The 143,497-nt window shown below is 42.8% G+C and overlaps 3 protein-coding genes and 1 long non-coding RNA gene across 7 annotated transcripts; 2 read left to right on the top strand and 2 right to left on the bottom strand.

The window, feature by feature from the left end:
• Window positions 1-988: 988 nt before the first annotated feature.
• On the bottom strand, window positions 989-10,527 carry Kcne3 (potassium voltage-gated channel subfamily E regulatory subunit 3). 3 transcript variants are annotated; one of them, XM_042688957.1, is made up of 4 exons: window positions 10,415-10,527; window positions 6,152-6,292; window positions 5,111-5,489; window positions 989-1,803 (listed from the first exon to the last, which is right to left on the bottom strand). In XM_042688957.1, the coding sequence occupies exon 4, from the start codon at window positions 1,764-1,766 to the stop codon at window positions 1,443-1,445; it is 324 nt and encodes a 107-aa protein (XP_042544891.1). In that variant the 5' UTR covers window positions 1,767-1,803; window positions 5,111-5,489; window positions 6,152-6,292; window positions 10,415-10,527; the 3' UTR covers window positions 989-1,442. The 3 variants fall into 3 exon arrangements, with proteins under 3 accessions (XP_042544891.1, XP_042544884.1, XP_042544901.1); XM_042688950.1 differs by lacking the exon at window positions 5,111-5,489; XM_042688967.1 differs by lacking the exons at window positions 5,111-5,489; window positions 6,152-6,292.
• Window positions 10,528-25,648: 15,121 nt separating this feature from the next.
• Lipt2 (lipoyl(octanoyl) transferase 2) lies at window positions 25,649-27,680 on the bottom strand. Of its 2 annotated transcripts, none has more exons than XM_042688027.1 (2): window positions 27,215-27,680; window positions 25,649-26,642 (listed from the first exon to the last, which is right to left on the bottom strand). In XM_042688027.1, exons 1-2 carry the CDS (start codon window positions 27,678-27,680, stop codon window positions 26,416-26,418), a joined length of 693 nt encoding a protein of 230 aa, XP_042543961.1. In that variant the 3' UTR covers window positions 25,649-26,415. The 2 variants fall into 2 exon arrangements, with proteins under 2 accessions (XP_042543961.1, XP_042543968.1); XM_042688034.1 differs by having other exon boundaries at window positions 27,239-27,680.
• Window positions 27,681-56,452: 28,772 nt separating this feature from the next.
• On the top strand, window positions 56,453-103,871 carry Pold3 (DNA polymerase delta 3, accessory subunit). The gene is made up of 12 exons (XM_042687994.1): window positions 56,453-56,608; window positions 57,718-57,773; window positions 64,780-64,882; window positions 71,965-72,004; window positions 73,899-74,031; window positions 79,351-79,615; window positions 81,197-81,269; window positions 86,345-86,510; window positions 89,939-90,045; window positions 95,641-95,750; window positions 97,344-97,422; window positions 103,350-103,871. The coding sequence occupies exons 1-12, from the start codon at window positions 56,549-56,551 to the stop codon at window positions 103,547-103,549; spliced, it is 1,392 nt and encodes a 463-aa protein (XP_042543928.1). The 5' UTR covers window positions 56,453-56,548; the 3' UTR covers window positions 103,550-103,871.
• A 36-nt stretch (window positions 103,872-103,907) lies between these two features.
• Window positions 103,908-112,511, top strand: LOC122114744. Its single transcript, XR_006148633.1, has 3 exons — window positions 103,908-105,395; window positions 110,647-110,649; window positions 112,499-112,511. It is a non-coding gene; the product is annotated as an uncharacterized LOC122114744 (long non-coding RNA).
• The last annotated feature ends 30,986 nt before the right edge of the window (window positions 112,512-143,497 follow it).

Here is a 143,497-nt window from a genome sequence, read left to right as displayed (position 1 = left end):
AAAATCTTTCATGCCCAGATCTCCCGCACGTGGCAATGTGTTTTGAAAAGGCCAGACCAAAGTTCCCAAGTACCAATCACGGCATTCACCCTACTTTGTGGACAAGTAAAATCATAAATGTTAAATGTGTTTAAAAGCATGAAATATGAATTTATATGAAGAAACACAACTCAAGAGTTCTTATCTGTGATAATTATTGCTGCTTCTCATGGTTGTTAAAGATTATACTTAAAAAAAAAAAAGAAAATGTGTAGCTGGGCGCTGGTGGCTCACGCCTGTAATCCTAGCTACTCAGGAGGCTGAGATATGAAGATCATGGTTCAAAGCCAGCCCAGGCAGGAAAGTCCATGAGACTTTTGTCTCCAATAAACCACCAGAAAACCAGAAGTGGTGTGGTAGCTCAAGTGGTACAGCGCTCCCCAAGAGCTGAGGGACAGAGCCCAAGCCCAGAGTTCAAGCCCCATGACCAACAAAAAAAATTAAAATGTGCCCCCAAGAGCATTTTCCTGTTTCATGTCCCTCTGCCATACTTCCTCTTCCAATACTGTTGCCACCTGTCATAGTCATTGTCTTTTAAAAATATTTATTATTATTAGGTAGTTTATAAAAAAAAGATTTCAATTCCACGTCAGGTTATAGTCAATATCTTTTCATATTTTTTTCTCAGTACTAGAGATTGAACCCAGAGCCTAACATGCAAGCATTTTGCCACTTGAACTACATTCCTGTCCTTCTGATTTAATAGTGTGTGTGTGTGTGTGTGTGTGTGTGTGTGTGTGTGTGTGTGTGTGTGTGAGCGTGCTGAGAGTTGAACTGAGGGCCTGGTATTGTCCTTGAGCTTTTTTGCTCAAGGCTAACACTCTACCACTTGAGTCACAGTTCCACTTATGACATTCTGGTGTTTAATTGGAGATAAGAATTTCAGGATTTCTTCATGAACCTTCATCCTCAGATCTCAGCCTTCCTAATGGTAGGATTATAGGTGTGAGCTACCAGTTTCAGCCTGTTTTAAACATTTTTTTTATTATCTTTCAGTAGTTGTACAAAAGTTTCAACTTGTCAGTTAATGAGTGAAATGCATCTTGATCAATGTCACCTCTTTAATTTTGTTTTAGGGTTGGGTTTCACTAATTTTTCTTGAACTCCCTTGAACTATTTCTAATCTACCTCCTGAGTAGCTGGTATTACAGGCATTCCTGACCACACCAGGCCCTTTTAGTACTTCTTTGTTCATGGGCTTCCACTATTTATAGTGTCTGTCTCTGCCTAAAGAAAGTCTTATGCACAAAGCTCAGTCCTACTAAGCCCCAGTGATGACCTCTCTTTTGTGGATCTTATGGATGGAGACATGGGGCCCTATGTGGTCCATCACTGAGTTCTGGAGGCTGAAGAAAACAACCTTCAGGTGTTTTGACTTTCCCATCATGCCCGGACACTTCACATCAGATCATAGACACACGGTTCTTGATGTACACATGATAAGGATCACTGCGCTTGTCCACTTTGCGGGAACGGGTATATCCCAGGATGAGGCTGCCAACAGTGACTGCAAAAAGGAACATGACAAAGAGAATGTACATGTAGGAGTTGTCATTGCGGCCAGGGAGGCCGGTCTGCAGTGCCTCAGTCTGCTTGTTGGGTTCTGGTCCAGACCCTTGCCCTTGTCCTGGCCGGCACAGCAAGTTGTTTTGAAGAGAAGCATTTAGAGCCTTCAGCACAGCATGCAGGCTCTCATACAAGGTAACAGTCCCATTGGTAGTCTCCATAGCAATGGAAATTGAGGTAAGGGAAGATCTGTGAATGCTATGATGGTGAGAGAAAAAAGGGAAGAGATGGCTTCAGTTACTCGCAGCTTGATCAGGCCCCACTCATCAGACCTGAGCCCAAATCCTAACATCATGGTTTCCTGTCATTATGTGTTTACTTGGCTCTCTTCTCCACTATCCCACAGGCTCAATGAAGGTAGCTTTCCTCACTGCTGTATAAAAATTCTGTGATGGCACACCACAGATGCTCAATAAAAACTTGTAAATGAAGTCTTCCTGACTTCTGTACACCATATCAATCTCTCCTTTCTTTGGATTATGTAAGTCACTGAACTTCAGGCTAGAAAGCCCTTAGGTATTATTATTATTATTATTCTCAAGTTACACCTCTAGTTCTGGCTTTTTGCTGGTTAATTAGAGATCTATGAAACTGAGATCCAGATCTCAGCCTTCTGAATAGCTAGGATTATAAGTATGAGCCACCAGTGCCAGATCATTAGGAATGATTTAATCTAGCTTCTTCATTGGGAAAGTGAGACCCACATGAGTAAGTAACTAGCCCATGATCTCAGCATATCAATGGTAGAGCCAATGTGTCTACTTTCAAGACTCCTCTACATGCCAAACACACAACAGTTCACAGATCCTAAAGCCCTCCTTCATTTAGGTAGAACTATTAAAACAATGATAACATGATCATTATCCAGTCTCTTCCACAGAAAATATAATAGTCCTGACCATGCTAAACATTCGCAGGTGGCTCTATGTGTAAGTTGGGGAGCAGCATCTGAATCATACAGCAGTTCCGGGGCTAGCCCACAGTTCATGCAAGGCCTGCGGGGCCCACTGTCATCTAGGACTTGGCTGTCTCATCTGAATGAAGGAGAGGAAAATACCAAAGGCTCACAGCAGCACAATGAAATGAATGGTTCAATGAATCCCTTACCCTAGTCAGGATTGAGCTAACCCAGGTATGGGCTAAGAGACTGGGGAGGCTTGAACCCTGTGTCTGCACTCCAGGGCTCAGTGCCAGTCGAATAGGATGAAGCAGCAAGCTGGGAACTACTTCAGCTTAGAGGCAGAAATGATGAGTTCTGCTCAAGGCTTACATTCACAGGGTTGGAGACATTTGAACCAGACCTTGATTGGTTTTTAGGAGATAGAGAAGGCAAAGGAAGAATAAGCAAAGGTGCATCAACGAGAGCGTACAAACATGTTTACAAGAACAGAAGGCAGCACAAAGAGAATAGAGCATAAGGTATGTAGAAGGATAAGTTAGGATGTGGGAAAAACTGATGGAAGCCAGATCCTGGAGGCCATTGAATGCTACGCTGCAGAATTAGAACTTTATCCTTTAGGTGGAAAAAAAAAAACAACCATGAGCCAGGTATGGTAACTCATGCAATCCCAGTGACATGGGAGACAGAGATAGGAATACTGTGGGTCTAGGCAAAAGTTAGTGAGACCCTATCTCAAAAGAAAAAACTGGAAGAAAAAGAAAGAAAGAAACAAAGAAAGATAAAAGGAAGGAAGGATGAGAAAAGAGGAAGAAAGAAAGAAGAGAAAGAAACAAAGAATAAAAGAAAGCAAGCTGGGCATGATGGCACATGACTATAACCCCAGTTATGAATGAGACAGATAGAAATAGGAGGATCACAGTCCAAGAGCAGCTCTAGGCAAAAAGTCTAAGGGCTCTATACATTGACACACAATGAGACTAAAGGAGGATACACTTAGGGGAGAAACTCCTCAGTATCTAAAGTACTACTTAAAAAACAAATTCCAGAAAATGAAAACATGGGTGGTGGTTGTTACTGTAGATGTTCATTGTATTTGTTGGGTTTTGTGTGTATATGTACCAGTCCTAGGGTTTGAACTCAGGCCTAGTTGCTATCCCTGAGCCGCTTTTGCTCAGGGTTGGCACTCTACCACTTGAGCCATAACTCTACTTCCAGGTTTGTTGGTGGTTTATTGGAGATATGAGTCTCACGTACTTTCCTGCCCAGGCTGGCTTTGAACTGGCATCATTAGATTTCAGGCTCCTGAGTAACTAAGGCCTACAGGTATGTCTTTTTTGGGGTAGGGTGGCAAAAGGGGGCATAGAAATGGAGGGAGGAGAGGTGAACAAAAGCAGTTATGGTATTTAATATATACTATGCAAAAAGTAAAAGATGCAACTTATGGGCAGGGACAGGAGTAGGAAAATGAAGGAGGGGGTGACATTGTCCAAGAAGCATTGTACTCATCACTTGCTTACAGAATTGTAACCCCTTTGTACAACTCCTTAATAATAGCACCTAAAAGAGACAGAACCTTCTAGCTTCCTTGTAGACTGGAGGGGACACCAGCTGAGGAAGGTCCTGGTGACAAGGATCCTGAAATGGTTTAGGAGCAAAAGGCTGAGTCCTGGCACAGGGCAGAGGGGCTGACAAGGCGGGAGCTGGGACAGATGTGAGGTTGAGAGGTGTCTGGGTAACAGAATGGCTACCTTGAGGGTTGAAGGAAGACAGCATGTGTCTGCTCACTCTGAAGAAAATAAAAGAATAAAACTTTTGCCATCAATTCCTTATCTATCAATACAGCTCATGCCTGTCATCCTAGCTACTCAGGAGGCTGAAGATCCGAAGACTGAGGTTCAAAGCCAAGTGGAGCAAGAAAGTCTATGAGACTTTTTTGGGGGGAAGGAGTTTGTGGGGCTTGCACTCTGGACATGGGCACTGTTCCTGAGCTCTTCAGCTCTAGGCAAGCGCTCTATCACTTGAGCCACAGCACCACTTCTAGTTTTCTGGTGGTTAACTGGGGATAAAGACTTTGCTGCCAGGGCTGGCTTTGAACTGCAATCCTCAGATTTCAGCCTCCTGAGTGGCTAGGATGACAGACATGAGCCACCGGTGCTCTGCTATCTGTGAGAATCTTATCTCCAACTAACCACAAATTAAAAAACTGGAAGTAAAGCTGTGACTCAAATGGTAGAGCACCAACCCTGAGCAAAAAAAAAAAAAAAATCTAAGAGACAATGGTCTGCTCAGAGCTGCAAAATGAGGAAGAGGTAGAAGAAGAAAGAGAAAAAAAAAACCTACCTAGATACACAGAACGAACTTCAGAAACACAATGGCTCACCCAAGGTCTGTGCCTAAGGGTTGTGCAATAAGGCTTTCTCTTTCCTGTAGCAGCTTGGTCAGACCAGCCCAGAGCTGAAGTTATAGGAACTATTCAGAGGCCAAGAAACATCTGATTACTGTCTCCCCATGTCTTCACTGGGTAAGTAACCTCTGTTTAACATATGCCCAGGGAGCAGCCCAGGAGGCAGTTAAAAATCTTCCCCTACCCAAGGGTACTGGTACCTTAGTAGGAGACTTGTAGAGTCCCAAGGGAGAGATGGGAGTGGTAGAATGGAAGTCAGTAGTTACGTAGGAGCAATTGCTGTATTACCAATCAATGTGTTTGGACAGACAAAAAAATAAACACACTTCCCACAATTAACACTATAGTGTAACTTTGCTGTAAAAATCAAAGGAACACAGGCAGTGCTTGATGCTAGACAATCCAGATGGTGGAGGCAGCTTTACTTTTGTAGAGCAGAGGTCATAAAGGGTCTTCAGAATTCATTTAGTCTGAGTGCTCTCGTTTTACCATGAGAAATGGAAATATAGGCAGCTATCTTGGTGAAACTGCTTCTGGGGGGGCGTAAGTGACTTCCCTTTTCTGGGCCGCAGCTTCTATCTACATCCAAAAAAGGAAGGAGTCATGGTCAGTTCTAAGGTCCTATGACAGTCTGAATCACAATACAGTACTGTGAGATCTTGGGTGGATAGGATGGTGGGAGGAATATTTTGGGGACATGTAGAGCTCCTCAAATCCCAAGACAGAGAAAGCTGAAGAGTTTTTCTTCAGATATTTGGGTATTGTTGAGGTATTTAGATATTTCTGTAGATATTTAGACATTCCTGAATCCTGGGGCTGATTTATGCTACATATACCAGCTTTGATAAACTGAAGGATTGAGGCTGCAGATGTGGCTCAAATGATACACCAAGGGCCAAGGTTGACTTGCCAGTTTTCCCTCTTTGCAATTCCTGCCAAGGTGCTCTATTTTGAGGAAGGAGAAAACAGATTGTGATGAAGTAGAAGTAGGAGACAGTGTGGAAGACAGGTGGAGTTCTGAGGTGGGGTTCACTAAGGGGAGTAAAGAGTCACAAAACCTTTCATCCATCGGACTCTTCTGCCAATGCCTTTCTGGATGTTTGTGGTTTTAAATGGAGGAAGCTATAGTTACCCATCTTTTGGTGCTAAGTTTGGATAGGGATGGAACTGGGTAAGAGGACATTCTGTTTGGGTTGACAGAGGCAAGAGAACTGATGAAAGGAATGGTTGGTTCTCTCTACCTTGCCTCTGGGACCCTGGTTGGGGACTGATAGTCAACAACAGTGGCTATGCTGCTCCTCTTGAGTTTCTTGGCTTCCTTCTTCGGGATAGTCACTGATGACCTTGAGAGAGAAGACAGAGCTCCCGTTCCGGCAAGGCTTCTATTTGAAATACAAAAGAGATAAGTTCTTTCTTTGAAATTGTGAACAGTTACTGAACATGCTGAAAAGAACTTTAAAGATCATTGCTGAATGTCAGTGGCTTACGCCTATAATCATAGCTGCTCAGGAGACTGAGATTTGAGGACCTTAGTTTGAAGCTAACCCAGACAGGAAAGTCCATCAGACTTTTATCACCAATAGACTCCCCAAAAAGCCAGAAGTGGAGCTGTGGATCAATTGGTAGAGCCCTAGACTTAAGCAAAACACTCAGGAATAGCACTCAGGCCATGAGCTCAAACCCCAAGACCGGTACACACATACACACACACACAACAGCAGTTTGGATTCTAGGCCCCACCTCTGTTCTGTAGTTGGGGAAACTGATGTTCCAGTATGAGAAGTGACTAGTCTAAAATAGCCCAGTCAGTAAATGGCAGAGCTTGAATGAGAACCTGGTTTGTTGTGCTCGGTCTAGATGTTTTTTCCACAACTAACAGCAGTGTTCCCCTCGCTGAGCTACGTATCATACCAAATGCAGCCTCCTCACGTTATGGGGCATCCTTTCTTCTCCAGACACTGTCTTTTCCTGCACTACAGGCCCTGCCAATCTTAGTCCAGGATCCAATAGGGGAGATATTGGGAAGTTTGGAAGGGAAGTTAACGTTCCTCTATTGTCTTGTTTCCCAAGGCTCTTCTACTCTCATTGAATGCCAAACTCGCATTTCCCTCACATAAACAAGTTCTCATTAAATGTACTACACTTCAAACTTAGCCAGTCTCTAACAGTCTAAAACTTGTCATGTGATGTGATGGATGAACTGAATATCTTGGTGCAATTTTTCTTGAAGTTTCTCTCTAGGGAAAAAGTGAAACTCCATCATTGGTTCTTTTTAGTTCCTCATTGCTGTGTTCAGCTATTCTTTCTGGATGAGTATCTTAAGAGTCTGGAGTTAAGAAAGAAACAGGCAGGTAGAAAGTCACAGAAAGCAAGAAAGGGGTCCAAAAGCAAGTCGTGGGATGTTTTAGTGTTGCCACTGTCCTCAGGGTGATCTCTGTCACTACTGTGAACTGGAGGGCTGTAGTGTGGGAGAGGAGCTGAAGGTATAGGCTTTAATATGTCATTGGAAGGAGACACAGGAACAGGGGAGGGAAGGGATCTTGAGGATCACACTATTGGTGTATAACCCCTGTATTCAACCAGCAGAAAAAACAGCCCCCAAAGGAAATCACTTGCTCAAGGTCTTACAACCTAGTTGAGCTGGAGCTGGCACCAGAAACCAGATGTCCTGACTCTCCTTCCACAGATCTTTCCACTCTAAGTTCCCTGCTTCCTGCCAAGTGGAACTGAAAGTCTTCTGTCATTCAAACTCCTTAGGATGTAACCCTGCCAATGGCCCCATCTCCTTACGGTTCTCCACAGTGCCCATGGCTGACGCTGAGCCACATGCCATTCTCCAAATGTCTCTGACCTTTGGATAACTTTTACACTTGCTTACTCTGTTTCTTTAGCCAAGAATTACCTTCTCCTTTCTGTGTTTTTGGTACCAGTTCAGGGGCTTGAACTCATGTCCTAGGCACGGTCCTTGAGGGTTATTACTTATTTATTTTGCTTAAGGCTAGCACTCTATAATTTGAGCCACATCTCTACTTCCAGATTTCTGGTGGTTCACTGGAAATAAGAGTCTCATGGACTGTCTTGCCCAGGCTGGCTTTGCACTATGATCCTCAGATCTCAGTCTCCTGAGTAGCTAGGATTACAGCCCTGAGCCACTAGCACTCTGCTCCTTTTTCCTTTCTATCTGTTCAGCAAACTTCTACTCATCCTTCAAGAACCATCTCTAGTGTCACTTGTTTAAATCTTCCCAGAGACAACACTTTCTTTATTCTCTAGCCTATTAGTCTCTCCCTTTTGTCTATGCCCAATGTGCACTGCACAAAGCTTTATTAGAACATGATGTTGTAATTGTGTGTGGAATGTCTTCTCTTCTATGAGAGCATCCCTCTCTCTTTAATACACACTCCCACTGACTTATGAAGACAGTTTTCTGTACTTAAAAAAAAAAAAAAAGCAACTTTAAGGGCGGGACAAAAGGTTCCCTCTAGACTGGGAAAGAAAGGCTGAAAGCAAAGAAGCCACTGGATCAGCTGGCATGAGTTAGGGGAAGATGAATTCTGAGCCTCTTCTGCCAAGACACTCCTTGCACTTGAACCCCACTTAATCCAAAGGGCAAACATTCTTGGCCCCCAAACAAGTCACCGGCTTTGCAAGTCTCTTCCCTATGTACTCACGTAGGGTGTGGCCATACACACCCACACACTGTGCACAGACACACAGTCCAAGTCCCAGTCTTGGCCTGTGATCTTGCTTTGCAAGAGTACTTTTCAGGACTCCAATCTTTGCTATATGTTGCCTTGTGTGACCTTGAGTGCTGTATTTGTTTCCTCTGAACCACATCTGCAGGATGGAGGCAATTATCCCTGACCTGCTTACCTCACACAAGGAATGAAGGAGACAATAGATGGGAAAGTGTTGTAGAGACTGCAAACACCAGAGAAAATGATTGTACAGCCTGGCCACACTGTTCTTATTTCTGTCTCCATATCTCTCTAGAGATATTGCCAAGATCAGATACCCCCTCTACCTATTGGCTCAGCAGAACCCAGGGGGGTTCTTAGTGCTCACATCTTGTTCTCAGAAATGCTTTCCTTCTTCAAAACTCTTCCTTGTTCCTCACCTTCTCTGATGATCTCTGGAGTCCTTATCATTCATAAACATCAGTTGTGTCCTGGTCATCAAGAGACCTGGGTTTCTGCCCACTTTGACCAGCAGGTGTAGCCTTTTTTTTGGCGGGGGGGTCCGGTCATGGAGCCTGAACTCTGGGCCTGGGCACTGTTCCTCAGCTCTTCAGCTCAAGGCTAGCGCTCTACTACTTGAGCCACAGCGCCATTTCCAGCTTTTTTCTTTTTGCTTATGTGGTGCTGAGGACTCGAACCCAGGGCCTCAGGCATGCAAGGCAAGCGCTCTACCACTGAGCCACCTTCCCAGCCCCCAGGTATAGCCTTTGTCTTAGTTAAGTCCCTTCCCCACTCCAAGCTTCCTTTCCCATCAATAAGATGGGGTTTTTCGTCTCATCACCCTCTTAGAAAGTATCATAAGCAAGAACACACTTTGCATAGAATGTGCTTTGGCAAGTGTGAAGTGAAAGGAATGGAGAATCTTGGTGGTTTTAATCCTAAGGAGTTCAAAGAATCTGAAAGCAGTTTTTATGCCTCAAGCATGATTTTCCTGGTAGAGCACCACCCTGGAGTGAAAAAGCTCAGGGACAACACCCAGGTCTTGAGTTCAAGCCCCAAGACCAGTGAAAAAGAAAAGGAAGAAATGGAGGAGGAGGAGGAGGAGGAGGAAGAGGAGGAGAAGGAGAAGAAGGAGAAGAAGGAGAAGAAGAAGAAGAAGAAGAAGAAGAAGAAGAAGAAGAAGAAGAAGAAGAAGAAGAGGAAGAGGAAGAGGAAGAGGAAGAAGAAGAAGAAGAAGAAGAAGAAGAAGAAGAAGAAGAAGAAGAAGAAGAAGAAGAAGAAGAAGAAGAAGAAGAAGAAGAAAGGAGGGGGAGGAGGAGGGAGGAGGAGGGAAGAGAGGGAAGAAGAGGAAAGCAGCAGCAGCAGCAGGGACATCGCCCAGGGCAGGCTTCAAGCCCTGGGACCAGCAAAAGGAAGAATGAGAAGCCGCCGCGGAGTGCCGGCGTCGGAGGGGGTCGGATGGGGTGAGAGTGGATCAGCCTCGGCGAGCCCGTGGACCCGGGCTCTACCCAGCCCGCAGCTGACCGCGAGTCCCTGCCGTCGCTTCCCGCGGGCGGGCGCGGACCGGGCCGGCGCGCGCGTTTCTGGCGGTGGAGGAGTGTCGGCGGCCGGCGGGCGCGCGGGAGCACTGTGCAACCCCGCGCGGCCTCTAGGCGGAGCACCCAAGCGCCGCTTCCCGCGTGCAGCCGCGGGACCCCTCGGTGGTTGAACTGCCCCCCACGTCGGATCCGCGTTCCCCTGGAGAAGGGCCATGGCTCTCCGGCGCGCACACCCACGGTGCCAGCCCGCCTGCGGCGTCGCGTGCCCGGCCCCCGCCGTGCGCCTTACCCGCCGCTCCCGCAGGCTCGAGGACGACCGCCCGCACGTGGATGCCGCTCCCTGTGCTCCGAGCTGGCCCGGGTTCCGAGCGGACGTCCCGCACCGCCCTGCGCCCTCGGGGCTCTGCGCGCTCCCCTCGCGCGCGGCGCCCTCCTCTGGTCTTCCCCCGGCCCCTCCTCCCGCCCCGCCCCTGCACGCCCTCTCCTCCCCACGCAGGTTTCGGGCACCCCAGTCCAGATCCCCGGCCCGGCCGCCTGTGCGCACTGGCTTTCGCGTCCCAGGACCGACAGCTTCCGGGACCTCTTTCTTGCTCCACGTGGCTTCGGCTCAGCTCAGCCTGAGGCCGATCCTGATCGGGAAAGCAAGCAAAGCTGGGGTGCTGCCGCAATCAGGCCTGGCTCTGAAATGACTGTGTGGTGGTGGCCGGCAGGGCATTGCTCCTCCCTGGGCCTTGACTTCCTCGCAGCAAAATGGGTGTCTTTCCTGTGTGCATTCTTCACAAGCTTATGGTGGGATCGATTGAGTTATCAGAATCCGAAATCTTAAAACTGGAAGATGGCCTATCACCCTTCGCTCACCGCTGTAGTCCTAGCTATTCAGGAGGTTGAGATCTGAGCATCAAGGTTAGAAGCAGGCTCTGGCAGGAAAATCTGTGAGGCATTTTTCTTCTCCAATAAATCACACACACACACACACACACACACACACACACACACACACACGTGGAACTGTGGCTCAAATGGTAGAGTGTTAGCCTTGAGCAATAGGGCCTCAGGGAAAGCACCCAGGCCCTGAGTTCAAGCTCCAGGACCAGCACAAAACCAAACAAACAAAAACAGAAAGGATACCAGAGAAAAATCAAACACAAACTGTTATAAAGACCAGATGTAGATGCTCAAATTGGGGAGGGGGCTTGCCCATCCCAAGCAAGTCAGTGGCCGAGTTGAGACTCAGAATCTGGCACATCCCTCTCTCCATGTGGGGAACAGGTGTCTCCTTTGGCTGTTCCTCTCCTGCCTGATCAACTTAACCTGGCTCACATCCTAACTGGTCTCTATCCCAGAGTACTCCATTTTCCAGCAACCTGGACCTCACACAGATGATTGCCGGTGACATTGCAGGTTCCAGGGAGCTTCTGAAGTGAAAATGAGGAGGCTAGCAGTCCTGAAATGAGAGAAACTTGGCAACTGCCTTGGGGAGCCCTTTGTCCAACCACATAATAATTAGTAAACTCAGGCCAATTCTCCCATCCTCTTGCAAACAAAAGGGTCCTCTGAGATGTCTGAGATATAATTTTAATCACAGAGTTTCAGGATGCAGTATCTAAGAAGTGCCATCATTAAAATAAAAAGATCTACCACATGGTAGGCAGATTTTGTTTGTTGTTGCTCTGTGTGTGTGTGTGTGTGTGTGTGTGTGTGTGTGGTGTGTGTGTGTGTGTGTGTGTGTGCATGCGCACGCACGCAATCAGGCTTGAGCTCTCCTTTGATATTTTGGCTCATGGTTGGTATACTAACACCTGAGCCTCACCTCCAGTTCAGCTTTTTTGTTTGTTTGTTTGGCCAGTCCTGGGTCTTGAACCCAGGGCCTGGGCACTGTCCTTGAGCTTCCTTTTTGCTCAAGGCTAGCACTCCATCACTTCAGTCACAGTACCACTTCTGGCTTTTTCTGTTCTGTGGTACTGAGGAATCAAACCCAGGGCTTCATACATGCTAGGCAAGCACTCTACAGTAAGCCCCATTCCCAGCCCCATTTCAGCTTTTTTGATAGTTAATTAGAGTTTAGTTTTGTGGTCTTTATAGTTCAGCCTCCTGAGTAGCTAGGATTACAGGTGTGAGCCACTGGTGGATGGCTTAAGCAGTCTGTACAATATTGCTAATCTCCATCAAAAACATTATTTCTGTGTTGTTCCTATGGTCCACCTGTTCTTCTTTGAGGGACTGGGGCTCACTGCTCTCAGAAGTCATCCTGAGCCATATAGTATCAGTTTTCAGCCTTCCTACAAACTGTTGGGGAAGCATGATTTAACAAAGTAGACTTTCGGGCTCTATTCCAAAGGTCTTCATTCAGGAGATCTGGAACAGAGCCCAGAAATCAGCATTTCTGATTTGTAAATGTTCAGATGGAAATGGTGCTAGAGGAAACAGCCTTGGCTCCATCAGGGTTTCCTCCCAGATCCTGCCAGGGCTTGCTTTCACTCTATTACAATGACAAGTATTCATGACAAAAGTAGCTATCTGCCCACTTCAGCTAATAGCTATTCGTTCTTGGAAGACAGAGATTATCTCCAATTCTAATGGCATGTGGAACCACGCCATCTTAGAGATCTAGCATCATTAAATGAGAGAAAATAAGTTCAGAGGACTTGGTTTTCTAGTTAACTCCCTCACCCAGTGCAGTTTCTATCTTCATGAATTGCACACTTACAGAGACAGGGAGCTCATTGCTTTCATTGCAGTGGGCAGCTTGGATTGTAACAGTATTCTCACATTTTGAAAACCAAAAGCAAAACCAAACAATCTACTATCTTTGGAAAGAAATGTCCTCTTCACCTGACTTACAAAACTGTAACCACTTTGTACATCACCTTTATAATAGCAATTTAAAAAAAAAACTACCACCAGCTGGGCATTGGTGGCTTACACCTGTAATCCTAGCTACTCAGGAGGCTAAGACCTGAGGATCTCGGTTCAAAACCAGCCTTGGCAGGAAAGTCCATGAGACTCTTATCTCCAATTAACCACCAGAAAACCAGAAGTGGTGGTATGGCTCAATGTGGTAGAGTGCTAGCCTTGAGCAAAAGAGCCCAGGGAGGGCTGGGAATGTGGCTTTGTGGTAGAGTGCTTGCCTAGCATGCATAAAGCCCTGGGTTCAGTGCCTCAGTACCACATAAATAGAAAAAGCTGGAAGTTGCATTGTGGCTCATGTGGTAGGCTGCTAATCTGGAGCAAAAGAAGCTCAGAGACAGCATCCAGGCCCTGATTTCAAGCCTCAGGACTGGCAAAAAAAAAAAGCCCAGGAACTGTGCCCAGGCCCTGAGTTCAAGCCCCATGGTTGACAAAAAAAAAAAAAAAAAGAATCACCCCCCAAACACCCAAAACCCTGAAACAAAACAAAAAATTCACAAAATAACCCCACAAAAAACCTACCACCTTTTACTCCTACCCTTTGGTACTTGATCTGTTGGAGATATAAAGTAAAAGCCTGATCTTTGTTGCCTTTTTCAGTCCTTCAAGATTTAAGGTCTTCTGGGCACTGGTGGCTCACACCTGTAATCCTACCTACTCAAGAAGCTGAAATCTGAGTACCATGGTTCAAAGCCAGTTTAAACAGAAAGGTGCATGTGACTCTATCTTCAAATAACCCACAAAAAGCTGTAAGTAGAGGCATGGCTCAAGTAGTAGAGTGCCATCCTTGAGCAAAAAAGCTAAGAGTTAGGATCCAGGACCTGAGTTCAAGCCCCAGTACTGGTAGGTACATACACACAGACACACAGACACACACACAGACACAGACACAGACACACACACACACACACACACACACACACACACACACACACACTAAGTTCTCTCCTCTATCTATTAGGAAAGGAAGTTGGCTCCCCTCATTTTCCCCAATTATGGCTTGCAGGCTTGCAATGAGACTTAGATGAAATAAAGTATATAATACTCACAGAGCTGGGCTTAGCATGAGGCCTGTGCTGAATTGGTATTGGATGAGAAAGGGAGGAAACCCCTGAGTAGCCCACAGGAGGAACTCCTTCATGCAAAGGGACACAAGGTCCTGACATAGGGGCAGAGGAAGGCAAAGAAAATGGGGTGGAGGCTGAGGCAGGGTAAGCTGACTGAATGGATGAGGGAAACATTAGAGGTACACCTCCTTTGAGTCTGTTTAAAAAGGGAGGCCTTCTTTTACCATCATATGTCCAAATTCTCGTGCCCTTCTCTCCTTCTTTATCCCCTCCCCTGCCTTGTTCTCATCCAGGTGGTTATGATATATTTCACTTACTATTCCCCCCCACCCCATGTCTTTCTCTGTCTCTCTGTCTGCCTATACTGGGGCTTGCACTCAGGACCAGAGTGATATCCTTTAGCTTTTTCATTCAGAGATGACACTCTGCCACTTGAGCCACACTTCCACTGCTGCCTTTTTTTAAATTGGAGATAAGAGTCTATATATAGACTTTTCTACCTAGACAGCAATCCTCATCTCAGCCTCTTGAGTAGCTAGGATTACAGGAATGGCTACCAGTGCCCAGTGTCATTCACTATTCTTTTTTGGTCTGTTGGTGGTATCCTTGCTGTGCCCTCAGTTGGTCTCTATCTGCCTATCAGCCCTCTCAGAGCTTTCCCTAACTGTGGGTCCCTCTTTCCTCTTTCCCTTTAGGCCACGGAGTGGCAATAATGCCAATGTTTCAAGCTCCAGGGTACCCACTCCCTGCACATCTCTGAGTAGAGTCTTCTCAAACTGCTTCCTGAAGGAACTTGATTGATAAAGAGACTCTTTTTTGGTGCTCCTATAGCTCCTCAAGCCACAAAAGTTGAGGGAGTAGTCAGCTGAGCACATCTCTGGGTCCTGGACCATATCATTGTACCATGTTAAGTCTCAAGTTCCTTGCCATTAAACAGGAATCTAGGTCGTGAAAACTTCATAGTATTCAGGGGAAGCATTTTGAAAGCTATGGAGGAATTATTATTGGCTTTCCTACCAGCTTCTGGAAGGAAGGACAATGTTTCAAAGGTTTTAGGTACTTGTAAACTCCCAGGTGTCAAAGGATTATGTGGCAGCAGAACAATAACAAAAAAACTATTGGCATTGACTTAGGTTTTCCCTTTTAGAAGAATGGATTTTAGCAGGCTGTAGACCAGGATCTAAGCACAAGTGGTTCAGATCTGAAGGGATCCCAGAAACTACCATTAGGAAATTAGGTAGTGAGGTAGAGGTGTGGGACTTACAATAAAATGTCCCCTTAGCTGTATGCCCATGGCTCATATCTATAATCTTACTACTCAGGAGAAAGTGCAAGAGACTCTTATCTCCAATTAACCACCAGAAAACCAGAAGTGGCACTGTAGCTCAAACTGGCACAGCACTAGCCTTGAGCAAAAAGAACTCAAGGACAGCACTCAGGCCCCAAGTTCAAGCCTCATGACTGACAAAAATTGTGTCCTTTAAGCAAGTTTAGTTCTTTTAGGGTCTTCTAGAGACCCCTAGAGGAGAGGCTGGGGAGGAGACCCCTGGGGGAGAGGCTAGCAGAGTTGGTCATTGGCTGAGAACTGCTTCTTCAGGGGGATGAGGGGAGAAGGGGGCGCATTTTATTTTATTTGTGTTTTGTTTTTGTTGGTCATGGGGCTTGAACTCTGGGAGGGGCGGGCACATTAAGTGTTTATACAGACTGGCACATGGGTTGATATCTGTTGCCCATCCAAAAATCCTCAGACAAAAGACAGGCAGTTTAGAAGTCGATCTGTGGAACAGAAATGGAAAAGTCAGAGCACCTGCTATCATCTGGAGCAGGACATGCACTCAAGCCGCCAAGCCACTTCTCACCACAGAGATTTGCATGTTTCTCCTGACCTCTCTTCTGAGGCCATTAGTGGACCTGGAATATCTTGGCCTTCCCTGGAGAATAGAATCTCTCTCTTCTTTGTTGGGAGTTACCCTTTCCTATCTCCCTTGTTTCTAGCCCATGTGGTTCAGATGAGGCTGAGCCCTAAATGCTGGTTCCCAAGGGGTTGTGACCAGCCCTTCTTAGCATAGGAATTTGTCCAGTTCCTTCTAGAGCCTTAGGCTGAATGTATATAAAAGTAGGTGTGGCTAAGCTGCAGAATCTAGCTATGGTAGTACCAGAAGTTTTCTCTGTTACCACACAGGACAGAATAAAGCCAATTCTAAGGTAAGCAGAGTTAACTGATAGAGCAAGAAAGACTGGGCTGGGAATGTGGCTCAGTGGTAGAGTGCTTGATTTGCATGCATGAGGCCCTGGGTTTGAGTCCTTAGCACCACATAAACAGAAAAAGCTGGAAGTAGCGCCGTGGCTCAAGTGGTAGAGCACTAGCCTTGAGCTGGAGAGCTGAGGGACAGTGCCCAGGCCCAGAGTTCAAGCCTCATGACTGAAACAAAAAAAAGAAAAAGAAAGACTAAGTCTTGAAGTCATGTTTGAGACTCAAGAATTATTCCTGTCTCAAGACTTATCCCAAGATTTTTCAGTTATAAGATCTAAAGAGTCTTGTCCTTCTTTTCATAGTGCTGAGATTGAAACCATGTCCTTGTACATGCTAGGCAAATGCTTTACCACTGAACTACATCCTCCACTCTGAAATATTCTTTTTTTCATTTTAGTTAGTGTGGGCTGAGTTTTCTGTTGCTTACAACCTAGAGTTCTACCCAACTCAGTGCCGCCTTCAGCCATGACTGCCTCTTCCTCCCCTTTAAGTTTATTGCATCTTTTTGTATGTTCCTGATGAACACTGCTCTCAGTCCATGTGTATTTTATTATACACACCTGTTTACCAGTATATCTCCTTCCCCAGGCTGTGTGATCTTTGTAAAACATGGACCTGTTCTGACCCATAACTGTCTTCAAGCCCAAGACATATTGACACACCTTATACTAGATAATACCAGGAATACTGTCTTCAATCTTAAGCAACACAGCTTGGAGACACATTAGTCAATGGAAGTCCACTAAAAAGAAGTCTATGATGTGGATCCAGAAACTATTTTTGTGTGTATCTATGCCAGTCTTGGGGCTTGAGACCCAGGCTCAGGTGCTATCCCTAAGCTTTTGTGTACAAGGCTAGCACTTTAAACTGGCATTGAATTGTGATCCTCAGATCTCAGCCTCCTGAGTAGATAGGGTTACAGACATATGTCCCTAGCACCTCTCCATCCTTTTAAAACCATTTTAGTGGTCTTTGTTAGTTTTTATTGTCAGTCATGGGGCTTGAACTCTAGGCCTGGGCGCTGTCCCTAAGTTCTTCAGCTCAAGGCTAGCACTCTACCACTTGAGCCACAGTGCCACTTCTGGACTTTTCTGTTTATGTGATGTTGAGGAATTGAACCCAGGGCCTCATGCATGCTAGGCAAACACTCTACCATTGAGCCACCTTCCCAGCCCCTGATTTTAGTGGTCTTTGTGATGATGTACCAAGCTACATTGGGAGGCTGAGATTGGGGGGAAAGTGAGGACAGATCAGCTTGGGCAGAAAAAGATTTCATCTCCATGGAAGGGAGGCTGGCTGCAGCTGCACATGCCTGTGATCCCAGGGGCAATGGAAAGCCTACACAGTAGGTGAATGGAGGCTTAGGTTTGCACCTGGAAAGCAAGGCCTTATCTTAAAAAGTAACTAATGAAAAGTGTGGCTGAAGGCATGGCTCAGAAGCCTAGCAGGTGGGAGAATACATATATACTTGTTATCTACATCATAAGTACTACTCCCCCCCCCAAAGGAAACAAAAATGAAAAGGATTACTAGATTATGTGTGCAAAAGTTTGATTATTACTTTAGGTATTATAGTATGGTGTGGTGATTGTCAAGTTACAAAATCAGATATAGATTTTGATTTAAATTGCAAGAAATAACGTTTTCATAGGAGTGTCCAGAGAGAAAGGCTTTTGGTTCAAAGCAAGGGCCACTTAGTCATCCTGTAGGAGCTGGTTCTAACACCTGTCTGGTTTCCTGCCAGGCTCCCTGAAGGAACTCCATGTGGGACAAGCAACTGTCCCTGGTCACATCCTCACTCTCAGCACTCTTTCCCTGGACCATGGACAATCTGTTTCTGAGGAAAACACTCTGAGCAAACAAGAAGGTTTGCTTTGTTGTTGTTGTTGTTGGGGGGCGGGGAAGGGAGAGCCAGGGTATTGAATATCCTCCTTTGTATGCTCAGCTTCCTTCCTTGAGGAAGGGCCCTGGGGGTGGGAACGGGAGGTAGAAAGCAGACTGGCAGGAAGGAGAGTCAGGAATCCACCATAGTGGCCTGACCTAATGCCGTAGGCCCAACCCCTGCCAGACTGTAGCCTTCAAGCTCTGCATCCTCTCTGGCTCTGTCCACCTGATGTTAGAGGCGCTTCTCCAGGATGCCAGCCTCTGTCAACCCCAGGCTGGGAATCTGGGACTGATTTTGTCCCTTACCAACCACATGACTTCTCTGGAAGTCTTGGGGTTTTTCATTCATCAAATACCCCTACCTGTCTTGCTGGGTTAATGAATGAGATAGCTATTTTATCTCTTTCTTGGTCCCTGTGCCACTTTTGTACCACCTGCTCCTCTTCCTTACCCTAAGTGTCACATTTGTCAGTTCTCAGCCCTCATCTCTCCTCCTGCTCCATTTCTAAGCCATCACTGCCCTCCCCCTGCCTCCATGCTTCGTTCAGCTGTTTGTTGGCTTTTTCTATTTGGATCTCCTACAAGTGTCTCAAACTTGATTTGTCAAAAATGAACCCCATCATCTTCTTTTCCAGACTTGGGTCTTCATCCAGTGTTCTCCATCTCAGCAATATCTTTGGCATCTATCTACCTACTCACTCAGGTCAGAAACCTGGGGTTTTCTTTAATTCTGCCCCAATATTCATGATGGCAGCATTCCCTACTGTATGGCATGGGAAACAGAAAGCTAGACTGAAGTACAGCAGAATGAAGGCAACATGCACCATGAAGAATGGCAAGAGAGGGAGAGAGAGAGATGCAGAGAGAGAGAGGCAGAGAGACAGAGACAGAGAGAGAGAGAACGAGAGGGGGGGTCACTACAGGACTTCAGTGTCCAGTCCTGTTATTTTTGTTTGTAAGGTGTGTGTGTGTGTGTGTGTGTGTGTGTGCGCGCGCGCGTGCGCTAGTATTGAGATTTGAACTTAGAGCCTGGGTGCTATCTCTTTTCCTTTATCACTCAAAACTGCCACTCTACCACTTGAACCATAGCTCTACTTCTGGCTTTTTTTTGTTTTTTTGGTGGTTAATTGGAGATAAGAGTCTCATTGCCAGGCACCGGTGGTTCATGCCTATAATCCTAGCTACTCAGGTGGCTGAGATCTGAGGATCGTGGTTTAAAGCCAGCCCCGGCAATAAAGCCTGTGAGATTCTTATCTCCAATTAACCACCAGAAAACCAGAAATGGCACTGTGGCTCAAGTGGTAGAGCTCTAGCCTTGAGCTGAAGAGATAAGGGATAGTGTCTAGGCCCAGAGTTCAAGCCCCACGACTGACAAAAAAAAAAAAAGTCTCACGGACTTTCCTGCCCATGTTGGCTTCAAACCAAGATCTTCAGATCTCAGCCTCCTTAGTAGCTAAGGTTACAGGTGTGAGCCACTGGGGCCCAGCTTCTTGTCTTGTTCTTGAGTCAGCTGCGGTGTTACCATTGGACTCCAATGAGACTTCAGAACCTCTTCCAATAAACTTCACCCTTGTCTTTTGTTTTTGCTTTCTGCTTTGCTTATCTCAGAGTTGGGTTTCCTCATTTCCAAATACAAGTGTCCTGATTAATATAAATATATTGTAGCAATCAGGCTAGGTTATGCTGTGGATTGACAATTTCCCATTTTAGTGAGTTAACTCTTGCCTGTGTCCAGCAGCAGGAAGTTTTGCTTGTTGCAGTCCTTCTGGAAGCAGCCACTGTCTTTAATTGGTTAAGGAAGAAAAGAGAACCTCTGGAGGATCTGGCACTAACTATGCCATACCCCAGCTGAGAAGTTTTGTGCCGCCTCCATTCCTAACTCATTAACCAGAACATGCCATCTGACCCTCCCAACCATGAAGAGAACATGAAGTACAATCCTGGCCTGTGTCTAGAAGGCAGAGGGCCAGAAGTTTGTTTTGTTTTTTTTTTTTTGGGGGGGGGGGTCCAGTCGTGGGGCCTGAACTCTGGACTTGAGCGCTGTCCCTCAGCTCTTCAGCTCAAGGCTAGCGCTCTACCACTTGAGCCACAGCGCCACTTCCGGCTGTTTTCTTTTTGCTTATGTGGTGCTGAGGAATCGAACCCAGGGCCTCAGGCATGCAAGGCAAGCGCTCTACCACTGAGCCAACTTCCCAGCCCAGGGCCAGAAGTTTTTGGTGAACACATCAAACATTTCAGGCTGTCCATTCTGTGCCTACCCCTCGGTCAGGGGACAGGGGCACCAAAAGAAGTGAGTCATTGCTCCCTTTTTGTTTTTATTTTAAAAATAAAAACCTATGCATACTGATCAGAACCTCAAAGATAAGGAAACAAAGGACTTCTTAATCTGTCCTATCATTTTTAGATGGTGTATTCTTTACCTCATATATGGTGCATGCACGTGCACATCTGAGGGGAGGTGGGGGCAGAGCACAGAATCAATGAAAAGCGGGTGAAAAAATACAGCAGAGGGGCCCATCAGCTATACTGGACATTGATGGAAGTGAACTGAGCAACTCAAGGGTGGTAATGAGAGGGAGAGAATGAGAGAGAAAGAGGGAACAGCTGACACTAAGCAAAAGGAAAGAAACGTACATATCACCTTATTTGTAAAAAATATATATTATTGCTACAGGTCATAGAGTTCATAAGCAATGTAGATTAAGATAATGACGACTATCGTTGTGAAGATTAAAAGGTGTTTATGACTTAAAAATAAATATCTATAAAAAAGCTTTATTTACTTTGTTATTTATTTTATGCCAGTTCTAGGGTTTGAACTCAGGGTCCAGGCACTGTCCTCGAGCTTTTTTTTGCTCAAGGTTAGTACTCTTAACACTTGAGCCACAGCTCTACTTCCAGCTTTTTGGTAGCTTATTGGAGTTAAGTGTCTCATGGGAGTTTCCTGCCCAGGTTGGCTTCAAATCATGATCCTCAGATCTCAGCCTCCTGAGTAGTTAGGATTACAAGTGTAAGCTGCCAACCCCGCTGCAGCTTTATTTGTTTTTGATTGACAATAACTGTACATCTTTATGGGATACAGTATGATAGATCAGTGTGTGTACACATTATGCCCTGATCAAATCAGGATAATAAACATATTCATCACTTTGTTAATCATTTCCCTTTAGTGAAAACATTAAAATCTTACCTGTTGGCTAATTTTGAAATATATCCTACATTATTAACTATGTTACCCTACTATGCAATAGATTAACCTCAGAATTTACCATTAATATCTAAGTATAGCATTGCACCTGTTAACCTCCCTCATCCTATCCTCTCTAACCTCTTATAATTATTTTAGTATCAACTTGTAGATTCTATGCTGTTCTGTATGAACTATTGCACTTAGGTTCATTAATATAGTTGCAAAATGATAGAATTTCCTGTTCTTTTAAGGTTGAATAGGTTCATTCATATTGTTGCAAATAACAGAATGTTCTTTATGTGGTTGTTTTTTTTTTTTTTTTTTTTCTGGTCCTTGGGCTTGAACTGTGAGCCTGAGCACTGTCCCGGAACTTCTTTTGTTCAAGGCTATGCTCTACCACTTGAGCTATAGTGACACTTCTGGCTTTTTCCTGAGTAGTTTATTGGCAATAAGAATCTCATGGCGGGGGGCTGAGAAGGTAGCTCAGTGGTAGAGCACTTGCCTTACATGCATGAGGCCCTGGGTTCGATTCCTCAGCACCAGACAAGCAGAAAAAAAAAAGCCAGAAGTGGTGCTATGACTCAAGTGGTAGAGCGCTAGCCTTGAGCTGAAGAGCTGAGGGACGACGCCCAGGCCCAGAGTTCAGACCCCACGACTGGACCCAAAAAAAAAAAAAAAAAAAAAAGAATCTCATGGTCTTTTTTGTCCAGGCTGGCTTTGAACTGCAATCCTCAGATCTCAGCCCCTTGATTACAGGCATGGGCCAAAAGTCTAGGATTTCTTTTTATAAGGTAATAACATTCCATATTGCATATTACAGGCATGTGCCACTAGTCCCCATCTAGGATTTCTTTTTATAAGGCTGAATAACATTCCATATTGCATATACATACCACATTTTTATCAATTCATCAATGAATGGACACTTAACCTTGTTTCCATTTCTTGGCTATTGTGAATAGTGTACAAAGAACCTGGTAGTACAGATGTCTCTTCAGCCTACGAATCTAATTTTCTTTAATAAACAGTAGAAGGATTATTTGGTTATATGCTGTTTTAATTTTTTTGAATGTCTTCTAAAATGGCTGTACTAATCTATATTTCTATACAGGCTCCCATTTCTTCACTTCCTAACCAACATTTGTTCTCTTTTGTCTTTTCAATAATTATTTGGTGGGAGTAATGCAGTTTCTCATAATCTGGATTTGCATTTCCCTGGTGACTTGTAATATTAAGTGTTTTTCATATAGCCAGTAGAAGTTATGGCCTCCCTCTCACTACAGTACACATCTGGTGCTAATATGAGTCCACACTGCTGCATGACAAAACTAGGGAATGTCTAGATTATGGATCATCAACTGAAATGCTTCCAGGGGTTGGGAGAGAGGGGGGTGTTGCTACAGCTAACTGGAGAACACACTATCCAATATACCTACTTCTCATCTCACCAATAGTCAGGCAGAAGGCCCATTTTTAAATACTTCTAACTTAAAAATCTATACATATAGTCATAAATCCTGTAAGCCAACGAACACACCTGTAGGCCAGCAGCATCCTATAAGTGCCCACTTGTCTCTCCCACCCCCAGTCCAGGTCAGAGAATGACATATTGCCATGTTCTGTGCTGATCTGTCCACACCAAGGGTGTGGTGCTAAGCCATGGACACTATACATAATGGGACATGCATGGATAAAGCTAGTACACAGGCAGGTAAGCAAGATTGATTTTAAACAGGTCAATTTTACTTAATCACTATTTTTTTTTTGGGGGGGGGGGTCCAGTCGTGGGGCCTGAACTCTGGGCCTGGGCGCTGTCCCTCAGCTCTTCAGCTCAAGGCTAGAGCTCCACCACTTGAGCCACAGCGCCACTTCCGGCTTTTTTCTTTTTGCATATGTGGTGCTGAGGAATCGAACCCAGGGCCTCAGGCATGCAAGGCAAGTGCTCTACCACTGAGCCACCTTAATCACCTTAATCACTATTTGCAACTAGTCTCTCCTACATCAGGTCCAGTGTTACATGGCAGAGGTTGAGGTAACAAGAAAGGCTCAGCTCTGCTCTTGAGGACCTTAATACCTTGAGGGGAAATGAAGGGATCTGAAGATCATTTCCCCAAAAAGCCTCATAGAGAACACATTCTAACAATGATGAGAATATCTGAGCATTTACTCTGTGCCAACACTTCAATGTTTTACCAGTCTGTCATTAGGCCACTTAATCTTTCTCATACCCTGAGGCAGATGCTGTAACAATGCTTGTTTCATGTAAAGAAACAGCTCAGGAAGGCCAAGTAAAACCAGTCACTACCCATGCAGTGATCTGCTATGATCCAGAAGAACAGAATAGACTATTGTAGAAAGTACTAAGGAAGATTAATCTAGTATCTGGCACTGTGAATATGTGCTGAATAACTTGTTTCTTTCCTCATCTCTGCAACAGTTCAAGAATAAGCTGTATAGTCACACACTAGGGCAACTAGAGAGGGAGGCTGATCATCAGATGGGCAAAACAGGAATTCCAAAAATGAGAACAGAACAGCTCTTCCCAGAATAATTATTTCCCATCTTGGCAGTGATACTGAAAGGTAATTATCAACCACTTCCCCTTAGACCCCTAAAATGCAGCATTTGGCACACAGGAATAGGAAACAAAGACCTAGAAAGGATAAGGGCCAAATTATGGGTAGCTAAACGATTAATTAACTAATATTGACTGACCAAAGACATATTGTTCAAGGGTGTACACCAGGAAAAAAAAAAGCATGGGAAAGGGCTTGTACCTGATACCTAGTGTTAGCTCTGTCATTAATTCACCGTGTGACTGTGAGTTTTATCCTAAGCCTCAGTTTCATTTCTGTATGACAAAAGGTTGGGAATATACCTCTAAAATCATTTCAGCTTGCTGGGGGCTCTTGGCTATTCAGAAGGCTGAGATCTTCAGATTGTGGTTCAAAGCTCAGGCATGAGGCTCCATCCAATTAATGATCAAAAAGCCAGAAATGGAAGTGTGGCTCAAGTGGTAGAGCTCTGGCCTCAAGTGCAAAAGCTAAGTGAGAGAACAAGATTTTGAGTTCAAGCCCAGATATCAGCTCTCGCTCTCTCTCAAACGCACGCACGCACGTGCGCGCGCGCGTGCACACACACACACACTTACTACTCCCTGCCCCCCCTACACACCATTTTGTGTTGAATAACTCACATAAATTATTTGTATTCAAAAGTCAGATCTCCAATGTGAAGAGACTTATAAATGTGGCTGGTCAATGAAGTTCACATTAAGTATCAGACTTAGGATGAAGAACTGTAAAATATCTCATTAATATGCTTATATTGCTTTATACAGAAGTACAGTAAATAGGGTTAAACATATTAAAACTTAACATCACTCATTTTTATTTTTCTTTTCTTAATGAGGCTCCTAGGAAATGTGATTTTATAATGTGGGTCCCATTATAATTCTAGTGACCAGCACTGGTTAAGGGGACACTGAAGCCTAGAGAGAGGAAACAACTTTTTTTTTTTTTGTCGGTCATGGGGCTTGAACTCTGGGCCTGGGCACTGTCCCTCAGCTCTTCAGCTCAAGTCAAGCGCTCTACCACTTGAGCTACAGCGCCACTTCCAGTTTTCTAGTGGTTTTTTGGAGATAGGAGTCTCATAGTCTTTCCTGCCAGGGCTGGCTTTGAACCGTGATCCTCAGATCTCAGCCTCATGAGTAGCTAGGATTACAGGCGTGAGCCACTGGTGCCCGGCAGGAAACAACTTTTCTACAGAGCCAAGACTAGAACCAGCATCCCCTCACTTCTCAGTCAACACTCTTCATTCTTAGTAGGCTATTGGAACCAGTCTCCAAGATGACCGCTAAAGATCATCACCTCCTCTTCATGAAATTAGATTCATCCATTAGAGGACTACAGAAAGAATAGTGACTTCTAAGGCTGGATCATAAAAGCCATGGTAACTCCTGACCTGTCCTTCTCTCTCTGGCATAATTTCCTCTGGGAAGCTAGAGAACATTAGAGCAGCTGTCTGGAGGGGTCAATATGGTACTGAGGCCTCCCTCCTGTCAATAACGAAGAACAACCAGACAATTCAGTGAAGCACTTTGGAAGCTGTCCTCCAGCCTCAGTCAAGCCTTCAATTGATAGTTGATATTTTTATTGTAAGCTCAGGCAACACCACAATCTATAAACAGCTAGTGAAGATTATTACAAGCTACACAACCCATACAAACAATAAATGTTTATTGTTGTCAATAAGCTTTGGTTTTATTAAATAGCAAATAATTATACACAACCTTAAACATCTCATCTAAGAAAACCTCAGCGCTTGGCCAGTGTGAGAAATCATTCCTGTTTTTCTTGTAGCTTCTGATCTACCTGGTAATGCTAAGAAAATTTAGGTAAATTACCAAGTTTAGAGATTCTACCTTTGAAGTGGCTTTTCCCTTTATTGCAAAATGCACCCAGGTCTCCTGATAATGAAAAACCATATCATATCACATTCACTGGGTAGTTCAGAGATTTGATTCCCACAAAGTCAAAGGAACTAGAGACCAGAATTGCTCAATTAGACACAACACTGAAAAAGTAAGAGGTTGGAGGCATGGCTCGGATGGTAGAACAATGGCCAGTGAGCAAAAGGGTTAGATACTGAGTTTGAGTCCTGGTCTTGGACAAAAAAGAAAAGCAACTGGAGAATGAAAGTGACATCTGAGTTCCTCTAAGCTGAAAAATGAGTGCTGATAGTCATACCAATGCTTTATATAGCATGTTGCTTTTCATGGTGTTTCCATATCTAATGTCTCTGAGGTAGGTGGATATGATATAAATAAATCAGGGTACACATAAGTCAACAATAGCTCATGGCTCATAATCTTGCTCTTGGTCTTATAGTCAGAGAATGACAAGCAGTTCTTTAATCTGGACTCTGACACCCGGAGTTGGATTGGGTTGCTTTCCAGGACAAGACTACCCTGACGGTATGAATCCCTTTTAGTTGGGGTCCTCTGAGACCAAAGTGCACTTAAAGGTCTCCTTAAAGACCTCGAGGAAAGGCGGCATTACTTCATCCACGGAGACGTGCCGCTGGAGCTCCTTACTCAGGGAAGTGACACCTGTCCCAACCAGTCCACAGGGCACGATGTGTTCAAACCATGTAAGGTCCGTGGAGCAATTCAGCGCCAGGCCGTGGGATGTGATGTGCCTTCCACAGCGGACACCTGAAAAGCAAGGCAAATGATCTTAGAATCCACAGCCTCCCCCTCCTAGGCCCGATCGCTGGATTTCACATTTTGTTTCTGGCACGTGTACTGTACATAGACTGAGGGTTTCCAGCCAAATGAGACGGGAGGGGGTAGTAATGTTCCACATGCGCTGCCCTCATAACAGGGAATTGCTTTAAACACTGAGAATCTGATGCTTTAAAACTTTAAAAATTGACACACAGAAAGCAACATAGCAATTCACTTGTAGTCCTTCCATCTGTCATAATGAGTATTGAATCAGAAGACTTCTGGGGACCCCTGTGTTTCCGAATATAAAATTGCTGCGATGAATCTACAAAACAATAACGCGGGGCGCCAGTGCAATTCAAAACTGACTCCAAAAACACCTTCTCCCGCTAGAGCTCTCCCTTCACCCCTCAGGCCTGGCCCCGCCCACCCAGGCCTGGCCCCGCCCACCCAGGCCTGGCCCCGCCCACCCAGGCCTGGCCCCGCCCACCCAGGCCTGGCCCCGCCCACCCAGGCCTGGCCCCGCCCACCCAGGCCTGGCTCCGCCCCATGGTGCTCACCGATCGCGCAGATTTTGCGCTCACCCAGCCAGACCCCAGTGTAGGGCGGGGGCCGCGCGCGGGCGTCCCGCAGGCCCCGGAGCTCGCAGAGGCGCACCGCACACTTCTCCAGCGCCGCCACGTGGGTGCGCAGGCGTAGACCGAGGCGCCGCAGGTCGAGCACCGGGTGGCAGAGCAGCTGGCCCGGGCCGTGGAAGGTGGCCAGGCCGCCGCGGCCTGTGGTGCGCACCTCGGCGCCCAGAGCCCTCAGCTGCGCCGTTTCCTCGGGAGTCAGGCCGCCGCGTAGCCCGGATGTATACACGGGCCCCGCTGGCTCGCAGAGCAGGAGGGCGCCCGCCTCGAGACTCGACCCGGCATCGGGGCCGGGCTCGGCCTGCAGCCTCCGCAGCCAGGACTCCTGCAGCGCCAGCAGCTCGGCGTACCGCGCCCGGCCCAGCCACACCACCCTGACGGCGGGCGGCGGCATCGCGCGTGCTGCGCGGTCTGCAGGCTCCGCCCTCCGCGCGGGGCAGGGACTGAGGCCACGCCCTGAGCCTGAGTTCAGGAATCTCCGTCCCAGCAGGATGGGCCTGACCCAGTGACCTCTTGTGTAGCACGTGGTGTGTTTGTGGCCTCAGCGTTAAGCTCGTGATGCAGCAGAGTAAGACCAGAAACAAAAATCTGACCTTGTTAAGTTTACATGCTCATAGCAGGCAGTAAGCAAGCACTGAAATACTAAATAGCTGGGCACGGTGGCATCTCCTGCAGTCTTTGCTACCCAGAGAGCAGAGATCTGAAGAATTTCCGTTTATGGCTAGCCAGTTCTCCGGACCTCATTTCAACGGATAGAATGGTGATGTGTGGTGGTATGGTGCCAGGAATCTGCCATCCCAGCTACGGTAGGAAGCTTGACATCGGTGGATCTTTGCCCAGGTGGGCCTGGGCATAAATTAGAAACCCTAGCCCCAAAATCAATAAAGCCACAAGGGCTAGTGTCATGGCCCAGGTGATAGAACACTTGCCTAGCAGGCTCTGAGTTAAAACCTCAGTATTATCAAAAAAGTATTAAAGCAATTTCTCAGTGATAAGTGCTAGAAAAAGTAAAGTAAAACATAGCAATATATGTGGGGTTGAGTTTTTTGAAGACTGGAAGGGAGATTAGTGTGCAAGAAATTTATTGTAGGGTAGGATGGGGCAGACCAGCACCTATAAGAGAGTAATCGAAGCAGGATTAGGAAAGGGAGAAGTTGAACAGGGGGGGAAAAAACCAACATCAGAGACCTTAGCCAGTCCCAAGGAATTCTCTGAGCCTGGTGTGACCCATTAGTTATTCCAAATTAAAGCAAGGGGACAAAAATTTATATATTGTGTCGACCAGTTGTAGACAATCTATGAAGGCACTTGTATAAGTTTTAGTGAAGCCCTGTCCCTGAGAGGAACTCAGTTGTGAGTTAACAGCTATCCATTCCCAAAAGCTAGGGGGATGACTAGATCCTGAGAGGGGATGTCTACCACAACATATTCTGTTTGTTGTATGGAACTCTGAAGCTGAGCGGTGAAACCTGGGAAGGGTTTGAGAGATTGGAATGCTGCCTTCACAGCACTCAGAATGCTGAGAGCTGGCCATGGAAGGGTTAAAGCATATAGCTCTGGAGAGGGTGAAGAGACCCGGTTTCTACACACACACACACACACACACACACACACACACACACACACACACACACACACACACACACACACACACGAGAGGGTGAAGAGACCCGGTTTCTACACACACACACACACACACACACACACACACACACACACACACACACACACACACACACCCTTTCTTTTGTGTGGCAGCTGTGTTGGGGACCTTTACAAAAGACCTTTACAGCTTAACTTTGGACTAGATAAGCAGACATAATTTCTGGACTTTCCCAGGGCAGCAGTCTCCTGTCTCAATAAGGGAACCAGTGTCTCTCACAAACTCTGTTTTAGCTCTGATTGCAATATTAAAATGGATGCTTTATGTTTTGCATGTATCCATGGTAACCTTCCCTGTGTGAACTCAAATAAATATGCTTGCTTGTGGGGATTCAGCACCCAAGTGCAGGAAAGCCTTGGGACCTCTGGTCTTCCCCTTTTTCTATCTGCCACATCTCTGTATTTTTCTATTTTTCTTCAGCCCAGTATCCCATCACGATATCTCAGGTTGCAGTTAACAACAGTTTGTGGTGTCAGTGTTGTTTCCGAAGATATTTTTAAAGGTGGGGTAAGGGGGGGTTGTTCTTATACATTTTTCTAGGCCCTTGGAAAGCTTATCACCACCAGGTGCTGTGCCTAATGGATATAAGATTTCTTGGATGAAAAGGACACTGTTGGAGAGAGGGAACGAGGATAAATGCAATTTTCCTCTCCTACTTTCTCTTTTAGACTGGGAGGTAGTCACTGTGGCTAGAGTGATTCAGTTTGTAATTTGTGGGGCTAAGAGTGTAATCCCTCCAGCACAAGTATTAACTAATCCTCATATAGTTAGGGAACAGTCCCAGAGTGGGGTGAGACAGGAAGTAGGGAAGAGTGGGAATGAAAGAATAATCAAACCCAGGCTCAGGGCCAAGAAATTAGAAAAGGACATAAAGTGGTGTGGGAAAACATGTACAATGGCAGGTTTGAGAGCAGATCAGAAAAGTCATTGTTAGTCATCAATGGCAGTGCTTTAGTTAAAAAAAAAATAAACACATTATTTAAATAGCCCTAGGCTCTGAGGGGAAAGTAAAAGAGATAGAATTATGCAAGGCCCTATCCAGAGCACCTAGAGTTTATAAATAGGTGTGTGTAAGGTGTGGGAAATAACTCAAGTAATTTGTTTCTTAGAAGATGAACTCAAGTTTAAGCAGGAATACCAGAGATCTGGGTTCATGTGCTGTGTCTTCACTATTTATCTGAGAATGTGAGCTACTTCAGAATGAGAAATGCGTAGTTTTATTCCAGCATTTCACCTAGCCTTGAGCCTGACACCCAGAAAGTTCTTAGTAAATGCTTGCAGAATGAATGAATGAATGAATTGTTAAATAATTTCTTGTGTATCTAGAACCAGGGGTTTCAATGATTAAAAAAAAAACAGCATATAAACTTGGAGTCAGAGTGACTAGAAGAGGTTCTTAGTAATGCTAAATTTGCAGGATGTGAAAACCGTTATTTGGCTCTTATCACCCTAAAAAGTCTTCATACTATAGAAGGCTGAATTAAGTCTAAAGGTCATGAGACTATGTCTTCACTATGTCTCCTCACCCCTTCCTGCAACACATTGTCTGTGCCAATGCAGTATTCTGTCTTGGTTATTTTGAGCAGTAGTCATCATCTGACTTCTCCCCTCAGTCCTATAGTCTGAGAACACAGAGTAATCCACTGATGCAGTATTCAACATGTGTTGGGCACTCTAAAAGCTTTAAAACAACCACTGTATTTACTACTTTCATAGCCATGAAGAAGGTACCGTACTACTTGGGCCCTGTACTTTAGAAGCCTGTCTGTCAACACCCACACCTCCTTCCCTTACACATAAATTTTAATAAGTCATTAGTTTTTGCTTCAACAACCTGAACACTGGCAGTGCATGACCCGTAGCTTCTCCTGCCTTACCTTCACTCAGGCCCCGGGCTCACACTTCTCCCATGTCTTGCTTTGTTGTCCTTAAAACACAATAAATAAATACAGGTAAATCCCCAGGTAGTACCTCATTTGAACAGCTGGGACAAATGTATTTAACCTGTTCAATTACCACCCTCTCATTCATGGGTACAGACTATTTCCATACCCTGTGGGTTGATTTTCTGCTGTCCACCTAAAGTGTGGTAAGTGTGCAGTGGCAACAGATCTTGGATAAGAAGAGTGACACATGAATTAATGGGCACCAGGAAATCTTTTCTCTCAGATAGCATGAATACATAATAGGATGCTGTCTCCCAGAAGAGCAGAGAATCAGCCAGGCACCTGTGGCTCATGCCTATAATCCTAGCTACTCAGGAAATTGAGATCTAAGGATTTTGATTCGAAGTCAGTCCAGGCAGAAAAGTCTGTAAGACTTATCTCCAATTAAACACTACAAAAGCTGGAAGTAGAGCTATGGTTCAAGTATAGAGCTCTAGCTTTGAGTAAAAAAAGCTCCAGGACAGTTCCGAGGCCTTGCATTCAAGCCCCAGGACTAGCACAAAAAGAAAAGAAAGAAGCCGGGAACTGGTGGCTCACACCTGTAACCCTCCCTACTCAAGAGGCTGAGATCTGAGGATCATGGTTTAAAGCCAGCCCGGGCAGGAAAATCTATGAGACCCTTATCTCCAATAAACCCACCAGAAAACCAGAAGTGATGCTGTGGCTCAAGGGGTTGAGTGCTTGCCTTGAGCTGAAGAGGTCAGAGACAGTGCCCAGGCCCAGAGTTCAAGCCCCACAACTGACAAGACAAAACAAACAAAAAAAAAAAAAAAAGAAAGAAAAGAAAAAAGAAAGAAGAACAAAAAATCTGTTTTCTTCCTTCTTTTTGTGTTTCAATTTATGATCTAGAAACAGCCTAAAAATTGCCCAATATTTACATCAATTGCAAAGGTAACAAATAAATATTTTGCAATATTAAACAACATAATATCATATGACTCTTTTTTTTTTTTTTTTTTGGATAGGTCGTAGGGCTTGAACTCTTGGGACTGGGCACTGTCCCAGAGCTCTTCAGCTCAAGGTGAGCACTCTACCACTTGAGCTACAGCATCACTTTCCATTTTCTGGTGGTTAATTGGAGATAAGAGTCTCAAAGACTTTTCTGCCAGGGCTGGCTTTGAACCATAATCTTCCGATCTCAGCCTCCTGAGTAGCTAAGGATTACAGGCATGAGCACACGGCGACTCATTTGTTTATATGGAGATCTAAGTATAGCATGTCTGAAACATGGTATTGATTTTTTTGTTTTGGTGGCACTGGTTGAACCCACTTGCTTCACACTTAAGCCAGAACCCTGACCCTTAGTGCTTTAGGTTTTTTGTTTTGTTTTGATAGGGTCTCATTTTTGCCTAGGCTGGCTTTGGCCTTCTATCTCCCACCTTCAACTCTCAAGTAGCTTGGATTACAGTTTTTTTTTTTTTTAAACCAGGGCTGAGAACCGAACCCACGGCCTTGCACGCGCCAGGCGGGCGCCCTTCCGCTGGGCTAAACCCCCAGCCCCTGGATTACAGTTTTTAGCACTGCACTTGGCTCTTTTTCTTTTTGGGGGGTAAGGGGAGGGAAGGGAGGATAGGGATGTACTCAGGACCATTTTTTTTGTATTAGCTTAGCCGTAACTTTAAGGAATAATAAAAAAATCACAATACAAGTGATAACTTACATGACGAAATAAAAATGTAATTGGTTAAATGTTTATAATTTTTATAAATTTATTTTTATGTATAAATACAGTTATTATGTATTTTGTAATTTGTTATATGTCCCTAAAATAACATTGGACTCTAGGACTGCATTTCTTTCTTCCTTCCTTTTGGATTTCTTTCCACCTGGATCCCATGGACCATGGCCAGGAGTCAGGATGAGGGAGAATTGGTAGAGTAAGAAGAGAGTGGAAGTGATTAAAAGTTGAATGACAGTCTGGTGGCTGTGAGGTCAAAGCCAGGATGGCCCCTCCCCCCCCCCAAGAAGGCCAGACTTGAGGAGGTGGACTGCTTCCCTGCCTGGAAGGAAGAAGGATGTCCGGAGGTCAGGAATGACATTAGTGTTTTGGGGGCATGGGAGAAAAAAGTGAGATAACTAAATTAATGAGGAAAGGCAAGCAGGAACTACAGGATGTCCATAGTGGCCTAGGTTCCAAAAAATAAATATACCTGGAAATAAATACATACATAAATAAACAAGTACAGATTTTATGTAGGCCCCCAACTTCACCTTCTTACAACTACTTTACCAAGGACTAGGGTAGCATTATAACCTGGGAAGGGAAACAAAGAGGTTTTCAATTCCAGCTGCTCTGGGGGAAATTACAAAGGAGGTCTGACGCTATCTTTGTTTCTTTTTCAGAATGAAAAATACCTTGCCTGACATGGGCACCCTGCCACCATTGGGGGAACCGTGAGAATCCAGTTTGTTCTCAAAACACTGCCATGATGAGGTGAGGTCACTGGGAACACTGCTTTCCTCCGTGGCCATCCTTACCAAAAATACTAAGTGACTTAGAAAATGTCCTGGAAGAAACTCTGAAGTGGGTATCAGGGCACAAGGCTTCTGGTCTGGTACATTTATATCGGACCTGGGTGCCTTAGGACAAGTCACTTTTTCTCTCTTTATTTTAGCTCTTTCTTGAGCAAACTGAGAAGAGGTAACACATGGCCTCTGAGTATATCTTATCTTTCATATTGTATGAGGATATGTTCTTTTCAGACCCTTACAGAGGCAAAAATGGAAGTTGGAGAGAGAAAAGAAAATGATGAGCTGGAGGATGGAGCTAAATATCCCAGAGCTGAAAGGGAATCTGAGAGGTCATTTTCCCTCCCTTCCTTCCTTCCTCCCTCCCTCCCTTCCTTCCTTCCTTCCTTCCTTCCTTCCTTCCTTCCTTCCTTCCTTCCTTCCTTCCTTCCTTCCTTCCTTTCTTCCTTCTTTCCCTCCCTCCCCTCCTTCTTTCCTTCTTCCCTCCTTCTTTTCTTCTTCTCTCCTTCCTTCCTTCTTCCCTCCTTCCTTCCTTCCTTCTCTCCTTCCTTCATTCCCCCTTCCTCCCTTTTTTCCTTCCTTCCCTCCTTCTGTATTCACACCTAAGTCTAGCCCTGTGTAGGGAAGTAAGGAACAGAAATGATCAGACTCAGGCCCTACCTTCTTAGAGCTTACAGTCTGAAAGACAAAGGGGGATGGCCAGACAGGAAGTGGGATGAATGATCAGGTTACTGAGGTCTGTGAGCAGGGAACTGGGTGTGAAGGGTATGGTACAGGTATGTGGAAGCTAGAGAAGTGTTCCAGAGGAGATGTTGCTGTGTGACTCAGTTGTTCTCATCCCCAGCACCCATGTTCTGCCTTAGAGCTTTTCAGTAAAGACAGCCTAGAGATTAGGAAATGATTAGACCCAAGTTACTCAAACCTGAGTCTGTAGACCCCCTTGGGGTTAATAGATGGATTTGCAGGTGGTTGAAACTTGTCTATAACACTTTTAAATAGTCTATTTAGTTTTGATGATAATGTAAACATATGTAAGAATATTTAGAATTATCTGACAATCCTTTCCCACTTGCCCTGGCACTTTGGTGTTTGGTGAACATTTTGGTGCCAAGTAGTCTATTGAGAAATAGATCCCATGCTTTCTTCTTTCTTTCTTTCTTTCTTTCTTTCTTTCTTTCTTTCTTTCTTTCTTTCTTTCTTTCTTTCTTTCTTTCTTTCCTTCCTTCCTTCCTTCTTTCTTTTTTTCTTTCTTATTCTTTTTCTTTTGTTCTTTCTTCTTCCTTTCTTTCTCTTTCTTTCTAACAAAGAGAGGTAAAAAATATTCACTTCATCACATTGCCTGGGAAGCCCTTTTCTCGTATTGTATTCAACATGGCCTAATATAATAAAAAATGTAGGTTTTCTAGGCTTTTATTCTGAGCAGCACAGTTGAAATGTTTATATTTTATAGTGTTAGTATTTTGTTCACTTATCATTTATCCTGATTTAGAAAAGTCATAGCACAAAGAATTTATGTTGAGTTGCATGCTTATAAATACGTAAATGGTATTAAAAATCAAGGTAGGTCAAGCTTGTCATCCTGTTTAGGAGACTGAGGTCAGGAGGATTGCTGTTTGAGGCTAGCCCAGCCAGAATATTTTGTGAGACCTCAACCCATAGCTGGATCCTGAGGCACACATCTATCATCCCTCTATGATAGGAGGCCTACAATAAGTAGATTGTGGTCTAGGTGTGACTGGAAAGAACTGACTATCTCAAAAATAACCAGTGTAAAAAACAAGGACAAGGGGCTGGGAAGGTGGCTCAGTGATAGTGCTTGCTTTGTATGCATGAGGCCCTGGGTTCAATTCCTCAGTACCACATAAGCAGAAAAAGTCTGAAGTGGCGCTGTGGCTCAAGTGGTAGAGCACTAGTGTTGAACTGAAGAGCTGAGGGACAGCGCCCAGGCCCAGAGTTCAGGACCCATGACTGACAAAATCAACCAAACAAAAAACTAAGGACAAGAACAACAACAACAAAACAAACAAACAAACAAACAAAACAATTGAAGGTTTGGCTTAGCAGTAGAGCTCCTGCCTAGCAAATGGAGGCTTCAAGTTCAAACCCCAGAACTGATGATGATGATGATGATGATAATGATGATAAGTGTGGAGTGAGGGATTCATGCCTTATTCAAGTATGAGAAGCATTTTGTATGCTATTTAATGAGCATTCTTCATTGTTCAGAATTTCATCCTTGCATTGAATGTGAGTGGCCACTTTGGGTCAAAATGGCTTCACAGAGATGAACATAGCCAATTTTCACATAGATCCAAGAAACCACAGGGCCTGTCGGAAGTGAGTAGAACTTCTAGGATGAAGAGCAGCTAACAGATACTTTACTGGTCTCCACTGCTCCTCGCTGTGCACTCTACTGCAGTCATGTGGCTGATACCTTAGCAGTGTACTAAACTTGAGTTCTTCATCTATGCAAGCTCTAGCCTCCTAATCTCTAAAAACAACCATGCCAATAACACTTCACCTCCCAGGGTTGTGAGGATTAATTGGCAAGTGCCTGGAATAATAACAGTTCTAAGCCAGGAGCCAGTGGCTCACACCCATAATCCTAGCAACCCAGGAGGCTGAGATCTAAGGATCACGGTTTGAAGCCAGCCTGAGCAGGAAAGTCTGAGATTCTTATATCCAATTAAGCACCCAAAAAACACCAGAAGTGCAACTGTGGCTCAAGTGTTAGAGTGCTAGCCTTGAGCAAAAAGCTCAGAGAGAGCTACCAGGCCCTGAGTTAAGCCCCAGGACCATCAAGGGTAAGTAGGAGAGAATTGTTCTAGTAGCCACCATTATTATACTTTATCTCATTTAATTCTCCCAATGAGTCTTTATGGAGATGGTTGGTCTCAGATTTATAGCTCAATAAACAGGCCTCTAGCAATGAAGGGAATTTGCCAGTTGCCTGAACTTGGGTTTGAGCCTAACTTGCACACTTCCAAATTGCCTTTACCACGACTATGGCACATGCATGATTCACATGCTACCTGCTCCACCTGCATTTTAAAAATTCTTGCCAGAATTAAGCTCTCCTCATGCGCTTGTTCATACCTTTTACTTGGCCTCCTGGACTGCAGGAATTTAATCTAGCTTCGTGTCATTTTTAGGATTGGTTTACTCAGGACACACCCATGGGTGGTGGGGGGAGAGTATCAGCTATCTAGAAACAATCTACTGTTCCCTGGCATTGAGCTCCCACCAAGTGAAGTCACCCAACTCTAGAGCCCCTTCCCAGAACACTCCCACCACTCCTTTTCCTTGGATGAGTCCCCAGGGACGCACTGAAGTATTTGTTACATTGAATGGAATTGAATGGAGCCAGGAGATTTGGACTCTAGCTCCTGTCCTGCAGTTACACTGATTTGTATAAGTCATTTCAGCTCTCTGGATCTCATACTCTGTAAAATGGGATGGAGCTGTGTTTGGAATGGGTGTTTGTTGAAGTCGCATCAATCTTAAATATTCTGTGTTTTTACAGCTATAGACACAGGGCTAAGCATAAGCCCTGTGGCCAGATTAAGTTGTTATTAGCAAGCACTTCCAGAGATTCCATTTATTGTAATATATGGTCATGAACTGTAACAAGAAGGGGAAAAATGGGCATTGAGAATAAAATATGCTATGGTTAGTTTTGCATTTTGAGGAATGCCGTATTTATTAAAAAGAGACAAGACTGTCTAGAAAAATACTTTAAAAAAATTTTTGGCAGTACTGGGGCTTGAACTCAGGTCCTCACTGTTGCTAGACAGGCACACTTGATCAATACCCTACCCCTTTTTGCATTTGTTTATTTTTGAGATAGTGTCTCATTTTTGCCTGGGGCTGACCTGGACTATGATGCTTCTGTTTTTGTTTCCACTGTAGCTAGGATGATAGGCACATACTACCATGTCCAGCCTGAAAAAAATACTTTAAAAAAGGTGAAAGGTGAGTCTCTGTCACCAAACTTCTTATAAAATTAAATTTGTTATGATTCTATTTTTATTACTTTTGTTCATTTATTACCTATGACATTTTGTTTTAGTCTTTCAGTGTTGTTTTAGAATTTAGAGCATACATCTTTAGGTCATAGTCTACCTTCAAGTGATGTGCTATTTTAAATGTGTATAAGAATATGCTTCCATTTTTCCTCTCCTGTCTTTTGTACCATTAATACTATATTTTATTTTCGCATTTATTGTAATTCTACATTACCTTGTTAATTTTTTTTTACCTTGTTAATTTCTGTTGCACAGTTTTATCCTTCCCTTCCATTCCCTTCCTTCCTTCCTTCCTTCCTTCGTTACCTCCCTCCCTCCTTCCGTCCTTTACTACTTTCTTCTTTATTTCTTTAATTTCTGCCAGTTCTGTGTACTGTCCTGAGTTTCCAGGCTAGCACTCTACCATTTGAGCCACAGCTCTACTTCTGCTGTGTGTGTGTGTGTGTGTGTGTGTGTGTGTGTGTGTGTGTATGTGTGTCCATTGCGGGGCCTGAACTCTGGGCCTGGGCACTGTCCCTGAGCTCTTCAGCTCAAGGCTAGTGTTCTACCATTTGAGCCACAGTGCCACTTCTGGCCTTTTCTGCTTATGTGGTGCTAAGGAATCAAACCCAGGACCTCATGTGTGCAAGGCAAGCACTCTACCACTGAGCCAGCTTCCCAGCCCCCTCCTTTTTTGGCTGGTTAATTGGAGATAAGAGTCTCACAGACTGTCCTGTCTGGGTTCACTGTGAACTTCAGTCTTCAAATCTCAGCCTCCTGAGTAGCTAGGATTATAGGCCTGAACTACCAGCTCTGGGTCACTTTCAGCTTTTTGGTGGTTAATGGAAATAAGAGTCTCATGGACTTTCCTGTCCAGGTTGGCTTTGAACCTTTACCCTCAGATCTTAGCCTCTTAAGTAGCTAGGAATACAGGCATGAGCCACTGGCACCTGTCTTGAACAATTTTATTTTAAACAGATATAAATCACAAATGAGGATGGCATACCAAATGTTCTTCATTCTTTTGTATAGATCTCTTTTTTCTTCCTGTCTAGTGATGAATTTTTTCATTTTTTCTTCTGAAAAAAACTTTACTTCTTTGTTTGGTTCTTATATGATAGTTTCAGTGGGTATAGCATTTTGGGCTTGCATTTTTTCCTTTTTTCCCCACACTTAAAAAGATATCACACTTTTCTCACTTGCATTATTTTCATCAAGAAATCTGTTATCCTCATCTTTGTTCCTTCTACTGGTATTTATTTATTTCTGGTCCTGGGGCTTGAGCTCTGGACCTGGGCACTGTCCCTGGGCTCTTTTTGCTCAAAGCTGGCGCTCTACCACTTGCGTCACAGTGCCACTTCTAGTTATTTTTCTGTGATTAATTGGAGATAAGAGTCTCATGGAGGGGCTGGGAAGGTGGCTCAGTGGTAAAGCGCTTGCCTTGCATGCCTGAGGCCCCTGGGTTCGATTCCTCAGCACCACATAAGCAAAAAGAAAAAAGCTGGAAGTGGCGCTGTGGCTCAAGTGGTAGAGCACTAGCCTTGAGCTGAAGAGCTGAGGGACAGCGCCCAGGCCCAGAGTTCAGGCCCCATGACCGGACCAAAAAAAAAAAAAAAAAAGAATCTCATGGAGTTTCATGCCGGGCTGATTTCAGACCACAACCTCAGATCTCAACCTCCTGAGTAGCTAGGATGTCAGGGATGAGCCACTGGTGCCTGATAGGAAAAAGGGATTTCAAAGTAGGGCCATTCACCATCTGGTTAACTGTGAGGACCACAACATTGGTGATAGATGGTGTAGAGACATCACATCATACAAGGTAGAAATTCACTTATTAAAACTCTAATGATGACTTAGGGTGGTATCCTTGGAGAAAGATGCAGTATTAGCTCATACAATGTATATATTATTTGAATTTAGCTGTCCATTTTCTATGCTGTCACAAAATATCCAAAGCACTGAACAGATAAAATTAGTTTATTTAGCTCATTAGAGCAGAGTGCTGGCATGCTGACTGGCTCTGAATGAGGATCCTCTTGGATGTATACTCCACAGTGATGATCAGATGGAGAAACAGAGGAAGTCAGAGGGTGGAGAGGTACCAGTCTTTTTAATTTATTTTATTATATTATTATTTTTTATTTTATTTATTTTTTATTTGTTGTTCTTGGTGGTACTGAGTTTGGATTCAGATTCTCAGACTAGATCTTTTTTTTTTTCTTTCTGGTTCCAGGGCTTGAACTTGGGGCCTCATTTTACGTTATTGTTCACTGCTGGTTACTCTACTAGTTGAGCCATGCCTCCAGCCTAGCTTCTTGCTAGTTAAGTGGCTATGGAGTCTTTCAGACTTTTCTGCCTAGACTGGCTTCAAATCAAGATCTGCCAGATCTTAGCTTCCTGAGTAGTTAGGATTACAGACAAGAGCCAACAACAACTAGGTGACATAACTGACAATATCACCAAAAATTGTGATGTTTGTGGTTGCTAGTTATATGTCAATAGAAAAGTAACACACATTTTAATAGAAGGAATATAATTTATAATACAAAATTTATAGATCTAAAGGGCCCATGCAGGGGCTGGGAAGGTGGCTCAGTGGTAGAGCACTTGCCTTGCATGCATGAGGCCCTGGGTTCGATTCCTCAGCACCACATAAACAAAAAGAAAAAAACCAGAAGTGGCGCTGTGGCTCAAGTGGTAGAGCACTAGCCTTGAGCTGAAGAGCTGAGGGGTAGCACCCAGGCCCAGAGTTCAGGCCCCACGACCGGACCCAAAAAAAATAAAAAATAAAGGGCCTATGCAATGAGGAGTTCTGAAATGTAAGCATCATTTGTTTCAAGGTAAGTCCACCACTGCCTCCCAGAAGGAGAGAAGATGAGGGGAAGGGACATCAGTTACACGCTGCTGCTGCTGTTACCAGTGGTCAGATGTCCCAAACCAATTTTTGGGCTGGTGGTATGGCTCCGTGGTACAGCACTTGCTCAAAACACATGAGGCCCTGGCTCCATCCCCACAAATGAAATAAAGTAAAACAAACCCAAATCAAAATGAACTCTTTCTTTTTGAAAGGTTTTAGATAGATCCTTTGGGGGATCTCCCTGGAGTATCCAATAGTACTTTCCTGAAAAGCCAAAGCCTTATCTTCCAAGTCAGGTTGTGAACTCCCAGTTGGTTGTTCTTTTTGTTGGGGCCATAGGGTCGTCCATGAGATTCCTCTGAGGACAAATCTTTTTTCTAAAGTCATTGATCAAGTGGGGCGTGGTGATGTATACCAGTAAATTCCACCTGTTTGGGAGGCAGAGACTGTAAGGTGGCAGGCTGGCTTCAAATGTTGATCCTCAGATCTCAGCCTCCAGAGTAGCTAGAATTACAGGAGCCTGGCCAAACTTCATACCCTCTGATCCCCAAAGTTCAGGATGCAGTCACGTAGCCAGTGCTCTGAGGCAGGACACCAGCTAGCTCTTCCTCCTCTGTGCACTGCTATCACCAGTAGCAGGAACACTGGTGGAAATGGAGCATTTCTGATCCCTAGTCTGGCATCTGATAGCAGTTCACTGTGTGTACTTGAGAAACTCTTTGCCATTCTGTGCCTAGCTTCTTTGGCTCATGGAAATGAACCAGCTGCTCTAGATATGCTCATGGATTTAGTAAGTGTATATTTGAGCTCCTAATGTACTGGGGAATCACAGTAGCTCTCTCATTCTTTGGGATTTCTTCATCTAACTCCACCTCACACCTTAACAGTGATCCATCAGTCTTGGCTTCTGAGACAGAGGGCAAAGCATTGCCTTCTCTTGTGAGGAACTGTGATGGAATGGGTAAATTTCCTTTGAAAGTTTCATTGTTGTCTAGACTGTTTCTGCATGTGGACCTGGTCTGTCTGTCCTGGAGGCACTGCCTGACCAATGACAAGGGAAAGGTTTATTTGTAGATGCCAGGATGTCCCCCATGACCCTTCTCCATCCACCTCTGGGACAGGAAGCCCCAGGAGGAAAAAACAAAAGATGAAACACTGGCTGACTTCCCAGCCTCCAAGTGCTCAGCATACTGTGCTCTGGAGCATGGATCCTTTCTGCCCAATGGATAGAGACCTTCTGCAAAGGCTCCTTTCTCGCCATTGGGCCCCAGACCCTCAGTTCCTTTCCTCAGGATCCAGAAGGACTTAGGTGACGCAAAAGAGGAGGAAAGAAATGAAGACCAAAGGTCTGGGAAAGGATGTGTGATATTCTTGTCCTGAACTCAGGGTTTGGAAGGGATGGAGGAAAGGAGGATGAATTAGCAGAAGGGGGAAATATTCTCAGGGGTTAAGGAATTGGATGACCCACCTTCTCTGACCTTTATCTATTTGTTACTATGGCCGCATTGGTTTCAGGGAGGGAGTAGGAATGGGAAGAGATTTCCAAACCTTGATTGTTATTTATGAAGTCATTTGGACATTTTTTTTTTTTACCTGTGATGCCCTCTTGCATCTGTCACTCTTTTCTCAACAGCTTAGCTCACTTGCCTGAAAGTCACCAAATTGTATTTAACATGTCAGCTGTCATACAGCTGACATCCATAGACATGAAAAAAAGAAAAAGGAAGAAAAAAAACAACAGGCACTTCCACTAGTTCATCAGCCTTCCTGCTAGGTTCTCTGCCTGAGAAATTACTCCTTATAATCCACATGGTGGCTGGAACGCAGTTTCATAGATTAAGGAGTATGTGTGTGTGTGTGTGTGTGTGTGTGTGTGTGTGTGTGTGTGTGTGTGTGTGTGCATGCGTCTGGTCAGGACCTTGTGCCTGTTAGGAAAGTGATCCACCACTGGACCTCCACTATTAAACTTTTTTCTTTGATAATGGAATCTTTTAAATGGAATATAGCATTCATACAAAAGTGCACAAATAATTGTCGAATACAATGAATTTCTGGAAAGTGCTCCACCTTGCAACTACCAGCCATGGGGATAAATGGACCACTACCAGTATTGCAAAGGATTGTCTGGGCCCATTCCATCTTCTTCACAGTGGAAAGATAACCACTATCTTGATTTCTACCATTATAAATCAGGTTTGCTGCTGGGTACCTGTAATGCCTGTGATCCTAGCTGTTCAGGAGCCTGAGATCTGAGGATCAAGGTTTGAAGCCAGCCTGGATAGGAAAGTTCTGTTAGACTTGTAGGTCCAGATAGTCAGCAAAAAGCTGGTAGAGCTGTGGCTCAAGTGGTAGAGTATCAGCCTTGAGAAAAAGGCTAAATAAGCAACAGCACATAGGCCTGGAGTTCAAGCCCAAATACCAGAAATCAGTTGATCGATCAATCAAATTTTCCTGGTTTTAGACTTTAGTAGAACTATGAAGATGATGTTAGTTTTTTTTTCTTTCATTAGATTTGTAAGGTTCACTCTAGTCGTTGCAAGTAGCATTTTCATTGCTATATAATATTCCAATGCTTAGTTTTATCTCAATGTCTTTATCCTCTCAACTACTGATGGACATTTTGAATTTTGTTTTGAGCCATTATAATGGTGCTGCTATAGATCATCTTGCACATGGTGTTTGATAAAAACATAGAAAGGAAATGATTATGCAGGCATGTGTGTCATCAACTTTAGTACACATCATCAAACTGTTGTCTAAAGTAGTTATAACAATTACACCTCTGCCAGAATGCACAAGAGTTCCAGTTGCTTTGATGTCCTCATTTACACTTGATATTGCTTGTCTTTTTTGTATAGCTACTCTAATGAATAAGTGGTGGTGTTTTATTGTTGCAGAACAATAAGAGATAGAGTCTCAATGTTGTTTAGGCTGGTCCCAGACTTCTGAGCTTACATAATCCTCCTGCCTCAGCCTCCCAAGTACCTAGGATTGGTTTGGTTTGGTTTGGTTGGTACTGGGGATTGAACCTTAGGCATGCTAATCCCACACTCTAGTATAGAACTACATCTCTGGCCCTCAGAGCTATATATTTAACATTCAGATATAAATACATCACTTCTCTAGATCCTCATTGAAGGGTCCCACACATTCCAGGGGACCATGCAGAGGCAGGCAGGCACAGGAGAAAGGTGAGAAGCCATATTTCCCCCAAGAGGGAGCACCTAGCATCCTACACCATCCAGGTAGCAGGAGGGGTCTGAGGGAAGGAAGTGAGCTCAGGTAGGATTTCAGATAGGTCTGGGTGTAGAGAGGGAGGGGCCAGCTGTATGGAGGGAACTCCAGGGATGGGAGGGGCTCAGGTCTGGGTGGAGCTGAGCACCAAAGGTGAGCATAATAATAATAATACTCATAGTTAACAGGATTAATCTCAAACTCCCAGATTTGGCATTTAGACCTAGTGATTTCTACTGACTTTCGCTTGCCAAATCCCACTTTCTGCCAAGCTTGATTGTATGGGAAGTTGTGCTATTCTGCAATTATGCCACATTCTTTCATGCTTCAGATTCAGTCAAGTAGGTACATTTTCTTAGAACTTTGATTAAGAAACTTGTGCAGATTGGTCATGGTGGCTCACACCTGTAATCTTAGCTACCCAAGGCTGAGATCTGAAGGATCATGGTTTGAGGACAGCCCATGCAAACTTTCAACAGACCCATTCTCAACTAATAGCTAGAGTCAGTGGTGCCTGTAGTTCCAGTTATGGAGGGAAGTGTAAAATAGAAGAATCTTAGTCCAGATTGAAGCCTGAGCAAGGCTCTATATCAAAGTAATCAAGGCAAAAAGGGCTGGAAGTGTGGTAAAGCATTTAACAAGAATAGAACCCTGAGTTGAAATTTCAGAAAGAATGAAAGAAAGAAAGAGAAAAAGAGAAAGAATGAAAGAAGGAAGGAAAGAAAGAAAGTAAAGGAGAAAGAAACAGAAAACAACGAAAAGGATAGGAAAAAAGATTAAGCGAGAGAAGGGAAGGGAAGGAGATGAGAGCGAGAGAGGAAGTTGTGCTGCACAAGATCAAAGGAAAAATCTTGTTCTATTTAGAAATGGTAAATTAAAATTAGGCTTTTACTTTAGTAAGCTAAATGCTCTACTGCCCTGCCCATTACTGGGCTTGAGTTCTGCACCTCACAAATGGCATTTCAGGATGTGAAACTACCTTTCCCTTCCTGATAGCAGCTAAGTGTGTTAATATGAATGTAAGGATGCATAACATTGACTTGTTTGCATTTTTCCCAATATTGATTAATGCTTGAGTCCTAATATATAATTTGTTATAAATGTTCCAACATAATTTCAAAATTGTTATGTATCAAGATAAAGGCTTACTATGTTTATACTTTAACATAATGAGGTTTTATGTGCTCTAGAAGACTGCTTTATGCTTTTTTTTTTTTTTTTTTTGCCAGTCTAGGACTTGACTTCAGGGCCTGGGCCCTGAGGTTTTTTTTGCTCAAGCTATAACTCTAGCACTTGAGTCATAGTGCCACTTCTGGCTTTTTCTGTTTATGTGGTGCCAAGGAATTGAACCCAGGGTTTCATGTATGCTAGGCAAGCACTCTACCACCAAGCTACATCCCCAGCCCCTGCAAGTTATTTTGAAGATGGAGTTTAGTCAACTTTTCTGCCTGGGCTGACTTGAACCTGGATCCTTCAGATCTTAGCCTCCTGAGTAGCTAAGATTACAGGCATGAACCATTGGTTTGTTCCTTCGTTTCTTCCATTCCTTCCCCCCCCCCCCCCCCCCTGGTACTGGGAATTAAACTCAGGGTTTTGTACGTGGTAGACAGGTGCTATATCTCTTGAGCACAAGTGTATTTCATTTTTATGTCAGATAGAGTTGAGGCTTATATTCCTTCCCCCTGGACTAATTTTGAGCCCCAGCACAGAACTATTATTGGCTACTTGGACACATTTCCAAGTTACCCTCAGTGCCTAAGGTCACACATCAGTTGGTAGCACAGCTAGAACTACAACCTAAGGCTCCCTGTGCCAACTTCATGCTCTTTCCCTCAGCCCTGATCCTCTAAGCTCTGTAGTCACAGGATATATAGAAGAAGCAAAGGGTATGGAGCCTAGAGACATGATTTCTAATGTCTGCTTTATCACTTTGGAGCTTTTTGATCTTGGGCAAGAAACCCCATCTTTGAGCCTCAGCTGTCTCATCCAAAAACAGTGGGCTTAGGACTGGTAATACGGCTCAAGTGGTAAAGAGCCTGCCTAGTAAGAGCAAGCCTCTGAGTTCAAGCCCCAGGACTACCAGACGTAGGAGGAGGAGGGGAAGGGAGGAAGAGAAGGAGTAGTGGGAGGAAGAGGAAAAGGGTGAGGAGGAAGAACTAGAAACAGCAAGCAATGTGAAGTTTGGGAACCACAGAGAAGAGGGGCTGAATTAGAGAGTGTGATCTCAAATGCCTCCAGCCAGGACTGGGGATTAGGCTCAAGTGGTAGAGTACTAGTCTATCTAATGAGCACAAGGCCCTGAGTTCAAACTCAGTACTGGCAACAAAAACAAAAAGAAACCACATCAAATGCCTCCAGAGGGTGTTACTGTTTCACATTTCCAACTTCAGTTTGTTCACTGATAATTTGCTTCCTTTTAACTAACTGTATAATAGAAACATTTATTTGCATTGGGAAGAAAGAATTTTTGTTTCAATTTTCTTGAGCTTTCATCCCCACTTTCTACTTCTCCTTTTTCTGGTTCTTACTGTGTTATTTTTTGTAATGGAGCTGTAGATTATATCCCAGCAACACAGACAAACTGTGCACACTCCATTTTCACGAAGAATTGTGTTCTTCTCTTACCTTCCCTTGCCTTTTTTTTTTTTTTTGGTCGGTCGTGGGGCTTGAACTCTGGGCCTGGGCGCTGTCCCTCAGCTCTTCAGCTCAAGGCGAGCTCTCTACCACTTTAGCTACAGCGCCACTTCCTCCCTTGCCTTTTTTTAAAAAAAAACTTTTAGTCCTCTCAATTTGGGTCTTAACTTTCCAATTTTTGTTGAAGATATGATCAAGAGATATTTCATTTATAAGAAATATATTTTCAAAAATTAGAGAACAAGCACCCATCAAATTATTCAATGGTAAAACAACGTGGCTTATGTTAGGAAGAACATAATGACAAAGACTTTGGCTCATGGTACAGCATATGGCTTGACAGAGGATTCCAACCATACCAGGTGTGGTGATACACACCTGTAATCCCAACATTCCTGAAGCTGACAGGATTGAGAGTTTAAGGCCAACCTGGGCTATGTAGCAAGACTCCATCTCAAAAATAAATAAATAAATAAATAAAAGCCCCAAATATTATTTTAATGAGAGATTTCTTATTCTTTATACCTAGGCAGTTTATTCAACTAAAATTCGTGCCATAGACTATTTTCTGGTTGGCTGTTGAGATCCTGTCTTTCTCTTCAAGTTGAAGGGGCAGCAGCAGTTTCTTGTAGGAAATAGCAAAGGAGGGGTGACTCTGCCATCTGCTGTTCATTTGTGGTATGTACCCAGCAGTCCTTTATGAAAGTGCCACCTGGCACCCCCATAAAGGCCTTCCAATAAGACTTGAGCTGGCTACTCAGTAACTAGATAACTAGATAACTTATCAAGAGAAACTTCCAACCCAAAAGCTGGTGGCTTATGCCTATAATCCTAGCTACTCAGAAGGCTGAAATCTGAGGATTGTGGTTCTAAGCCAGCTGGGCAGGTAAGTTCATGAGACACTTATTTCCAATTAACTAGCAAAAAAGCCAGAAGTAGAGCTGTGGCTCAAGTGATAGAGAACTATCCTTTAGCATAAATGCTCAGGGCCTGAGTTCAAACCCCAGGCTCAGTGTGTGTACATGTACATGCACGCGTGCACGCGCGTGCACACACACACACACACACCCCACATACACATACACACATACACAATCAGTACAGGCAGAAAAGATGTGGGAATAGAGACGAATGATGGAGTGGGACTTCATACTACTGAATTGTTTTTATAAAAACGTCAGTTTGATTACTCATTAACTCCAGATTACGAGGAGGAACGGCAAATAAAAGGAAGAAAAGCAATTTTAAAAAAAAGTCCAGAGGGAAAAACTGTGAGAGCTAAGGAAGGGTGGCATTGTCCATAGTCTTTACCTGACTTATGTAACTGTCACCCCTTTGTATATACTTTTATAATAACAATAAAAAAATTAAATAAAAAATCCAACAACTCCAACCTGCTCTGACTTGCTATGAAATCAAGATACAAGGCAGTTCATGAGCCGGGTGGATACTAAATGTTCCTCCCTAACCCCGCTGCCCACCCCCCACTAGTCTATCAAGAATTCTACATGGGTGGGGGACCAGGAAGTCTGAGTCCTAAGTGCAACCAGTTTATGGCTGTGTGACCTGGGAAAAGTCATGAAACACCTCAGGATTCATTTTTTTTCATGTTTATTTCACTCATCTGAACAAAGGGGCAATGGTAACAATGCTCTCCTTTATGCTGAGCCAAGCTGTGTAGAAACCGATGTCTGACGTCAATCATCTTACTGAGTCCTTGTGATCCCAAGGTATGGGCACTGGCCTCTCACCCCTGCTGTTCAGGTGGAGGTACTAAAGCTCTAAAAGTAGAGCCACATAGGACAAAGCTATAATGCAAAGCCAGATTGTTTAATCTCCAAGATTTTTTTTTTTTGGTGCCAGTCCTGGGGCTTGAACTCAGGGCCTGGGCACTATCTCTGAGCTTATCTGCTCAAAGCTAGCACTCTACCACTTGAATCACAGCTCTACTTCTAGGTTTTGGTTTTTGTCCTGGTGTTTAATTAGAGAGAAGAGACGCGTGGACTTTCCTGCCTTGGTTGGCTTTGAACCTCAATTCTTAGATCTCAGCGTTCTGAGTAACTACAATTACAGGTGTGAGCCACCAGCACCTAGCTAAGCTCCAAGATTTAAATCTCTCTTAAATCTCTAAATCTAAATCTCTGTCTCTCTCTCTCTCATTCTCTTTCTCACTCTAGCCTTTGCTCTAAAATGACTTACCTTGAAACATAGGCTTAAAATAATAATCATTTTTCTTCTTAAACTACAGTTCCACTGTTCAGTAGAATACTACAGCCACATTCTGGTCTTGGACAAGTTAGCTAATCTCTGCTGGGCTCCCACAAAGGTCCTGGTGAGTCGGTTGGTGGCTGGATAATCTAGCATGACCTTGCTCACATATTTGTTAATTCTTCTCCAGTGGTTTTCTGTCCTCCATCAGGCTAGCTTATGTTCATTGTTTAGTGGTTTTAGGATTCCAAGTATAATAAGAGAAGAACAAGTCTCCATGACAAGCATAGTTCTAGCCATAGCAAACCTTTATGCTACCAAGGTCAGTGTGGAAGGGCACTTTCAAAAGGTGTAGGTTAAAGGGAAGGGAATAATTTGTAGCCATTTTTACAACCTGTCAAAACTGCTATGCTATACAATCTCTGTTTATCAGCAGAGTTGATCAGATGTGATAAAAAGCTTAGTGAACTTCTATGACTCACCATCCAAATGAGAGGTGTTGTTTAATTATTAGCATGGTATTCTACTAATATCTCAAACTCAATGTCTGATTATTATCTTTATTTTACAGATGAGAAAACTGAAGCTGAGAGAGATTAGGTGGCTTGCCGATGGTCATAAAGCCAGAATCTGAACAGAAGTGAAGGGCTTTCAACATTCCCTCTCTGCTAAGAAAATTAAGCCTTTATCCTGAAACCCATAGGGAACTGCCAAACTACAGAGGGATTTTAGACAGGGGAAACACAATCAGATCTGTATTTTAGAAATATCATCTTAAAAGTGGTGTTAAAGATTGACTGGAGCAGAGTGCTGGTGGCTCACGCCTATAATCCTAGCAACTCAAGAGGCTGAGATCTGAGGATCACGGTTCAAAACCAACCCTGGCAGAAAAGTTCCTGTCAGACACTTATTTCCAATTAACCACTCAAAAACTGGAAGTGGAGCTGTGGCTCAAAGTGGTAGAGTACTACCCTTGGGCAAAAGGGCTCAGGGACAGCGCCCAGGCCCTGAGTTCAAGCCCCACAACCAATAACAACAACAAAGATAGATTGGAATAGGGCAAGTCATGGCTGTTTGGAACAGAGATGAGGCCAGAGAAAGAGGGACATGAATTTTATTTTTGGTGACAACAGGGCTCAAATTCAGCCTCATTCTTGCTAAGAAGATGCTCTACCACTTGAGCCGCTCCTCCAACACTTTTTGCTTTTGAGCCGCTCCTCCAACACTTTTTGCTTTAGTTATTTTTCTAGTAAGGTCTTTCATTTATGTTTTGGCCTTCCTAGACTGCAGTCCTCCTATTTATGCTTCCTGGAGCTGGGATGACAGGCATGTAGCATCACACTCAACTTTTATTGATTGAGATGGGTGTGTGTGTGTGTGTGTGTGTGTGTGTGTTGGGGATGTCTCATGAACTTTTTGCCTAGGCTAGCTTTGACCCAAGATCTTTCCTTTCTCCACCTTCAAAATTGCTCTGATTACAAGTGTGAGCTTCGACACTGGTCATGAATTTCTTTTTTTTTTTTTTTAAGCAGAAAGACAACTTAAAGGAAACAAGACTGATGATAAGGAAGGTCTGAAATGGGGCAGACATAAGAAGATTAACAGTATGATGGAGAAATCTCCCTGAGGGGGAGAGAATAAAAGGAAACGAGAGTCAGTTTGGGAACATTGACTGACTTTTTTTTTTTTTTTGGTCCAGTCATGGGGCCTGAACTCTGGGCCTGGGCGCTGTCCCTCAGCTCTTCAGCTCAAGGCTAGCGCTCTACCACTGGAGCCATAGCGCCACTTCTGGCTTTTTCTGTTTATGTGGTGCTGAGGAATCGAACCCAGGGCCTCATGCTTGCAAGGCATGCACTCTACCACTGAGCTACCTTCCCAGCCTTGACTATCTGACTTTTGACTCCATAGTCTTAGAAGAAAATATAGAAAGATAAGAGTGCATTTATTAAAATTCAGTGTGTGAAGACAGTGTGTGTAGTAGCATTTGAAGCCTTCCTTTGAGGTCTCCAAAAGCAGTGTGACTTTCCGGTCTCAGCTGGGTTGGAACCTCAGATTGGTTCTATATATTATTCTGAACTTCTCCCTCTGCCTCCTTCCACCATTTCTGGTCAGTGGGCCTTTGAAGAAAGCTTTTCTCAGTTAGGGTATCAGTAATGCTTGCCTTGATAAGACTATATAACAATTTCAGTGGTGGAAGGAAAAGTGGACAACACCTTCCACAAACAGCACTATAGTTCTTCAAAAGGAACCATATAGCAAAACAGTACTTAAAATTCAATTTCATCCATTCAGTTATCAGTCAACAAATATTTACCAAGAACCTATCCCATTGTAGCTTTGGCCAAGTAGGAGGCTGGGAATCCAGGGATGAAAAGGTCTTTGAAGGTCTCAGGCTATGGGAACCAAGGATCTGTGTATGGCCTTTGTTTCTGCAGTTAGCACCCCTTGCTGAAGACTAAATGGAGAATGCTTGTCTTGCTGGTTTCTAAGCCAAATGCCTATGGCAGCGTGTCCTCTTTCTGTTGCTTACACAGATGCCTATGAACTTCTTGATCCTCCTCACCTCTACCACCTCCTCATGATCAGAGTTGTGTTGCCCTGTCTTCAGTTCTTGTTCATCCTCACTCCTTTTTTGTGCCAGTCCTGGGACTTGAACTCAGGGTCTGGGTGCTGTCCCTAAGCTTATATTGCTCCAGGGTAGCACTTTGAGCCATAGTGCCACTTTTGGCCTTTTTGGTAGTTGAATGGAGATAAGAGTTTCACAGACTGATCTGCCTGGGCTGTCTCCAAACCTCGATCCTCAGCCTCCTGAATAGCTGGGGTGACAGGAATAAGCCACTGGTGCCTCGCCCTTCCTCACTTCTTGACTCACTGCACTCTGGCTAGTGTACCTCTTATTTCTCTGGCCAAGGTCACCAGAGACCTCCTAATGGCTAAATCCAAGGCATTTCTTTCAATGTCTACCCCATTCCGCTAGGAGGATGGACAGATGACACAGCTAGCGATTCTTTCAGAAAAACTCACTTTCACTTCCACACTGAAAACAAAAAGAACCTCTGAGGGCTCTTCCCTTTCACTTCTCTTTTTTAGACATTTCCTCCTTTGTGTGCCCCCGAAATGCTGGTGTTCCCAGGAGGTCTATCTTCAGCTCTGACTCTGGGTGAGTGATAGCCGGTTACAATCTATAAATTGTATACTTCCCCAGTCTCAGCTAGAATCTAAGCATAGACACGTTCCACAGGGGACATGGCTTATTGGACATCTCCAATTTGGTGCCTTCTGCTCATTTCCTCTCTTATAATGTGGTCTTTAAGCCATCTGTCTGTTCACTTATTTGCCTCCAATCAGCACTAAATAAATCTTCTATTGGAATATATAGTCACAGAAAGTACTCAAGTTCACCGAAAGAACTAAAAAAAAAAAACAACTAAAGAATGAATGAATAAGATTGTCTGAAAATAATTTGTCCTTTGGTAGTCCCATCTCCTAAAAAACATTTTTATTATCTGAGACTTAAAAAAAATTGAGGAGTTAAGAGATATGTCTCAGATCATAGAGTACCAGCCATGAGCAAAAGCAAGCCTTAGATACTGAGTATGAGTCTCAGTTTTGGAGAGAGAGAGAGAGAGAGAGAGAGAGAGAGAGAGAGAGAGAGAGAGAGAGAGAGAGAGAGAGATTGAGCAAAAGTTTAGCCATTTAGTATTTACAAAACAGAACTGTTTTCTTGTTTTTTTTTCTTCTGTTGTTGTTTTGTTTTGCAGTGTTTGGGATCAAACCCAGGACCTTGTGCTTGGTAGGTAAGGGTCCATCCTTGAGCCACATCCTCAAACATGCAGTTAATGATGGGACAAAAGCTGGAGACAGTGATACAGTTGAGTTGTGACAAACACACCTATAATTGTGTTTAAATTTAAATTATAGGCGGGGGAGGAGCGATGGCGTACACCTGCCATCCCAGCTGTTCAGAAGGTGGAGGTGGGAGAATCACAGATTTGGGGCCATCCTGGCAAAGGAGCAAGATCCTGTTCTCAAAAACAAAATCTAGAGCCAACTGCTAGTAGCTCATGCCTCTAATCCTAGCTACTAACAGGAGGCTAAGATCTGAGGATCATGGTTCAAAACCAGCTCAAGTACGAAAGTTAAGAGAGATTCAATTAAACACCAAAAACAAAACAAAACAAAAAAACAGAAGTGGAGCTGTGGCTTAAGTGGTAGAGTGCTAGCCGTGAACAAGAAAGCCCGGAAAGCTAATCCTAGCTACTTAAGAGGCTGAGATCTGAGGCACAAGGTTTGAAGCCAGCCCCAGCAAGAAAGTCCAAGAGACCCTTATCTCCAACTAACCACCAGAAAACTGGAAGTGGTGCTGTGGCTCAAAGTGATGGTGCACTAACTCTGAGTAAAAAGAGCTCAGAAAAAAAAAAAAAAAAAAAAAAAAGCAAGCAAGCAAGAAAGTTTAGGGACAGTGCCCAGGTCCTGACTTCAAGCCCCCAGGAATGGTGCGCGTGCACGTGCGCTCTCTCTCTCTCTCTCTCTCTCTCTCTCTCTCTCTCTCTCTCTCTCTCTCTCTCACACACACACACACACACACACACACAGAATCAAAGGTACTGAAGAAGCAGTAAAGTCATTTCCCAAAGAAGATGACTTATCCCAGCCTGAAAATTAGAAGTAAAGGGAAAACTTGGAACTAGGCTAGACAACATGTCCTTTTACTGTATGTAAAAAACACATGAGAAATAAACTCAGAAGGTTGTCATTGTTAAGGTTTTTAACTATATACAAAACTAATAAGCCTTTTTTTATTCTTTTTGTGATAATTTTAGGGCTTAAACTCAGGGCCTGCACACTGTCCCTGAGCTTTTGTGCTCAAGGCTACCACTTTACCATGTGAGTCACAACTCAACTTCTGACCTTTTTGATGCTGAATGGACTTTTCTGCCTGGGCTGGTTTAGAACCATGATCCTCAGATCTCAGCCTCCTGAGTAGCTAGAATTATAGATCTGAGCCATTGGCACCCCCAACAAGTCTTCTTTTGAAAATGTTTTGTTTGTTTTTGTCGGTTGTGGGGCTTGAACTCTAGGTTTGGGCGCTGTCCCTGTACTCTTCAGCTCAAGGCTAGAGCTCTACCGCATGAGCCATAGCACCATTTCCAGCTTCCTAGTGGTTTATTGGAGATAAGAGTCTCACAGCCTTTCCTGTCTGGGCTGGCTTTGAACCATGATCCTAAGATCTCAGCCTCCTGAGTAGCTACTATTAACAGGCGTGAGCCACCAGCCCCTGGCTTGAAAATGTTTTTTAATGGGGAAAATGGTGGATGGGATGACACTGATCAAGATACATTATACACATAAATGGGTATGTTAAACTAAAATCTTTTTCCACAACTATTTGAAGATAATAATAAAAAAGAAAATAAAACAAAGTTGTATAGACTATTTTATGGAATGTACAACTTCTAAGGCCAGGATATATTAATCTTCTTACAGCAGAAGAGACAAGACCCCAGGGGCTGTGAGAAGCCCGCAGGAGCTTGTTCTAAATCACCCTATGACTTTTGAAAATTAGCCCTCCACCCCCACTGTTACCAAGACTAAAGTAAGCCAAGATGAGGTTTGGATATTGGTTCTCTATTTCACTTACACCACCCATCCTGTCTCTGACCACACTCACACCCAACTTTTTATTCCTCGAATCAATCACCAGAACTCTCCCTCCCTCCCTCCCTCCATTCCTCCCTCCTTTCCTTTCTCCTCCTTCCTTCCCTTCCTTTCTTCTTTCCTTCCTTCATTCTTTCCTTTTTTTCTTTCTTTTTTCTTTCCTTCCTTCCTTTTCTGGTTTTCAGTAATAAGAATTGAACTCAGGGCCTCATGCTTTCTAGGCAGGCGTTCTACTACTGGACCATTCCTTGCGCTTTTGCTTTGGAGATAGTTATTTTGGAGATAGTCTTGCTTTTTCTTTTTTTTTAAATCAAACTTGCTTGGACCACGAGCTTCCTACTTATGCTACCTGTCATAGCTGGGAAACCAGGCATGCACTGCCACACCCAAATATTTGTTCAGATCAGGTCTTAAGAACTTTTTTTTGTATGTGTATGCCAGTACTGGGGCTTTAACTCAGGGCCTGGGTACTGTCTCTTAGCTTTTTTGCTCAACTCTGATGTTTAACCACTTGAGCCACACTTCTACTTCTGGCTTTTTGGTGTTTAATTCGAGATAAGAGTCTGAGTTTCCTGCCTAGGCTGGCTTTGAATGTTCTCAGATCTCAGTTTCTTGAGTAGCTAGGATTATAGGCATAAGCTACTGGTGCCCAGCCTGAGTCATTATTATTAATCTTGTGTTTTTTGGTTCTGTTCTGTTAGCCTACCTGGAATCCTATCCCTGGGACACTTGTGGTATCCTTGAAGTCCAGCAAGATGGTGGGACTCTTTAAGTTACTCCTCCAAGACTCCCTCCTCAACAGGAGGCCTGCCCTTCTTTCCTACTCTGGGTTTGAAGATTCTGCCTGAAAGTAGGAACTCTGTTCCTCATCCTGCCCCAACACTGATCCCTGTCTGAATGTCAATTATTTTTGAGAGTAATATGGAGATGATAGGAAGAAAGAGCCAGGTTAGCTTTCTCTTTTTGAGATATGGAGGCTGAATTTTTATCCAATAATCCCATTGCTGGTATCACTTGGCAGCCATATTTCTAACAATGTTGTATGGACTCCTTTGGTCACCAGATAGGCCAATTGCTGGTTCTGATTTCTGGAAACCAGCTGTGTTGTCAACATGAGGCACCCCAGTCAAACTTAGTCCTTAAAAGTTTTCCTTGGAGTTTGTTTTTAAAGAAGTATCAAGTGTAAGCAGAAATTTACTTTTATTTAGGCTTTTATTTTGCTTCCTATCTTTTTCAAACTCTACTCATCTAATCCATCAGCAGTAAAAAAAAAAGTTCAAGTTACTTAGATCTCTAAAGTCCCACTTCAACTGTCTTATTTTAAGCCACCATAATCTTTCACTTAAAAATCCATGGAAATGTAAGCTATATGACTGTTACTAGTTGTAACTGCATTCTCAGCATTCCACCCAGATTGTACCTGACATTTTGTAGGCATTTGCTGTCTTGAATTTATAATACAACACATCTTCAAAGTGGGCACTATTATTGTTCCCATCTTATAGATGAGGAAATAAAATCCTGTTAGTTAAATAATTTACCTAACCGCACAAGAAGTAGCAAAGCCAGGATTCAAATCTAGGCAGTGGACTCAGAGCCTGCTTGCTTATCCACTATGCTGCAGTGTGGAACTACACTGGCTTCTGCTGAAGGCCTTTATTAAATTTTGTTTTCCTTCTTTTTGTTCTTCCTTCCTTTCCCTCCACTTCTCTCCTTTATTTCTCCCTCTCTTTCTCTCCCTGTTCCCCCACTTCTTATCTTTCTTTACTAGGAGAAATTTAAGTTGAAATTCTCCAATCTGAAAACCTTTCAGGTTTTCCTGAGACCAAAGTTCAGTGACTCTTCTCACAGCCTTGGGGCTTCTCCCCAATTCTCAGCTCCCTACGCGGGCCTCTATTCTGCTGATGAAATTTTCCTTCCCAGTAAATGCTCCAGCTCTGGAAAACCTTCCTCCTGGAAAACCTTCCCTCCTGGAAAACCTTCTCCAATATCTCATTCATGAAAGAGCGACACAGGCAGGGATTTATCCCAGGCTGCACCATTCTACTAAAAATACGTGTCTTTATTGTTCAGTGCCTTGCCCCAGTGCTTAGGAAGGAACTGGGACAGAACAGGGACTGAACCTATTTTGGTTAAACACAGCAAATAGCAAGGAGGGACCAAATGGCGTTAGGAGCGATCCAACTGGGTTTCGTGCAAGAGCGCCACCACTGAACATAAACCCCGAGCAGGCAAGACTTTGTCCAGTTTACTAGTGGAAAGGCTGCTTCTCCTAGAGGTGAAGTATTTGGTCCGGAGTCACTCTCTAAGTGCCAGAGATGTCACGGAAGCCTGGCCCGCACTTAGAAGACTAAGAGCATAACCACGCCCACCTCATGCCCTTGTTCGCGATTTCGTAGCTCCGCCCACCTCAGCCTGCACGCTCCGCGCTCAGGACAAGTTTGGTCCCCCTACGGCCGCCGTAGCGCGTCGGCCCCGTTACCATAGGAAACGACCCGAGACCCGGGAAGGAGCGAAGTCGGTTTCCCGCCGGCGGGAGCTGTGGTTCTGGCCGTCTGAGGGGTCGGTGCGGTTCAACGCTGCAACACCATGGCAGACCAGCTTTATCTGGAAAACATAGACGAGTTCGTCACAGACCAGAACAAGATCGTAAGGAGCCCAGAATGGAGAAGGCGGGCCTGCGAGGGGGTTTCGGGCCTGGGCCGGCCGCCGGGGCCTTGACCTCCTGGTGTTTGCGGCCTCGTGGGAAGCTGGCCGCGGGGAGGCCGGCCAGTCGCGGGCCTCGTGCCCTGGGGCAAGCGAGGACCCCGGCGGAGGGCCGCGTGCCCGGGGTGGGCGTGCCGGCAGCTTGGCACCCCACTCCCGCCTTTCTGGTCAGGCCCGAGGGAAGGGGCGTCGCCTGGGAATTTTTCTAAGACGTCCCGACACTCGGGCATCCAGAGTCCCAAATCTGCAGTGACAGACTCAGTCCTTTCCCGGTTGTGAGACCTGTTGTTCAAGATCACGACCATTTCCTCTTCCTGGAAATTTAAATATTGATTGAGGCGTGGCCGGCCCCCTGGCGCTGGGCTAATCCAGTGAGAGGCTGGCTGTGGGCAGCCTGGGCAAATGAAACTGGGATGATTGAGGGCCTACTTGTGCACCCAGGCCCACTGGGTAGTCCTTACGGAGAAGGGGATATAAAAGCAAGAGGGACCAAGTAACACGTTTATGTGTCCTTAGTGAGGAATAGGGACTTTTGGAACCTTAAGTTTGTCTCCTACTAATGCTAAGTGTGGCACCTTTATCCAAATTTTAATAGTCTTCTCTGTGTTGGAAGCTCAGTGTTTAGAATTGGAATTGTATGCTTACGTGTCCTAAGTCTTGCATGGCTGAGTCTCTGCCGCTTGAGCCATGTCTCCAGTCTGGCATTTTGCTAGTTAATGTGGAGATAGATCTTCCCCGAAGGCTGGCCTAGATACTCGGTACCTAGAATTACAGGGATGAGCTATCAGTGCCTGACTGGAAGTATTTTAGAGCAGGGCATACCAAGTATGTATATCCAGCTTGCCCTTTTAGATTCTTTTTCATTATTAGTCTGTTAAGCAAACTTCTTAGGAAATACTTTGGTCCTACTTGCTCACATGTTTCTTCTAAACTACAGTGGCATTGATTATAAGGCATAATCATCTAAGAATAAAGAATTTTTAGGAGTGGGCCCTTGTGATTGATTTACACTCTGGAGTCAATAAAACTTAAGGAATTGTTTTTTCTTGCAGGTGACATACAAATGGCTGAGCTATACTCTAGGGGTTCATGTTAATCAGGCAAAACAGTAAGTCCAGTTTTCTACCAATTTTAATGACATGAGTTTTTTTTTTCATTGTTTTTAACTACACACATAATTTCTTAGGTGACAACTTTTTTTTTTCTGTTTCCCTGGGTAATTGGAAAAGAATACTAGTTTTTATTACTTTGATTTTTTTTTTTTTTGCCTCTTTTAGGAGATGGGTGGACTTGTATACAAATGTATGGTGATAAATTCACTGGATTTATTTGTAGGCCTGCCTCTGGTTAACATCACTTTGTTATTTCAGATTTATTAAGTGGACTAGTCAGTCCAGTTTATAACTCAGATTTATGTCTGTTGTCTTATGTCTTCACTATATTTTCTTGAGTGCTTCTTAGGCCCATCCTTGGTTGTTACTCATATGTTTCCATGAGGGCATCAGCTGTTTGGCACAAGCTATATAATGGTGTAAGACAGAAAAACTAAGTAAAGCTAAAAGAGAGTGTTTAGGATGGCAATGCATGGCCCTTGTTGAGTTTTGATATATTATTTTTCCTTGCTGAAACTTGAGGGCAAAGGGAGAAGCCAAGTTTTTGAAATAACTTTCAAGTTTTTTGACCTTAAAGATGCAGATTATTTTTGTACAGCATCTTCAAAATAAAATATATTTTTTAAAAGATGCAGATTATTGGGGCTGGGGGTTTAGCTCAGTGGCAGAGTGCCTGCCTGGCGAGCGCAAGGCCCTGAGTTCGGTCCTCAGCTCTGGGAAAAAAAACAAAAACAAAAACAAAAAAACCACAAGGCAAAAAAGATACAGGTTATTGTTTATGTCCTAAGGAGAAGATTTGGTGAACTGGCTGAGGACACATTTGGAGGTTAAATGCTCATTTTGGTTTGCTTTCTTCCTAAGGATGGCCTGAGGAAATTTCTTTTGAGTTATAAGAACATGCTTCATGACAAGTCTTAGGAAGACCTTGAGCTCTAGAGAAGTTTGATTTGTCTTTATTTGGGTTGATTTAGACAGATCTAGGGGACTCATTTGGCAGTTTCAGGTCCTGAAACTGCTGGCTTATTTTTGTTTCTGATACTAGAAATTGAACTCAGAGCTTCACACTTACTATGCAGACATCTTACCACTTTAGTCATACCTCCAGCTCCTTTTTGTATTATTTTTGAGGTAAAGTCTTACATTTTTATGCCTGGACTGGCCTGAGTTTGATCTTCCTACTTGTGGTTTCTTGTGTCACTGGGCAATAAGCTTATACCAATGTACTTAGCTATTGGTTGAGATGGAGCTGGAGAACCTCTTTTTACCCAGGCCAATATTGAACCATGATACCACCACCACCACCACACATACACACAATCACACAGTTTTTGCCTCCTAAATAGCTAGGATTACAGGCTTGTGCCATTTTGCCTATCTGCCGCACTGGTTTTCACTGAGATTGCCCCTAACCAGTTCTGACCCAAATTCAAGAACCCTCAGTTACTTTTGGTATGGAAATTTTTAAGTGACTTTTTAAAAAATTAGTTGTAGTTATAGATGTTTATGAAGTGAAGCAGCTGTTACTATATACATCTGTTGGAATTTAAGATGCTTATTTAGGACTGGGATTTCCTTAACATGAACTAAAGATGAATATGATTTTCCTATAGTTTGCCTGGTTACATGTAGTTTTTAATAGCATTTACAGTGTCTAAATGCCTACTTGACTTCTCAACTTCATCCCATACCACTTGCTTTCTCACTATATTAACAATATGTAAACTCCTTCTGTACTATTATCTGTACCTGGAAGTAATGACTAGAGGCATGGCTCAAGAGTACCTGCCTATCCAGCACAGGAACCTGAGTACTGAAAAAAGAAAATAGATTTATTGAAATACAGTTCACATGCTATGCCCATTTAAAGCATACAATTTAATGATTTTTAATATATTTATATAATGTATATATATATTATATATGATAATATATATATATTTATAGAGTCATGCAAGTATCACCATAGTCATTTTCAGATATTTTCATCACCCCAAAATAAATCAAATATCCATTAATAGTCATTCATCATAATTTCTCCAACCTCTACTCTATCCCTAGACGGCTATTAGTTTCTTTTTGTCTATAGATTTGCCTATACTATGTATGAAATCATAGAATATATACTCTTGCATATCTGATTTCTTTCACTTAGTATAATATTTTCAAGGTTTGTCCAAGTTATTGCATTTATCACTACTTCCTTTTTGTGGCCAAATAATAATTCATTATCTTGTCTACTTTTTCCTAGTTCTAGGACTGCCATACCCAGGCTATTTTTACTGGGTTTTATTGTAATTTTTTTGTGCTGGTCCTGGGGCTTGTACTCAGGACCTGAGCTCTGTCCCTGAGCTTCTTTGCTCAAGACTAGCACTCTACCACTTGAACCACAGCACCACTTCAACTTTTTCAGAGTAGTTTATTGGAGAAAGAATGTCATGGACTTTTCTGCCTGGGCTGGCTTAACACCGCAATCCTCAGATCTCAGCCTCCTGAGTGTTAGCCGCTAGTGCCAGTTGCACAGATTATTTTTGAAACGGGTCTGATTTCCTGCTGTGTGTGAGTCTGGGCTATCATCCACTTATTTTAGGCTTTTGTAATAGCTGAGATTATGGGTATATGCTACCACACTCACCTTCTTCCATGGTTTCTTGCAATTTTCTGCCAATTTCTGACGTGGAACCAGGGCCCTCTTGACCTCAGGCTCTCATAAAGCTATGGTGACAGGTGTATCCACTGCATCCACCTGTGCCTGAAAAGAGGTCTTGTGAGCTTTTTTCCTATGTAAGCCTCAAACCATGATCCTTCTGATTTCAGCTAGAATTACAGGAATGGCCATCAGTACATGACTTGATTTTGATTTGTTTCTCTCTAATATCTAATGATGTTTTATGTGTTTATTGGCCATTTATATATTTTTGAAGAAATACCTATCCCAAAATTTCACCAATTTTTATTGGATTGTCTTTTTACTGTTGAGTTTTAAGAATTGTTTATATATTCTGGATATAAGATTATGACCAGATAAATGATTTACAAAATTTTTTTCTTATTCCATAGGTGGTCATTGCACTTGCTTGTTGCTGTCCTTTGAAGTACAAATGTTTTTATTGTTGAAAGTGTCCAACTTACTTATTTTTTCTTTTGTTGCTCATGTTTTTGATGCAGCCTATGAAGGCTGTGAAAACCTATGCTTCCTTCCTTCCTTCCTTGCTCCCTCCCTCCCTCCCCTTTCTCCCTCCCTTCCTCTCCCCCCTCTTTCCTTCCTTCCTTTCTTTCTTCCTTCCTTCCTTTCTTTCTTTCTTTCTTTCTTTCTTTCTTTCTTTCTTTCTTTCTTTCTTTCTTTCTTTCTTTCTTTCTTTCTTTCTCTCTCTCTCTCTCTCTTTCTTTCTCTCTCTCTCTCTCTCTCTTTCTTTCTTTCTTTCTTTCTTTCTTTTCTTTCTTTCTTTTTCTTTTGACTCAAGGACTTGCTGTCCAGGCTGGCCTTAAACTCACTCTGTACTCCAAGCTGGCTTGGAACTCATGATCTTTCTGCTTCTGCCTCCCCTTTTGTGTTTTTTTCCTAAGGGTTTTGTATTTTTTTCTCTTACAGTTAATTAAATGGTTTATTTGGAGTTTTATTTTTTGGTGGTATTGGTGTTTGAATGCAGGGCTTTGCACTTGCTAGGCAAGTGCTCGACCACTTGAGCCATCACTTTAGCCTTTTCACTTTAATTTTTGAAAGGGTGTCACTGGATAGGCTCAGTCCTGGCTTGGCTTTTACTGTGATACTCATATTATTGTTGGTTTTTTTTGTTTGTTTTTAATGCCCACCTTGGGTCTTGAACTCAGTACCTCGGTGCTGCCCCTGGTCTGTTTTGCTCAAGGCTAGTGCTCTACCACTTGAGCCACAGTTTCACTTCTGTCTTTTTCATGGTTGATTGGATGTAAGAGTCTCAAGCACATTCCTGCCTGGGCTCGCTTTGAATCACTCTTCTCAGATTTCAGCTTCCTGAGTAGCTATGATTACAAGCATGAGCCACCAGTGCCCAGCTCTTCCTATTATTATTTTTATTGTTATTTTGGTGATTGCTAGAAGTGCTTTACCACTTCCTTCACAGCCCAGTCTTTCTGGTTTACTGATTGAGGTGGGGGTCCTGATAATTTTGTTTTTTTTTCCTGGGTTGACCTCAAGTCACTGTCTTCCCAATCTACCTCCAGATTAGTTGTGATTATAGGAATGAGCCACCATGTCATGCTAATTTCTTTAATAATTGCTAATTGTCACTATATTCAAGTTTTTTTCAGATTATATGCTTGCTAAACTAAAAAATTCATATTTAGACTACACTAAAACTTTCCGATTATTAGTTCAAGGCAATTTTTAAATGAGGAATGGAATTTGTATTACTCATGTCTTCTAGGAATAATTTGGAGTTATTTTTTTCATGCTTGGTGTAAGGAAAGACTGCAATTTGACTTGTATCAATATAGGTATCCATTTGTCTAGCACTTGATAACTCTTATTACTGTCTGGTATTTTCTTTTTATTATACTTGTCTTCTCTCACTAGAATATATGCTCCTGGAAGGCCGAAACTTTGTTAATCTAGTTCACATTGCTCAGCTTGTTATTGCTGCAGATAATAAATCCCCTCAAAATTTAGTGGTTGCAAACAACTTTTTTTTTTTGGGTCCAGTCGTGGGGCCTGAACTCTGGGCTTGGGCGCTGTCCCTCAGCTCTTCAGCTCAAGGCTAGCACTCTACCACTTGAGCCACAGCACTACTTCCGGCTTTTTTTTTTCTTTTTGCTTATGTGGTGCTGAGGAATCGAACCTAGGGCCTCATGCATGCAAAGCAAGCACTCTACCACTGAGCCATCTTCCCAGTCCTTTTTTAACACTCTTAAGAATGTTTAGAATTTTGGACACGGTGGAAATGGTACTGACTAAATGACCTGATTTGCATTTTTAAAACATCACTGTGGCCACAGTGGAAAAGGAAGGGATAGAAGGGGACTTAACACTTGGAATTGGAATCGCCCAGTCAGGAGATTCAAGGGTCATGGAGATAAGAATTACTCAGGAGGAAGACCTGATTGAGACTTGGCCACTCACTGGATAGGAAGACATTCAGAGCAATGACACCAAGTTTCTGGCTTGGTGATTTGAGCAAATGATGATGATGTCAGGGATGGATGAAGCCATCAACATGAATAAAACAGACCAAGGAGAACACATAGAAGTAGATGACCAAGCATAGTTCATGTTCCAGAAAACCCCCTCAAGACCCAGATAAACTAGATGGCTACTCAGTAACAGAGGGAAAAGATGGCTAAAGCCACTGCTACAGCTAAGCAAAAGGAGGAGAGAAATCTGCAGGAAGGAGTGCAGAGGCAGTTGAGGAGAACCAGGAGACTCAGAAGCTAAGGGACAATTCAGGAAGAGAGTGATTAGCAGTTTAGGTTATATTTCTCTTGATATTTAAATTTTTTTCTTTTGCTATCCTTGGCAGAATAAAATGATAGGTCTCTTTTTGCTGTTAAACTTTTAAGTTATTGGAGAGAATCAACTTCTGATATTTGTTGGATGAGAGGGATAAAAATGAATGAAAGGATTTTACTAAAAGCAAATTTTTGCATTTAATGTTGGTTATCTAATGAATATTCTGGAAACTGGGTAGTAAAAGTAAACTTACATTCTGTAGTTATTAGTAATTAAATCTGAGTAATTATAAAATTAGAATTACAGAATAGACATAGGTGATTGTAAACATAATAGGTTTATTGCTTTCTTCTTTTGGGGGGGGCAATACTGCGTTTGAACTCAGGGCCCACATCTGCTTGGGTTGCTTTCCCAGCTGACACTATCACTTGAGTCATCCCTCTGACCCTGCTTTATGTAGGTTATTTCGGAGGTAGAGTCTCATATGGGCTGGCTTCTAACCATAAACCTTAATGTTTTGGAGTACCAAAGTCTTAGAATTTGTGGAAAACTTTGAATCAAACAAGAAAGTCATATTGTCAGGCACTGGTGGCTTATACCTCTAATCCTAGCTTCTCAGGAAGCTGAGGTCTGAGGAGTGCAGTTCAAAGCCAGTCCGAGCAAAATAAAGTCTGTGAGACTCTTATCTCCAATAAACTACCAAAGAAGCTGGAAGTGGAGCTGTGACTCTTGTGGTAGAGTATCATCCTTGAGCAAGAGAAGCTCAGGCCCTTAGTTCAAGCACCAAGGCCCTTAGTTCAAGCCACTGTACTGGGGGAAAAAAAACTAAGCCCCCCATCTCCATTTGCTAATACTTTGAAGGGGGAGAGAGGGTAATAGGAATCCCAGGTTAGGAGAATTGAGTCTAGTCTAACTTTATTGTTAAATATCTCAAGATACTAAGAGATCTAGAAAAATTATTTTATACTAGATTCTATAGCTAGCTAATTAATTTACTGTGGATTTGGTATCATGTCCATTATATATCATTGCCACTGTTCTCATGCAGGCTCTGGTTCTCTTGGCCGGTCATTATTTTATTTTACTACTTATTGTATCACTGCAAACTCAGACTCAATGTTTCACCTAAAGTCTATCTTTTGTAAAAAAAAAAAATATATATATATATATATATATATTTTATATATATATATATATATATACACATAATATATACACACATATGTATGTATGTGTATCTGTATAGACTGAACAAAAGTTCTGGTGTTTAGAAAATTTAATGGACTATCAGATTTATTTATTTATTTTTGCCAGTCCTGGGGCTTGAACTCAGGGCCTGGGCACTGTCCCTGAGCTTCTTTGCTCAAGGCTACCACTTTACCACTTGCGCTACAGTGCCACTTCTAGCTTTTTCTGTTTATGTTGTATTGAGGAATCAAACCCAGGGCCTTATGCATGCTAGGCAATTACTCTATCACTAAGTCAAATTCCTGGCCATATCAGATTTCATATATCTAACTTTTAAGTCATAAATTAAGAGTTGATGAGATTCTTACTAATGAATTCTCCCTTCTTTGGAACAGGATGCTGTATGATTATGTTGAAAGGAAACGGAAGGAAAATTCAGGAGCCCAACTGCATGTCACTTATTTGGTGTCTGGCAGTCTTATTCAGAATGGACATTCTGTAAGTTTTCAGAATTTTATAATGAACTAAAAATAGTTACAACCTAATATCCAGGGGAGAGCAAAACACAGATTCAGTATTAAGAAAGTTGAACTGGGATATGAACTGGATATGCTTTAATTATTTTTCAGATATGGGCTCCCATTTGGGCCCAAAATTGGACCACGGTCCTTTTACCTATGCCTCACATGTAACCGGGTTTACAGGCATGCACCACCAAACCTGGTTCAGTTGAGATGGGTTCTTGCTAACTTTTGCTCAGGCTGACTTTGAACTGCCACTCTCCCAGTCCCTGCCTCCTGAATAGCTGGGATTATAGATATGAGTCACTGTGCCTGGCCTATAATTTTGAATGCTTACTTTGGTAGCTTTGTAGCTTAAGTTGCTGACAGACTGGGGTTTTAGCCCCAGGACTTAGCTAATGCAGTATAGTTAGGAGCATCTTTATTCTCCTGCTTCTTCTTTTTACATTATTATCCTATTTGGTATCTGTTAATCTGTCAACACGGACACCTGCTGCATTTTCATCCATCTCAATAAAGCTTTCTTGGTCTGCTGACTTTACCTTTCAGGAACACAGAGGTCATTCCCTGTAGAGGGTTTGTTCTATCCCACACCAGTGAGCCCTGGTGACTTTGATTACCCCTCCCGCACCCTCCCTGCCCCCACCTCGTCCCTGCTTCCTCCCAAAGTGTGGCATTATGTTCTCAACTTTCTAAAGCCTTCTACCACCACCTATCCCATGAGTCTTGGCTCAAGGATCAGGTTCCTTCTCAGAGATCTGCTAGTATGTGTTTTGTTCTTCTCTTCAGACTTTCCCAAAAAATTACAAATTAAAAACCCTGACTTAAATACTGGGAATTGAATCCAGAGCTTGGTACATGCATTGTCAATGAACTGAACTCTCATCCCTGGGTTTATTTTTAGAAAGTACCCCAAATGTGAGATTTAAAAATAATCATTTTATTTTTTTATTTTTTGGTGCTGATCCTAAGGCATGAACTCAGGGCATGGGTGCTGTCCCTGTGCTTTTTTGCTCAAGGTTAGCACTCTACCACTTGAGCCAAAGTGCTACTTCTGGCTTTTTCTGAGTAGTTTATTAGAGATAAAGAGTCTCATGGACTTTTCTGCCTGGGCTGGCCTTGAACCGTGATCCTCAGATTTCAGCCTCCTGAGTAGCTGATATTATAGGCAGGAGCCACCAGCATACAGCTAAAACTGTAATCTTAATTTAGTAATTTAGAAGCAAACTGCTGGTGGGATCCGATCCATCAGTTTTTTTCTTCATAAGCTTTTGGTAAGCCAAATGATAATCAGAGGTATTTACAAGTGTGGAATCATTTGTATTATATACCTGAAACTCTCAGATAAACTTGCCATCAGAAATCTCTTCCTGTATCATTCTGAAGTAGATGTCTTCAGTTTGCAACTGCATGACATCTTTTCTGTTCCTGAGTTTAAGGAACTCCTTTCTCTTTCTTTAGAATCTTCAAATAAGTGTAGTTTTCCTTGGGAACCATCGTATTCCTTTAAAGAACAGCTTGGCTATCTCATATCTGAAATATTCCTTATAAGAAGTGTTTCAAATTTTGGATTTGTTTTAGATTTGAAAGTATTGCATATACATAATGAAATACTTTGGGGATGGAACTCAAATTTAATTATGAAATTCATTTAAGCTTTATACAAACACATACTATACACATACACATATCTAGTACACATAGTCAGAAGTTAGTCTTATGCAGTATTTTTAATTATTTTATGCATGAAACAAAAGTTTCCAAAGTGATTTCCATTTTGGGAATCATATCAGTGCTCAGAAAGTTTCAGTTTGGAGAATTTTCGATTTGGGTTTTTGGACTAATAACCTGCTATGATTTTTTTTTTTTTTTGGCAGGGGTCACCAGTCTTTGAGAACTTGAAAGAAAAATACATGTTAACATTTTAAAAACTTAAGAGTTCTGACTAGGATCTAAAATTAGTAATTTATGTTTTAGAATAATGTAGATTTTACTCTGATATGACAAGAACTCCTAATTTGGGATTCTTAGATTATCTTTAATGGTTGATATTTGAGACTTAGGATTTTTGCGTGAGTTCCTAAAAGTGCATAAAAATTTTATTCCAGAACACATTTTTCTGTACAACCTGTAATCTTGTTTTATTAGTCAGCTTTTTGTTTCTATAATAAAATAACAGATAATCAACTTAAAAGGAAGAAAGGATATGGGCACTTGTAGATCATGCCTGTAATCCTAGCTACTCTGAAGGCTGAGATCTGAGGATCATGGTTTGAAGCTAGCCTAGGCAGGAAAGTCTGTGAGACTATTATTTCTAACCACCAGAAAACCAGAAGTGGTGCTGTGGCTCAAAGTGTTAGAGTATTATCTTTGAGCAAAAAAGCTCAGAGCCAGTGCCCAGCCCCTGAGTTCAAGCCCCACGACTGACCAAAAAAAAAAAAAGGAAGAAAGGTTTATTTTGGCTCAGGATTTTAGAAGTTTTAATCCATGGTTCATTGGCCCCATTGCTTCTATGTATTGAGGCATTATGGTAAGAGACATGCCAGAGGACACCTTCATCTCATGGCTAGAAGCAAAAGAGAGAGAAAGAGTCTAGAGCTCTGTAGTCCTCTTGAAGGACATGCTCCCAATGACCTAAGACCTCCCATTAGGCCCCATGTCTTACAGTTTCTGTAATGCCAAGCCAGGGCCTAAGCCTTTAACACATGGGCATTTGAGGACCACTTAAGACCCAAATATAGCAAAAGGTAGAAAGCTGTGGCTTGCTTATGAAGTACCTTCTATTTTTAAGTAAGAGGACATTTAAATTCTGCTCAAAGTGCTTTTTCAAACACAGTCTTTATTGGACTCCTCATATAAAAATTACATTAAGCCAGGTACTGGTGGCTCATGCCAGTAATACTAGCTGTTTAGGAAGGTGAGATCTGAGGATCACAGTTTGAAGTTAGCCCAGGCAGGAAAGTCCTTGAGGCTTTTACCTCCAGTTAATCACCTGAAAACCTGAAGTGGAGCTGTGGCCCAAAGTGGTATAGTACTAGTCTTGAGTAAAAAGGCTCAAGGGTAGCTCCTAGGCCCTGAGTTCAAGCCCCCTGACTGATCTGAGAAAAGAAAAAATTAAGAATGAGGTTGCTGTTGTTGGAACCACATGGACTTGTGGCACTCCTTACAGCCTCACCAAGAAGCACTGGAATTGCCTATCAAGTATGGTTGCTAACCTATGCTTTTCTCATAATAGCAGATTTTATTTTTGTTTTAGTTTTTCTTTTTTTGGGTCTGGTCATGGGGCCTGAACTCTGGGCCTGGGCGCTGTCCCTCAGCTCTTCAGCTCAAGGCTAGCGCTCTACTGCTTGAGCCACAGCGCCACTTCCGGCTTTTTTCTTTTTGCTTATGTGGTGCTGAGGAATCGAACCCAGGGCCTCAGGCATGCAAGGCAAGCGCTCTACCACTGAGCCACCTTCCCAGCCCCTGTTTTAGTTTTTCTAATTAAAGTTTTAATGTTTCTTTCTAAAAAGGAAAAGAGCACTATAGGCTTGGTATGGATTTATTTTAATAAAAATAATTTTTATTTTTCTGATAGGATTATTTATAAAAAATACTTAACTGCAGAAAGCAGAACCTCTCTCTAATCTCATTCAGGAAAGTTGCAAGGCAATGTTTGTTTAAGCCTCTTTTTGTGATTTAGGTTAGAGGTTATCAACCTGATCTCTCTATTATGAGTTTCTCATTAGCTTTTCCTGTAGTAATGTTTAGCTGAGATTGATTTTTATCATTGTCTGCATTCTTAATTCACTAGAGATGATAAAACATTGATTTTTTTTATGTGTACATTCTTCTAATGTTGATATTGACTCATTTCTAACAAATCAGAATGGATTTTATTCTTCTGTGTGGTGCCAGGGAATGAACTCAGGACCTTGTCCATACTAGGCAAGTACTCTACTACTTGAGCTATGCCTCTAGCCTCAAATATACTTATATACTTTTTTCTTTTTTTTAAATTGTTATTATAAAGGTGATGTACGGAGGGTTTACAGTTACATAAATCAGATGATGAATGCATTTCCTTTTGGGCAGTATCACCCTCAAATATATATATTTTTAAAATAACAATATGGTGATGTTTTGATTTTTTTGTGGTGTTAACTGACGCTGAGCAACCCATCTGTAATTTCAGCATACAGAAGGTGTAGACAGGAGGATAACAGTTCAAGACCAGTCTGGGTTCCATAGCAAGACTCTGTCTTAATACTGTCTATAAGTTCAAAGGATTTACTCCCTGCCAGCTCTGGTTTTATGATGCTGACCTTATGCTTGTGTTTACCTTATTATCAGGAACCCAGAATCAGAGCACCCCTCTGGTTTGTATTGTTAGGCACCAGCAAGCTGGCTTTTCTGCTCTGTTGTTTGTGTACATTTTTAGTATCTTATAGCAGTGCTTAGGCACACCGGACTGTCTAGTTTTTCTCTGTAGGTATAAACTCTTATTTCCAGAGCTCTTACTGAAGGTCTGCATGGTTTTTGAGTGATTAGTTCTTAATACTCTTTTTCTTATAGGTTCTTTTAGTGTGCAGTTCTTTTTAAGAGAAAACATATAGTCATAATTCAAATTTATGGCTAATTTTGAAACAAGTTACTTGATTTTTATACTGCTCTTTTATCTTAGAAATATTGGTGGCTCCTAATATATATGTTTTAGCTAAATGCTTGGGTAAGAAAAGCCAAATGTATACATATATTTGTGCCTGTGCTATGACTTGAACTCAGGGCATTGATCTTGCTTTCTTATGGCTAGGATGCTACTATTTGAGCCTTGTCTCCAGTGTGACACTCTGTTACATTGGAGACGGAGTCTCGTGGAGTTTTTCTGTCCTAATTGACTTTGTACCACTCTTCTCTGATCTAAATCCCCTGAGTAGTTAGGATTACAAGTGTGAGATACTGGTGCCAGGCAAAACCAGTAGTTTTAATGATAATACAATTATTAAAATGAATTTTAAGGTTTTTTTCTTATAGCCAGGTATGTGAGTGCACACCTATAATTCCAGCACTCCGGAGGCTTAGACAGCAGAAATGAGTTCAAAGTCTGGGCTCTGTACAGTCAAAAAAAGCAAACAAAAATGTATGTGTATATATTCACAGTTCCTTGTCTATAGTCAGGTCCTGCTAAAACACTAATTGTAGTTAATCTACCAATGTATTATCTATAAGTATTAAATGAGGCCTTTTCCATTTTGCCTTTGATTTGTTGGTGCCCTAGTAGTTGTAGGTCCCTAGTAGTTTTTGTTTTTTGTTTTTCGTTTTAGGCTGGTGTTGGTGCTTAAACTCAGGGCCTGGGCAAGGTCTCTGAGCTTTTGTGCTCAAGGTGAGTGCTAATGTTCTACCACTTGAGCCACATCTTCACTTCTGACTTTTTTTTGGGGGGGGGGAAGGGGTGTTAATTGGAGATGAGTCTCATAGACTTCTGCCAAGGGTGGCTTAGAACTGTGATCCTCAGATCTTAGCTTCCTGAGTAGGATTATAGGCCTGAGCCACTGGCTATCTTCTCTTTTATTTTGTTATTGTGTATATTTTTAACATAAACAATTATATATTCACATTACCCTTTTTCTTAGATAAACATTTACTGTGTAATCTATTTTACTGTTTTATATTTTTATTATTTGAGAAATTATAGAAATATTTATTATAGCCACATAGGACTATAATGATAGATTCACCTTAGTTGATTTAGTAGTCCCTTTCTGAGTTTATTTGTAATCTTTGGCTGTTAACAATAGTGCTATAGTAAATAGTTTAGTGTGTATGGGTTTTGGGTGTTTTTAATCTGTTCTAGAATTATATTTCTAGAGGTAGAATGGCTAAGTCAAAGGATAAATGTATATGTACTTTTTTTGCGGGGAGGGAGGTCCAGTTGTGGGGCCTGAACTCTGGGCCTGGGCGCTGTCCCTCAGCTCTTCAGCTCAAGGCTAGCTAGCACTCTACCACTTGAGCCACAGCGCCACTTCCGGCTTTTTTTCTTTTTGCTTATGTGGTGCTGAGGAATCGAACCCAGGGCCTCAGGCATGCAAGGCAAGCGCTCTACCACTGAGCCACCTTCCCAGCCCTGTATATGTACTTTCATTGGGTATTACCAGATACTTTTATTCTCACCAATATGTTTCTGTCTAGCACATGCATACATATTTCAGGGCTATTTGCTTTCCTTTGCTAGGATTAGTTTGTTCCTGTCCATTTTTTCAAAAATGTTTGTCTTTAATCTGTTTATTTTTACAACCTTTTGTGATAGAAGTTGGAAATGTTTTTCTCATTTCATCATTTAGTTTTGTACTTTGTTTAGTTTTTGTTTTCATCCAAAAGTTGTTAGTTCTTATAGATTATTTCAATTATTTCTGGATTTTGAATTACATGTAGGAAATATTTCCTTATTCTTGGGTTATCTCATGTTATAGAAGAAGGCACCTGTTTTCTTCTATTGGATATATTATCTTTTTACTTTGATTTGCAAGTAAATTCTGATCCATTCAGAATGGTGTGAGACAGATCCAGTCTTTTTCTAGTTCTGTAGAGTTACAGAAGCATTCTCACTAAATCATGTACTGATTTGAGATGCTGTATTATGGTATTGACATCTGTACTCTTGTTTTAATCTTACTGAGATTATAAATGGTATTTGGCTTTATTAATCTGTAACTTTTTTGTGTATGTGCTGGTACTGGAATTTGAATTCAGGGACTCATGCTCTTGGTTGGCTTTTCCACTCAAGGCTGGCACTCTACCACTTGAGCCATGCTGTCAATTCTGGCTTTTTGCTAGTTAATTGGAGATTAGAATTTTGTGGACTTCGTTGCCCAGGTTGGTTTTAAATCACAATCTTCAGGTCTCAGCCTTCTGAATAGCTAGGATTAAAAATATAAGCAACCAGCGCCTGATTTAACATTTTAATGGTACTCAATGTTTACCTAATTTCATATCTAAGCACAATTGGATTATGGGGCAGGGAATCTTCCTAATTGCCAAATTTAGTACTTTAAACATTAACAAAATGTTATTTCTTTGTAGTGCCACAAGGTTGCAGTAGTGAGAGAAGATAAATTGGAAGGTAAGTATTTTAGCAGTGTAGCAAGTCTTTCTTCTTTCCTCTTATGGCATTTATGTAGGAACACTATATACCATCCCTAACCTTCTGAGCTATAACTGAGGAACCCTATTTTATTACTAGTTTCAGAAATATGTTAAATAAAATATGATACTGCATCTGATTAACTTCCCATTTTTAGGGCCAAAAACTGCTGATAGTTGTAAAGCACTTCTATCACAGGATGACAGAACTCATGACAGACATACAAAAACCATCATACCACAAAGGACATTTCATCAACAGGTAGTAGTGTCTTGTGTTCCATAACAGGTTGTTCAAAAAGAATATTTTCCTGAAAGTTAGACTTTTAAAATAAGTCCTGCTGACTTAAGACTATTAGTGCTACTGCTGCTCTATTGTTTAAAAATCCAATTCAGGTCAGATGCCAGTGGTACATACCTGTAATACTGGCCACTCCGGAGGCTGAGATTTGAGGATCTCCGATAGAAGCCAGCTAAGGCAGGAAAGTCTGTGAGACTCTTTCCAGTTAACCACTAAAAAAACTGAATGTGGAGATGTAGAAGAAGAGTCTAACCTTGAGCAAAAAAGCTCAGTGACAGTGCTTAGGCCCTGAGTTCAAACCCCAGAACTGGCATATGTGCGCGTGCACAAATATCCAATTCAAAAACATTTCATAAGAATCAGGGTTCTTCCAACTCAGATACCCCTCAGTAGAGGAATGGATCAAGAAAATATGATATATATATATATATATATATGTGTATACATATATATATATATAATGGAATTCTATGTTTCCACCAGAAAGCATGGCATTGCCCCATTTGTTAGGAAATGGAAAGACTTGGAAAAAATTATATTAAGTGAAATAAACCAGGCCCAAATAAACATAGGTCCCATGGTTTCCCTTATTTACAATAACTAGTATATGTCTGGAACAAGCAGAAAAGGTCAAAAGCTATGTACATATGACCAGATAAGATGATGCTAAGCGAAATGAACCCCAAGATAGGGACACAAGTGGTCTTTTCTTGCTATTGTTTCTAATGTATTTATAATGTACCATGTGATTTTTTTTTTGTTTCTTTGTATGTTCCTCCTCCACAGTATAACCCCTGTTTTCACTGTATTTGATGTCGTGCCCTGAATCTTGTGTATACACTTCTCTAATTTGGGGAAGGGATGGGAAAAAACAAAATGCTTAAGTAGGGATACAGGTTGACCCATTGTAACAATGAGATGTACAAGACACTATGTTAAAAAACAAACTTTACAATTTAGGTGTGGGGGGAATGTAGTTGTGGAGGTGGGAGGGAAGGGATGGTAGGGAAAAAACAAAGGAGGAGGCAACAATGCTTGTTAGGAAATGTACTCGTTACCTTGCTCATGTAACTGTAACCCCTCTGTACAATATTTTTACAATAAAAAATGTATAAAGAAAGAATCAGGATTCTTATGCTCTTCATATATTCATCCCATCTTGGGATGAATTTCCACAGTGAGAGGCAAAGATTTCTGCAGTGATTATCTACTATGCCAACCTGGGCAAACTAAATTTAGGATACATAAATGAGTCCTCTCAGGAGAGATTATTTAGTTCTATTTAACTGGTTAAAAAAAATCATCGTAGTCATCATCAATCATCAGTATTTGCTGAGTGTCCACTGGATGAGTGATACTCTTACAGGTGCTGTGCTTAGAAATGACTCATCACCACCTACCTCGACATCATGTCCTCATTGCAGACAGAAGAGTATATGTTGCGCATTGGCCTTTTAGAGTTTTTTAGACCACTGCAGATTGCAAATGGTTTTAATGTTGAAGGGTTTCTTGTTAAAGTCCCACATGCCATGAAGTTGTGTATTAACAGACTGTTTTTCCTGTTGACTTGTAGCAGTGAAGTCCAAGCTAGCTGTGACTGCCAGCATCCATGTGTACAGCATCCAGAAAGCTATGCTAAAGGACAGTGGGCCTCTGTTCAATACCGACTATGACATCCTTAAAAGCAACTTGCAGAACTGTAGCAAGTAAGCTCCTTAGTGTTCCTTGTGGGCTTCTTTACAAATTGATTTTGTAAGATGTTTATACAATGGCTGCCTCTTCAGAGTGAATGCCAAGTCTAGTAAAACCCCATTTATCTTGCAGTAAGACACATGTTTTATTAGTACATCATAAGGTGAAAAATAGCAGTCACAACCCATATTGAAAACCCCAGTGAACTCCCCATAAATCTATTTCTCATGTATTTATCCTGTCACCACCACCAGAAATGCTTGTTGTGCCCCACTCCTCCCTTCCCCCAGTCTCTGCTTGTGTAAATTCTACCCATCCTTCAGGAGCAAGTTCAAATGTTGTCCTTCAAAAACCTGTTCCTGAAATTCTGAGCTTTGGTTCTTTATTTTCAAATTAGATATAATAGTGCCTATTTTGTGGGATTGTATTAAAGGTTCAATTCAGTGCTCTAAACATATGAGTACCTACTAAAACACATGTGGTAATTGGAATTTATTCAGCAACTATCTTATGAATACTTATGTTTCACACTGTAGAGAATATGGCCTAGTCACTTGCTCCCAAGATTCTGAGCACTGAGAGTCTGGGTGGCAGCGTTCTAATTGGAGGAACAGTGTGGGAAGATTTTGGCTAGTGGGCACTTACCCCACTTCTGGATGAGTATAATGAGGTAGCAAGACAGAGATTTCTTAACAGTTAGGACAGCTAAACGGCCTGAAGGCCCAATAGAAATAACCAGACAAAAAGGTGGGAGAGTAGAAACAGAAAAGAGGAAATGATGCTAATACGTACAGTTGGAACTTAGTGAGAGGTAAGGGATACTCTGGAGATTGGAGTCAGGTGATGCTCTCACTACTAAGATAAGGAATGGAGACTTTATCTTGAGAGCACTAGGAGCCACTGAAAATTTCTAAGCAAATGGGATGAAATTATAAGAACCACATTTTAAAAAGGTGACTGGCTGCAGTGTTAAAAAGTAGAGGAGAGGCCAGGCGCCGGTGGCTCACGCCTGTAATCCTAGCTACCCAGGAGGCTGAGATCTGAGTATCTCAGTTCAAAGCCAGTCCGGGCAGGAAAGTCCATGAGACTCTTCTCTCCAATAAACCACTAGAAAACCGGAAGTGGTGCTATGGCTCAAGTGGTAGAGTGCTTCCTTTGAGCTGAAGAATGCAGGGATAGTGCCCATGCCCAGAGTTCAAGTCCCACGACTGACAAAAAAAAAAGTAGAGCAGAAAGGAAGCAAGATCATAAGGGAGAAGAGTTCCAGGGAGGAAATGACAGTTGTCTGCAGTGCAGTAGTGAGTGGTATTGGATATGTGATTATATACACATAACTATTGAGCCTTTGTGAGCCTTTCCTAAGAATATCCTCCTTTGGTCTCACTATGTGAATGTTTAGAGGCCTGTATAATTTATCATGTCCAAATGTAATTTTTTTTGTCTTTTACCATCCATTGGGTTTATTTATAGATTTGTAGGCACATTCTAGTTACCACAAGTGAGGGAAACTATGCAAACTATGTTTCTTGGGGTCTGGCTTACTTCATATAATATACTTTTTTTCTAAAAGTCTTTCCATTTCCTTATGAATGGTACAATAATATCATTTTTTTCTGATGGAAGCATAGAATTCCATTGTGTCTATACATTTTCTTGATCCACTGGTCCACTGAGGGATACCTGGGTTGATTCCATGTTTTGGCTATGATAAATAATGCTGAAGTCGACATGGTTGTGCTGGTGGCTTCAGTGTGGCCTTGTTTGTGGTGGAATTACTGGGTCATAGAGAAGTTCTATGTTTAGTCATTTGAGGAACCTCCATACTGCTTCGCAGAGTGATTGAACAAGTTTACATTCCCACTCATCATGTAGCAGTGTTCCCTTTTGGCTACATCCTGGCCAGCATCTGTTATTGTTAGTTTTCTTGATAATGGCCATTCTTAACTGGGGTGAGGTATCATCTCAATGTTGTTTTGATTTGCATTTCTTTTATGGCCAGAGATGTTGAACATATTCATGTGTCTAAGAAGTCTCTCTTTAAGTCATTAGCCCACTTATTAATTGGGCTTTTGTTTCTTTGAGGATTTGGGGTTTTTTTTGGGGGGGAGGCTAGTTCGTTTTTTGAGCTCTAAATATATTTTAGATATGAGGCCCTTGTCTGATGCATAGCTAATAAAGAGCTTCTTCGATTCTGTGGGCTTTCTGTTTTATCTTGCTAAATTTATCCTTTGCCATGCAGAAACTCTTCAGTTTGATGCGGTCCCATTTATTAGTCTTTCTTTGATTTGTTGTGATTCTGGATCTTAGAAAGTTTCAACCAGTACCTACGAGTGCTAGTATTTCCCCTACCCCTTCCTGTAATATTCTCATGGTATCTGGTCTTACATTGAGGTCTTTGATCCATTTGAATTGATTCTGGTGCAGGGTGATATATAAGGATCTAGTTTCAGGAAGTGGCGCTGTAGCTCAAGTGGTAGAGCGCTCGCCTTGAGTTGAAGAGCTGAGGGACAACGCCCAGGCCCAGAGTTCAAGCCCCACGACCGACAAAAAAAAAAAAAAAGGATCTAGTTTCAGTTTTCTAAATGTGGATAGCCAATTCTGCCAGCACCATTTGTTGAAGAGGCTATCTCTCTTCCATCCTGGTAAACACTGTTTAATGATTGTGTGTGTGTGCTGGGACTTGAACTAAAGGCCTGGCATTGTCCCTTAGCTTTTTTCTCAAAGGCTGGTGCTTTATCAATTGAGTGACACTGTTATTTCCACCTTTTTCTGGTTAATTGGAGCTAAAGTCTCATGGATCTGTCTGCCCATGCTGGCTTCAAATGGGGATCCTCAGATCTCAACTTCTTGAATAGCTAGGATTACAGGTGTGAGCCATTGGTGCCCAGCAGTGATAGCAGTTTTTTAAGGTTGGGCTGAAAGACAGGGACCCAAGAGTTAGCAGCCACAGATAATAGGAAAGTCACAAAAGTGTGTGGGGTTCCATAAGCTAAGAGAAGAGCTTGATGAAGGAGGGACTGCTGGACATGGTCAAATGCTTCTGAGAAGCCAGGGAAAACAAGAACTGAGAAGTGCCTGTTGAGTGCAGTGATGGCCTTAGGAAAAGCATTTCCATTGAGGAAGTACATCTAATCAGCTGAAGAAACAAGGACATGAAGAAGAGAGGCAGCACAGAAAATGTGACTGAAATGGAGAGAAAGAGGGAAGAGACTAAAGAGATGGAGACTGGAAGAAGAATATGTACAGTTTTCAAGTTGAATATGATTTGAAGTTATATTGTTGGAAGAGAGTCCTGGAGGAGGAAAGGCTGAAGACACTTGGGGAGACAAAATAGCAGACAGAGATAGTCCTGGAGGAAAAATAGAATACAGAATTGCCACCATGTGGAATTGTCACTTATGAATCTCACAGGAGTAGGAATCATTTTGTTCTCCGCATACATCAAATGGTGCTTGGGACATAGTAAGCCTTCAATAAACAATTGTTGAATAGAAAAATGTTGAACAAAAAGCAATTAGTTGTAGATAATAGTTCTTTCAGTTCAGGACTTAGGAGTATAATGTCCATTTAAATATTAATAAATAATTACGTAGCCAGAGAATATAACTTAAAAGCCCAGTGAATCTGGGCTTGTAACTATTAAGTTCAAGAGAACATTAATACCCCTGATAGGTTTCTGTAAAATATATTATCTATCTATCTATCTATCTATCTATCTATCTATCTATCTATCTATCTTTCTATCTATCTACACACATTACAATCTTGTCATAGCATGACACAAGCCAGCAAGAGTAATAAGTTGGAGATTGAAAATGCAGTTTGCTTTGGGCCCATTAAAACAAACAGGACAAGTAGAAGTATGGTAACAAGAAGCACTTCAGTGAAACCTTACCTAAATACTTGCAGTATCCTTGGTAGAAAATGTGAGGAATTTATCTCTAGTAAAGAAGTTTGTCTTTCGTCCTGAAAATTATGGGCCACCTGAGATCTGACTCATGAGTTGTATATTTTAAGAAATGCTGTAACAGGAAGAAAATAGCAGTTTCAGAATTGAGCACAGATTCTTCTCTTTTCGGACCTGGTCCCAGCCTAACATGGTCTCCTCCTCATTGCCAATAACCGGTCCTGACCCTAAGGTGTGGAATGCAGACGCAACAGGGAAAGAGTTGTTGTGGGGCCAACCTTAGGTGCTGACAATGAAATAAAACATGGCTCTTTCCCACATACATGGAAGCCTTGCAGGCCAGAGAGGAAGACCAGGGGTAAAAGTAAATTGTTTCCATCTGTCCTTGCTCCAATACAGCAGAGATTGGATTAATGAAAGGCTTTTTCCTGTGGACCATAATGAGTCAGTTGAAGGTTTTGTAGTTTGGGGATTGTTCAGTCTGAAATGAAATGTTAGGTCAAGGATATTTTCCCCCCTCTTAGGCCAGTTATTCTAGCAGTCAGTGTTGTTGTGCTGGTGATCTCTGATAATTCTTCTCTCCATGTATTTTCTGAATCATCCCCCATTTCCCGCCCCAAAGAGATACACTAAGGAAGGGGGAGAAGATAGAATCTCCCTCTCAGCCACTTTTTTCCAGTGTCTTTCCTGCAGTGTGCTGCCTCACACTGGCCAAGTGTTGGGTGCCTGAAGTTTAAGATGAACAACTATAATGAAGTCTCCTTCCTCCAATAAGCAAAAGCAGGGGAAGTTAAATGTTTTCCTTTGTTAGAAAATGCTGGGAAACCAAGAAGGCTAAATGCTTATCCATTCACTGCAGAATGTTCCATTAAGGATATATGTGAAACTGGCATAATCAACAGAGATCAGAGAATAAGAGAAGAATAATGTTCCCTTTAACATGCCATACAAACTATTCACTAGTGTCTTTGCTTGACCTTCTGCATAATTACTTGTCTGGTGCTGTAAGTTGGTATTACTGAAATTAGGAACAAATGACTAAAGGATAAGTTATAAAAGCCAGTGGCTCTGTTCCCTGTTTCCTCTATGTTTTAAAGCACGATCCATTCTGGCAAAAAGAGTTGCCAGGAAACTTGTTAATATTTAAAGCTTTTAGTTTTTATTCCATCAATGTTTATTGAATGCCTAGCTCTATAAGAGGAATGTCTTCAAGGGATAACCACTTGGTTTTCACCAGTGGTAAAATTACTAAATATTTTATTATTGTTTGCTGTCATTTTACTCTTGAATTAGAAGATTCCAGTCCTCGCTCTGTTGTTAAGTAGATGTATATCTTACTTTTATATTAGGGTAGAAGGTATTACATTAAAAAAGCAAAAGTTTGAAAATAAGGTTTGATACTGACATGGATCATTTCTATCCTAAGGTTTAGTGCCATTCAGTGTGCAGCAGCAGTTCCCAGACCTCCTACAGAATCTTCCTCTTCCAGAAAGTTTGAGCAGTCAGATCCTGAGGCATCCAGTGAGACACAAGTCAATAATGAATTGTCTACCAATGGTCATAGCCCACCTGCCTCCAAACAGGTTCCTCAGCAGCCCAAAGGAATTATGGGAATGTTTGCTGCCAAAGCTGCTACTAAAACCCAAGATCCCAACAAGGAAACCAAAACAGAGGTTAAGGAAGGAACAAATGTAAGTCTTCTTTGAACATGTCTTCATTATAGTATACAATGGGTTTCTAGTTGTGTGTGATAGTTTCTGTGTACTTTAATTATAAAAGGTTCTGATATTTGATTCTGATTTTTCCACTTTAGTCTGGGCCCTTTAATACTTTGGATTCTCATCAAAAATCATCCCTTGGATAATACTTCCCACCAAGCCTTGTGTTGTTCTTCCCACCAAGCCTTGTGATACCTGCCCTGTGCATCACAAGAATATTGTGAACTCTAGTTGAAATAATACATGTGACAACTGCTCAAACAATTGTAAAGATCAAGGAATTGTGTATTAATGTGCCAGCATTTTACAGTCTCAGCCTTGCTACATATATGCCTTCTGAGTATATTTAACAATCTTAATACATTATAAACAATTTTTTGGCCTTTTGTCTTCATTAACTTCTTTTTTGTTTGTTTAGTCACCTGAGCTAACTTGAAAGCATTGACCTTAAAAACAATAACAACAAACCAGCAAGGTATGATGGCTCATACCTGTAATCCCAGCTACTTAGGAGTTACTTGGGAGACCGGGAGAATTGTAGTTTGAAAGCTAGCTCAGAACAAATTTTGTGAGACTTGATCTTAACAAAAATGCTGGATATGGTGAACTGTGCTTATCATTCCAGCTATGTGGGAAGCCATAAATCAGAAGACTGAGGTCAGGCCTGTCAAGTGGTAGAGAATCTGCCTAGCAAGTGTGAGGCTGTGTGATCAAACCCCAGTATCACTACTAAAAAAGAAAAAGAAAGAAAAAAAGAAAAAAGGTGTTGGAGGCATGGCTTAGGTAGTAGAGTACCAGTCAGTGAGCAAAACGGTCAAATACCAAGTTTGAGTCCCAGTCTCCAACAACAACAAAATGATAGTACTCAGTATTGTTGTGCATACATACATAGGTATGCATAATACTATATTCTCAGTACTTAGAAGGTTGAGGCAGGGGGATCACAAATTTGAGGTTTGCCTAGGCTACAAAGTGAGCTTGAGGCTAGCCTGATACCCTGTCTCAAAAAACAAAACAAACAACAACCCAAACATCAAAATGCTATCTTAAAAATCCAGAAAACTGAAATTGTTGTTAATTACTATTATTGAGCTTCTTTCTACATGTGGAAAAGAGAAAGATAGAGGAAAACAAAAACACTTTGAATTCCTTCTATGTAGTCATGGTTTGATCTTTGTGTAAATCCTCTTATTATTTGAATCTTGTCATTTTCAGATCTACTTCTGATGACTAAAAGTGTTACAGTTTGTCCGCTGCCCCCTGTTGTGTAGTGTACCACACTGCCTCTGATTTGTTTTAATTCTGTTAATCTTAATAGTTTTCAAATGTGCTCGGAAAAGTTTAGATACATACATGGATAATTTTTGTAAAAGTTCTGAGAAACAAAGCTTTAGAAATTAATTATCTGGTTATTGTCTGGTCTAGACCATTGTTATAGTAGATTAGTTCTTATGTCTACCATCTCTGTTACTGAAGAGATAGTTCAAGACAAGTACAAGGGCAGCCTAAATGCTGTGAAGAAAGTCATGTATGTGTTCTTTTCTGTGCTTTTAGGTGTCTACAGCAGGCAGCAAAGCACCAGGAAAGGGGAATGTGATGAGCAATTTTTTCGGAAAAGCTGCTATGAGTAAGCATATTCTTACTTTCCTTTGATTTGTGTTTGGTATCTGTTCAGTAATACATCATACCTGAGGCAAAGGCCAATTTTGTGCCTAGCCATACATTCTCTAATATAAATTTACCCTGTAATGACTAATGTACTAATGAATTTAACCCGTGGCCCATGAACTGCATGGGTGAGCTGGGCTCAGTTAATATCTCTTGGAGGGTAGATTGATTATATTATTTCTGCTTCAAATTTCCTGCCTAAAAAAAAAAAATGAAATATTTGTTTCATGGAGCTCTTGAAAGTGAGTGTTTAAAACAAATGGGTGTTTAGCTTCCATTTCTTGCATTGGGAACAAGAAATGTTTCTCCTCAAACCTGGTTATACTAATATAAATCCTTGTTAAAACTTTCACCTTGTAAAACTTACCTTTTTGTGATATATCCTTAAATGGGGCTTTTCTCAAGGGCCTGTGATTTTGCATAGAAGCCGGGAAGCTTTCATCCCTCCCTCCAGTGACATGTTAGAGATAAATTCAGGGCCTCACACATGTGAAGCAGGACTGTACGACTCCGTAACCTGCATTAGTCAAGGCTATTTTCTCTTGCCAGTAACACACTACAGGATGGTTCTGGGAACTGAGGACTACGAATGCACATATGTGCAGTGTGCTTTACTGCAGAGCTGCATGGCTAGCTCCCCTGCATTTCCAAAGGGTTTGTTTACTCTGACACATTAAAGCTCCTATTGAATGTGTGTACATATATATTTATATATGTACACATATATATCTGTATATAATATTGTGCATATAATTATATATGTATGTACATATATGTAATTTTCTTTTTTTTCAATTTTCTTTTTTTTAATTATGAAATAGTGTACAGAGGAGTTACAATTACATGGGCAACATAATGAGTACACTTCTTTTTTTTTTAGATTAGTTTTTTTTTTTTTTTATTGTGAAAATACTGTACAGAGGGGTTACAATTACATGGGCAAGATAGTGAGTACATTTCTTATCAAGCATTGTAGCCTCCTCCTTTGTTTACCCTTCCCATCCCTTCCCAGCCTCATGAAAGGAGTCTGTTTAGTGGTACAGCAGTGTAGATTGTAGATGCTGGCATCCATTGCCTTCTGTGACCTTGGTTATTCCTATATCCCAGAGAGCCACAAAAACAAGTCTTCTGTTTTAGTTATTTCCACATAGGAATCAAATACTCTGCATGCACTGGAAGGATCCAGGTAGCAATTTAAACTTATTTATTTTTTGAGAAAGCAGAAGTCTTTATTTTAAAAACTACTTAATTAACAAGATTTTTTTTTTTTTTTTTTTTGGGTCCGGTTGTGGGGCCTGAGCTCTGGGCCTGGGCGCTGTCTCTCAGCTCTTCAGCTGAAGGCTAGCGCTCTACCACTTGAGCCACAGCACCACTTCTGGCTTTTTTCTTTTTGCTTATGTGGTGCTGAGGAATCGAACCCAGGGCCTCATGCATGCAAGGCAAGCGCTCTACCACTGAGCCACCTTCCCAGCCCCCAACAAGATTTTTTGTGGAAAGAAACAATACTTAGATATTTTTCATACTTCCCATATCAAGTTTACATCCCCTGGGGTATGTGACAGAAAACTAGGAAGAATTTGGAAGCTGCTGGGTAATTACGGCACACTTTTCTTGGAGCATAGATTTTTACAGTGATTTTATGGCATTTTGTTACATGCCTGTGCAAAAAAAAAAAAAAACCAGCTCTGAATTTTGCCTTTCCATGGTAGCCAAATCGGTGATTAAGGGAAGATTGGGATGATGGTATTTTATTTGCCATGAGAACCTTCAGGGAAGAACATTTTTCTGTGCCCAGAGAATGTAGAAAGTGCAATGCTGGAAGGTTATTGAGAAACCACTCCCCCACCCCCTGCACAGGAAGGCTTCCTACTTCTGTGATGGAACATCATGCTGGTGGCCAGTCCTGATGCTGGTGCTGCCACCATATCCAGTCAGATTGTGGCTTCTTGGCAGTTTTGATAAGGGCCACATATTTGTGTGTTTGTAACCTTAAGAAACTGAAGTTTTACATTATTTAATGTGTGTGATGTGAATGTTTGGTAACTGTAAAAATACTTATTCTATATAAGTGTACATTTATTTGTTTGTTTGTTTGTTTATTTGGTTCCTGTCCTAGAGCTTCAACTCAAGGTCTGGGTGCTGTCCATGAGCTTCTTTTGCTCAAGGCTAGTGTTTTACCACTTGAATCACAGCTTCACTTCAGTCTTTTTTGGTAGTTTAGTGGAGATGAGAGTCTCACAAGCTTTGAACTGTGATCCTCAGATCTCAGCCTCCTGAGTAGCTAGTATTACAGTCATGAGCCACAATACCTGGCCTACATTTATTTTTATTTAGTTAATATTGATTGAGCAACTACTATATGTTTGTCACTATTAGGTATTGGTGGTATTATGGGGAAAAAAAGGCAAAGTCCCTCCCCTCATGGCCTTTATTGTCAATTGGAGAGACAGATAAGTAAATACATGGGAAAAATGATTGTGATTGCTAGGCAGATGTTGTAATGGTATAGAATAGAGAGAAAGGAGAAGCTTAGATAAAATACAAGAGTTCAGTATTCACTTAGTAAAATCACTTGCAAAGTAGATTTAATGTATTTTTTAAGAGCTTTAATGTTCAGGATAAAATTATGAGGTTTTCTTTTTTAAATTATATTTGACACAAGACAAGATCATTGCAATGAAAATAAAACTAGGAAGCTGGATGAAGAAAGCTCATTGTGGGACTTGAACTGTATAAACTTAATGCTGGACAATAGCAGATGTTGGCAGAGATGTGGAGAAACTGAACATTACTGTGGAGAATGTAATATAGTAAACTCACTCTTCCGAACATGTGGCAATACTTTAAAAAGTTAAACAAGGATTACTCTTTAATTCCAGTGACAGGTATCTACTCAAGTTAATTAAAACTATGTCCACACAAAAACATGTACAAAATGTCCCTAGCAACATTTTTTGAGTCAAAAGTATAAATGACCCAAAGGGTCATCATCTGTTGAGTGAATCAAAGGGTTATCAACTGTTAAATGAATAAACAAAACATAGTATATATAAAGACAGTGGAATATTATTCAACTATACAAAGGAGTGGAGTTCTGTGATTAAACATGTTTTATTTCCTAGTGAGTTTGGGATGTTTTGGTGGGAAAGTTTGAGAAACACTAATACTTGAGAACAGTAGAACTGAAAATTCAAGCAAGACTATTACTACTGGGCTAGTGGGTTTCCAAAATCCATGTTTCCCATTTAAATCTTTAAAAGTGTAAATATAATATAAATTATTGTACTAACTTGTACATAGTTCTGCTGTTTACAACTTGAATACTATTGTGTGACATTGCTTACACTGAGTACAACAAATTATGCTTTCACAGGTTATATATGCTTTCACAGATAATAAGATTTCATAGGTTATGTGCTTTCACAAATTCTCAGGTAGGCCCATTTTGCTTACATTTGTCAGTCCCACACTGCACAGTTATGTTTGTGTCTAAGGAAAAGGGTCAGGACTGACTTAGGTTCATATCTTGGCTCTTTTTCCTGTCAGTGTTACTTTAGGTAAGACACTTGATGTTACATCCTTTTATTTACATATTAATTTTGCTCCCTACCATCCCTTCCCTCCTACCTCCCCAACTCCCTCCCCCCCCCCAACCAACCTCCAACCCCTACCTCCTGCCACCAAAGTTGTAAAGTTCGTTTTCAACATAGTGTTTTGTACATCTCATTGCTACAATGGGTCACCTGTATCCTTATTTCAGCATTTTATTATTTCCCTTCTCCTTCCCAAATTAGAAATATATATATACAAGATGCAGGGCACTGGAATCAAATACAGTGAAAACAGGTTATACCATGGGGGAAGAATATACAAAAAAAAAAAATCGCATAGTACATTATAAATACATTAAAAACAACAGCAACAAAAATAAAGCCTCATGTCCTTGGAGTTCATTTTGCTTAGCATCATCTTATATGGTCATATGTACATAGCTTTTGATCTTTTCTGCTTGTCCTAGGCATATACTAGTTATTGCAAATAAGGGACACCATGGGACCTATGTTTCTTTGGTCCTGGTTTACTTCACTTAATATAATTTTTTCCAAGTCTTTCCATTTCCTAACAAATGGGGCAGTATCATTCTTTCTGATGAAGGCATAGAATTCCATTGTATATATATGCCACATTTTCTTGATCCAGTCATCTACTGAGAGGCATCTCGGTTGGTTCCATGTCTTAGCTATGGTGAATAATGCTGTGATAAACATAGTTGTGCTGGTAGCTTTAGTATGACTTGTTTGTGATGATTTGGGTAAATGTCCAAAAATGCCTGGGTCAAAGGAGAGCTCCATGTGTAGTCTTTTGAGGATCCTCCGTACTGCTTTCCAAAGTGGTTAAACAAGTTTACACTCCCACCAACAGGGTGGTGGGAACCAAAGGGTTCCCTTTTGGCCACATCCCCTCTAGTATCTGTTATTACTAGATTTGATTATAGCCATTCTAACTGGGGTGAAGTGGCTAGAGAAGTTGAACATTTCTTCATGTGTCTGTTGTCCATTCTTATTTTCTCTTCAGAGAAGTCTCTTTTTAAGTCTTTAGCCCACTTATTAATCAGGTAGTTGTTTCATTGAGGATTTGTTTTTGGAGATTTTAATTATCACCATTTTTTTAAACTGTGTACTCTTATTACCTGTGACTCTTCATTTTCCTCATTGGAAAAATGAGAGAGATGCTATCTCACAAGGTTGATTTTTTTTTTTTCTTCTAAGTTTTGTTTTTATTATCATTTGACTTGGGGCTGTAATACAAGACATTAGCGGGAGGCAGAAATGAACCACTCCAGCTTAAGTAGTAGTTGGAAAGGAGAAGTGTTTTCTGAACAGACCTTGAGCTTCTTTAGGACAAGGACTGTTTTTCACCCATTTGGCCGTTGCTCCTAACATATTCCCTGGCACATAGTAAGTAGGTTGTTGAGAGTGAGAGATTGATATTGTCTGATAAGGCTGTATATCATCTGCAATACTTTCTTTGTAGGTAAACTTAAAGTCAATTTGGATTCGGAACAAGCAGTGAAAGAAGAAAAAGCAATGCAGCAGCCTTCAGTGTCTGTCACTGAAGCCAAGTTGGCAGCTCCCACAGGCCTGAAGAAACCCAGCAAAAAAGCAGAACCTGTTAAGATGCAGCAGAAGGAAAAAAAATGGTAGGAAAATGTTGTCCCTTGCGGGGGAAGAATGTCTGCTGGGGGATAGGTCTGCTTGGGCTTATTGACAGCAGGCAGTTTTCAGTTGAGTGGTAAATCCTACTTAATGCCTTAGGGATACAACTGTACAAGCAAAATGAAGAGAGAAGCTTGGTAGCTTTTCTAGTGAAGTAGATCTGTGCCATCAGCCAGCTTTTGTGATTTACGGCATCAAGTCATATTTTTGTCCCTGCTGATCTAAATTGATTATCTTTCCCCTGCTACTTCATTTTAAATTTGTGGACATTGCATAAGAGCTGAGTGTTGTGCGTGGGCCTGTGTGCATTACACTCCAAATTGCCAAATGAGAGGTTACTGTTTCCAGTCAAATTTAAGAGAAAAAGGTCTTTGTTTTCTTTTTATATCAATGAGTTTATTTTTCAAGTGGTAAAATGTAATTAGAAAAGAAAATAAAAAGCATACAAGCTGTTAAAAATGGATCCAGGAATTTGAGACACTACCTCATAGTTGGTAGAATTAGTCTGTTGAAAGAAATTCTAAAAGACACTGTCAGCACTGATAGGCCACAAAGAACTGACTTTTGTGGCAAGGTTAGGACAACTTGAGTAGAAAACATCAGCAAATGGTGATATTTCTGAGGCTTAAGGCTCTGTCCAGTAACCCTTATTCCTAGGGACATGTGGTACAGCTGGGTTAAAATGTCCCCAGCCATGGGTTGATTATTATTGCCAGGAATGCACTATCTACTAGATAGGATTGAAATTGCAGATTTTTAGTAGATACCCTTTACCATTGAGAAAGTTGTTATGACAGGTTTCATCATGAATGGTGTTGAATTTGGACAGATGCTTTTTCTGCATTTATATTTGGTGTTAATATGGTCAGTTATACTAATTGATCTTAAAATAGCCTTGCATTCTTAAGATAAACCCTAGTCAGGAGGCATTGTTCTTTTAATACATAGCTAGATTAGATTTGTTACTATTATAGTAAACAGTTTTTGCTTCTGTGTTTATGAGGACTATAGGCCAGTTGCTTTCTGATAATCTTTTTGTTTAGTTTTACTATCACAGTCATGCTAAATTCATAAAAGTAGTTGAGAAGGGGTTTTGCAGGGGTTTCTGCAGGAGTTTGGGTATATTTAAGAAATATATGTATGATAAAATCCCTTAGTGAATTTGGGCCTTGGCCTACTCCTGGATTTTTGTTTTAAACAGGAAGGTGTTTATTGTGAATGACTCCTTTTTCTTTTGGCAGTACTGGAGATTGGACTCAGCGCTTTGTGCTTACTAGGCAAGTGCTTCATCACTTGAACCACATTCCCAGTCCTGTTGTGAACTTGATTCCTTTACATAGTGTCATTCAAATTTTCTCTTTCTTAGATCGGTTTTGAGTCAGTTGTGTTTTTAAGGTACTTTATTTCATCTGAGCTATTGGGCTAACTAGCATGAAGTCACTGGTAATACAGCCTGTCCCTTAAGCATCTGTAAACCTTCAGTCAGCACTATAGAGTCCATCACTCTTTCATTCCTGATTGGTAAAATGTCTATTTTTGTAAGTCAGTTTTATAGTAGGCTTATTGATTTTAGTAGTCTTTTCTTCAAAAATAACACCTTTGCCTTTGCGAGGGTTTTTTTTTTTCCTTATATTTTTCTATTACATTGATTTATGTTCATACTTTAAAAAATTATTTCCGGGTCTGGGAAGGTGGCTCAGTGGTGGAGTGCTTGCCGTGCATGCATGAGGCTCTGGGTTTGATTCCTTAGCCCACATAAGCAGAAAAAGCTGGAAGTGGCGCTGTGGCTCAAGTGGTAGAGCTCTAGCCTTGATATGAAAAGCTGAGGGACAGTGCCCAGGCCCAGAGTTCAGGCCCCACGACCGGACCAAAAAAACAAAAATTATTTCCTTTTGGTATAGGGCAGGCTCCATTGGGGGAATAAGTACCAGCAAGAGTGGGGAGGGACTAGTAAAGAGGGTGAATGAAAGTGGACCATATGTTACCTATTAGGGTGGTTTTCATAGGGAGAGAGTGGGATGATGAAGAATGTGATAGCAATTGATAGGGATATGTTATATGTGTGTGGGAAGATGTCACAATAAAACTCCTTTTTACAACTAATATACTTTAAAAACTATTTTCCTTTACTTATTTTGGGTTTGGTTTAGTCTTTATTTGCTTATTATCTTTAAGGAGTTGTATAAAGGAGTTACCATTCAAAGCAATTTATGAATACAATGTGTCTTGGTCAACTCACCTCTTCAAACATTCTCACTCCTCCTCACTCCCTTCCCCCTTCTCTCACTTTCCTTAATTTTGTAAGATAGGCATGGAGTTTTTGACTGCATTTTCCCCATCTTCTCTTCATTCGCCTACCTCTTGCCCCTTGACCCCCACCCATCCCAGTTCCTGGTGTTTGTTTGTTAGCCTTTCTAAGGGATTATACTGGTTTAGTCTTTTTCTAATAAAAGATAGAAAGAAAAGTTGATAGGGTAACTGAAGACATTACTTAGTGACAAAGACTATGAGTTAAATGTATTTATCTCTAGCAGATAAATTACTCACCGATCAAGTGAACAGTGTGGTAGAATATCCAAAAGTTCTGAAGTAACAATCTTATGTCCCACAACATTTTATTTGTCCATTAAAGTCTATCATATTGCATTATAACTAGTGGTGTTGGCTGGAGCTTCTATTTTGGGTCTTACTATGTAGTCCTGTTTGGCCTTTAATACATGATCTTCCTTCTTCAGTTTCTCAAGCATTAGAATTATATGTACCCATCACATCTGACTGGCCAGATCTTTTTTGTTTCGGTAGTGGGACTTGAACTCAGGGCCTGGGTGCTATCATTTAGGTTGTTTGCTCAAGGGTGGTGCTCTACCACTTGAGCTGCACCTCCCTTTGGAATCTTTTTGGTGATTAATTAGATATAAGAACTTTTCCAATCCAGTCAGCCTAGTGTGGCTTTGAACCAGAATCCTCACATCTCAGTCTCCTGAGTAGCTAGCATTACACAGGAATGAGTCACTGGTACCTGACTGGCCAGAGCTTCTTGAGAACAGTATTTTTTTTTTTTTCTGATCTCTGTTTCTTTAGTGTTTATTGAAGACTTTTGTATATAGGAAGTAGCTGCTAATTTGATGCTTGTTAAATGCTTGAAAGGGAAAGTAAGAAACCTTTCTTGATAATCTAGTTGTAGCTTCCAATGGTCTGTAGAGAGCTAGAGAAATGTTTTACTCTGGTTACCCTATAAAGTGATCTGGTTGTGGGAGCTAGCAGTATATACTTAAAAAGAATATTTGTCTCTTGGACTTTTTTAGCCTTTGGAAATAAGACCATGGTTTATAAAGCAAGATACATAGGAAGATAGGAATATTCACATGTTCATTCCATATAACATGCTTTATTTATTCCTGGATGGCGAAAGGGGGAAGCGAGTAGAGTTATCTGATGATGAAATAAAGGAAACTGAAGGCATGAAGAAAAAGAGGAGAAGGATCAAACTTCCTCAGTCTGATAGCAGTGAAGATGAAGGTGGGCATTGTTTATTCATTTTGGGCTGGGATCAATTCTTATAATGCTCAAAGAGTGAAATATGTATTTATTAGGGTTACAGTGAGAGTTGTAACCCTAACGTTGAAAGAATATAGCACCTATTTCTGTTTGAAATCTACTTTAGCTTTTGATCAGAATCATGATCATTTGGTATCTTGTGAATTAACCAATGCAAAGAGAAAAGGGATAAACAGTACTGTAGTACATGTTGTCTAAAATGTTTTCTTTCTTTTAATAAGGGGATATTCTTTTAACTACTTTCATTTAATCTAAAATCATATATGGTATATAGGAAGAGCCAGAAGAAAAAGGCACCTAGGCAAAATTGATGTGCTAGGTATCTCTACCCTAGAAAGCATGCTTTGAGAACTAGGGGTTAAAACCTTGAGCAGCTGTTAGCAGTTCTCCAAGATGTCATGGCCTAAAACATACAAACCATTTTAGGTAATGAGGGAAATGTAGTTCAAAGAAATTCAGTGTCACACAAAGGCACATGGACAAATACAAATAAACAGATAATAAGAGGGATTCAATAATAATGAATGCCCAAAAGAACCTGTTATGCTGTCCTAGGACAAAACTAAAAATGTAAGACTTGCCAGAAAATGGTATTAGAAGGACTAAAGATAGTACAGAGGTTCTCCCCAAAAGGAAGAGTAAAAAAATGAGAAAATGGATTTGTATGTGTGCAAAAACTAGTGTAAAACAAGTATGAGAGAAGCAGGACCAGGCAGTTGAACCTTTGAGAAAGTAACTTTCCAACTCTTAATGTTCATGGATAAATGTCAAGGCTTGCAGCCTCTGGTGCCCTGTGAGAAGGCAGTGAGTGCTCTTCAGAGTTGTCTGGCAATGTAGGCATTGTGAGCATCCCAGAGAGGAACTTGCTACGTTCTCACTTTGGGTCATTTGTCAAATGCTTTGACTAAATTTACTGAAAAGGAAGAGTCCTAACTATGTGAATGAAAGAAAGGCAATCAAGGAAAGCTCTGATCATTTAAAGAATGAAATAAAGGCAGTCCATATAGACAGATGAAATAGAGAGTAAATTTAGGACTGTCTTTTTTTTTTTTTTTTAAAGTCATGGGGCTTCAACTCAGCACCTGGCCACTGTCCCTGAGCTTTTTCACTTAAGGTTAGCTCTCTACACTTTGAGCCACAGCACCACTTCTAGTTTTCTGGGGGTTAATTGGAGATAAGAGTCTCAGAGAAGAAGTGGCACTGTGGCTCAAGTGGTAGAGTGCTTGCCTTGAGCTGAAGAGCTGAGGGACAGTGCTCAGGCCCAAAGTTCAAGCCCCATGACTGACCAAAAAAAAAAAAAAAGAGTCTCAGAGACTTTCCTGCTCAGGCTAGCTTTGAACTGTGATCCTCATACCTCAGCCTCCTGAGTACCTAGCATTAAAGGCATGAGCCACCAGCACCAGCTAGGACTATATCTTCATTGGAATAATTGTTCCTATTTCCAATTGGAAAAGAAGTTGGTGGGAAAAGTCTGGAGAAGGCTTTAAAACCATCAGCCTAATATATTGGAAATAGATGATATAATCTAGTATTAGTGCAGGAGTCAGCTCTTAAAGCAAGGAAGTACTGTGGTTAATTGGGCTTCATTACATTCTTCTAAAATACTCTCTGTAGTTCTGATCTGTAGGCCACAGAAATAATAACACCCTAGGGTGATTAGAAATATGAGTGGGGTGGTTTAGTTTGGAAAGCAGGAAAAGTAATGTGATAGAGGTGTGCAGCCTTCAATAACAGATGGGAACAAGGGCTCTAGAGTTTTTCCTCTGGCAAAAAGTTTTGGCATTTGATGAAATTTATAAACCTCTGTCATTTTATTCTCAAATTTCTTTGTCTCATCACCAATAGGATTTAAACTTTTATACTATGTTTCATTTATTCCTGTTGTGTTTGTGTTATACTGGTAATGTGCTATTAGCTCAATCTGCTGTCGTAAGCTTATAGTTAGCAGAGGAGCAGCAGGAGCAGAGAAATTTTCATGGAATCTGAAGTCAGACAGACTTGGTTTCTATCTTTCCTGCACTGCTAATTGTGTGACTTGAGACAGGTTTCTTCACTTCTGTATCTTTGTTTCTTGCTGTGCGCGCGCGCGCGCGCGTGTGTGTGTGTGTGCGCGTGCATCAGGCAGGGCCTGGGCACTGTCCCTGAGCTTTTGTGCTCAGGGCTAGTGCTCTACTACTTGAGCCACAGCTCTACTTCTGTCTTTTTGCTGGTTAATTGGATATATAGAGTTTCACAGACTTTCTTGCCTGGACTGGCTTCGAACTGCAGTCTTCAGCTCTCAGCCTCCTGAGTAACTATGGTTAAAGGTGTGAGCCATCAGTGCCTGACTGTTTCCTCCTTTCTAAAATCAAGATGGTACCACACAGGTTTTTCATGATCAGCAAATAAGATGATTGATATGTCACACCTCCTTGGGGTGTAGTGTACTTGCCTTGCAAGCATGATACCCTGAGTTCAAAACCCAGTACCACCTGAAAACAAAAAGAAAAAGAAAAGATGTCTGCACTAGTACTTTGACAGTACTTCACACAGAGTATCTGTTCTTGTTGCCAACCACTCTTCTATTGCATGGTTAGTCAGTGTTGAGCAGTGGTACTTATATCTACTAGAACCTTTCAGAAATACCTTCACCTTCTTGCTCGGACTCTACCACTGAAGCTTCTATTTCTTCACCTGGCAATGTCATAAGCACCTCTAGCAGTTCTCCATACTCTTGTAAAGCAAAAGAGACCAAACCCAGAAAGAACATCAATAATAATATCTACATAGCTGGAGAGTATATTAAATAAAATTTCTGCAGATATGTTTTAAGTATTTGCTAATATTCTCAATCCTAGCAGGTTGTTTGTGGAGAATGTTTATAAGCAAATGATTCCCACTCTTGAAGTAAGGATGGGTTTACTACTGTTATTTCCACCATAGTGTGATATTTAAATTGTACATTTTGTTTAAAAGATTAAAGAATGACGTGGCTTGGATGTTTATTTTTAATGTGTTAATTTCTTGGAATAAACAGATTAATCTAAAAAAAAAAAATTGACTCCTAGGAAGCTATGGGTGCTTTCCAGGAATTCTAATTCCTCATCTCTGCCAGAGAAGTCTTGACAAACAAGTGGTTCCACTGCTGGATGCTGAAATTAGCTTGACCACAGTACTTATTCTGTCCCAACAAAATTGTTTTCCTCAGATGATGTTTGACTACTTAAGTGCCTTTCATCAGAAGAGTGGTAGATTTGCTTCAGATATATTTAACACTGACTAATACAATCAAACTTTTTATGGTATCATCAGGGGATAAATGAGGAGTTTTCACTGTGTAACATTTCTAAACATGTATACAGTATATCCGGATCAATTTCACTCCTTATCTCACTTTGTCCCATCCCTTTACATCAGGCATATCTTAGAGTTCTGTCACTAAATATGTGCTGAGTCCTAGTGCTGGCTTGATGATAGAATAAAGCAGGAAGGCACGCTATCTGTTCTTCCCATTCCAGCATATAAATATAAATATGAGTAAGGCTGTTTTATTTTTTCTAATTTCTTTGAACCTCAGTTGTATAAGACTGTATAAGATAGTGATTTCTGGGGTTAAAAGAATGTTCCTGAGATCTAGAAAACTGCAGCTTTTTGTCTCAATATTTCTCAAAATGTTTTCTTTTGAAAAATTTAAACAAACTAATAGATACAAAATTTGTTAAGTCAGCTAAACCAAGCTTTCTCATGGAAAGTAATTTCTGCATTCTCAATTATTTGATTAGCTTTTCTCTTGTCAGTGTTCTCCTGTTCATATCAGGGATTTCATGAAATTTCTTTGTTAAGGGCTCTTGACTCCTCTGTCCTCTTCCAATGTACTGGGTTATAGAATCTAATTCCTACATTTGGCATTTCTCTTAGGGACATGCCGAAGGAGGAGGGAGGCCTATGTTGTCTTTTTTGGCCTGGATGTTCCTCATTCCAAATTTATTTCAGAAAGTGATTATTTTCATTTACTTGAAACAAATAAAACAACAACAACAACAAAAAAACAGTTACTGTTACTCTGTGTTGAGTACCAAGGGAATTGTGGCAGCCCTCCTCTTTGGAGCCAGAGCCTGGGGGGAATGTGGGTAAACAAACAGCTGCATGCACTGCGGTGAGGGGCTAAATGGTGCCACTGGTATTAAGTGTTTTCCTTGGGTAAGTCAAGTGGTTGCAGAACTGGAAATAGAATGAGAACACCTAAATTTATTACTGCGAGTACTCACAACTCTTTTTCTTTGGCTTCTTCACTGCCCAAACTCCTCCAACCACTCTAACATACATCTGTCCTTGTGGCCTGGCTTTCTGAATATCTCTTTCTACATAACAGTGGGCAGCTGGTTCTGGGATGTGACACTTCTCTCACTTAAGCTCTCACTCTGTGCTAGTGTCCCAGAGCTGGGTTAATAGTTGGACCTCTTTTGTATTTCTGTTTCTTGTTTTCCAGAGCTTATAAAGTGGGCCTGTACTGTTTCGTTCTGGCTCTTGTTCTGCTTCACCTCTTCAGATCATTTGGCCATGAACCCTGTACTGTCATAATTTTTACACTGACCTAATCAGTTGGGAGAAATTCAGATCCAAGGCTTGTGCTTAGAATTCGAATGCAGCCAGGAGATTCAGAGAGCAGATGAAGCTAAGTATCTAACCCTTCCCTCTGACCAGCAATCCTTTTGTGGTGATTAAGAAAAAGGTTAGTTAAGGAGTCTTCACTTTTCTTCTAATGGGTCTTTACTAGACTCACTATTTCTGTAACTACTAAGAAACAATGAGATCCCTCTTGTAGCCCTCTCTTCTCTGGTGATTTCATGCATAACATTATTTTCTCCTACTCTCAGCAGAACTTGGTCAGTGAGGCAGTCATTAGAAATTGTTCCCATGCAAAATAGTCTTGGTTGTTAGAATATCACTTTAGAGGTGACCTATCCCCCCCCCCCCCCCCCAAACATCTCAAATAATTGCAAGTAGTCCTCAGGTCACAATAACAAAGCCTCTGGTGTGGACCATCTGGATGAGGTTTGTCTTTGTACTTTGTCTTGAGGAGAAATGTCTGGTCATGAATGGTAAGGCAGTGTGGATAGTTGCATTGAGAAAGCTACTGAATCAGATGGACTTGGGTTTTAAAACCCTCCTGTATCCATTACAGGCGTTATGACTTTAGCAAGTAAAGAAATCTCTCCAAACTTTTATGTATGTGAGAATTGTATGTATAAAATAACATAACACATAGTAGGAGATGAGTGGATATTTGTAAACCAACTTTGTGCTCAGACTTAACCTGTAAAGTAAAACATTTGGCTAAGATCATCTCTGAGATTCTTCTAAACTTGGATAATTCTGGAACCTCTGGTTTTGGTTATATAAAATTGATGTGTATTGAAAGATAACTGCAACAGCCTTGGCTATCATGGATCATGAATTACTCCATATAAAATGCCCCTTTCTAGATGTAGAAGTTTAGCAATGTTGGCAGAGAAGGCATTGTAGCTGCTAGAGCTTGCAATTCTCTTATCTAAACTTATTTCATTTTTTTTTCAGTCTTCCCAGACTCTCCTGGGGCTTATGAAGCTGAGTCACTGCCCCCACCTCCTCCTGTATCTCCACCTCCTGATCCAGTGCCAAAGACTGAACCTGAGCCTCCTGTCAAGGTAAAAATTCACTGGCAGAGCTTGCTGCCTGAGGAGGATCTATATAGTTTGAATGCTGATCAAGACTTGCTGTAGATTTCACAAAAGCCAATAGATGGCTCTCATCACATTCTACTTCCTACAGGTTGACTGAGTGGGTATTCCCTCTCTTCTCACCTAAAGGGAGATTCTTCTATAGGACATAGTCTCAGGAAGGTTATGGAGGTGGGTTTGGGGAGCTGCTTTGTTTTTCATAACCTTCACCATCAGGGCTGTTGTGCTACACTGCAGTTGGAATTAGGGGTGGGGAGGGTGCGGGGGGAAGATAGAAGGAAACAATGAAAGAACTTGTGTCTAGCCAGGTTCTGGTGGCTAACATCTATAATCCTAGCTACTTAGGAGGCTAGGATCTGAGGATTGTAGTTTGAAGCCATCCCAAGCAGGAAAGGCCATGAGACTTTTATCTCCAATTAACCATCTGAAAATCAGACATTGAGCTTTGGCTCAAAGTGGTAGAGTGCTAGCCTTGAACAAAAAAAAAATTCTCAGGAACAGCACTCAGGACCTGAGTTCAAGCCCTATGACTCATGTTTGTTGCTATTCTGGAAAAGGGCTAGAGGAGAAAAGCTGTCAAATGGGAACATAGGGTTTTCTTTGCTCTTCTGCTGTGTTTTATTTATATCTATTACTGTTGATAATGAAATATTGAGAAAACAAGTGCTAATGTTTTTAACTTGTACCCATTGGCTTTCTCTTAATTCAAAATTAAGACTTATTTAATTCTTGCACTGATCTATTAGCAGAAGAGAAGAGGGGGATGAAGGACTGGTGGAGATATAAGGGAAATTGATGTTAATTCCTGTTATAGATTGACTATAATGTTGAAATGTTAAAGCTAACATACCAACATATGACATATCATAGCAGGAGCCTAGGTGGAGAAGCCCATGATCTGATTTAGGGGTCACCCCTTTAATGGAGGACAGCCCCAGTCTTCCATTAAAGTTCTTATAACAGTGAATTGTAGTGGTCTGCTATCCTTGCCTCTTCTCCACTAAGGTCCTTATCCTATTTGTCTTTTTTTTTTTTTGATGCTGACAGTGGGGCTTGAATTCAGAGTTTGGGCACTGTCCCTTAGTTATTTTGCTAAGGCTAGTGCTGTACCACATGAACCACAGCTCTACTTCGGGCTTTTTGGTTAACTACAGGTAAAAAGTCTCATGGACTTTCCTACCCAGGTTGGCTTTGAACCTCTGTCCTCAGATCTCAGATCTCCTGAAGCGCTAGGATTACAGGTGTGAGCCTCTATTTGGCCCTATTTGCCTTTTAACCATGGTGTCTGTATTATCCACCAAAACCTTATTGCTTGAGTGGATCCATTTCTTTCCTCGGCATGCTGCTTTCTTTCTCTGAAGCAATGAATAATCCAGCCTCTGTATATGGAGAACATAGCTTGTCGGTGTGGTAGGACTTGTCTTAAGTGTAGTTTCTTTTTCAACTTTATCATAATGGACTATTGGGGAGTGATTGTTAGAGATTTAAAATCTTTTGTTACTTGTTTTTTTTTTTTTAATAGCTTTGTCTAACGTAATACTGTGTCCTCTGATCTTTTAGAGTTCAAGTGGAGAAAACAGAAGAAAACGAAAGCGTGTCCTGAAATCTAAAACCTTTGTGGATGAAGACAACTGCATAGGTAAAACAAAATGTTGGCTTTGAATCCAGAGATGAGTTATTACCATAGAGAGGAACCAGAATCTCTGTGTCATATGCACATATGACACAGCTCTATGTGCTGCTATTGCTGCTGCCACTTGGAGTGGCAGAGTATAGAGAACTCCAGGTGAAGTCAGGACACCTGGGCTCTTGTTGGGACATAGGCCATAAAAGTAAGCTTTGACATCTTGGTTAAAATTTGTGTTTGTAGCTGGGCGCCGGTGGCTCATGCCTGTATCCTAGCTACTCGCGATCTGAGGATCGCGGTTCAAAGCCAGCCTGGGCAGGAAAGTCCGTGAGACTCTTATCTCTAATAAACCACTAGAAAACTGGAAGTGGTGCTGTGGCACAAGCGGTAGAGTGCTCACCTTAAGCTGAAGAGCAAAAGGACAGCACCCAAGCCCAGAGTTCAAGCCCCATGACCAACCAAAAAAAAAAAAATTTGTGTTTGCCCTGGTGGGTCTTCTTGGTCTTTACCATGGAAGTAAAATAATCTATTTTGCCTATTGGTAGGGTTGTTATGAAGAGTCAAGTGAGATAATCTGAACTTAGGGTATTCTTACAAACATTGAGAAACATTTGATAACTTTTTTAGGGTGATTGTTTTATAAATTTGAGCAGTGGGAAAGCAACTTCTCAATTGAAAGAACCAAGAATCTTCTTGCCAAGTGCCACTGACTCACACCTATAATCCAAGTTACTCGGGAGGCTGAGATTTGAGGATCTCAGAAGCTAGCCCAGGTAAAAAGTCTGTGGGATTCTTTTTTTAAAAATTGGTCATGAGACTTGAACTCTGGGCCTGGGCGCTGTCCCTGAGCTCTTTTGTGCTACCATTTTGAGCCATAGCTCCACTTCCAGTTTTTGAATGGTTAATTGGAAATAAAAGTCTCTCATGGGGACTTTTCTGCCTAGGCTGGTTTCAAACTGTGATCCTCAGAGCTCAGCCTCCTGACTGGCAACAGTTACAGAAATGAGCCACCAACACCTGGGTGTGAGACTTTTTATCTCCCAATAACCAGCAAAAAGCAATAACCAGCAAAAAGCTAGAAATAGGGATGTGGTTCAAGTGGTAGAACACCAGTTTGAGTGAAAAATTGTAAGGAATATCACCTAGGACCCAAGTTCAAGCTTCAGTAATGGCACCCTCAAAAAAAAAATTCCCAGCTGGGCACTGGTGGCTTACAACTGTAATCCTACCTACCCAGAAGGCTGAGATCTGAGCATTGCAGTTTAAAGCCAGCCTGTGCCGGAAAGGCCGTGAGACTCTAGCTTGAATAAACCACTCAGAAAACTGGAAGTGGTATAGTGGTTCAAGAGGTAGAGCACTAGCCTTGACCTGAAGAGCTGAGAGACAGCGCTCAGGCCCAGAGTTCAAGCCCCATGACCAACAAAAAAAAAAGAGAGAGAGAGAGAGAGAGAGAGAAAAAACATTCCCCTCCCCCACCAAATCTTCTTTGATGTTTAATCTTATTTGTTCTAGATGAGTATAACTCATCCACATCACTTTCCTGGTTCTTCCTCTTTGTGACCCATGTTAGGAAAAAGCATGTGCTTGCTGCCAAGGCCAGGAGAGGAATTAGAATTCAGGATTTGAGTTATTAGCTGTTTCTACCCTTCTCATTATTATACCAGACTTGTGAGACTTCCAGCATTTAGTACTTGAGGTCCAGTGAGAGAGCCCAGCTCCCAGTACTGTGCCCTTGTGGAGTTGACCTTGTCAATCTCTTACCCGTTGAAGCACCTGTTCTTGTTTCTCTTTGTTGCACTTGGCCCGGCTCAGATCTCTTAGAAAAAGATGCCCCATCCCTTCTTGATGTTCCTTTCTTAGTTCAAATTTCTATATTTAAAAGATTGATTAGCTCTTTGTGTGCCAAAAGTACCTGAGCTTGTGAATTCTGAACTTTGAGTGGATTTGTTTTGTTATTTCAAGACAGTGGTTTGGCCATGGGTGGACTATATATATTTACTATTGAAGTTCTTACTTTTCTCCTTTTACTTGGAGAAACAAGTATTGGTGTAATATCACCCTTGCTCCTACCCTCAGAGAAGAAAGTAAAATATTTTTGTGTTCATTAGATATTTGTGGCTAATTACTACTTTGTTTAAAACACAGTACTTTGGGTGGAAGAGAAGTTCTCTGGCTGTTGGTCTTTGAGCAGGCTCAGGCTGCAGGCACTTCTGAATGAACTCCTAGAAGAGAACAATAAACTAGAGCAGATATCTAGAAACCCTACACTGTGCTCATTTCCAGCTTTCATTTCATCACTAGCACAAAGATTTGTACACTAGGAACTCAGCAGTTGCTGAGGAAATATACTGGGATTTAAAAATTGGTACTTGTTATTTAACTTTAATATTTTGTTTTCTAATCACAGCCTTTCTCTTTTGTTTGTTGTTCTTTCTGGTACTGTGGTTTGAACTCACAGACTCAGGCTTATTATTCAGTGTTCTACCGCTAAGCCAAGCCTCCAGTCCTTTTTGAAACTGCTGATTTTCTAGGATCTTACTTTTTGCCCAGGCCGCACCTGTGCCTATGCCTACACTACAATCTTGCTACTTTACATTTCCTACTGGGATAGCAGGTATGCACCACCAAGCATTGGTTGACAAGCACTCAGGAACTTTTTGCCCAGGGTGGCCTGGGCAATTCCTCTCCCTACTCCTTCCCCTCAGCCTCCCAATTACCTAGGATTAGAGGAGTGAATCACCTTGTCCCACTTTTTGTTGTTGTTGTTTTGTCGGTTGTGGAGCCTGAACTCTGGGCCTGGGCTCTGTCCCTCAGCTCTTCAGCTCAAGGCTAGTGCTCTACCACTTGAGCCACAGTGCTACTTCTGGCTTTTTCTGCTTATGTGGTGCTGAGGGATCGAACCCAGGTCCTCATGCATACAAGGCAAGCGCTCTACCACTGAGCCACCTTCCCAGTGTGCAGGGCACTTGGAGGGTGGCAAAGACACCTGTGTGGGAGACTTGGAGGGCCTGCTAGTCTGCAATGGGGTGCTGCACGGCATCACCTCCTGGGGCCATGTCCCATGTGGCAGCCCTAACAAGCCTGGCATCTACATCAACAGTGTCAAACACACGTTCACTTTTTATCAGTATAAATTAATTGTACAATGAGGCTTCATTGTGATATTTACAACAGCATATAATAAATGTACTCTGATCAAATTTACCCCATCTATATTGCATTGCTCTTTATTAACCCTTGCCCTTTTCCTTCTCTATTTTTTTTGTGCCAGAACTGAGGCTTACCCTCTGGCTTCCAGCTTTGGGCCTCGAATTCAGTTCTTTTACTTATGGCTTGTGCTCTACCACTTGTTATTTTGATGATGACTAATTGGAAATAAGAGTCTTGAGTATATGTCTACAAGAGTAATTCATATTGTAGCAGCAGTTCATTTTTTGACTCTGTGTCATATTCCATTGTATTACTGTACCATAGTTTGTCCATTCTAATGTTGATGGAAATTTGGATTGTTTCCAGTTTGTGGTCATTATGAATAAAGTTACTATAAAAAAATAAATAAATAAAACACAGCACTTGAGTTTAGCTAGGTGTGGAATGTTGTCCAATCTCCAGCAGGACTGTTAAGAACCTTGAGTGCAATGATACATAATGCTTTCAAGTAAGGATTTTAGTCCAAGCACAACTAATGAATGAATCATGGCTCTGGTCACTAAGAAAAAAGTTATGCTTTCCTCTGCTTTAGAATGTTCCAGCACAGGGGCCTTACTTGCTCTGTCCTGTGCTGGATCCCCTTGGTTCTGTGGGCTTAAAAAGCTAATCTTGCCTTCTCTGGGAATTTACAACAGGGACTTGAGAGAAGATTGGTGAACTTGTAGACAAGAAGTGAATGTCTAAGAGCATAGCAATTGAATGAAAAAAGAATCTGATATTATGCCCAATGACACATTTTTGCAATGGACAGTGGCATGTTGTTCAGCTACAATAAAAGTTCTGTGTTTTTGAGTAGAAATCTCTTTTGTTGTGTAATTTGAGGTTGCTCTACCTTTGCATATAGAAACCCTCTTTTTATTTTCAAGGTAAACCATGTGTACTGCTTAAGATACCTTGTTGGTGCTCCCCTGCCTATTTTTCAACTCCCCCCAAGTAATGTATCCTACACAGTCAACAATGAAGGACTTCATAAGAAGTAAAAGCTCAATGGCAGTAGTTCACACCTATAATCTTAGTTAAGATCTGAGGATCCAGGTTTGATGCCCAGGCAGACAGTTCTTTTTTTTTTTTTTGGGTGGGGGGTGTCCGGTCGTGGGGCCTGAACTCTGGGCCTGGGCGCTGTCCCTCAGTCTTCAGCTCAAGGCTAGCGCTCTACCACTTGAGCCACAGCACCACTTCCGGCTTTTTTCTTTTTGCTTATGTGGTGCTGAGGAACCCAGGGCCTCAAGCATGCAAGGCAAGCGCTCTACCACTGAGCCACCTTCCCAGCCCAGGCAGACAGTTCTTAGACTCATCTCTCATTAGCCAGCAAAAAGCCAGACGTAGAGGTGTGGCTCAAGTGATAGAGCACAAACCTTGAGTGAAAAGGCCAATCTAGGGGTGGGAATGTGGCTTAGTGGTAGAGTGCTTGCCTAGCATACATGGAGCCCTGGGTTCGATTCCTCAGTACTACATAAACAGAAAAAGTCGGAAGTGGCACTGTGACTCAATTGGTAGAGTGCTAGCCTTGAGCAAGAGAAAAGTAGTTCAGAGACAGTGCCCAGGTCCTGAGTTCAAGCCCCAATACCAGCACCAAAAAAGAAAAAAAAAAGTGAAATATTGAGCTACTTCGTGCTCAAGTATAGTATTGTAGACACACTGCCATTGGAACATGGAGTTCAGTGTATGAAATAGCAAAGGCATATACTACCACTGAGCAGTAAGCCATTGCCTTAGGTGACTATCAGTCCTAACTTGAGATGTTGAATAAATAACACTCAGAGATTTGTCCCATTAATCAAGGTACATAATACTTTGGAAGATGCATGTGAGATGAGAGAGGTATTCTGGGATCATGCTTGTTGAACTAATAGTATTTTGTGGACATTCCCTAAGAACCCTCTCAAAAGTAATACATTTCTTAGTTTGCTGACTTTGTGTTACATGAAGTTAAAACTTTTGGTTTAGTAGGCTGGAGGTACGACCTGAGATTCTGCATTTCTTTTTGTCTTCTCTTTTGGTACTAGAGATTGAATCCAGTGCTTGCTGTGTAAGTAGTTTATCATGGAGCTTCAGCCCAACCTGAGATTCTGCATTTCTAATGCACTGATAGGAGATTCTAATGCCTCTGGTCTGGGGAGCACAGTTTGAATAGGAAGGCCTTCTAAATCACAACTTTTGTTTCTTACTCTAGCATTGTCCTTTTTTAAAACAACTGTATCCTTTAATAGGGTTTGCTTGGGACTGTTGCCTTCATGATGTAGATTGCTGAATCTTGGGTTAGTTAGTAGTCATTCAATGAAAAACAACATTGAGAAAGCTAACGTTCAGCCCTCTGTATTTAGGATATGCACAGTGAGGTCACAGACCAGGAAAATCAGCAGTGGGAATAGGCAGAAACTATGGTGAGGAAGATAACACTCAAGAAACCAGTCAGAGAATGGTGTTAGGTGTATGAGTATGTGTTTGAGGTATACAATTCAAATGTAGAACTCAGAAAGCTAGCCAATATGACTTAATAAAGGCCCATTCAGTGGCTGGAGACATAGTAAAGAAGAGGGCTTGGTGCTAATTCTCAGCTCCATTTAAAAGGTGTGAGAGCTTTAAGTCCCACATGTTTCCTAGCTGAGACTGGATATGCTGTCCCAGGAGAAAGTTTCCTGAGTACTGCACCAGGAAAAAAATCTCATTCTCTTGATTCTCTTGATAATGACTCACCCCACCCATGTCCCATTGTTTCCTTGTTCTAGTGACTGAAAAAGTCTATGAGAGTGAATCTTGCACTGATAGCGAAGAGGAAATCAAGATGAAGACACCCTCTGTGCACAGGCCTCCTGCCATGACTCTGAAAAAAGAGCCCAAAGATGAACGGAAGGGGCCCAAGAAAGGGGCTGCTGTGGGCAAAGCTAGCAGACAAGCATCCATCACTGGCTTCTTCCAGAGGAAATGAACTGCCATCTGTGCCAGTCAGAGACATGGAGTGGTCAGAGGACAAGACCAAGAAGTATAAAATCTCACTTACTGTGTAAGTTCACTTAGTGCCTCGCCTCATCTGGATCAAAAGACTGTTCTTCCGTCTTGTGAGGCTTATTCATTTCTGGTTTTTAACCAAAAAAAGTCACCAGAAGCAGGAGGCAAAATAATATTTAAAACGTTTTGTTACCTTCTAAAGACTATTTTTTGTGTGCTTGAACTTTCTTGTGTGTGACTAGGTGCTGTCACTGAGCTTCTCTACCACTTGAGTCACAGCTCTACTTCCGACTTTTTTTTTTTTTTTTTTTTAGTAGTAGTTTATTGGCGATAAGAGTCCCACAGACTTTCCTGCCCCGGCTGACTTTGAACCTTGTTCCTCAGATTTCAGTTTCCTGAGTAGCTAGAATAATAGACGTGAGCCATTGTTGCCCAGCACATTTTTAAAGCACAGTCTTTGACCAGTGTGAGAAAATTCACTCCAAAATTAAATTGGGATTGATTGTATAGTTATCCACTGGACCCCTCCCATTTCTTTCCTCTCTTCTGTATGTGTGTGAATGTTTTTGTCCATGAATTCTACTGGATGTGTTCACCACCACCATTCCTTCTCCCCACTCTCATACTTTGTCCCCTAACCCCATAAACTGTTTTCTGTAAATCTATTCAGTCTTTGTTGGACTAAAAGCTGAAACAAAAATCTTGTTGTAACTGTTTTTCTCCGTACCATAGAACACACTGACACCTGGCTGAGGACCAGGGCATTACTTGTGTTCTTCCCCTTTGACAAAAGCTTAATTAGTGGTTAGAGGAAGGCCTCAGGCAGAGCACAAATACAAATTTAATGGCGAATCCAACTCCAACAAATTACTTAGAGTCAGCATGGATATGAGAGGAGTTGTCCTGTTGCTGACACAGGTGTGCTAATCCTATGCTCTATATGATTTCCTGCTCCCCTTTTTTCCATTCTCAGTACCTAGAGAGTAAAACCCATAATGAGATGAAGACTAAAAAGACACTCTGGATAGTGTACAACATCTACAAGGAAATGGGACCTTCAGAAACAGCAGTTTTCCAGGAAGTCAATGAACTTTAGGTATCCATTTACACACAGATAATACTTCGTGCAATTTTAACTTGCCCATTTCCAAGAAGGGCTGACTGATTAGTGGATCTAAACAATAAATAAAACATTTGCTTTTCTATTTGTAGAAATTATCTGTTCAGATGGTAAGTATCAAGCATTCTGACTGGGCAGGCAGTGGGTGAGACCAGTAGATGGAGTTATGTGGCAGTGATGTGGCACAGTGAGCTCCAAGGTTGGAGATGCAGACTAGCCTGCTGCTGGGACTCTCCCATGGCAGACAAGGGCCTTGTAATTTCTCTTCCTGCCTCAGCCTGGCCTGTGCTGTTAGCAAGTAGTCAGCTGTAGCCTGCTGAAGATTAGGATTGTAACTGGCCTTGAGATTAACTTGAATTTCTTTAGCAACCATGGACTTAATGGTTAAGACCAGCAGCTTGGGGGAGGAGCCCTGGCATCAGAACAGGACTTGGGAAGGCAGAGGCTCTGTATAACAGGCTTTATAAAGGTTGACATACTCCAAAACCAATTCTTTTTTTAACAATGAAAAGGATGGAAAGCATGGCCTTAAAGCTTGATGAGGAAATTTCTGGAGAAGAATCCCTTTGTTTTCAATGGTTATTTATGTCATCCTCTCTAGTCATTTTTCTAAATGAGAGTGGAAAATCGAAAGACAACAGTCCAGTTTTTTGAAAAGTTATTTTGCTGGGCTCTGTAAGAAAACTGACTGAATTAGAAAAATCTGGTCACAGTTGGAGTTCCATCTTTCAAAGGATAACACACGTCCTGTGATCTCTATGCCTAGCACACGGCATAAACTCTGAGCAGTCTGTGACAGTAATTATTGAATAGTGGCTTTATTTCTTGATTTTATACAGTACTCTCCCACATTACCCACATGAATTAAATAAATTTGAGAAGTTTTAAAACAGTTTCAAACTGAATGCCTGATGACTCTGTTCCTTGACAGACCAGCAACAGTGCGTGCAATTATCTAAACTTTGAATAGGAATGAGGGGTTTTCAGTTTATGTTGCTAAAAGTGCATACCCATAGTCTGTTTGCTGCCTCCATCAGTTTTTCAGCCCTCTGGGAAATCTTAGTTTCAGCCAACCTCATTTCTCAGTTCATTTAGAGAAAAAGCTGGTCCAGGTCTTGTCCTTGTATTAGTTTGGCTTCACTTGCTCTCTGACTTTGGGCAAATATGAGCCTTAGGTTCTTAATAACAGAGCTAAAATGAGTTACTGTGAGCCAATTGTGAGCCAGTGTTTATGTATAAATTTGTTCCAAGGTTGCTCTCACAGACAGCAGCTTCCTTTCTGATATCATAAATGATACAACTGGCTACCAGCTTGAAATATTGTCAAGGATTTGACCCAAAGGCTGTACTCTCAAAGGCATTCTACTGTGTATCCAGCCATAAGGGGAAGAGAGAGTTATTGCTAGTTTATGAAAGGCTTTTAAAGAATTAACTTTTTTTTTAACAGGAAGAGTGGTATTTATAGATGGCAATGCAATATTTACTATTCATTAAAACATTTGTTGTGTTATCCACTCTGTGTCCAGGCCTCGTTTAGGCACTGGAAGATAGAATAGAAACCATAGAATTTGTCTCTGGTCATCAGGACCCCTGAAAGAGACATGCCAGTGCAATGGAACTAGTGTCTTATGTGAGTGCAGTGACAGAAGCACAAAGGTCTTCTCCCAAGTTCTAACCAGGCTCGACCCTGCTTGGCCTCTGAGATCACCCAAAAATCAGGAGGTCTAGCTGTAGGTGGCATGGGGTCTTCTGTGAGTTCTTAGAGGGTGAGGGTCATCACAGTTTTCTGAAGGAGAGGGAACCAAACAATTCTTTGAAGGATGAGGATTTTTTCTAAGTAAAAAGGAATAGGAGCCAGGTTCTGGTAGGCTGTGATCTGAGGATTGCAGTTCAAAGCCAGCCTGGGCAGGAAAGTCCATGAGACCCAATTAACCACCAAAAAGGCAGAAGTGGAATGGTGGCACAACTGGTAGAGTGCTAGCCTTGAGAAAAAAAAAGCTCCGGGACAATGTGTAGGCCCTCAGGCAGGCACCCACACATGTGTGCATCCGTGCACATCTGTGCGCACGTATACACACACAGGAATGGGAAAGATTTCTCAGGCAGGAGAGCTTGTCAGGAATGCAAAGAAAGGGACTGGGATGGAGACAACTCCAAAGACTAGAGTTTGGAAACAGGGAACTGTACTGAAAAGAAAAGATGGAGTCCTGCTAAGGAGTTTGTAGTTAACAGAACCAAATGAATAGAAATAGAGGAGTGAAGACCCAGGTTGATTCCTCACTAATAGTAATTGCTGGCTTTCACTTATGCTCTTGTAGGACACAATGGTATCTCTACCCATATGTGCACGTTGTATCTTAAGTCTAGTCATGAAAATTGTAAGTAGGATTAAAGAAAACTATCATGGTTAAAACAAATGGTCCTTAATTCTGGCAGCCAGCATAGACACTTGCATTGTTCTCTTTTCCTCCCCTTCTCCCTTATTAACTCAGATTTCTTAAACAGAATTCATTTTTAAAAAGTAGTTTCAACAGCTAGTAATGCTCTGTTGCTCTCAATAATGTGAGCTTCCACTCACCTCCCTGAAACACAGTTGGGGTGCGAAGTTGGGGGGAGGATGGATGGAACAATTCTCTTTTCTATCTTTGTTTCTTTAAGAAGACATCAGTTATTATAGAGGAGAGCGAAAAGAAAGGCCTTATAAGGAAACTAAATAGTTTCTTCAGGACATGAGTAGAATGAGTGCCTAATAATGTATTTGCCAGAAATGTACTCTGTGTCAAGACTCGTTTTGGTAAACTTGTCTCCTTTCATTGGTTCCGGGATCTGAGTATGCTGTAATGCAGCTTTTACCACCATGAAACCCAGGGGCTGCCTCGTTTTGTTGGGAGACGGCAGTATTGCTTTCTGAGTTATTGCCCTGGCGGCTCTGTAAATTAGCCCATGCTGTCACCATGCCCTCTCTGAAGGGCACATTGTACCCAAATAACTGCATTTAGGATTGCCTCTTGCCACTCCCTACTTCATGACACTTCTCTCCACTTGTATCTGTGTCCAGTTTTTGTGTGTGTGTTCTTAAGTTTGGGCCACCCACAGATTGCCACCCAGGCTCCTTAGCCAGAGAGACTTGGTTAGGCCTCCGATCCAATAATTTTCCATTGGATCAGAACCTACCTTAACTCTAGAATTCCCCTTCCATTTCAAACCCAGAATATCGTGTGACTCCCCACACTCTCCCTCCTCTATTATTTTTCTTTTTTTGCTCTTGCCAGACTCCTGTTTCTTAAGACCTCCCTTGGCTCTCGCAACCTTCTTTTTTTAATGCTCAAACTTCTCTATGGCTAAGGCCTTCTTTGGCTTTTTTTTTTGCTACATAAACTGTCTTTCTCAAGGTCTTCTTCCATAGGTTCTGTCTTCCTGGACTGTTCTATAAAAATAGAAAAAACACATTAAGTATCTGCTTTGGATCATTCAGATGCAAAGCATCAAGCAGCTGATGAATGCTAGATATGTTAGTGCTGGACTAGATACTGTGGAGATTATTTGCAAGAGCCTGGAAGTTGCCATTTTGGAGGACAGGAAGGACATACTGTATAGCCTGGAGCACTTTAGACAATGCTTCGCTGAGTTGTGGACAAGGGACTTAATAATATTGTCTTCTGAATTCACTAGAGAAGTGGAATTGCTCTAATGGGCAAAACCTTTAGAATCCTGTGTTGAGAACAGCATAAGAGTTAAGATGGCTGAGGATGGTGCCCTAAGTTAGGATGCCTGTGTTAGCTGTTTGAACTTCCTTCACCATTTATATACCATGATTCATAGAGGTAAACCATAATAAGGTGAATCTTTAAATGGAGTTATTCCTGTCCTACTCCAAGGATGAAAATATAGATGAGAAAGCGAACAGGTGCCTGGATTATTTCAGAAGTTTGCAGGATCTATACTGATTCTCTATACGTTCAACTTGTTTGCCATACATTGTCAACAGTGAACCTGGGCTGCTCTGATGGAAACAACACAGGTTTGGGAGAAAAAGGTCACAGGTCCCAACCCTGTCTGAGCCATTGACATTAGTCCTAGTACTCATCTGTGGCCTCTACTTAGTCTTTCCCACATTTTCACCTGCCTTAAAGGGTTGTTGTAAAGCCTTAGTGAAATAATGCATGGGTAGTCCCTGATTTTTGTTTTGTTTAGTTCTAGGGAATCATACTCGGGATTTCTTGTATGCTAGACAAGTGCTTTACCACTGAGCTACATTCCCAGCCCTGTCCCTGTTGTTGGCATATATTAACTAATACAAAGCAGAACAGTTCACTTTTTTTTTTTAGCGACTATTGTGTGCTTGACACTGTTTCAAGAAGTAAGTAAGATAATTCTTTTCCTCCTAGCAACCCTATGAGGTAAGTCCTTGTGTTTCCATTTTGTAAATGAAGAAACAGGCAGTTTTATTCAAGATGGCAGAGCCAGGATATAAACCTTGGCAGTTCCACCCCATTTCCATCAGTCTTAACCACTATGCTATATTGGCTACATATGCTCTTGGCTATGTTATTTTGTACTTCCATACTTACTGTCCAATGTTGATGTTTATTGATTGATTGATTGATTGATTGCCGGTTGTGGGGCCTGAACTCTGGGACTGGGCGCTATCCCTCAGCTCTTCAGCTCAAGGCTAGGGCTCTACCACTTGAGCCACAGCACCACTTTTGGCTTTTTTTGCTTATGTGGTGCTGAGGAATCGAACCCAGGGGCTCATGCATGCAAGGCAAGCACTCTACCACTGAGCCACCTTCCCAGCCCTGATGTTTATTTTTATAAGTAAAAGTACAACTAGCTTTTCAGATCTCAGCTGATCAGATTCAAACCATCCTAATGTTTGTCTCAGTCAGCTACTCATCTGTCTGATGGCTGAATTCTCTCTATAGCATCCCTGCCAAGTGGTCCTGAGTCTATAAACAAAGATGCATTATGTTCTGTATACCATACTTACTAAATTACAAAGTTAGATAAGTAGACTAATAAATGTTATGATGCATGGGGTCACAGTCTTTAAAAAGAAATGAACTCATTTACCTTACTTTTGTAACTGTAATTCCCCTGCTCATCACCTTTTCAATAAAGAGTAAAAAAGAGAGAGAGAAGCTAGAAGAAAGTAAAGCTTTCTGATTAATTTTAGATCATCAGGAAAGAGCACTTCCTGAGGAAAAAAAAAATTACCCAACTCTTGGCATTGCCTTTGACTTAACCTTTATAAGAAATCCAAGAATGTTTGAAATTCAAAAAGAAGTTTGTCTCTGGTAGAAAAGTGGCTCCAGGGCACTTGCCCTGATTTGTACCTGGTTAGGTTAGTGTCATGTCTCTTGTGAATATCAAAACCATATCTTCCAGTAAGAGTTGCTTAAAGGTGTGTGAAGCTGACACACAGCATGGTGATAGTAGAATGCTGTTTAGTCTCTCCTGGGTTGGGATGCACACAAGTCAGAACCTTTATTCTACAAACCAAAGCACCTCATATGAGCGTTTCTCTTGTTCCTCTTAGGTAGGATTTGCATTTATGTAAACAAGGTTTTTCTTTATCATGCCTCATCCTTACAATTACCAGCAAGGTCTTGTCCATATTTACAGAAAACAAGCCCAGGAGTTGAGCTGGGTAGGGCCAGCATCTCACAGTGAGTTAACAAGGCTCAATCCTAGATCTTCAAACTTAGCATCTTGTGACTCACTCATAGGATAGCAGAATGTGTGGTGTGTTCATAATTGTGCCTCAATTCTTTGGATGCTCACTGATTGCCCCACAACTAAGGTGGCCACAGGAGAGGATTTAACCAAAGCATGTGGCACCTTTAAAACTGCAGCTTGCAGTAGGATGTTCTTGCACAGTGGCTCAGCACACAGCCCTTTGCCAACAGTCCCTGAGTCAATCCCTACACATGGAGATTAAGACTATATCTCCTCAGGTTGTGTTCTAGCGATCCTGGAGGGAGGACCAGAGCATGGACTCTAAGCTTTCTGGCTCGAAGCTTGAACTTGAAGCTTTCTGTGCTGGGGTTTGAATTGGGGCCTCAAAGAACTTGGAGCTTTCTACTATACCATCTCCTTCCATTGTATAGAGGAGGGTGCAACCACAGGACCCATGGGAGGGTGGCCTATGCCTGCCTTGGGGAGTAAGGAAAGATTTAGCAAGGAAGGAGGGCTTAAATGTGGGAGTGAGACGGCTATTTTAGGCAGAAGAAACAGGGCCATGAGGAATCCTAGGTCTTGTGAGAGTCTGGTTGGTGGGTTTAGAGGCCAGATGATTAGGCAGGGACCAGGTCACAGAGGCCTTTTGTTAAATAGTTTAGACTTTGTACTATCAGCCACAGGAAGATTTTTTTAATACATTAAGTTTGGCAATTAGAAAAACCACCCTTTATTACCTGAAAAGAGAACTACTAAAGTTAGAGCCAGATTGTATCTGCATCTTGAGACAGAACAAGCAGAGGAAAAGAATTTGAAGTTGGATTTTGTTCCATTTGAGGCAGATGACTCCTTGATCCACTTGGAAACTCAGGACAGGAGTGTTTTAGGAGCAATTTCAGTGTGGAGTGATCCTCCCTTACTGGGTCATTTCATGCTTGGAAATCCTCTGGCTCCTGCCTGAGCCATGGTCCTAGTTAAAGCATGGAGATGGGATTGGTTCCACCGTTCCACTCAGAATTCATGTAGGCCCTTCTCTGACGCACATGCACACACTCTGATTTGGACCTGGAACTGACTCCATCTGCCTGGAATTCTTGGGCCAAAGTGACCCATAGTCTCAGACTGGTCACCTAAACTCAACCCAGGTCATGTTTATCATATATCCATTCTATTGCAAAGGCCTGCCAAACACTTTATATCATTGAATCATTATGTTTTGTGAGATATAATCAGCCCAGTTACACGAATTTAGTGACACTAAGGCTGCCCACCTAGTATGTGGATAGCAAAGTTGGTACTTGGGAGACAGGCTGAGTGTCCTCGGGGTGGGAGGGGGGAGGGGTTGGTTTCTCACAGCCCCACACATGATAGAGCTATACCACAGGGCTACATCACTTGCCCTTGTCATCCATTTTTTTATCTGAGCTGTTTCCAGTGGTGTGAAATACAATAAGCAATCTTAAGTATAATAGTTGGTGTTCATATTAGGCGTTGACTGAACAGCCATTGAACTTGGTATTATAGCATGATCTAATTCTTCTCTAGCAGTAAGTCTGTTTGCTATGAATCCCAAACTTCACCCTTCAAATATGGGGATAGCTATTGTGAAGTTACTGCATGAATCTTGGAGTCCCCTAGGCTTCCCAGCCTGTGTACTTTAGAAGCTGTGGAGCAGCTGGAGATGATCACTTTTTGGTGTTGCAGAAAGTACTTGACCTTTAGAGTCTGAAGTTCCGTGTTCCCACTTACTATTAGTGTAACTTTCCAAAAGTCACCTCATTGAGTCTCTCATCTTGCCTGTAAGGTGAAGCAAATAACTACTGCAAGGTTGCTTTGAGGATTAGAGATAAATAGAAAGTGCCCAGTTCATAGTGGTTGGTAATAAATGTTCATTATTATTATTATCAGAACAATGCTTTGGGAGCTTTAATCTTACTTATGGGAGAAAAATGAGTTTCTGTACTTTGCTAAATGTTTTCTGTTAACTTTTTCTTTTTTCTTTTTTTTTTTGTGTCAGTATTGGGGCTTGAACTTAGGGTCTAAGCACTATCCCTTAGCTTTTTTGCTCAAGACTAGCACTTTGCCACCTAAACCACAGCTCTACTTTTGGCTTTTGGTAGTTAATGGGAGATAAAAATCTGGTGGTCTCTCCTGTTTTCCTTGGCTTCAGACCACTAGATCTCAGCCTCCTGAACAGCTAGGGTTACAGATGTGAGTCATTGGCACCTGGATTCAGTTAACCCGTATTAGAGTGCCCACCTTAGAGACAACTCACTGGACTACCCTGATGCCCTAACAGAGTGAGGAGGGCATGCCAATGGGCCAGTGTTCCAGTGCAGCCTCTGATTCTGTTCACTTGCCAAACTCATGAGCCACCAGCACTGCACCTTAGGTGCATGTTCTATATGCATGTCCGGCTGCATGCATATAGAATATACTTGTTTCACCCACATTTCTGCTTGCCACAGTGTGGAGGAAAGCTAGTTTTTGAGTATATGTCCTGTTTCCCCAAGGCCAGACATCGCAGGGTATCTTTATTAATGAAAGAATAAATAGATCTCCCACAGTGAAGAGGCCTCCCCCAGTGATGTATGGGGTGCTCAGGCAATCATCATGCCGGCAGTTTGAGCCCATCTGTTTTCTCTGTCCACCCCCTAAGTACTCTCCCTTGTGGTTTGCATCATTCTCTGAGGCCAGCCAACTCCACGTGCCCCTCCCCCCTAAGTCGACTCACTCAATAGCTGTCTTATTTAAACACGCCCCCTCTCTGGGCACCAGATGTGAAGTTTCAAGGCAGCAGAAGCCAGGCTGGCTAGTGCCATGACACCTGCTTTAGCAGGCAGGCCAGTCAGCTGCTGCTTCTGATGATGTTGGCTCTGTTTCATGGACAGCATGAGGGTTTCACCCCACCAAGTGCACACACAGGCAGCTGAGGGAGCCTCATAAATTATGGTTTTGTTTGTTTACTTCGGGCAGACAGCATGGTGTAGTGGAAAGAGCCTTGCCCTTGGAAGCAGAAGGTAGGGGTGTGAGCCCTCCTGGGTTGTGTGACTTCTTTCTACTGGGTGCTGCTTTCTTTATAGTAGTAATCACTATCTTAGATGTGTTATCTATTTATCCGCATACTTGCCATCCACTGCGATGCCAGTTTCGGCAACCCAGGGACTGTCTTGCCCATCATTCTAGCTCCAGCACCTAGGACAGTGACTGGAACTAGTAGGCTCTTAGAAAATATTTATCAAATGAATGAATTCCAAAGATGGCCATGTGATCACCTTCAGAAAGTCATTTGTCTTCTCCAGGCTTCAGTTTTGTCAATTCCAAAATGAAGCCCTTGGGCCTCCCTGATATATCAAGATTTTAAGAATATATTCAAGGAGTTGGAGGCGTGGCTCAATTGATGAGTACTAGCCAATGAACAAAAGCATCAGCTACTGAGTTTGAGCCCTAGTCTTAGGCTTAATAATATATATATATATATATATATATATATATATATATATATATATGTTTAAAAAATTATATTCTGCCTCTGTACTGGGCATTCTGCCAAGCTTTCAAAAATACATACCCATGGGGCTGGGAAGGTGGCTCAGTGGTAGAGTGCTTGCCTTGCATGCATGAGGCCCTAGGTTCAACTCCTCAGTACCACATAAGCAGAAAAAACCAGAAGTGGCACTGTGGCTCAAGTGGTAGAGCTCTAGCCTTGGGCTGAAGAGCTGAGGGACAGTGCCCAGGCCCAGAGTTCAGGCCCCATGACCGGCCAAAAAAAAAAAACATACCCAGCCAAGCGCCTGTGGCGCCCACCTGTAATCCTACTCAGAAGGCTGAGATCTGGTGATTGCAGATTGAAGCCATCCTGGGCAGAAAAGTCCATGAGACTCTTAACTCCAATAAACTACTCAGAAAAAGCTGGAAATGGTGTGGTGGCTCAAATGGTAGAGTGCTAGCTTTGAGCAAAACGAAGCTCAAGACAGCACCCAGGCCGAATTTAAATCCCAGGACTGACAGAAGAAAAAAAAAACAAAATACACAGCCATAACTGGGCATTAGTGGCTTGTGCCTGTAATCGTAGCTACTGAGGAGGATGGGACCTGAGGATTAAAGTTTGAAATCCCAGGACTGACAGAAGAAAAAAAAAAAACAAAATACACAGCCATAACTGGGCATTAGTGGCTTGTGCCTGTAATCGTAGCTACTGAGGAGGATGGGACCTGAGGATTAAAGTTTGAAGACAGCCCAGGCAGAGAAGTCCATGAAACTCCATCCAGTTAACTAGCAAAATGCCAGACGAAGTTTGGCTCAATTTGTAGAGTGCTGGCTGTGAGCAAGAAAGCCGAGCCAATGTAAGGCCCTGAGTTTAAATCCCACTACCAGCAAAATGAATGATTAAATGAATGAGTACCAGCAAAATGAACGAATGAATGAATGAATAAGCAAACAGCCATGAACAGGTCAGAAACAGGACCTTCCCTCATGGAGTTTTAAAAGAGGGGCAACCAAATAAATAATTACATGAATGAGTTGGGGTTTTTTTGTTTTTGTTTTGCTTGCTTGTTTGCAGTACAGATTGAACTTTGGGCCTTCCATAGGCCAGGCAAACACTCTACCACTATGCTCCTAGCCCTTTTTCATTTCTTTTTTTAAATATAATTTTATTATTAAGGAGTTGTTCAGAAGAGTTACAATTCCATAACTTAAGGAATTAGTACATTTCTTTTATGATACTGTCACCTTTTCACTTTCCCCTCCCATTCCTGCCTACAAGTTACATAGTTCACTTTTTACATAGTATACATTGAATACCATGACTACATTTGTTCACCCTTCCTTCATCCATTTTTTTTTCTTTTTAGGCTTGAACTTAGGGCCTGGGCACTGTCTCTGAGCTTCTTTTGCTCAAGGCTAGCACTCTACCACTTGAGCCACAGTGCCACTTTCAGCTTTTTCTGTTTATGTGGTGCTGGGGAATCAAACCCAGGGCTTCATTCATGCTAGGCAAGCACTCGATTGCTGAGCCACATTCCTAGCCTTCCTCTGTCTATTTCTATGCCTCCCTGTTTGCCCCCCTAAAAAGACAACAACAAAACAAGCAACACCAACAATAACAACAACAAAAACATGTTTCCATTTACTGGAATTCATTTTGATAAGTAGTACTTTAGATATTCAGAGGAGTTATGCCTTTGTGTTTCTCCCCTAAGTATCCTCCTTTAGTCTGTGTGTGTGTGAGTGTGTGTGTGTGTGTGTGAAAATGCATAGACCTCTGTGTAAGTTGTCATGTTCAGTTGTGTTTTAGGTCTAGCTTCCACATATGAGAGAAAACTTGAACCATTTGTCTCTGAGCTTGGCTTACCTCACTTAACTATTTATTCTAGGTCCATCGATTTCCCTGAAGTGACATAATATTATTCTTACTAATGGATGAGTAAAATTCCACTATGTATGTGTACCATATTTTTTGATCCTCTCATCTATTGTAGATCCTTTTGTATTTCTTGAGTCTCACAGCTACCTTTCTCTGATTTGATCTCAAACTGGTGATCCTTCTGCCTCAGCTTTCTGATTAGCTGAGATTGTAAGCATGAGCACCCATGCCTGGCTCCACAAATAAAGATTTAATGACCATTGTGATAAGCCTTATATGGCACAATGACAGGCTCTGCTAGTGGAATCTAACTATGTTCATAAAGATTTCCTGTGAAATTTAAGCTCAGACTTTGAAGATAGATAGGTTTAGCCAGGAAAACAGTGTGTAATATTTCAGTCAGAGGAATCATGGGTAGGAAAACCAAGGGTGGGCATGTGGCCAACAGAGAGGGTGTGCCCAAGATGAGGTTGGAGAGGTTGGTGTGGCAAGCTTGCTCAGAACTTTGCAGGTCAGAGGTGTCATTATAAAGGCAAAGGGAAGTCATTGAGGACAAGTCCTGTTGTTACAGAGACTGATTAGTACAGACCAAAGGGAAGCCTGTCAGAGGTAGATGGCGTGGAGCATCAGTGTTGTGAGAGAATGGTGGAGACTGGTCACCAGCGGAGTTGAGACCAGGTAGGTACCTGGGAGAAGCAGTATTGACACTAACAGCAGATACAGACTCAAGAGCCAGAGATCTTGCTGGTTGTCACCCTCGCCCTTAGATTGTCTCCAGGGCCAGTGTTATAGGCCTCGTTTATCTTCCACAATGCCTTGCCTAGCAAACCTAATTTGGGTATTATTGTTGTTTATCTATCCATCTATCTGTCTGTCTATCTATCTACCTATCTATTTATTTATTTTAGTTTTTGAGACAGAATCTCACTAGGTAGCCTAGTCTCACCTTCAAGTCATTATTATGCAGTTCAAGCTAACCTCAAACTCATAATCCTCAGCCTCCTGAGTACTGGGATTATAGGTATGTGCTATCAAACCTAGCTAAATACAGTCTTGTTTTGGCCTGGTACTGGGGATCAAACCCAGGGGTAAGCAAGCATTCTACTGCTAAAAAATAAAATTGAGGCTTAGAGAGGCTGAGTGACTTGCTCATGATCACATAGTTAAAAATGATTTTAACTAGAGGATATCTGCTTCTGGTCATGTAGACTAACTGGTTGTGAATTACCCCTTCCATCTCAAAAACTAAAACTGATCACAACCTATGAAATAGTTGTTTTCATACACTGGACAGCAAGCAGGCTAGAAGTATGACCCCTAATAAAAGAAAGACTAATGAGGGAGGAGGCAGAGAGGGAGAATACTAGCAAGTTATTTTGTGGACAAATTGATTGTAAAGCTAATATGAAAAGTCAGGTGCTGGTGGTTCATCCCTATAACCCTAGCCGCTCAAAGCTAAAATCTAGAAGATTGTAGTTTGAAACCAACTCAGGTAGAAAAGGTTTATATGGAGAGGCAAAAGACCCAGAATAATCAACCCAATATTGAAAGAAAAGAACAAAACCAAAGAACTTCCACTACTTATCTTCAGGACTTACTACAAGGCCATCATGGCAGCAAACACCTGTAATCCCAGCACTTGAGAGGCTCAGGACCCAAATTCAAGATGAGATCCTATTTAAAAAAGCAACAACAAGCCGGGCGCTGGTGGCTCACGCCTGTAATCCTAGCTACTCAGGAGGCTGAGATCTGAGGATCGCAGTTCAAAGCCAGCCCGGGCAGGAAAGACTGTGAGACTCCGATCTCCAATAAACCACCAGAAAACTGGAAGTGGCGCTGTAGCTCAAGTGGTAGAGCGCTCGCCTTGAGCTGAAGAGCTGAGGGACAGCGCCCAGGCCCAGAGTTCAAGCCCCACGACCGACAGAAAAAAAAAAAAGCAACAACAATCCACAAACTCTATGTTACGGTGATCAAGACAGTATGGTATTGGTAAAAGAACAGTCAAATAGATAAATGGAACACAATAGAGAGAGAAGAAATAGATCACATTGACATAGTCTACCTTTCACTGACAAAGAGCAAAGGCAATATAATACAGGAAAGCCAGTCTTTGTAATGAATGATGCTGGAAAAACTGGACATGCAAGACCTATCCTCCCCAAAATTAACAGAATGGATCAGAGCCCTAAATGTGCAACAGAAAACTAGAAAACTCCCAAAGATAACAAGAGGAAACCTATAACCAGGTCTTCAGTTATGACTGAGATATACCACCAAATGCAATTTCTGTGAAAGAGTTGATCAACTAGACTTCATTGAAATGGGAAAAAAAAGACATGGTTTGTCAAAGACACTATTAAAGGAATGAAAAAACAAGCCACTGCCTGGGAGAGAATATTTGCAAAGGACATACCTGACAAAAGGTTATTCTACAAAACAGCTGGGAGCTGGAGCTCATGCCTGTAATCCTAGCTACACAGGAGACTTAAGATCTGAGGGTTGCAATTCAAGGCCAGCCCAGGCAGGAAAGTCCATGAGACTCATCTCCAATTACCCACCAGAAAACTGGAAGTGACTCTGGAGCTTAAAGTGGTAGAGCACTAGCCTTGAGAAAAGAACTCAGTTACATTGCCCAGGCCTTAAGTTCAAGCCTGACCAAACTGACCTAACACACACACACATACACACCACCAAAGAATTTTTTTTTGGGGGGGGGGGGGGTCCGGTCGTGGGGCCTGAACTCTGGGCCTGGGCGCTGTCCCTCAGCTCTTCAGCTCAAGGCTAGCGCTCTATCACTTGAGCCACAGCGCCACTTCTGGCTTTTTTCTTTTTGCTTATATGGTGCTGAGGAATTGAACCCAGGGCCTCATGCATGCAAGGCAAGCGCTCTACCACTGAGCCACCTTCCCAGCCCCCACACCAAAGAATTTTTTAAGCTCAGTAGGTAAACATCTGGCTTTGTGGTGGTAGTACTGAAAAACTACATTCATGGAATATTTGGTGAGTTGCATCATACATGGCCGCCTTGAATATTCTCCACCAAGAATAAACTATTAAGTTCAATGTGTGGGGTACAGAGGAGAGATCTGGTAGGCTGAGAAGTGGCTGTTTTATCCCCGCTCAGTTTATTTTTGTTGAGGTTTGTTTTTGGCAGTACTAGGTGCAAAGCAGGCACTGTACCACTTGAGCCACCCTGCCAGCTCCAGGCCTAGTTATTTGACGTAATAGGAATGACTTGAAAGGTCGTGCCTGACAAGCACAGTGGTCTGATGCAAGTATGTGGAAGCATCTCCATCATGATGTATAGCAAGCCAAGGGTCTGTTAAGGACAAGAAAGTGAAGGCAAAAATCTGTTCTCTTCTACCGAAAGAACCTTCAGAAGCACTGTGACATTTCTGCTAAAAGTTACTCTAGCTTAGAGAAGGCCTTCCTCTGACTTTCTAGAAAACTACTTACAGGTCACCATGTGGAGTCTTGTGTCAGAGGTGGTCATGGATGCACAGGATGAGCCTGATGTGAGCTTGTGCAGATCACACAGCTGCTCTCCTCACAAGGACGGTGGCTGAGCAAGCGAAGCTGGAGGCTGCCATCAGAGCCTCATTGTTCCAGGACCTGTGCAGCACCGGCAGGGGTCCCATGACCCCTGGCACCCCATGGCTGCTTTGGGCATGCTGAAGGGGCTGAATGGACTTTGCTGTATACTGAACATGGGACTTTAAAAACAAAAAACAACTTCATTTTGGGGGCCATATATATTTACCTGTTTGGGAATTTAATTGTTTCCTTCTTGAGTTTCAAATGTATTTCACATGACAGCATTCCTGGTAAAATCTGGTTTGTTACTGCCACTCCCATTCCTTTTTGCTCAGCATCAAAATAAGCTAGATTAGAGGTGTGATGTAAATGGTAGAGCCCCAGCCATACAAGAGCTCAAGGCCATGGTACTGGCACAAAATAAGACTGCAACCTGAGGGTCTAGTGTGGTGCTTCATACTTATAATTCCCTCATTTGTTCCAGCTACAGAGTGAGACTCGGGGGGCTGGGAAGGTGGCTCAGTGGTAGAGCACTTGCCTTGCATGCCAGAGGCCCTGGGTTCGATTCCTCAGCACCACATAAGCAAAAAGAAAAAAGCCAGAAGTGGCGTTGTGGCTCAAGTGGTAGAGCGCTAGCCTTGAGCTGAAGAGCTGAGGGACAGCACCCAGGCCCAGAGTTCAGGCCCCATGACTGGACCCAAAAAAACAAACAAAAACAGAGTGAGACTCGGTCTCAAAAATAACAATAACAACAGAATCAGAACAAAATCATATCCTAAGAGTCGAAGAAGGCAATGCTTAAGAAGGAAAGTAATAATATGGGACCCATAATACAAGAAAAAATACATGACAAAACTAGCACAAATGACAGAGGGAGGAAATGTGAAAATATATTCTTGTATGACTCTTAGATTATATTTCAATGGTATAATAATTTTAAAATGAACTGTTGGAGTGCAGCTCAGTGATGAGTATTTACCTAGCATATGCACCTCACCACCACAATAGATAGATAGATAGATAGATTTATATGAAATGGAATACTGAAAATGAAATACTCAGACTAAAGAAGATTGGAAAGAAAAATAACCAAAGAATGCATGGGATAAATAGCACTAGAAAGTTGATAGATTAAGTATAACTATATTAACATAAAATATAAACAGACTACTACAATTAAAGGTAGAAACTCTCAGATCAGACTTCAAAAAATTTAAAAACAACAACAAAAAACAAGCTAGTCGAAAACGTACTGTCAACAAGAGAGCATGTTAAAGATGATGAAATTAAGATGAAAGTCTTGGAAAAAAAAGAAGACAATATGGCCAGGTGACAACACTCATGCCTATAATCCTGGAGCTACTCTAGGGCTGAATCCTGGTTTAAACGAGTCCCAGCAGAAAAATGAGACTTTTATTTCCAATTCACCAGTAAAAAGCCAGAAGTGGAGGTGTGGCTCAAGCGATAGAGTACCGGCTTTGAGTAGAAAAAAGCCAAGGAAGAGCTTGAAGTCTTGAGTTCAAGCCCCCCGTACTGCCCCCCCCCCAAGATGCAATCATAAATTAGAAGAAACTTGAAATCATTATTTTAATAGCAAATAAAATAGATTTCAGGACAAGGAGGATTGCCAGATGTAAAGAGACCTATTTCTTTGTAAGAAGAAAACCAATTCCTCAAGAAGAGTACTCCTACAGTTGTATACACTGTCTCACGAAGTAAAAATGGACAGAACTGAGCAAAGAAGTAAGGAAGCCCGTAGCCGAGAATGCTTCCCAGTGATGAGAGCAGTATAATTGGAATGGCAGAAAAGGAGCTTGGAAACTCCTTCAAAAAAAAAAAGTCAAAATGTTAAAACTGGGAGGAAAAAACCAAACACAAAATTTTCCCTAAGGCCTACAACAATTTAAGAAGCACTTATTTATGAAAAACTACTGTACCTTGGGTAGGAACAGTTGGTGTCTGTGGTATTTTAGCCTAGGGTTCCCTCTCCTCCCTCTCTCCCAGCCTCAGCTCAATCCCCATGCTAAAAGACCCCATTAAGAAAAATAAGTAGAGGAGCTGGGCACAGTGGCTTAGCTCTGGAAGCCCAGCTGCTTGAGAGACTGAGGCTTGGAAATCATGGTTCATGGCTAGTCAGGCCAGTGGCTGGGGCAGTGGAACCCATCTTCATCTCAGCTATAGAGGAGCCGTAATGGCAGAGGGCAGTGCTGCCCATCTACCATCCCCAGGGACACAGGGAAGCGCAGGTAGGAGGATCACAGACCAGGCCCTAGGCATACAGTGAGACTCAACCTTGAAAATAACTAACATATAAAGAGGCTAGAAGCATGGCTGAATGAGTAGAGTGCTTTCCTGGCAAATAAGAGGCCCTTAGTTCAATCCCAGTACCACCAAAAGAAAAAAAGAATGAGTAGATAAGCCACAGACTGAGATTAAATATTCACTGTATGTATACTACACATTTATCTTTATATATTTGTCAAAGCATTTCTATCTAGAATATATAAACAACTATAGCTCAATATTAAGAAGACCCAACTAAAATGTGGGTTTTTTTGTTTGTTTTTGTCACTCATGGGGCTTGAACTTTGGGTCTGGGCACTGTGTCTGCACACTTCAGCTCAAGGCAAGCGCTCTACCACTTAAGCCACAGTGCCACTTCCAGTTTTCTAGTGGTTTATTGTAGATAAGAGTCTCACGGAGTTTCCTGCCCGGGCTGGCTTTGAACTGTGATTCTCAGATCTCAGCCTCCTGAGTACCTAGGATTATAGGCATGAGCCATGGGTGCCCAGCTAAAATCAGTTTTTTTAAATGAGCAAAAGATATGAATAGGCAAATAGATATTTTTAAAGGATTAGACACACACAATGTATATATGGTACATTAAAATGTGGTTAAGGGGTGGGCTAGAGTGCCTGGACTTAGAATGCCAGCCTAGAAAGTGTAAGGCCCTGAGTTCAAACCCTAGTACAGTTTTTTAAAATGCTTAATGTCACTATTCATCAGTAAAATGTCAGTGAAATCTCCACTGATACCACAACATGCCCACAAACTGGCTATAAATGAAGACAGGAAATACCTAGTGTGGTAGGGCTTGGAGTACTCTTATATTCAAATCCCATGGACATAGGCTGGTAGCAATATAAAATGACGCCAGTGCTTTGAAAATGAGTCTAGAACTTTCTCAGAAAGCTAACATGCATTTTCCAAATGACCCTGCAATTCTACTTGTAAATATTTACAAAATTATATATATGTATATATATAATCTTATATATATACATATATATATGTCCCTACAAAACTTGAACACCAGTGCTCAAGGCATCTTTATTCTAAAACGGGAAACACATAAGTATCTGCCAGAGATGAGTGGATAGACAAATTCTAGCATATCCATATGATAAAATATAACTCAACAATAAAAAAAAAGAAGGAGTTGGACTAAACAATTAAAGATTGGAGCTGGGCACTGGTGGCTCACGCCTGTAATCCTAGCTACTCATGAGGCTGAGATCTGAGGATTGCAGGTTCCAAGCCAGTCCGGACAGGAAAGCCTGTGAGACTTTTATCTCTAATTAACCACCAGAAAACCAGGAGTGGCTCTATGGCTTGAGCTGAAGAGCTCAGGGACAGCGCCCCATGACTGACCAAAAAATAAATAAAGATTGGATACTGATTCTTCACCAAGTCCTCACAACTTCCCAATTCATTCCATGGGGTCCGTATTACCCTGGTACAAAACCCAGACAAAAATATCACAAGGAAAGAAAATATTCACTAATATATCTTTATAAATGACAAAAATCCTCAATTAAATATTACCAAGCTGAGCTAGGTGATGGTGGCTCATGCCTGCAATCCTAGAAACTCAGGAGGCTGAGATCTGAAGATTGTGGTCTGAAGACAGTTCAAACAGGAAAGTTCTTTGGACTCTTATTTCCAATTAACAAGCAAAAACCCCAAAGTTGGGCTACAGCTCAAGTGGTAGAGCACTACCCATGAGCACAAAAAGCTACAATGTCCAGGCCCTCCCTGAGTTCCAGCCCCAGTACAGCACAAAAATAGGGCGAGGGGTGAAGATAGGAGTTGGAGGTGAAAAGTATTGGAGTTTTTTTTTTCTTTTCTTTTTTTTCTTGGCTTTTTAAAACTGACGCTACACATTGAATCCCACTCAGTAGGCATTTCTGGAGAACTAAGTGAAAATATTTTGCCATTAGTTTGAGAGGCAGGGAGGAACCTAAGATCGTAGGCCTCAGAGGCAAGCAAAGGTTTGAGTCACGACTTAGAAGTAATAGTTTCAGGTGAGGAAATGGTTAAAGTTAAGGGGGGAGAACACAGAAATGCAAGCACAGAAAGCAGGCAACTGAGCCATCTGCCCTTCTTTCTTTTGGGACGAGGGTGTTTAAGGCCCTGGGCCTTCAGGCAATAAGAGAGTGTGTTGTACCCCAGGCAGACTGTGGTCAAAAGACCCAAGTTCTTGGTGTTAGCTCCATGGTGCTGTGTGGGTTTGGGCAGCTGAACTTGCTGTCTATGGCTCGGTTCCCTCTCTTGTCATTAGAGACAAGAATGCCAGCCCTCTCTCACTTCCAAAATTGTTGCAGGATGTCAAAGGAGAAGGTAGCAGAAAGTGCTTTGTAAGCCTGGAGGAAGAGGCTCACACCTGCAATCTTCACTACTTAGGAAGCTGAGATCAGAGGATTGTGATTTGAAGCCAACTTGGGCAGCAAAGTCCATGACACTCTTATTCACAACTGACCACCAAAAAGCCAGAAATGGAGGTATGGCTCAAGTGGTAGAGCATTAGCCTTGAGTAGAAAAAGCTAAGGGACAGTGCTCAAGCCCTGAATTCAAGTCTACATACTGACACACACACACACACACACACACACACACACACACACACACACACACACACACACACACTGCTTTATAAACACTAAAAGACTCATCAAATGTAAGAGGTTATTATTGCAGTGGGAGATGGATTTGGTTGCAGTAAGCACAGTTGTTACTTTCTATTTCTTTAAAAGAAAGAAAAAAAAAACAAACCAGCAACAGCAGCAGCAAGTACTGCCAGGTGCACAGCATAGTTTTTCCAACTTTGAGAAGCAAATAAAAGGCAGAGGCCAACTGGCTCCTCCTGAGAGCCCTGTCTTCACCAATTGAATCTGAAATCATGGTCCAGAGAATGGTTGCAGGCACTGGCCCAGGACAGCAGGCCCCTAGGCCCCTGTCCTGGCCGGAGAAGGACCTAGGGAGCACCAGGCCAACAGAGGTCGTTGGCATGGCCAAAGACCCGGTCCCTCGGCTCCTGTGGCTTGGAACTGACTGGGCCCTACCCTGCCAGATGTGCTGTGCAGAGTCCCAGGCTTTGCTGTGAAAGATGCTGCTCAGCCACATTCAGGAGCCTCACCTCAGGATTAGGTTGAGAAGTGGTGTGGCTTCACCACAAAATAGGCCAGGCCAAGTTTCTATGCTCCACAGGTGGCCAGCCTCAGTTCTGAGGGTCCCATTGGGCCTGCCATACCTTCGGGAAAGGTCCTACACAGGAAGCCTAGAGAAACTGCCCAGTTCTTCCCAGGCCCACGAGATGAGCCCTTGAAATGTGTGTGCATCCTGGGCCCAGTCTTCTTAAATGTACCTTTAAGGTGGCCACATAGGTCCTAAATCTTGGTGGCCAGAGCTCTAGAGAGTCTTAGTGACCATCTAGTCCAACTCCTTTGCTTCCTTTTGTGGAACCTGAGGCCCAGAGAAGGCAGGAGGTTGCTAAAGGTTGGAGCTAGGGAATGTCTCTGAAGCAGCAAGAGGGAGATGGGAGTAGAAATCAAGCCTGGAAATGAATGAGAGGAGAGTAGAACAGGCTTTGGAGGTCAGACAGGAGGGATGGTTAAGATGAGTGCCAGTGACTAGGACTAGAACTGAAGTTCTTTATACACGTGCATGAAAAAGAACAATGAAGTCTGTTGAAATTGTTTTAAGAAGCAGTGAAAGGGGGTAACGGAGAGCAATAGAGGGAGTGAAGAAATGGAGTACATTGTATATATGAATGGAAGTGTCACAATGAAACCTCCTTGTACCACTAATATATACTAATAAAAACCATGGAATAGTCCGTGATGACTCATGCCTGTGATCTCAGCTATTCAGAAGGCTGAGAGCTGAGGCTATGGTTCAAAGCCAGCCTGGCAGATAAACCCAAAAGACTTACTTTGAATTAACCAACAAAAAGCTGAAAGTGGAGGTTTGGGGAAGAGAGGAGGGAAGGAAGGAAAAGAGGAAAGGAGGGAAAGAAAAAAAAAGAAACAAGAAAGAAAAGAGAAGGAAGGAAGAGAAAGAAAAAGAAAGAAAGAAAGAGCTAGATTGTTTCTTATTGTCCTGAGGAGGCTGAGATCTGAGGATTCTGGTTTGAAGGCCATCTGGGAAGAAAGTCCATAAGACTCTTATCTCCAATTAACCACCAAAAAGCTGAAAGTAGAACTGTGGCTCAGATGGTAGAGTGCCATCCTCCAGCAGAAAAGCTAAAGGACAGCATCCAGACCCCCTGAGCTCAAGCCCCAGTACTGGCACGCATGCGCGCGTGCGTGCACACACACACACACACACACACACACACACACACACACAGAATTGCCAAATGTTTTGGGAATTAAGAAAGCTTAGGAAATAGTCCATTTATTCCACAGTACTTAGTGAGCACATACCATATACCACGCACCATATACCAGATGATAGGGATACAGCAGCGGGCACAACCCGTGTCCTCAAAGTGTTTAACTGGTAAGAGCCTCACTGGGGACTCTAAGCCCAGTGTCTGAATTATGTCTACTTAAAATTCACATGTTGAAGGCCTAACCCCTAGCACCCCAGAATGTGGCCATATTTGGAAATAAGGTCTGTAAAACATAGTTCAGAGTAATGATGTTATTAAGATAGGCTCTAGTTCAGTGAGCCAGGTGCCTGTGGCTCATGCCTATAATCCTAGCTACTCAGGAAGCTGAGATCTGAAGGTTGTGGTTCAAAGCCAGCTGGGTCAGAAATGTCCATGAGACTCATCTCTAAGTAACCAGCCAAAAGCCAGGAATGGAGGTGTAACTCAAGTCATAGTGCCTTGAGTGGAAGTGCTAAAGGAGAGCATGAAGCCCTGAGTTCAAGCTCCAGTACTGGCACAAAGAAAGAGGAGGAGAAAGAAGAGAAGGAGGAGAAGGAGGGGGAGGCAAAGTCATTGTCTGCGGTATTTTGTGGTGGAAGCTTTAGCAAACAAATGTACCTGGCCTTATCCAGCAGTTACCCCTTAAGCTGGCCGAGAATGCAGAATGCAAATAGAAAGCCTAGCCTATGTGGGCTGTTGGCTGAGAAGCCCAAAGCTTAGCGCTATCTATGGATTTGTCCCTGAGGCAGGCAGTTAGCCTCTGAGTACAACTGTCCCAGAAGCATGTGTGGATGCTTCACCCACAATAAGCCACATCCACAGAAATGACCAAAAGCCCTGTAGTTCTCATCTCCACAAGGAAGGACCACTGGGAATGACCTGGGGATCAAAGGGCTTGTGCTGCCCAGAGAGACCCAAAATGGGCAAGGATCTGAGCTAAGGTCACACAGCCTGATGGATAGCATCGGGCTATTCTGATGCTGTAGTCTTAACTCCCTGCTGGTCCCAGCTGCCTCCTTCTTCCAGCCCTGGCACCTTGCCCAAACCTTCTGCCACCCACTCTGCTTTCCCACCCTTTCCTCCCCACCTCTCTGGCTCTGGCTAAGGCCAGGAGCATGATTTCAGAATGATGAAACCCAGCTCCTGAGGTCACGCCGGCCTCTCTGCAGTGGCCCCATTCCCACCTCTCCCCCACACCCCCTACACCCTTGTCAGCTGGGGAAGCTGTCAGGCCTTTGGCACACATCTAGGGGGATGTGAGGATGAGACACAAGTGGGGATCACTTCAAGCCAGGTCAAGAGGAATTGTGTGTTACAAACCTTCTCCTGACCTAGCACTGGTCCAGAGAGCACACAGACTGATAACACAAGCCGGGCTCACGTCATGCTTTCGTCCATCAGCCCACTGCATCCCCTTTACATTCATGCTTTACAAGTCAACATCCCCACAGCCTCTCCTCTCATTGTCCCCCATAGTGCTGACTCACATCTCTAGGGTCTTGCTTCTGTGTTTCCTCCAGTCCTGCTTGGAGTGTCCTATCCTCTTCCACCTCCACCCTTCTGGGCTGCATTGCCCCCACTAATTCTTGCCCATCCTTTAAAGCCCAGCTCTGGTATCATCAGGCCTTCCTTGACCTTAGCCCCAACAGGCGAGTCTATATATTATAATCAATGTATATACTTACCACATGAATGTGAATGATCTGTAACATGTCTGTCTCCCCAACTAGAATGAGACTTTCTCATATGGTTGGGATGGAGCCTGGTTCACCTTGTGTGTCCCCCCTCTCCCCACTGACCCCAACCCACAGCCCCTGGATGGATCACTAATAAGTAAGTGTTCATTGAGTGTTGAACCACCCCCCCACCAAACAACAATAAGACAAGGGGTGTTAACCCCCATTCTATAGAGAAAACTAAGGTTCAAAAGGAGTTATCTGATCTATTCAAGGTCCCTTGAAGATTGGTGGCAGAGAAGGAAGTAGAATCCCACCCCCTTGAAACTATGACTAGACTTCTTCCATGTCAGGGACAGCATTTGTAGAGCATCCAGCTAAAGAGACCTGCTGAGCGTAAAGCCATACTCAAAGTGTTTAGTTTGTGACTGCTGCTATAGCAAGTCACTACAAACCTGGTAGCTTCAAAACAACAAATTTATCACCTCACTGTTTTGGAGGTCAGAAGTTCAAAATGGCTGCCAATAGACCCAGAACTAGCAGATCCGAATTCCTTTCGGGAAGCTCTAGATATGACTCCATGTTATCACCTCTTTTCCAGCTTTTGTGAGCTGCCTGCATCTTTTGACTTCTGGGCCCTTTGCACATCCAAATTCAAACTGTCTGGTTGGGTTCTTGTCCCCTTGTGAAACCCCTAACACTCCTGTGTCCCTCTTACGTGTATTCAGATCCTTGTGATGGTGTTAGGCTCACTCATATGATCAAAATCATCTCCCTTTGCCTTGTTATCTGACATATCCTTAGGCTCTAGGAATGAGGGGGTGGCCGTCTTCTTTAGTGTGTGTGTGTGTGTGTGTGTGTGTGGTGGTGGGGCATTATGCTGCTATCACGTTGGCAGGCAAAGAAGCAGTGGAATGGATCTGTTGAGTGTGGAGGAGTGAGCACACTGGTGATAGTACCTCCTGTCACTCTCAAAACTGATCTTAAGAATGCATTATGTGATTACCCTAGTCCCAGATGATGGAGCAGGAAGCCCATGCTTTCCATTTGCCAGTGAGGCAGCTGGGGCACAGAGCATGGAAGGAATTCATACAGTGAGTGGCAGAGTTAAGCCTAGAACGTAGATCTTTTGGCAGGAATAGAAGGCCAGGTTGGTGCCCCATTTAGACTGAAATGTTTCTTTTTTATTGTTATTATAAATTGATGTACAGAAAGGTTATAGGTATTTAAGTCAGGTAAAGAGTACATTTCTTGAGCTAGGTGTGTGGCTTAGTGGTAGAGTGCTTGCCTCACATGCATGAAGCCCTGGGTTCATTTCCTCAGTATCACATACACAGAAAAAGCTGGAAGTGGCACTGTGGTTCAAGTGGTAGAGTGCTAGTCTTGAGCAAAAAAAAAGCTCAGGGACAAGGCCCAGGCCCTGAGTTCAAGCCCCAGGACTGGCAAAAAAAAAAAAAAAAAAAAAGACTACATTTCTTCTTCTTCTTTTTTTTTTTTTTGTGTGGGTCATGGGGCTTGAACTCTCGGCCTGGGCGCTGTCCCTGCGCTCTTCAGCTCAAGGTGAGCTGTGGCTTGAGCCACAGCGCCACTTCTGGTTTTCAAGTGGTTTATTGGAGATGAGAGTCTCACAGACTTTCCTGCCCGGCCTGGCTTTGAACCGTGATCCTCAGATCTCAGCCTCCTGAGTAGCTAGGATTGCAGGTGTGAGCCACCAGCGCCTGGCAAGACTACATTTCTTTTTGGGCCACATCACCCCTTCCCTTGCTCTCTCTCAGTTTTTCCCTCCCATCCCCACCCACAAGGTGTATAGTTCATTTTCAACATAGTGTCTAGTGAGTACCATTGCCACATTTGTTCACCTTTCGTCTTTCCATTTCTGCAGAAATATTTCTTTTATTAAGTTAAGAAACCTTCCTAGTCAAAGTAATAGGCATAGTCATCAACAATGATGGTAATCACTGATGATGTCTATTGATGATGACAGTTTATCAAACACTTACTCTGTGCCAGTTAATATCAAATGTTTTCTTTTTCTCTTTTCCTTCCTTCCTTCCTTCCTTCCTTCCTTCCTTCCTTCCTTCCTTCCTTCCTTCCTTCCTTCCTTCCTTCCTTCCTTCTTTCCTTCCTTCTTTCCTATTGATACTAGGATTTGAACTCAGGGCCTGGGTACTGCCCCTGAGCTCTTTTGCTCAAGGATAGCACTCTGCCACTTAAATCACAATTCCACTTTTGGCTTTTTGGTAGTTAATTGAAGATAAGAGTTTTATGGACTTCCCTGCCTGGGCTGGCTTTGAACTTCAATCTTCAGATCTCAGCTTCCTGAGTAGCTAGGATTATGGGCATGAGCCACTGGTGCCCAGCTTAAATGTTTTATTTTTATTCTTTCATCTGGTCCTCACAAAATCTTGGATTATTTTAGCAGTAAAGAAACAGATTCATGTCAGTGAACTGGCAGAGCAGAAGGTATTGAAGCTGAAGTTCTAAGATCTTTCCTGTTACAAAGCTATTGTCTTTCCCCTAAGAGCATTCATTGTTGAGCCTGAGACTAAGACAGGAACCTTACTCTGGAGAGGCAGCAGCTGTAGGGTAGAGTGGAGAAGGGGGGGTATGATGATTTGTTGAGTCTGTGAAGCTATGAAAGAGAATGCAGTGGCTCAATCAGTTGTGCCTAATTTCCAGTAAAGAGTAAAGTTATGATCATAGCACAAAGAGTTTATTTATTTTAGAAGGTTTAGTTATTTTTTCCATATCTGTTCGATGTAGAACATTTGGAAAATACCACAACTAAAAAGAAGATAATAACAATCATGATAATTACAAATTCCCAAAGAATCACTATTTTGGCAAGTTCCCTTACAAGGGTTTTTGAAAAATATAAAATACTCCAAGCTGAGTGCCATTGGCTCATGCTTATAATCCTAGCTACTCAAGAGGCTGAGATCTGAGGATTGTGGTTTGAAGGCAGCCAAGATGGGAAAGTCCATGAAACTCTTATGTCCAATTAAGCATCAAAAAAAAAAGAGAGCTGGAAGTAGAACTGTGGCTCAAGTGGTAGAGCACTAGCCTTGAGCAGAAAAGCTCAGGGACAGCATCCATGCCCTGAGTTAAGCTACAGCACAAAACAAACAGACAAACAAACAAATAAATAAAACACTTCAACATGTGAAAAAGTGTAAGAATAATATGATCAACACCCACATTCTTACCCTTCAGCTTAAGAAATAAGTTATTACATCTGTACAGATGGTCCTCAGATTACAATGGCTTGCCTTAGGATTTTTCAACTTCGCAATAGTGGGAAAATGATAAGACCTCATTAGAAACTAAACTTTGAAATTTGAATGGTGATCTTTTCCCTGACCATATAATATTCCCTCTTGGCTCTGGGGCAACAATAAGCCATAGCTCCCAACATCAATACCATCATAACACAGTCCATACTTCCTACATACTGTGTTGCCAGTGAGTTTTAGATAGGTGTTTTGGGTTTTCCCATCCCATCATATAAACAAATGTCCATCTGTGTTTGTACAGAGGTATTAGATACTTTATTATAAAATCAACATTGTAAGTTGGGTGCCAGTTGCTCACATCTCATGATCTTAGTTACTCAGGAGGCTGAGATCTGCGGATCGTGGTTTGAAACCAGTCTGGGCACAAAAGTCCATGAGACTTTTTTCTCCAATTAGCTACCCAAAACCTGGAAGTGAAGCTGTGGCTTAAGTGGTAGAGGGATAGCTTTGAGCAAAAAGCTCAGGCCCTGAGTTCAATCCCCAGAACTGGATAAACACACGCGCATGTGCACGAGCGCGCGCGCGCACACACACACACACACACACACACACACACACACACACACACACATTAGCTTGTGTTGAGTGACTTTGGTCGCCTGATTAAGTGTTCTGGACATAATGAAGGAAAAGTGTGTGAGATGCATTTTCAATTGATATTTTAAACTTAAAATGGTTTTCTTAGGGGAGCATCACCCCATTATCAATTAAGATTGGTCATTAAAGTCTGGCATGATTACTGTTCAGTCTTTTCCTCCCTCTTCAGGATTTTTTCTTTGGGGCAAGGAAAGAATACTCAGGGTCTTAAGCATGCCAACCTGGCAAGCTATTGCTGAGCCTTTTTTCCAGCCATGTTTTTATTTATTTATTTTTTTTAATTCTTAGAATAAGGTCTCCTTTACTACCTGGGCATTCCTTGAACTGAAGTCTACCTGTTTTAGACTTCCAGTGCTCAGTGGGGTCTCAGCAAGAGCTACCACGGCCAGCTTCTTTCCGGGGGCCGGGGAGGGCCGTGGCCAATTATGGGACTGGCTCCTTCACACATCTGGCTTTTGGTAGCCCAGTGATGTCAACCCACCCTTGACAATTCTTGCCCCCATTGTGGCATGGCTCCTCTACTGGCCTTTTCTCACCTGTCTGACCTCTGTGTTTTCTGCCCAGCCTAGTTTCCGTGTCCTCTCCTTTGACTCCTATCATCTATAAGTCCCCATCACGCCTCCTTCCTGTCTCCTCTGCCCCCATCTCCTCCTGTACTTGTTTCTCAGCTGTGCCAGGAGGCTGCCTGGGTGGGAGAACAGGTGTGCTTCTGGCCAAATGCCCTGCTCCCCAGGGGTGAAAATTAGTCCATCTTCCCCACCAATGCCTGCAACGCCTCCACTTCTGCTTCCTTCATGAAACTCCTCATCTCAGGACTGGAGCACACTTAGACACCACCTGGAAGAGCCAACCCAGGACCTAGGTTTCCTGCTTCATCCCAGGACTATGAAGACCCCTTTCCACGCTGAGTACTATATATGTGGTAAGAGCTACAGTTGCATCCAGGGCACACTTTACCTGTGGCTGGGGTGTGCTCTGGGAGGAAGAAGGCCTTAGAGCTGCCCCATTCAGAGGCACTATCAGAGCACATGAGGTCCTAGAGATCTGAGGCCTACTTCTCCCAGACAGGAAGAAATGGAAGGCCCTCTCTTGAGAGGGTCTGAGTTTTCCTCAGTCACACTCATGGCTGAAGCCTTCAGCCATGTGACTAACACTGAGTGCCTTCATGGGGGCTGGGGGTGGGGAGAAGAAATCCAGCCAGCCCTGAGGAGGTACTGGTCCATCTTCCTGTGTTCCTGTGTCGTCTTTGTCTTGGCACCTCCTTCTCCTCCTGCCCCTGACCTCTCCTTCCTAGGATCTACCATGCCATCTCCGTACCTCCATGTCTCAGAATAGAGAAGGGCAGAGAAGAGCTCCAGGAAGATCGGTGAGAAGAAGCAGGGTAAGGTGGAGGGGAAGCAGACCAGTGGGTGGTTTTAAGGTCATCTTTGGAAAATGTCTTGGATGATGAAAAATTTGATGTTTACTCCAAAGGCTGATGATTGAGCCAAGTGCTGGTGGCTCACACCTATAATCCTAGCTCCTCAGGAGGCTGAAATCTGAGGACTGAGGTTCAAAGCCAGTCTGGGCAGAAAAGTCCATGAGACACTTACTTCAGTTAGCTAGCAAAAAGCTCTTTCGCTTGGCTCAGGTGATAGATCACCAGCCTTGAACGAAAGAGCCAAGAGAGTCTAGGCCCTGAGTTCAAGGCAAGCCACTCAGCCTCCCCAGGCTTCTATGTCTTCCTCTGTGAAGCTGAACAGTGACAATTTCATGTGCTCATGAAATAAGATGATGTGAGTCCAGAGCCTGGTATGGAGCCTGGCACACGCTGATCCAAGGTGAACGGTATGTGTGTGATTGTGTAGACGTCCCGAGCTTACACTGGGCTCTGTTGCTGAGACTCTGAGTGCCATGTGCTGGCAGGTTCGTCAACCTGTCAAACAAGGAACTCACAGGATTTGGGGAGATGCATGCCTGAAGTTCTTCCTGGTTAAAATATGGTACCAGGGCTAGGTACACTGTGGTGGAGCATTGAGCTGAGAGCTGAGTCTGCTGTGGCTGCACTATGCATTCTGGGGGGCTGAGGTTCAAGGTTCTGGCCCTGGATACCAGACCAGCATAGACTTCAGGAGGTGAAATGAGGGACAGCAACTCTCCTCTGTCTCCTCTCAGCAGCACCACAGGCAACCAGGGCTGCTGCCGAGGCCCCGGACAACTCATCCTGATTCCTCACTACCCATCATGACAGTGGACAAACCACCCAGCAGGCATCCTTAAGCTCAGGGCCATCATCTGTTTGTGAGGACTGAGGACAGCACCCCTAGATGTTGGGACTGATCTCTGAGTTGAAGCCTTTGGAGGCTTGTGCTGCGGTCTTGTGAGCAAGGACTTGCCATCTGGTGTTTCTGTGTGACTAAGGTTACACAGGATGGATCACTTGGGATTGTGAGTTTCTTTGTGGTTTCTGGTTTGTAAACTCATTTTCTTCTCCCAACCCCTACAGCCTGTTAACATCCTATCATACAGGAGGACATGTTGAAACTGAGATTGCTCTCCCCACTTACAAGATGGGAAAGCTGAGCTTGGCAGGGTCCGAGTGACTTGTCTCGGTCATGTTACAGTTCTCACCATAGTTGACACTTCTCCCAGCCCAGTTTTATTTTTCAGGAGTCCAGTTTGGGTTGTTCATGTTCAGGAGTAGAGAGCCACTAAGGGATCGTGGAGATGGAGACACGAGGACTTTTCAAGCAGCGTAGTATCTCTCTCTTTCTCTCTCTGTCTCTCTCTCTCTCCCTCTCCCCCCTCTCTCTGTGTTTTTCTGTCTCTGTCTCTCTGTCTCTGTCTCTCTGTCTGTCTGTCTGTCTGTCTCTCTGTGTCTGTGTCTGTCTGTCTGTCTGTCTGTCTCTTTCTCTCTCTCTCTCACCCGGTACTAGAGCTTGAACTCAGAGCCTGGTTACTGGTTCTTAGTTTTTTCACTCAAGGCTGATACTCTATCACTTGAGCCACAACTCTACTTCCCTGAGATAAGTCTCATGGACTTTTCCATCTGGGCTAGCTTCAAACATCGGTTCTCTGATCTCAGCCTCCTGAGTAGCTAGGATGACAGGCGTGAGCTACCAGCACCCAGCAACACAGCCTTTTGGTGTTAGGGTTGAAGCTGCAGCTGTTGGCCTGGTGGCCACTCCAGGGTAGTAAAAAGGAGCAGCCTGAATTCCTCTCTCACTCAACCTTGCTTAGTCCTGACTCTAGGCCTCTTGTAGTCTCTGCTTCTCTTTCTGTGCTCTCTCTCAGCCTCCCATTTCACCCCCTAGAAGGTGAAGTCTGCTAGCAGGCAGTTTCATTGCAAGGAGCCCAGGCTCTTGAGCTTGGACCTGTCTTAGGGAAACTTCTTTGGGAAAGGAACACCCCAGCCTCCATCTGCATGCTCCATGCCACCTTAGAGCCCAGTGCTCTGAGCTGAACCTGAGGACCTCAGACAGCTGGATCCATCACCACTTTGGTGATGGATCCCTGAGGGCTCAGGGAGCCAATGAACTGGTGCTCTCACCAACTCAGTCCAAGCAGTGGCCTCTCCTGGCAAAGAAGACCTCCTAGCACAGCTTCCTTCCATGTGAGTTTTTTGTTGTTGTTGTTGTTGTTGTTTTTGGGTCCTGTCGTGGGGCCTGAACTCTGTCCCTCAGCTCTTCAGCTCAAGGCTAGTGCTCTACCACTTGAGCCATAGAGCCACTTCCAGCTTTTTTCTTTTTGCTTATGTGGTGCTGAGGAATCGAACCCAGGGCCTCAGACATGCAAGGCAAGCACTCTACCACTGAGCCACCTTCCCAGCCCCCTAGCACAGCTTCCTTGAAAGGGGTGGGGGAGCTATTCCCCAAAAGTAAAACTACTGCACAAGGAAGGCATGGCTACCATTACTTTCAGAGCCTTTCAGTTGCGTTTGGCCTCTACTTATCCTCTTCCAGAGCCAACTCACTTTACAGGGCAGTTGTCTCTCAGGAGAACACAGGGACATGTGACTCCAAACTGACACTCTCTGTGCAGAATGACTGTGTGCATCAAAGATATGGTGCAGTGCACAGGCTCTCTCCCACATGGAACAATTATGCTGCAGGTGGATCTTCAGATGCTGTGAGCAGAATAAGACAGCTACTCCTCCCTGGGCCCATGGTCAGAGCCCAGACAGCCCTCCACGTGTGTGACAGCTGGTCAGACTTGAGGCAAGGATGGTATCATGGTGTTCTGGCAATTTGTAGGCAGCAAGCAGGGAGGTATAAATGGGGTAATGTACATGTGTGGCTATGAGTGGGGACAGGGGCAGGGTGGTTCCCTTTCATTCAGCAGGGAAGCCAGCAGGGTGTGGGAGAGAGGAACTGGTTCCCAGGTTCCACCTAGAGTGAGCCTGGGCTTCTGCACAAGACACCGGGGCTGCTGTGAGGGGCTTGGCAGTCAGGGACTTCTGAGGATGATCACTGTCTTTCTACTTCCTGGCCTACTCCCCACCCCCACACCCCTGGTGTCTGTGAATCGGGCCACTATGAGACCCAGGAGGAAGATTATGGCTCTTATGTCACTCTGCTATTCTAGGAATTGCATCTGTGCATGGGTTGGTGGAATCAGAAGAGAACAGCCAGGCTTCCTCACAAGCTCTGTGTGTAATGTGTATAGAGCATGCACTGTGGCTCTCTCCCAGGGGTCCATCAGGAACAGGATGCTCCCACAAGCAGGCCTCCTGCAAGCCTGTCCCCAGTGACCCCATGGGGGCCCCAGGCCTCCAGAAGCAACGTGGCAGGATTCAATCCCAACTTTTCTGGGTGATCTCGGATGGGTTAACCGCTGTGAGCTTTTGTTTCCTTAGTGTTAACCTGGGGGACACAGTATGTGGACTATCCTACGAGTTTATGGAGAAGCACCTAAGTACAGTAGAGTGTGGGCTCACCTGAGCCATTCTTACCATCAGACTGAGATGGAATTTACTGGAAAGCAGGCGTCTGCCTGTGTAGTCACTTTTGTGAGCTCAGTAGTTGGCATACCATAGGTGCTCAGTAAATCCTTTCTCAATCAACTGATGATGGCAAATGAATGTTTTGACACTCATTATAGTTTAGATTTTTATATTTTGGTGCCAGTCCTGAGGCTTGAATTCAGGGCCTGGACACTGACCCTGAGCTTTTTTGCTCAAGGCTAGCATTCTACCACTTGAGCTATAGCTGTGTTACTGGTTGTGTGTGTGTGTGTGTGTGTGTGTGCGTGTGCGTGTGTGTTTAATTTATGAGTCTCATGGACTTTCTTGCTCCAGCTTGCTTTGAACTGCCATCCTCAGATCTCATCCTCCTGAGTAGCTAGGATTACAGGCGTGAGCCCCTGGCACCTGACTTGACACTCATTGCTAATTAAGAGAGGGATGCTGGGGGCTTGTTGGCCATGGCAGCAGGCACACAGACCTGAGTTCTGCCACTGGCTTGCTGAGGGGCCTGGTGAGTCACCCCAGAAGTGTGGGCCTCAATTTTCTCCCTGTCCTAGTGAAAGACTTGGACAAGGCAAGTGAGCTCAGGTTCTTTCTTAGCTTTGAGGTCCTGAGGGTGAGCAGGGGGTAACCACATGCCCCCCCCCCCCAATCTGTATCCATAATGTCCTACTGCCTCCCCACCCCCACATTTTATCCTTATTGTCTAGGTATGTTCTGCCCTGGGGCTGTTCTCATTTGTAGAGTTTAAGCGTTGGTCCTTTGCCTACATTCATGCACTGTTCCCTCATCCCACCTCATTTTGAGAACTACTTGTGAGCAACAGAATGGTCTCCCTAGTACCCTATAGATCACAAGTCCTCTCCCCATACCCCTGGTGCCTGTATATCCTAAGTGGGCCAAGACTTCTTGCCCTGCTGGTCTCCCCTGGGCCCATCCCAGGGCTGTGGCCACCCCTCTCCACGAGTGGGGGAGGGCAGAGTTACATGTTTGCTGACAGACCAATGGCCAGAACTCCAAGAGGAGCAGGCCAGCAGCCGCAAAGGTGCAGCTGGTGCCAGGTGGGCCTTGCCAGCCTGGGCTATTTTTAGAAGTCATGTTTGCAAATTTTGTATTAATAGTGTCTCTGTCCAAGCTCTGGCTCCCAGGGCTTAGGGAGAGGGAGAGCCTTTGAGTAGTCCTCCCTCCTTCCCCATCTCCTCCTTGTCCTTGTTTGTGTTATGTTCCTCACAGGTGGCTTGGATCAGGGGGAGACTTCCATCCTTGTGGGAGCTCCCTCCCCCTCCCCGAGATGTCCAACTACTCACACTGGACCAGTGAGTGCAGAGGCACAGAGCCGAGGTTGCTGGAGGAGCAGGTATCAGAGGCAGGGTGGCTCTGTCATGTTGCTGGATGGGAACTGTCACTTGATTTGTCTGTCACCTCTTTTGGCAGGGAACCTAGGCCCTCAGCCAGGCTCTGTAGCTCTCTGCCCACACCCCATCTCCCAAAGTCCCTCAGCCAGTGCTAGGCCAAGGCCTGGCCCAGAGGCACCAGGGCATTCCTTGCGCATTTGTCTAGGCCAGACAACAAGTAGTCAAGACAGACAGGGAGCAAGCAACACAACTCCTGGTCTGGTACGACCAAACAAGGTCTTGAGCCCACCATTACCCTGGGATGGGTGTTTGGATGAAGTGGTGGGAGCCTGCGCTGAGCAGAGAATCGAAGGCCAGTAGAAGTCTAGTCCAAGAGAAGTCCAAAGGTCCAAGATAAATGTATGATTTGGTGATTCAGGGTCCCTCCACCCATGTTGGCTTTAAGAGGCTCCCATCTTCCTGGTCCATGTGTATCTGCACATGCCTGTACCCTGCAGTCCTGGTACACTGCCCCTTGTCAAAGATCAAGCAGACAAAAGGAAAGAAAGAAGGCAGAGACCTCAACAGATCAGATCATATTTTACTCATTACTGAAGAGGGGCACCAAGTACCACCAAGCAAAGTCAGAGATCAAAGAGCACAGAAAGTAGGGGTCCAGGGTTCAAGTCAAACAAGGAAGTCAGATCAGGGAGTCAAGGCAAAAGGCTCCACTGCCGGCAAATGCATATTTTTAGACAGGTGAAGTTTTTCGGAGAACTGCTCCAAGGTGGGGACTTCCAAGAATGGCCCTGGGTGGAGATGAGGGGAGGGAGCGGGGTGTCAAGGGGGGCCATGAAGGCAGCATTGGGTTATGAGAACAATACAGATTCCCATCATCCCTCACCTAGCCCAGCCCAAGATGAAGGAACCTGTCCCCACTAGTGACTGGGACACCCCGGGCTGGGGAGCTCAGGCTGACCCACGCACCACTAGCCAGGAAAGCTTCGTCTGAGAACAGGGTATTCCCAGATCTGGGAGAATGGCACAAGATGACATGTGTGGGAAAAGCCTTAGCCTGGGGCCTGGAACCCAACAACACTCCAAGCACAGTAGAATAGAGGAAACTGAGGCTGAGGGGTGTGTGTGTGTGTGCGGGGGTAGCTCCTTGCCCAAGGCCCGCGGTGCGAGCGTGCGTGCGCGGTGGGCGCGGGGACCACCGGGGCGGCGATCAATCGATCAATCGATCGATCGAGGGCCTCAGGGGCCCTGGCCGGGATCCACCGCCCCCCCACCCTCGACGCTCAGGCATCGCTAGGCTTCGGCGCTTTACGAGCAAACACAAACACGGTCCCCGCGCCCCAGGCGGCCTCAGTGTTTCGGGAGCCCCCCGCGCCCGCCCGGGTCAAAGCCGGCTTTGTGGCCGCCCCGCCGCCCCGCGGCCCAGGAGATTTTAATTAGCGTCTGGGTCTGCGCCGGGAGCCGGGAATCAAAGCCCGCGTTCTTCCAGCTCCCCGCCTCCCGCTCCCCGGGGGGCTCCGCCCTCCAGGAGTTCGAGTCTCCCTGGGCTTCAGTTTCCCCCTCAGGAAGAGCACGGCACCTTTAGCCAGGCAGGCCTTGCCCAGGAGTGTCGCTGGGAGAAGCCAGGTTTGCAGGTGTGCCAGCCCTGGGGCAAAGCGCGGAGATATTCTTAGGGGACACAAGTGCGGGTGAGGGGGCTGGATGCTCACGGGAGGGGGGGTCCAAGGCGGGGAGGGCCTGCGGAGTCTGGGGGTGCGGGGGGGCTGACGCTGGAGCTGTGTGATGTGTGAGTCCCCCGGGGTGTGGGTCCTGGGGAAGCAGCGTTAGGACCCTTAGGCTCTGGAGGGATTCTTGAAGGGTGGCCAGATGTTTTGCGCACACCTGGGGCGCTCTGCCATAACACTTGCCCACCAAAGCCAGCCCATGCTGCCTGAATCTGAACCTCCAGGACCCCCAAAGTCCCCTTTAGAGTCCCCGTGTGGATGCTGTTGCACGCAGGTGGGACTCTGGGGAGTGGATGAGCCAGGTCCTGGTCCCCATCTCCCCAGCAATGACGGGGACATGCTTACCCCACGGAGCCTAGCTGTCCCCCACTGGGCCTCCTGGCCTTTCCTCACTCATAAAACGGTCACAGTGGCACCCCATTCCAAATGCCTAGGCTCACCAGCTTCATTGCCTTTCTGGGAGCTGTCACTGCCTTGAAAATATGTAGTCCCCCCTCCTTCTTCCTCTACTTTCAGATAGCTAGGTTCTGGTGTGTGGGGAGGACAGGGGGAGCTAGGTTTTGCTTTTTTTTGTTTTTTAATAATCCGGTTGGAAATGTTCCTCCTTCATCCTTATCCCCCAGTCCTGGATCTTTGTCTCTCTGCTTCTTTTGGCTTCCTTTGGCTCAGGTCTGGCTACCTTTCTCTGCTGGTTAAGATATTCACTTCTGTAGGTTTAGGTTTTTGTTTTTTATTTATTTGGGTTGGTCCTGGCGCTTGAACTAGGCTGTGGGCACTGACCCTGAGCTTCCCCCTCCCCCCAAGACTAGCATTCTACCACTTGAGACACAGCTCCATTTCTGGCTATTCAACGGAAGATAAGAGTCTCATGGACTTTCCTGCCCTCACTGGCAGGATTTTCAGATCTCAGCCTCTTGAGTAGCTAGGATCACAGACATGAATCACCAGCAGCCAACCACTTCTGGAGTTTGAGAAACCTAGTTTGTTGTTCAGATTCTACCACTTGTGTGACCTTAACGTCTCTGAGCCTCCTTTTCCTGCTCATGAAAAGTGAGAAGATTCAAGGACACAAAGGCAAAGTATTTGAGGCAGCATCTGGGAAGTAGAGTCATAATGAAGAGTATAGGCACTGACTTAGAGTTTCAGTGAAGTTCTACTCCTGTTCACTAACTGCTTGATTACTGAACAACTCTTTGCCTGAGTTTCCAGATCAGGATAACAATAATGCAGTGGACAGACCCTGGGGTGGCACCCAGAATACTGATATCCTGTGTAATCCTCCTGTGATTTGCTTTTGGCCAATGGAATATGGCAAAGCTAAAGTTATGTTTTATTTGTTTATTTATTCATGCATGTATGTGTGTTTGTATGTGTTTATTCATGCATGTATGCATGTTTGTGTGTGTTTATTCATGCATGTATGCATGTTTGTGTGTGTTTATTCATTCATGCATGTATGCATGTGTTTGTGTGTGCATGCATGCATGTGTGTTTTTATTTATGTATGTATTTATGCATGTATGTATGTATATTTGCATGTGCATATATTCATACATGTATGTGTGTTTGTATGTGGGTATGCATGTATGTTTGTGTGTGCATGCATATGTGTGTGAGAGTGTTTGTATGTGTGCATGCATGCATGTTTGTATGTGCATGCATGCATGCATGTATTCATGCATATATGTTTGTATGTATGTGTATGTGTGTGCATGTGTGCACGTATTCATGTATGTATATGTGTTTATTCATGCATGTATGTGTGTTTGTATGTATTCGTGCATGTACATATGTTTATATGTATGTGTGATTTTGTATGTTTGTATGTGTGTATGCATGTATGTATTCATGCATGTATTTGTGTGTGCATGTATGTGTGTTTGTGTGTATTTAGTCATGCATGCATGTATGTTTGTGTGTGCATGTATGTATTTAAAGACTGTCTCACTGTGTAGCCCAGGTTGGACTGCAGCTGTGTAGCACAGGCTGGCCTCAGACTCAAGCTCTTCTTGGCTCCACCTCCAAGTGCTGGGATTACAGACATGTAATACTATGCCTGGCTAAGTGAAAGGTATTTTTGCAGATGTAATTATGGCCCCAAATTAGTTGATTTTGAGTTATTTGACAGGTAATTGATTCCTCAGTGGACCTGATTTGATCAGGTAGAAGCCCTTAAAAGAGGAACTGGACCCTCCCGGGAGACTACCTGCCTCTCTCTGATCTTGATTTTGAAGAAGTAAACTCTTGTGTTATGATAGGGCATAGGAAAATGCATGTGGAGAGGAATTTCAGGAGACTTCTGGCAGCAAGATGTCTGATGATCAGAGAGAAAACACAGACCTTCATTTTTTTTTTTCATTTTTTTTTTTTTGGGGGGGGGGTCCAGTCGTGGGATCTGAACTCTGGGCCTGGGCGCTGTCCCTCAGCTCTTTAGCTCTTCAGCTCAAGGCTAGCGCTCTACCACTTGAGCCACAGTGCCACTTCCGGCTTTTTTCTTTTTGCTTCTCTGGTGCTGAGGAATCAAACCCAGGGCCTCATGCTTGCAAGGCAAGCGCTCTACCACTGAGCCACCTTCCCAGCCCCCAGACCTTCATCTTATAACTGCAAAGAGAGAAATTTTGCCCACAGCCAACCTGAGGGAGCTTGGGAGTCAGTCTTTCCCCAGTTGAGTCTCTGATGAGATCACGGCCGTCGCTGATGTGTGGATTGCAGGCTAGTGGCAACTGTGCCAGGCTTCTGAGCTACAGAAATTGTGAAATAATAAATGTTTCAACATGCTATGTTTGTGGTAATTTATTACTCATCCTAGAAGACAAATACAACAGTATCCATCTTAAAGGGTTCTAGTAAAGACCAAACCAGGCTATTGAGGTGAGGTGTGGATCTTGGCACTCAATAATTTGGCAGTCATTAGCTGCCACTGTCATTATACTTAGGACACAGTGCTTTACAAAAATATGGTTTCAGTCAGCAGCTCACCAATTAGCATTTTTTTAAAAAGACCATAGGTGGAGAGGGATATGGCTCAAGTGGTAGAATGTCTATCAAACATGAGGTCCTGAGTTCAAACCCCATTACTGTAAAAAAAAAAAATCATAGAATTTGGCAGGCAAGAACCTCATATTGGAGCAAACCTGAAGTGAGACATTCTTGCTGGATATGTAACCATTAGGATGCTTTAGGCTGCAAGTATAAAATGCCTGACTGATGGCAGTTATCTTCACTTGGGATTCCTAGAAGCAGAAGTTGAGATGAGGGGTCATGTGACAGTGATGTGTTCAAAGGTGTTTCCTAGCCAGGAGCTAGTGGCTCATGCCCATAATTCTAGCTACTCGGGAGGCTGAGATCTGAGGATCGAGGTTCAAAGCCAGACCAGGCAGGAGGCTCTTATCTCCAATTAACCACTCAAAAGCCAGAAGTGGAGCTGTGGCTCAAAGTGGTAGAATGCTAGCCTTGAGCAAAAGACCTCAGGGACAGTGCCCAGACCCTGACTTCAAGCTCCATGACTGACCCTGCCCCTCCCAAATGTATTTCCTGAGCTTGTTTCCCCAAACAGGACAGAAGTGATATGAGAAGGAAAAGATGAAAAGCAAGTGTGACACAAGCCTTTTGGGGACTTGCCTTAGTTTCCCAGAGAAACTCTTGGGGTCTGCAGGATGCTCCATCATCCATACCAACTCAAGGGAGCAGGATTAGCACTTTATGCCACCAGTCACTATTGGCTAAGGGTCCCCACAAGAGCAGGGGAGTGTAAATTCCCAGGCTCATCTGGTTTTCCAGGCAAAGTGGATTCTGGCGAGCCCAAGCAAGGGCAGTGTCTAGTAAGAAAAAGTAAAGTAGATGCTGGTCAATACTGGCAGCCTGTGAATAAGGGGTGAGAGGGATTGAGAGAGGGTTTCTTCTGCAGCAATATGAACTGTGAGGACATCTAATAAGAAACATGGAAGATAGACACTAGTGGCTCATGCCTGTAATCTTCACTAATCAAGAG

This window comes from Dipodomys spectabilis, unplaced genomic scaffold, assembly GCF_019054845.1.
Source record: "Dipodomys spectabilis isolate Male_0828 unplaced genomic scaffold, ASM1905484v1 ptg000003l, whole genome shotgun sequence".
Taxonomy (NCBI): Eukaryota; Metazoa; Chordata; class Mammalia; order Rodentia; family Heteromyidae; genus Dipodomys; species Dipodomys spectabilis.
The sequence above is the reverse complement of the archived record's forward strand: the minus strand, read 5'-3'. Positions and strand labels throughout refer to the sequence as shown.

Bases quoted from the DNA above. Each gene is read 5' to 3' on its own strand.
- Pold3 (XM_042687994.1), top strand. From the start codon at position 56,549: ATGGCAGACCAGCTTTATCTGGAAAACATAGACGAGTTCGTCACAGAC. The intron at 74,032-79,350 runs GTAAGCTCCTTA...TTCTATCCTAAG, and splicing joins AACTTGCAGAACTGTAGCAA to GTTTAGTGCCATTCAGTGTG. The intron at 79,616-81,196 runs GTAAGTCTTCTT...CTGTGCTTTTAG, and splicing joins AGGTTAAGGAAGGAACAAAT to GTGTCTACAGCAGGCAGCAA.
- Kcne3 (XM_042688957.1), bottom strand. From the start codon at position 1,766: ATGGAGACTACCAATGGGACTGTTACCTTGTATGAGAGCCTGCATGCT.
- Lipt2 (XM_042688027.1), bottom strand. From the start codon at position 27,680: ATGCCGCCGCCCGCCGTCAGGGTGGTGTGGCTGGGCCGGGCGCGGTAC. The intron at 26,643-27,214 runs GTGAGCACCATG...CTTGCTTTTCAG, and splicing joins GCGCAAAATCTGCGCGATCG to GTGTCCGCTGTGGAAGGCAC.